Raw genomic sequence first — 140,363 nt, 5'->3', positions numbered from 1 at the left:
TTAGAGAAAAGCAAAGCCATGATTACTATAAAAGTCAGAGTCAGGATAGTCATTAATGCTCGGGGATACGGACACACAAATGGTTTCTGGAGAGCAATGGATGGGGGGAAGAGTGGAGGGGAGGGCTGGCTTTATAATTATTTGTCAAACTATTTGTGGTGAGTACTTTTCTCTGTTTAGATTTCTTTTTCTTATTTATTTTTTTAAAAAGGTTTTATTTATTTATTTGACAGATAGAGATCTGTCTCTGTAGGCAGAGAGGCAGGCAGAGAGAGAGAGGAGGAAGCAGGCTCCCTGCTGAGCAGAGAGCCCAATGTGGGGCTCAATCCCAGGACCCTGTGATCATGACCTGAGCTGAAGGCAGAGGCTTTAACCCACTGAGCCACCCAGGCGCCCCTCTCTTTCTTTTTCTTTTTCTTTTTTTTTTTTTAATTTTATTTATTTGAGCGAGTGAGAGAGAGAGCATGAGAAGGGGGAGGGTCAGAGGAAGAAGCAGACTCCTTGAGCTAAGCAGGGAGCCCAACTCGGGTCTCAATCCCGGGACTCCAGGATCATGACCTGAGCTGAAGGCAGAGACTTAATCAACTGAGCCACCCAGATGCTGCCCCTTTGTTTAGATTTCTTCACAGTAAAAGTTTTGGAGCCCCCCCTCTTTTTTTTTCTTTTTGGAACTTTTTTTTTTCTAATGTCTTTTATTTTTAAAGGTTTTATTTATTTATTTGACAGAGATTACAAGTAGGCAGAGAGGCAGGCAGGGAGAGAGAGGAGGAAGCAGGCTCTCCGCGGAGCAGGGAGCCTGATGTGGGGCTAAATCTCAGGACCCCGGGATCATGACCTGAGCCAAAAGCAGAGGCTTAACCCACTGAGCCACCCAGGCGCCCCTTTAATGGCTTTTGTTATAAGGAAAGTAAGTACACGTATAAATTTTGAAAGTATAAAAACAATATTAAAAATAAAACTCATGGCAGTTCCACCTCTTAGAGAATCAATATTAACATATTTTTAAAAAGATTTATTTTTAAGTAATCTCTACACTCAACGTGGGGCTTGAACTCACAACCCTGAGATCAAGAGTCATGGGTTCCACAGACAGAGCCAGCCAGGTGTGCCTTAATGTTAACATTTTGAAGTTATTTATTTTTCTTTAACTTTTATTTAAAATTTTTATTTTTTTAAAATTTTTAAACTTAACATCTAATGTATTATTTGTTTCAGGGGTATAGGTCTGTGATTTGATGTTGTTTTTTTATGTGCATGAGAAAAAAAAGTCTTCACCCTTCTAAAGTGTGCAAACTCAGTGGCTTTTTCTTTTCTTTTTTTTTTTTTTTAAAGATTTTATTTATTTATTTGTCATAGAGAGAGAAACGAGAGTGAGCACAGGCAGACAGAGTGGCAGGCAGAGGCAGAGGGAGAAGCAGACTCCCTGCCAAGCAAGGAGCCCGATGCGGGACTCGATCCCAGGACGGTGGGATCATGATCTGAGCGGAAGGCAGCTGCTTAACCAACTGAGCCACCCTGGCGTCCCTCTTTTTTTTTTTTTTAAGATTATTTATTTATTTATTTGACAGAGATCGCAAGTAGGCGGAGAGGCAGGCAGAGAGAGAGAGGAGGAAGCAGGCTCCCCACCGAGCAGAGAGCCCGGCTTGGGGCTCGATTCCAGGACACCGGGACCATGACCTGAGCCAAAGCCAGAGGCTTTAACCCACTGAGCCACCCAGGTGCCCCAAACTCAGTGGTTTTTAACATACTCACTAAACCATCACCACAATCAATTTTAGAACATTTCATCACCCCCAAAAAGAAGCCCATCCTCTTGAGCAGTCACTCCCACCATGTCCCCTAACTCACCAGCGCTAGACAACCGCTGATATCCTTCTTATCTCTGTAAACTTGCCTATTCTGGACATTTCATATAAATGGAATATGTGGCCTTTGGTGTCTGGCCTTTTTCATTCAGTGTTTCATTTTCAAGGTTCATTAATGTTACAGCATGTATCAGTACATCATTCTTTTTTTTTTTTAATTGGGGTGAATTATATATAACATAACATTTGCCATTTTATCCATTTTTCCCCACTGGCATTGATTACCTTTCAACCATCACTGCTATTTTTTTTTAAAGGATTTTACTTATTTATTTGACAGAGAGAGAGAGAGCAAGCACAAGCAGGGAGGGCAGCAGAGGGAGAGGGAGAAGCAGGCTCCCTGCAGGGCTCAGTCCCAAGACCCCAAGATCATGACCTGAGCCAAAAGCAGACACTTAATGACTCAACCACCCAAATGCCCCCATCCTTGTTACTTTTAAAAACATTTTCACCAGTCCTGGGCGCCTGGGTGGCTCAGTGGGTTAAGACTTCAGCTCAGGTCGTGATCAGGTCAGCTCAGGTCATGATCTCAGGGTCCTGAGATCAAGCCCAGCATCCGGCTCTCTGCTCATCGGGGAACCTGTTTTCCCCTCTCTGCCTGCTTGTGATCTCAGTCTGTCAAATGAATAAATTAAAAAAATCTTAAAAACAAACAAACAAACAAACCATTTTCACCAGTCCCAATAGAAATGCTCTACCCATTAAGCAGTAATTCCCCATTCTCCCCTCTCTGCTGACCCTGGTACTCTAATCTACCCTAATCTACTAACCTGATCTACTTTCTGTCTCTCTGAATTTACTTATTAAGGTATTTCATATAAATGGAGTCCTATAATGTTTGTCCTTTTGTGTTTGGCTTATTTCACTTAACACAATGTTTAAAGTTTCATTCATGTTGCAGCATGTATCAGAACGCCATTCCTTCTTATGGTTGAATAATATTCCATTGTATGTCAATACCACTTTTGCTTCTCCATGCATTGGTCAGTGAGCATTTGGGTGGTCTCCACTGTGTGGCTAATGTGAGTAATTCTGCAAAGAACATTCCTTTACAAGTATCAGAGTCTGTTTACAGTTCTTTGGGGGTATATGACTAGGAGTGGAATTGCTGGGTTATATGGTAATTCTCTAACTTTTTTGAGGAAACACCACACTGTGTCAGTCCCCTCAAGTTGTGGGTAAATAAATGATATGTCGTGGACATTTATGGGGGTCAGACCTAGTTGTCATAAGGGAGAGTAATTCTAGTGTAAGATATGTAACATTAGGTTCTGACTACCAATTTAAGCCCATGGAAGAATCTAATCCTCTTTCTTTCCAGCCTGGCTGCAGATTTGGGTCTGAAATCCTCCTCCTCACATTCTGATCACTCCTCTGAAACCTCATTGCCTGAAGTGCCAAAGGATAAATATCGTGAGGAGTTCAGTCTGCTTAAATTGCAGACAAGTGAGTATGTCATAGCCTCTCCCCTGTATGCCTCCACACCCAGGGCTTTCCAGAAGTCTGTCGTGCTGTTGAGCACTGTTTACTCAGGAAGTGTCAGGGGTGGACATGCTTCATCTCTAATTCTCACAGTGACTCTGCTGAATATATGAAATATATTTTTGAATATGAAATACATATAAAATGTATATTAAAATTGTATGTCATAAAATATATGATATGGAAATATATTTTCTAAAACTAAAATGGATTTATATAAAAACCATAAAAGTACTATAGCAAAGCATTAAAATAATAAAAAATAAAGCATTAAAATAATAATAATAGTATTTAGAGTATAGAAACCCTTCCCAGTGTTTTTCCAACAGTATCTCCATTATGCCCTGTATCTGTGAGGAATTCTGAAACATGTATGTGCATGCATGCATGTACTCAGGCATATATAGGTTATATTATATATACAATCATATTTGCACTCGTGGAAAATAAGATATAAACTATTTTCACGCAAGGCAAATAGATCATGGACCTCTTTCTGTGTCACACATATAAATCTAGGTGGCTAATATAGACCTACCCATTTTACACAGAATCCACTGAGGCTTGGAGAGACTTCGTCACTCATACGAGAACACTCATACGAGAACACGGTGTTGGGGTTAGAATTGGAACTTGCCAGCCTCCAGAGCCTGTGTGCTTTCTTGGCCATCACAGAGCCCAAGGGCTTCTCAAGCAACCCTAACGCTGTTAGGGGATCTCTCATTGTTTAAAATTGCTTTAGCGGTTTATAAGAAAGGTACTGAATGAGGAAACAAAGACACGGACAGGTCCAGCAACCTGCCCGAGGTCTCGCAGGGGCCTTTCTCCTTTGCCGGAGTTGCGTGGAGACATCTTCCCGTGTCACTCTTGCGCACGCGCCCGCCATCGTTGCTGCCACCACCACGGGCCATCCTGCCCAGTTGCGGTGGTTGCCAGGCCCTTCCCTGCCTGATAGGCATGCTCTTCTTCCTACCCACTTATCAGGGTGAAGGTTGGAATGTAGGTGCTCTGAGACACGTAAAAGTGTCTCAGAGCTTTCCATTCGATACATCACTTCCAGCTAAAAACTTGGCTTCAGTTTTGGACGAGAGGGTAAAAAGGGAAAAAAGAGGCCTCTTAGATCCCTCTCTCTCCACTTCCCTCCTTTCAGGCCTCATCCGCCCGAGGCTGACATTGCCCCTGATGTAGAACCAAGGGATTACACACGTTGATAAAGGACAGCCAATCAGAGAGTGCCTGGGACAACTTTCCTGTGATTTAACTGCGTTACGTGAGGCTGGGAGCGATGCTGATGGGAGGATTTCTGATGTCTTGCAGAAGATGGGCAGCGTCCGGAATGGACATTTTACCCAAGATTTAGCAGCAATATCCACACCTACCATGTTGGAAAGCAGTGTTTCTTTAACGGGGTCTTCCTTGGCAACAGGAGGTCTCTGTCAGAGAGAATGGTGGACAAGTGCTTTGGGAGGAAGAAATACGGTAATATTTTCCTCCTGGACCTTGCCTGTGCCATGCCTAAAAATACTCCCTGAGTTGTGGTTCTGTAGGCCCAACATTCCATGGCTGGCATCCGCCCTCTGGGGTCACCATGTCACTCGAGCGCAGCCAGGAAGATGGGAAAGTGAAGGGGACGGCTGGCAGACTGCACTTTCTGGCAAAGAACTCACAACATATGCTGATCCACATTTTTGTTTTTCTCTGAATTTCATAAAATGCTAATGTGACATTTAAGTCCTCAGATAAGTTCTCTCAGATACTTATTAATAGAAACCTTCATTCAAGCCTCCAGAAAATAATTTAGGTTTCAGTTAGCTGCTGCCCATCATATGTATTTAAATTGTACATTATATTCTTCAAAGGGAAAATATTCCCTTAAACCTTAGCCTGAAGTGCATGCTGTTGTTATTTCATAGCTTATTTAATTAAAGGTAATTGAGATGAGTGTATATATATATATATATATATATATAGAGAGAGAGAGAGAGAGAGAGAGAGAGTGTGTTTGGAACATGGGGAGTTCTCTGTCCCAACCTACCCATAATAGATTTATGGAAAGATCCTAGGGTTGCTGGGTACCCAAGGACCATTATAGCACATGCTTCTCTGGAAATACCTGTATAGGAGGCAGCCATTGCTTCATGGATTGCTGTCACAGGGATACAGAGGGAAAGAAATAGAAAGTTCTCATTCTTGAGTTTCAACATAGGCCTTTAAAAAAAAAAAAAGGTTTTATTTATTTATTTGACACAGAGAGAGAGATCACAAGTAGGCAGAGAGGCAGGCGGGTGGCGGGGAGGAAGCAGGCTTCCTTCTGAGTGGAGAGCCCAATGTGGGGCTCAATACCAGGACCCCAAGACCTGAGCCAAAGGCAGAGGCTCAACCCACTGAGCCACCCAGGTGCCCCTCAACATAGGCTTTAAACTCAGAGCAGAGACAAATAGTTTTCTTCTTCTTCTTCTTTTTTTTTTTTTTTTAAGATTTTATTTATTTGACAGACAGAGATCACAAGTAGGCAGAGAGGCAGTCAGAGAGAGGAGGAAGCAGGCTCCCTGCTGAGCAGAGAGCCCGATGCGGGGCTCGATCCCAGGACCCTGGGATCATGATCTGATCCAAAGGCAGAGGCTTTAACCCACTGAGACACCTAGGCATCCCCAGAGACAAATAGTTTTAAAGATCAAGGCTTTTGTCTGGCAAGAGAATACACAAGAAGCCATGCTAGAGGAGGTGGGAGAGCTTTAAGGAGTCCCCATTCTGCTTGATTCCCAACACCAAAGCCTAGCTGGGGTTTCTGCCTCTGAGGGTGGCTGGGCGAGATCTCAAGCTTCAGAGTCAAGTGGTTATCTGCTCTGGCTGAGCAGCAGGGTAGTGTGACTGCTATGGGCAATGTCTGGGCAGAAAGCCAGCCTCAAGGTCTCACCTACCCAGGAGATGCAGAGGAATAGCTGCATTTTTGTGCCCTGTGAAGACTAAAGATTGGGATACAGAGAAAGTAAGAAACAGAGAGCCAGCCAGGAGAACTGCCCCGGTCTTACAACTGAAATGCTGGGAGACCACAGTATGAGGGGTGGGAGACCATCAAGCTAGGGATCGAAGGAGAATAAATTGTTGCTTCACCTGATACATTGTGGAGGGGGCTGGCTTCCTGAGGATCAGATTAGATGACATGTTTTAGCAGACAACAAAAATAAATGGCAGCTTTCAGAGAGTAGCAGAGATAATGTGAGTATCAGATACTAGTGTGGTTTGCAGTCCATGACCCAGGACCCAAAGCCTTACCCCAGAGCCCTGATATCATGTAAGCCTGTTGTGCACACCCTGACTTCTCACTCCCAACTGAGATGCAGCCATTGGGTAGAATGGGGAAGATTTATTTAAATATGAGATAATGGAGAAAAATCAGGAAGGGACTAAGTGTAGCTGTATAGTACTTAAGGATGTTCTTGGCCACAGTAGGACAAAAACCAAACTGTCAGAGGCTTAAATCACAAGATATTATATGTTTTTTTGAACAGATTTTATTTATTCATTTGAGAGAGAGAGAGAGAGAGTGCACACAAACAGGGGGAGAGGCAGGGGAGAGGGAGAAGCAGACTCCCTACTGAGCAGGGAGCCTGATATGGGCCTCGATCCCAGGACCCAGAGATCATGACCTGAGTTGAAGGCAGATGCTTCACCATCTGAGCCATCCAGGTGCCCCAGATATTATATGCTTTTTTTGAAGTTAGTTATTATATATTTAACAAGAAGCTTTGAAATCTAGGTGGCCTATATGGACTGGTTGCCCAATGATGTCATCAAAGACACCAGTTCATTTTGTCTTTCTGTGCTGCTATTCTCAGACTGTGTTGGATTTTTGTCTTCATACTTGTCATCTTATGGTTACAAGAGAACTGTTGCTGTTCCAAGCATTGTATCTCTATTCAAAACATGAAAAAGAGGAATCTCTCTTGTTGCCTTTCTCTTTTAGAACAAAGGGAAAATTTTCTCAAATGGTCTTTAGGAGACTTCCATCCACCCCGTCTCACTGCCTAGAACTGGGCCAGTGTTAAGTATTCGTTAGAAATAAATGGGATTATCACGATCGACTCAAATCCTAATCCTAACCCATGACTTCCCTCCTAGCTCAAAGTAAACATTATCCTGAATTATGTGCATTATTATTTCCCTTCCATCCTTCCTTCATTCCTTTGTTCCCTCCTTCCTTCCTTTTATGGTCTTTATATGTGCTGAATAAATGCAAAGATATACTTATGAAATATTTACTGAATATATAGAATAAAGTATCACAATCACTTTCATGCTTCTTATTCCATTTAAGAAAAGAAGTATTGTTGGGCGCCTGGGTGACTGAGTGAGTTAAAGCCTCTGCCTTCAGCTCAGTTCATGATCTCAAGGTCCTGGATCGAGCCCCAAATCTCGCTCTCTGCTCAGCAGAGAGCCTGCTTCCCCCTCTCTCTCTGCCTACTTGTGATCTCTCTCTGTCAAATAAATAAATAAGATCTTAAAAAAAAAAAGAAATGGAGTATTGTCTTTACATTTTAAATTTCTTTTTCAAAAATATTTTATTTATTTGACACATAGAGAGAGGGAGAGTGAGAGAGCACAAGCAGAGGTAGCTGCAGGCAGAGGGAGAGGGAGAAACAGTTTCTCTGCCGAGCAAGGAGCCCAATGTGGGGCTGGATCCCAGGACCCCAGAATCATGATCTGAGCCGAAGGCAGATGCCCAGTGGATTGAGCCACCCAGGCATCCATCAAGTCTCTTTTTAATATAGGTCCTCCCCTTTCCTTGCAGTTTATTTGGTGTAGAAACTATGTCATGGGCTCCTGGGTGTCTCATTTGGTTGAGTGTCTCCTTTGGCTCAGGTCATTATCTCAGGGTCTTGGGATCGAGCCCTGTATTGGGATCATGATTCAATGGAGAGTCTGCTTCTCCCTCACTTTCTGCTGCTCCCCCTGTGTGTGCTCTCTCACTCACTCTGTCTCTCTCTAAAATAAATAAATAACATCTTAAAAAAAAAAAAAAACAGAAAGAAACTAGATCATGTATCCTGTAGAGTTTGCCAGTCAGGATTTTGCCAATTACACTTCTTGGTACCATTTAACAGGTTTCTCTGTCCTGTGTATTTCTTGTAAACTGATAGTAGGACCTATAGGCTTGATTTGTTTTAGGTGTGATTACTTCTTAGGTGATGTGCAGTGACTTCTTTAACTCCAGAATAAAATGATCTTTTCCCATTTTTTTTCTCTTCCTCAATCTCTTACAGTGCTTGATACTGTTAAGCTTGGCACCAGACATTTCTTCTTTTCGTGACATTCTCTTCTCTCTTGTTATTTCTTGGATAAGATGGAGAGACAGCATCATGACTGCCAGTCAGCTTCCATTACAAACTGAAATTCAACACCTTTATTATAGAAAAAAAAAAGATTGAAATATGTTTCATTAATGGTTGGCTCTAACCCATTAGCTATGATCAGGCCATTGGTAGAGTTCCTTCAAGGCCTAATTTGTTGTCATAGAACAAAGAACAAAATGTTGTCTGTAGTTATAAATTATGGGGAAATAGACCTGAAAATATAATTTTTCTCTTCTGTAGCTCTTCCTCATTAGCTAATTTCCTTCTGAGATCTAGTCAGAGACACTGATTCCAATTACCTTTGCTTCTTAAGCATTATAAGATACAGGGATTCAAAGAGCACCAATGCTCAGATTTTAAGCAGACGCCTTGCTTACTCTTTGCAGATACCTTTGATTCACCATTCACTTTATTTATTTTTTTTTAAAGATTTTATTTATTTATTCGACAGAGAGAGATCACAAGTAGGCAGAGAGGCAGGCAGAGAGAGAGGAGGAAGCAGGCTCCCCGCCAAGCAGAGAGCCCAATGCGGGGCTCGATCCCAGGACCCTGGGATCATGACCTGAGCCGAAAGCAGAGGCTTTAACCCACTGAGCCACCCAGGCGCCCCTCACCATTCACTTTAAACCAAAATATCCCATCTGAACCTAAGCGATTATTCTTTCCCAGGGTGGGGTTATCATGGCACTTTCTGGAAAATCTCCCAAACACAGTGTTTTTCAAGCACACTTTTCATCTTCTCCAGGCAAGACAATCACAAACATAATAATATGTACCTCATAAAAAAACATGAAATTATCTTGTTTCCATTGTTTCCTATCTTTGGATTACCTTTAGTCCTTTTTATGATCATGTTTTTAAATTTTTAAAAATTTTATTCATTTATTTGAAGAGAGAGAGAGAGAGCCAGCACAAGTATGGGGAGCAGCAGGTAGAGGGAGAGGGAGAAGCAGGTTCCCCACTGAGCAGGAAGCCTGATGCAGGGCTCGATCCCAGGACCCCGGGATTGTAACCTGAGCTGAAGGCAGATGCTTAATGACTGAGCCACCCAGGCACACCCATGTTTTTAAATATCATTCACAGATATTGATCCTAGGAATGGAATACCAAAGTTAACTCCAGGAGATAATCCATATATGTACCCAGAACAGAGTAAAGACTTCCACAAAACAGGATCAACTCTCCCACCAGTGAATTTCTCCATGTAAGTGTCTGTGAATACTAGGGTTCTTTTGTTAATTTTATTTTTATTTATTTTTAAAAAGATTTTATTCATTTATTTGACAGAGATAACAAGTAGGCAGAGAGGCAGGCAGAGAGAGAGGAGGGAGCTGAGCAGAGAGCCTGATGTGGGGCTCCATCCCAGGACGCTGTGATCACGACCTGAGCCAAAGGCAGAGGCTTTAACCCACTGAGCCACCCAGGCGCCCCTCTTGTGTTAATTTTAAAGTAATTGTATCTCTTTGTACTATATATGTTATATTTCATAAGGAATAGATTCCAACAAAGCATGGTTGCCGACAATTCCTAGAAAAGTTCATTTCTAGTTCCTTAGTGTCCGCGTATATGTGTGTGTGTAACTGAAATTATACACAGGATCTTGACTACAAAAATGTGGTTGTTAATTTTGTCCCTATCGTTATTACTGTAAGTCTGAAGACTTTTCAGTTTCATATCGAATCAGATTGTTCATCAGTGACTACTGTTTGAATTGATCTACACTTGGAACTAAACTTAGGCCAAAGTGACTGAGGAGAAAGGGAGGTTTGTTAAGTTAAAAGAAAAATAGTAGGTATATTGCATTAATATTTTAAAAAATGGATCACGTTTGCTTTCATGATGTTTAGTACAAATTATAATAAGAATTATGACCTTTATAGCTGTGAGGCCCGTAGGAGGCCATTAAAACCGGAAAATTAAACATTCTATTGAACACGATGATGTACCAATCTCTCTGCTATAGAAGCCATGCCAATTTGATGGTTGTCTGTTCTGTTTTTCAGAGTGCCTTATGAAAAGAAATATGATACATTTATTCCACTAGAGCCTCTTCCACAAATTCCTACGTGAGTTCTCGCACCGTGTTTTTATATTATCCAATCTTTATGAAATTATTAGTTATTTATAATTTTCTCCTACGAAGGAGCTCGTAGGCCCCCAACACAGAGGGACCTTTGGCCTTCCAGCAGGTGGGGCAATTTGTATGGAGGGTTTTGGTGAGGCACTTGGAGGGCAAGTGCTGTGGAGTCTGGCAGCTGGGTTGTCCTCATCTTCAGCAGGTAAGATGGACAGTCCGCCAGAGGCCCCATTTTGTGCTAGGTAAACACTATGGGGGGGGTTTATATGGAGCAAAAAGATTTTCAAAACCCAAGAGCTGTTGGAAAAGAAAGGCCAGTGCTTAAATGAGTGCAGCCAAGGAGGCTGGTTAGAGTTTGAAGAGGCAGAGGAAAAGCCATCTGAATATTCTCATGTTTGAGGGAAATATCGTTCTTCTGATCTCGTATTTTAAGTTCACCATCATTCTGAACCTCATTTATTTGCCCAAGTAGGGTTTAGACCTAGAAAATTATATGTGTCAGCATAAAAAATTTCACTTTCCAGGGGCACGCCGGGGGCTCAATCTGTTAGGCAACCGACTCTTGATTTTGGCTTGGGTGATGACCTCAGGGTCCTGGGATTGAGCTTGTGTTGGGCTCCCTGCTCAGTGAGAGTCTGCTTGTCTTCCTCTGCCCTTCCCTTTGCCCCTCTCCTGCTTGTGTGTGTGTGTGTGTGTGTGTGCTCTCTCTCTCTCTTAAATAAATAAATAAATAAATAAATCTTAAAGTAATTTAACTTTAAAATTTTTATTTATTTGAGAGAGAGATAGAAAGAACATGAGTTGGGGATAGGGAGAAAGGACTTCCGACTGAGCAGGGAGCCTGATGCGGGGCTCGACCCTAGGACCCTGAGATGATGACCTGAGCTGAAGGCAGACATTTAACTGATGCCATTAACTGCATTAACTGGCGCCATCCAGGCGCCCCCAAAATTTCACTTTCTAATACAAAACAGTGTCATGTAAGTATGGCTAGAGTGGGCAAGTGACCCACAGTCTGACCTACGTTCAGCTGAGAGAAGAGACCAAACCCTGGAGCTTAGTGGAAATAAAAGCCTTTTTTAAAAAAAGATTTTATTTATTTATTTGACAGACAGAGATCACAAGTAGGCAGAGAGGCAGGCAGAGAGAGAGGCAGAAGCAGGCTCCCTGCTGAGCAGAGAGCCCAATGCGGGGCTCGATCCCAGGACCCTGGGATCATGACCTGAGTCGAAGGCAGAGGCTTTAACCCACTGAGCCACCCAGGCGCCCCAAAATAAAAGCCTTTTATTCTGAACTTGTGAGCTTTATTTATTTTTTTTTTAAGATTTTATTTATTTAGTTGACAGAGATCACAAATAGGAAGAGAGGCAGGCAGAGAGAGAGGGGGAAGCAGGCTCCCCGCTGAGCAGAGAGCCCGATGCGGGGCTTGATTCCAGCACCCTGAGATCATGACCTGAGCTGAAGGCAGAGGCTCAACCCACTGAGCCACCCAGATGCCCCAGACTTTTGAGCTTTAATACCTTCATGGTACTGTATTATTCCTCGAGGCACATAATTAGGGCTTCTCATGTCTGTACTCTGCACTTTTTGTAAACACTCTTCTAGAATATTTAAAATGAAAGTAATTGCCAGGGCACAAAATAAGTCTTTATACATTTAAGAAGACTGAAATCATATCAAGTATCTTTTGTGACCGTGATGTTGTGAAAACAGAAATCATTTACAAGAGGGGAACTGGAAAAATCACAAATATATGACAAGTGATGGATCAAAGAAGAAATAAAAACAGGGATAAAAAAATACTTTCAGACAAGTGAAAATGGAAATACAACATACCAAAACTTATGGTATACTGCAAAAGCAGGTAACAAATGCCTATGTTAAGAAAAAAGAGATCAAATGAACAACCGAACTTTACACCTCAAGGAGCTAGAAAAAAGAACAAACTAAGCCCAAAGTTAGTAGAAGGAAGGAAATAACAAAAGCCAGAGGGGAGATAAATGAAATAGAGACTTAAAAAACAGTAGAAAAGATCAATTAAAGTAAGAGCTTTTAAGAAAAATTATTTATTTTAGGTGCACCTGGGTGGCTTAGTGGGTTAAGCATTTACCTTCAGCTCAGGTCATGATCTCAGGGTCCTGGGATTGAACCCGCATCGGGCTCTCTGCTGAGTGGGGAGCCTGCTTCCCCCTCTCTCTCTGCCTGCCTCTCTGCCTACTTGGGATCTCTCTGTCGAATAAATAAAGTCTTTAAAAAATTATTTATTTTACTTTATTTTTAAAAGATTTTATTTATTTTATTTGACAGACAGAGATCACAAGTAGGTGGAGAGGCAGGCAGAGAGAGAGAAGAGGAAGCAGGCTTCCCCACTGAGCAGAGAGCCCGATGTGGGGCTTGATCCCAGGACCCTGGGATCATGACCTGAGCTGAAGGCAGACGCTCAAGGACCAAGCCACCCGGATGCCCCAATTTGACAGACTTGATCTCAAGTCTATCATAATATTTTGTTACAATTATTATGTTTATTATATTATTTTTATCATGAGTCTGGTTTTTTTTATTACTTCAACAAAAGTTTAAAAAAATGATTTCTTTCGATGTTAGGGAATGCTTGTGGTTTTGTTCTATTGATGCTTTCTGCTAGTATCTTTCTATATTGCCCAAATAAGAGCCCGCTCGTCTTGTTTGGGCTTCTTTATGTGATACCCTTGACCCCCACCTATTACCTATGTAGTCATCCTGTTTCCTTCCTGCAAGGACTTCCCCATTGCTAGCAGATTTATCAGGGCATTTTTCCCCCAGTCATGGTGCATTTCTCCCTAAATGTATGAAAACCGTAGCTGCCAAAAGTTGAAAAGATGAAGAATGTCTGACTCATCCCAGGAGTCCCAATTCCTGGTACCTCTTGGAACACACACAGTGTAGGCCAGCATATGTCCTTTCAAATCTCTGCAGACTTGGGAGGATGCCGGTGTCTGACTTAACTGAGGCCACAGCAAAACAACAGAAGGCACACTCAGGTGGGCTTCTCAAGAGAGCTGAATGAAAGGACTGTTTCCGGATGGATAAACAGCTGGAGGGAAATTTCGTGGAAGGGCAAAGTCCCCTGAGGCTCTCTTGATTGGGCAGTCACCACTGTCACCACTCCCAAAGGTTTCATTGCCCAGCTTGACAGGAGATGGAGAATGGCTGTCAGGAAGGTGTTGTGGCAGTGGAGAGTGTAGTCACAGGCAGAAGTGGGGTACCTCAGGAGATAGTAGGAGTAGAGGAGCTAGGTAAGAAATACCCCAACCTCTGCTTGCTTTCTGGTTTCCTGTTGATTAGCCAGGTGTTAGCCAAGCCTGGCTGAAAGCTAGGGGCATATGGTAGGGTCAAGGTGGTACAAGTTGCAGGGGTCAGGTCTCTGGGCAGAGAAGGGCAGAAAAGAGAGTTGGGTCTGGGGAAGAGGGAAATGCTGAACAACTAACATGGTGGTTTGTTTCATCTCCAGTCTCCTAAATTGGGGGGCCTTCTTGCTTTGGAGGATGCCGTGTCTGATCCCCTGAAGGTATTTGTCCATTTTGCTGCATACAAACTCAAACCCAAGTGTTGTTTTCTTTCCACAGCTTGCCTTTCTGGGTGAAGGAGAAAGCCAACAGGCTGAAGCACGAGATAAGAGAGGTGGAGGAGCTTGATAACTGGCAACCAGCGTCCCCCTTGGTGCACAGTTTATACCCTCCTGGTGGGTTAAAGAACCTTCAAAGAACAGTATAAAAACTGGAGGCAAGCCTGGAAGAGAAGGCCTTTGAGAGGCTTCACAGTGGAGAGGAGAGAAGGCGAAGCCTCTCCCAGAGTGGATGGTGTCCTTTGCCCCAACGTGGTCCTTGGGCTGATGACACGGCCATGCATCACTGGTTGAGTGTGTTGGTTGAGCACTGGTAATCTTATAATGGAGCACAGCCTTTAACTCTGTGCCTCTATCCACAGGTTCTCTGGATTCCGCAAGACAGTCCTGAACAGAAACAGGTCCGTAGAACCCGTACTGACTAGTCAGGGGAGCCCCTTCGATCGATCACTTCTGTCAGTGTGACTGCTCTAAATCAAACGCTTGACTTTGATGAGTAATCACTGTGCTGTGCTCTTTTTAACTTTATATTTTGAAAACTTTCAAACTTACAGAGAAGTTGTGAGACTCATTCAATGAAAAAATCCCCACATATCCCTCATCCAGAATCTACAACTGTTAACATTTGTCAAACTTGGTGCCTTCTCTCTCTTTCTTTTGTTACTCTTATTGTTTTGTGGAATTATTTGAGAATGAGTGGCTGCCATCATAGTCCTTTACTATATAATTTAACATGTATCTCCTGAGGTAAAGGATCTTCTCCAATGGTTGCCATATAAGTATCAAATTCAGAGAACTTAAAATTAACACTGATGCAATTCTACTGGTAGACGGCCAGTCTTCAGTTTTATTCAGTTAAATTTAGTTTTCGAAGGATACTCTCAAATTATTGGTAAAATGCAGGCATGGGGCTTTCATTAATTTGGTAAAATTGTTCTTATTAATACTACTTTGAAATTTTCTCTGCTATTTGCTTGGTACATGTCAGGATATTGTGAAAGCTGGATCTCCACAGGTCATTCATACCATTGTCCTGCATCGCTGTTCTCCACTTCTGTAACGTTTGTCCACATGGCCACGCAGGACGAGAGCTCCATGAGGACCAGTCCTGAGTCTTAGGGCCTTTCCTCAATGAGGCAAGAAGCAAATATCTGGAGAAAGAGGTGGGAACAAAAGCCAACTGTATACAGTCAGGCCAGGCTGTCACCCTCTGCAGTCAAGCCAATGACTCAGCAACTTTTTTTTTTTTTTTTTTAAGATTTTATTTATTTATTTGACCCAGAGAGAGAGAGAGAGAGATCACAAGTAGGCAGAGAGGCAGGCAGAGCGAGGGGGAAACAGGCTCCCCGCTGAGCAGAGAACGTGATATGGGGCTCCATCCCAGGACCCTGAGATCATGACCTGAGTTGAAGGCAGAGGCTTACCCCACTGAGCCACCCAGGTGCCCCTAATGACTCAGCACCTCCGGTAGCCAATCTGTTCTACTAAGGAGACCCCTGCTGGTTGGCTAATGAGGGTTGCAGGTCTGGTCTGCCCAAACCTTAAGGTGGAAAGAAAGAATTGGGGCCCAGACTGACACTCAAAATACCCAAAACACGAGATATGATTTCTTTCATTGGCAAAGAATTGTCTCTAGACATAGCCAAAGTAAAGGCAACAGGTTTAGGATGCAGTACATCCACGCTGTCTTCATACTGGCCTTTGGACCAACTAGTAGAGAACATTGTAGTCATACCACCAGCAACTGGGTTTGACCACTTCTTGGGTTAGCATCTACATGCCCCTGGGCTGATTCTCTTGCCCGTGGGACACAAAGCTCACTCCCGTCCACAACAAAATCCAGAAAAGAAAATAAAACCAAACAATTTAGAAAAGGAAAGAAAAAAGAGGTTGCCAACAGATTTTCTCAAATACATGCACTCCTGAAAAAAGCAAATTTTTATGCTTCTGTGTGTTAAAATATAAAAAAAGTCAGTTGCGACCGCTTGTGTGGATGGATAATGGAGAACACAATAGAAATGGAAAAAGTGATTCTGCAGGAATTTCCAGATGGGATTATCTAAGTGGAATAGGAAACACTCTGCGTTGTCAGTTTTGGAGGGAAGAAGTCCTACACAGTAAAGGTATTAAGGAAACCAACTGAAGGACAGTTTCAGAAGGTGTATATTAACCTTTAGATTTCAAAGAGGTCTATGTAATTCTAATATATGGCTCTAAACAGAAGGAGATAGGATTAAAAAAAGAAGGCTATTGAATAATTGATCTTGAGTTGTAGTGCCACATTCCATCTCCTAGAAACCATTCACTGGATTTGGGGTGCTCTGTGAGCACATCTGAGTGGCCAGGTCTTTCTTACTCCTCGGCATTGCCAACCACCAGCAGCTGAGGAGTTTCGCTGCTAACTTTGGGCAGGACATAAATCCATGTGCATGCATCTTTTGGGGAGACTAAGGCATATACCAAAGGGCCAAGTGGGAAAAATATGTGGATGTCCTAGCTGTTCCAGTCCTTCTTCTAGGCTCAAAAACGTTGGACCTTTTTTTTTTTTTTTTAAGACTTTTATTTATTTGACAGAGAGATCACAAGTAGAGAGAGAAAGAGAGAGGAGGAAGCAAGGCTCCCTGCCCAGCAGAGAGCCCGATGTGGGACTCAATCCCAGGACCCTGAGATCAAGATCTGAGCTGAAAGCAGAGGCTTAACCCACTGAGCCACCCAGGCAGCCCACGTTGGACCTTTTAAGGCTTGAAAATACCCTTCACCCACTTTAGGTTCCTTGGTAAATAGCCTGAGTGTGCAGGTGTGCGTATGCATGTGTGTGTGTGTGTGTGTTCATTTCTTTAAATAACTGCAGCTTGCAGTCTTAATAGAAACAACTTGTATGTGACATTTCTAAGTGAATGTATTAGAGTAACAACTTGACGTTGTATGCAAGGTATTCTAATTTTGGATCTTGGGAAAAATGAAAACTGGCTCTTGTGGCCTGGAGGGAATATTCTGTTTAGTGCTAGTGGCCCCGAAGTCCAAATAAGCTAAATGAAGACCATTCCAAGACTGTTTCTCCAGTCTCTGCACTCTCAGTTGCCAAAATATTAAGATATTAGGATGTTAAACTTCTACAATTTCACACACAATTTATGAATATTTTGTATAATTCTGCATTTCCAGAAATGAGTATCCAGTTGGATTAGACTGTTTTCTTTTGCTCGTAGGCATTTGGCCCTCAAAAGTTGGGCAGATAAAAGCCTTGTTTATAGGATTTGACTTGCTGAAGTATGTTAGAGCTGGAATTCCTCTAGATTATGCCAGTGACTGAGAGACTGGAAAATCAGGACAGAGTGATGCCTTGACCTGAAACTAAACAATGGGCTTGATGTGGAATGGTGTACCTCTTAGGGGGTCTACTGGCCACGTTCCCAGTGGGCTCTGAGAAAGGATGTGGGAGACCATTTGGTGTCCTTCCAATGCTGGGGAACTCTAGGAAGGATTATGGCTTGAGCCTATTCTAGGGATGTGGGGGCCCCTACTGACTTGAGGAGCCAACAGTGAGGCTCCCAAACCCGAACTTTGTAAGAAATTAACACTTCTTAATGTGCATGGAGGGACCCAGCCTCATATCAAGTCCAAAGCCAAAAGTCCCAGTGATTTGTCTTCTGAGGAAATGTATTTTGGTCTCGACCATCAAATATGGGAACAGTGTGGGGACAGCTTCTAGGAGAGATGGTGTGCACATGGCTCTGATCATCTGCTTAGAAATGTGTTCTTTTGTTTGGGTGCACTGTGGGTCAGAGTAAAAATTGGGGTCCTTTTTTTTTTTTTTTAAAGATTTTATTTATTTGACAGAGATCACAAGTAGGCAGAGAGGTAGGCAGAGAGAGAGGGGGAAGCAGGCTCCCCGCTGAGCAGAGAGCCTGAGCAGGACCCTGGGATCATGACCTGAGCTGAAGGCAGTCACTTAACAGCCACCCAGGCACCCCGCCTTCTTCTTCATATAGGGTTCCTCCTGTGTGTCAACGTCTCCTCTCTTCTTCTAAGGACACCAGTCATTGGATTAAGGTCCACCCAACTCTAGTATGACCTCATCTTAACTTGATTACATAAGGTCATGTTTACAGGTATCAGGGATTAGAACTTGGAACATATTTGTTTGGGGTGCACAATTTAACCCGTGAAAGGGAGAGACAGATTTCATCTTACAACATCTATACTGGCTTTGATTTTGGCAACTGTGTAAAAGAGAATGGACAGGGCACCTGGGTGGCTCAGTGGGTTAAAGCCTCTGCCTTCGGCTCAGGTCATGATCCCAGGGTCCTGGGATCGAGCCCCGCATTGGGCGCTCTGCTCCGTGGAGAGCCGGCTTCCTCGTCTCTCTCTGCCTGCCTTTCTGCCTACTTGTGATCTCTGTAAAATCTTTAAAAATAAAAAAATAAAAAAAAAGAGAGTGGACAGAGCATGCTGCTTTTTTCAAATTCAAATAATTATTTTAAAAGCCTGTTTATTTTTAATGGTCTGTCCCCATGTAACCAGAGCTCTGAGGAACACATATGGGTGAATGAGAAGGAAGTGGAGTCTCTTTCTCATTAAACCTCTGTCTGGAACTGACCATTTGCTTTCCTGAAGATCACAGTGACTGACTGTATAGTCTGGTTGCTTGATGAGGGCTGCTCGTTAAGGCTGCCATGCCAGAGATCCTTGGCAGCCCCTGGGGTGGCAATGGCCTCTTTGTAGGGGTCCTGAGTCCTGGCTGATGAGGTTGGAGTGACATAGTAGAGCTGCTGGCCAACCCATGCCATGTTGGAGGACAACTTTTTGTGTTCATGGCTATGCGGTCTTGTTTTAGACATCCTGGAACTGGCATGATGTTGCATTTTCTGAATCCCTAGATATGCAGTCTGCATAGTCAAGGGAGCCTTGGAGGACATTTGTCAGGGCTGCACCATACCAGTGGGCAGGCTGTACAATGCATGCTCCTAGCGGGCACCATTTATGCTGTAGACATGGTTGATCTCACATTCGTGTACCAAATCTTTTGTTTCCAAAAATCAGTATTTTGTGACAATTCTCCAGCAGGTGTTAATAAAGTGCCTTGAAGAAGAATCACCTTTTCCTAGTTGGTACAGAGGTTTACATGTAGGATAAAGGTGGTCCTGAGGAGGAGAAGCCATCATCATGGACACTTGTAATGTTAGATCTGAAACAGCTCTTGAGAGAGGATGGTCCAACTCTGATTTGTAGGAATCTTGGCTACAAATAAAAGAAACCCAACTCCAACTGGCTAAAGCCAGAAAGGGAACTAATCGTAACTCAAGAACAGGGATGCACCTAAGATCGAGGAACATACTGGATTCAGGGACTCTGGCATAGTCAGGACCGACCTCTGTTGTTTTATGCCATCCTCTCTGCTGCTCTCAACGAATCGAGAACTTGCTTTCTTCTCTTCTTAGTCTACATCATACAGAAAAGTGGTGACAGACAACTCCTGGTGTCACATGTTAGAGATTCATTGGCCAGCAGAGAGACTGGCCTCTTCTAGGTTCCAGGGTTAAAATTCCTGGGGAGGAGACTTAATTGGCTCAGCTTTGATCAGATCAATCAAATGGCCAGTGTTGTGTGTGTGTGCGTGCCCGCGTTGTGTGTGTGTGTGTGTGTGTGTGTGTATGTGTGTGTGTGTGTGAGAGAGAGAGAAATATATACATATATATAGAGAGAGAAAGAGAAAGAATGAGACATTGTAACCACAGTAACTGAGTGGATGATGGGAGCTGAGGTGGGTAGGAGATTCTACATTCTATAGAGGAGGTCACACATTCTATAGAGGAGCATTGTGAACAGAGGTCCAGAGACAGAAAATGGCTTGTCACTGGTCACAGAGCCAGTGGATAGCAGAGATAAGAGTGAACTGAGATCTTACCTGGACAAGTCTATGTGTCCTTCACAAGCCAACACTGCTTTCAACAAAGTAGTCATTTTATTGGTACAACTTCCCATTTCAAGGCAAAAAAATTTAACAAATATGTAATTAGAAGATTATGTAGCTTTTCCAGAAGAGGCAAATGAAGAAATACAAAGAGAAAAGCATTATATAAATACTCAGATGTTTCTTAGTCCACTAAATATTTTCATACTTTCCAGGGTTGACACCAAGGGGATGTTTTGAAATGGCAAGGGACACTGAGTGAGGCCCTGGGAGGTAGAATGGCAGTTTGACAATCTCTACTTCATTGGGCTTTAGGTATGTTTCAATTAATTTGCCACCCAAATTTATGAGTTAGGCTTTAACCCCACTTTTCAGATGAGGATACTGAGATTCAGCAAGGTTGTTACCCAAGTTGATGGGAGAGCTAAGATTTGAATCCAACCTGAGTTTGTCTAATACGAGTACCTGTCGATGATAATTCTTTAATATCAATCCGCATAGACTGTCTAGCGATGTATGACAAACTCTGACGAGGTATTTTTGCAGGTTTCTGGGACAATCACCGATCATCCGGTGTTGTCCTTCTTGTAACAACAGCTGCCACTTTCGGGCGCAGTTATGTATCAGATACTGGGCTAGGTTTATGATCCCATTTAATCCTGGGGACAACGCTATGAGGTTGCTATACTATTACCTCTATTTTACAGATTAAAAAAAATTAGGCTTAAATAAGCATTTTCCTTTTCCTGAGTATTTTGCGAACAAATCCCTATTGGTTAAATGCCTAATAAAATGCTAAATTAATAAATTAACAAAGCTTTTCTCAGAGGAACGGCGCCAATTCCGCACGCGTGATGTTCCCTCTCTTCGCCACTAGGTGACGTCACGATCAATTCCACCACAACCTTTTCTATTGAACGTTGCAGGTGATATCTCGCGAGAGCCGGGGTTTCCTCCAACCCGTTTTGGGCATGCGCGCGGCGCAAGGCGCTTTACCTAGAGGTGTTTGATGGTTTTCTGCCAGTCTTCCTAGAGCTGTTTTAACAAACAAGGCGCTGATTCCTTTCAGCAAACGGGTTCTCGCGATACTTGCTACTCTGCTTCCCCCATCCCCACCCCAGCCTTGCGCCTGCGCAGATCTCTTCAAACCAGAAGGTCGCGCTTGGAGGAAGTGGCAGCTTTAGGTCCCGTGGCCGTAGCGCCGTTACTACTTTTGTGAAGCTCCTCTCGGCCACTTGCCGAGACACCCCGCAGCCAAGATGCCTCGAATTATGATCAAGGGGGGCGTGTGGAGGAATACCGAGGTAAGTCCCCTTTTCCCGCCGTCCGCTGCCCTCCGCCCCCTTTGGCAGCTTTTGCGCACGCGCGCGGAGGTCGGGGAGGGGAGGAGGATGCCCTGCGGGGTCTGCGGGGGGGGGGGGGGGGGGGGGGGCACCGCGGGGCGGACCCTCGGGGTCTTAATCTGGTGTCCCGCCCTGCGTTATCTGAGCACCCCAGGGACAGGGACTGTGATTTAATCGCTTGACGACGCGCGAGGCACATGTTAGGCCCTTACTGAGTATTTGTTGGATTGAGGACGCGCCCCCGCCTTGGAGGAACTCGCAGTGTAGAGGGGGCGGGGCAGAACAGCAGTGAGAGTTGGTAATCTGTTACACCCCCTTCCCTCAGCCCGGCCTGGGTGCCTCTCTGGTAACTCAAATGTAGAGAAGTGCTATGGCCACAACTTTGTTCCTTCGTTGACTTCCTTGCAGAGGGGAAGCAGCTGGAGTGCCAAGTTCAGAGCCCGTATATGCGCGCAACCTTCTTGTTATCTGTTATCAAGGCATAGCTTGTCTGTCGTCACCACAGATCCAAGGCCTGTCTTTTCCTGTCACTCCGCCTCAGCCAGGATAGAAGCCAGATAGGACAAACTGCGTACGGTAGTCTCTCTGCTTCCAGAAATGCAATGGATGATGCCAATGGCTGGCTGAAGGGCAGCGGCGAAGGAGTAAAATACTAATTAAGATTTTGGTGCAGTTTGTGTTCAGAGTGCACTGAATTTGTCAGTTTCGTGAGCACATTGTATCTTTTTACGCAGGGTCTTTTTACTTCTTGTACCTTCTTGGAATGTTCTCCTCCTACTGCTTGACCTCTTCCTGACCATCTTTCAAAACAGAAACTCTTGGAATTTTTGCTCAATCACTCTGTAAAAATAATTTACACCCCCAGTGGTCCCATGGCACCTCTTGCTTTACCCTTTTGCAAGCATCACATTCTCCTGTGTGATGCTGGTAAATTTCTTACCCTCTCAGAGCCTCAGTTTTCTAATGGGAATATTCTTCTTCTTCGAGGATTAAATGAGTCAACAATGTAGAACAGTCTGGCACGAGGAGTCTTTCAGTAAATGCTAGTTGATAGCTGCTTTTTCCTAGCAGACAGCACTGCAAGAGGACCAGGTCTTGGAATCCTTAGAACCTAGGACTGTAACCAACATGAAACAGGTTGTTTGGCAGATGTTTGCATAATGAATCTAGTAGGGTGGATAACTGCTATATGTACTTAGTTGAAGATGTGTCTAAGTCTAGCAGTGTTGCAGCAAAATTAACATAAAATCTGTGACAACCTTGTCTCACAACTTGCACAGAGGGAACTAGACTGTTTAAATTTGAGAAGAGATGACTTCTGGAGGAGAGACAGATGTATAAAATCAAATAACAGTGGGATTCTTGTGTAGTGGCCAAAGCTCTGCAGTCTTTTTAAATCTCTGATGGGGGGGGGGGCGTTGTGCGGGCATGGAATGCGGTGGAATGTATTAGGTATGTATCTCAAGTTCAATGTGGAAAAAAGGCTAAAATGCCCCAAGTGCATTCATCTGTTGCTCTATTATCCTTGGGATGGATCTATGGCGTACCCTTGGACTCCCCTGGAATTCGTGAATTCCATATCAGGTTGGTCCCCTGGTGAAACAGTAAATGAACTGACTGGTGTAACAGGGAAGAAATTCTTAATTCCTAGGTTAGACCTGAAATGTGGATTTTTGAGTCGAAGCAAGGGCTGTGGGACTAGGGAGAAAATGATATTTGTAAACTGGAGTGGAGAATGGATTCATTAGAGTCTTGACTTGCTTCTTGAGGCCTGGATGGGGCCCATTTCATTCTCTTGCTAAGTATGCAAGCCTGGTACCAGGTAGGTATTCAGGGAATGTTTTTTGAATGAATGAATAGATGATTGAGCTGTATCCTTTTGAGAGGATGACAGCCAAACATTGGAGAGTACTTTTTGTTAATCACTGCCAAGTAGGTTTTCTCAGATTGGGCTGTACTCCCAGTTTATTGGGGTGGGGAAGGGTTTGTGTATGAGGAAGTATAGCTGTCCTGCTGAGGGATTTTTTTTTTCCTTAATTTTTTGCATTTTGCCAGTTCTGTTTTGTTGTTTGTTATTATAGTAAACACAGTTTTTGTACTTTTCTCCCCCCCTACCTAGTGTGTGTGTGTGTGTGTTTATGACTTTCTCTTTCTTCCTAGGAATCCTGTCAGAGTTCATTTAAATTTTGTCTTTTCTCACTTGGAATTTTGTGATCGAATATATTGTTTTTCTTTGACAATTTTTTTAGGATGAAATTCTGAAAGCAGCGGTAATGAAATATGGAAAAAACCAGTGGTCTAGGATTGCCTCACTGTTGCATAGAAAATCAGCAAAGCAGTGCAAAGCCAGATGGTATGTACCACTTAATGAGTGGAAAGCAGAAAGCGACCTTAATTATGATGAGGAAAATGTCAGTTCTTTGAACCTTGCCAAAGAAAGCAGGCAATGTGATAGAACAGAAAGTACGGAGTGGGAGATGGGAATTTAGATTTAAGCCTTAGCTGTCACTTGCTTCCTGTGTGATCTTAGGCAAGCCATTTTTCTGTCCCCTCTCTCCTGTCCCTGTTTTCTCCCAATTGGGATAATAATACTTGGTCTTATCTGATGGAAATACGAGGTTCAAACAAGTTAATGTGCTTGAAAGTGTTTCGTGAAGTGTTTAGTACAGATGGACCTCAGCTTCTAGGTGGATTGCGTTCCAAAAGTTTGTAAGTTGATGTAGAACTTATTTTGCCGAAGAAGTTAATGATAAGTAATGGTTAAATTTTTAGGCTAGCTCACAGTTGAGTTTCCTTATTAATACAGTTGAAATACTGTTTGTTAAAAGATTTTATTTATTTCAGAGAGAGAGAGAGAGGTGGGGGGGGGCACAGAGTGTGAGGGCTCTTCATCCAAACATGAAGAGGAGAAAGGGCAAGACTCCCTGCTGAGCAGGGAGCCTAGTTTGAGGTTTGATCCCAGGACTCTGGGATCTAGGGTCCTGAGCCGAAGGCAAACCCTCAACCCATTGAGCCACTCAGGTGCCCTTAAAACAATTGAAATACTGTATATTTGTTACCTCAGAATATAACTTAACCCAGCATTGTACTTGTGGTGTCCCCTCTTAAGTCACTGGGTGGTGGGCACATTAAGCTCTTGGCATGAGTCATCTGACCCCAGCCTTGACCCATGTGGTACTAGGATCATTTTTTTTTTTTTTTTTAAAGATTTTATTTATTTATTTGACAGGCAGAGATCACAAGTAGGCAGAGAGGCAGGCAGAGAGAGAGGAAGAAGCAGGCTCCCTGCTGAGCAGAGAGCCCGATGTGGGGCTCGATGCCAGGACCCTGGGATCATGACCTGAGCCGAAGGCAGCGGCTTTAACCCACTGAGCCACCCAGGCGCCCTAGGATCATATTTTGGATTGTGCAAGAGTGATTTAATTTCCTAGGGACCTGGGTGGGAGAAAGGTTCGGAATGTAGAGATTGGATTCCAAAGAGGAAGATGGTCCTCAGCCTGAAGAAGTTTTGATTTCTGCTTCTGTTAGTGGAGCTAAGCTCCTGACTTAATATTTAGTAAGGTTTGTATCCTGTTTGCCAGTTAAGTAAACTGGATGGAAAAGGTGGGTTGGGTGGTGTGATAGGGAAGATAGAGGATGGCATAGTAGTTTTACTAAAATTTAAAAACTCCACATAAAGCAGCATATGATGTTGGAAAGCATTTAGTGACTGTAAGTCAGATTCTTTAAATTTTTTTTTTTTTTTTTTTTTTTTAAAGATTTTATTTTTTTATTTGACAGAGAGAAATCACAAGTAGGCAGAGAGGCAGGCAGAGAGAGAGAGGAGGAAGCAGGCTCTCTGCTGAGCAGAGAGCCCGATGCGGGACTCGATCCCAGGACCCTGAGATCATGACCCGAGCCGAAGGCAGTGGCTTAACCACTGAGCCACCCAGGCGCCCTGTAAGTCAGATTCTTGAAGTAAGCCAGGGTGTTGTGGAAACTGAATCAAAGTATGAGACAGTGTTTTGAAAACTAGAAACAGTAAAAATGTGAGGTGTTATTGTCATATTTCACATAATTTCAAAATCTCTAATAAAAATGAATGAAAACAATTGATGAGAAGGCATATGATCATGTTTCCGTTGGGTTACCTTTTCACGCATTACTAATCTTGCATAATTTTCTTTTTTAAAGATTTTATTTATTTATTTGACAGAGAGAGACACATAGAGAGAGGGAATACAAGCAAGGGGAATGGGGGAGGGAGAAACAGGCTTCCTGCTGAGCAGGGAGCCTGATGCGGATCTTGATTCCAGGACCCTGGGATCATGACCTGACCCAAAGGCAGATGCTTAATAACTGAGCCACCCAGGTGCCTCCTAATCTTGCATAATTAAAATATAGTAGAATTTGGTGACTTAGAGAATATTGAATGGGGTCAAGTTAACCAAATAATGAACATTCTGTTGTGAACAAAGAACAGCTTTCATAATTGAAGACTGGAAGCTTGTGTTTTCCAGACACTAGAGGTTAGCATATCTAATGTTTAAATAGGATATTCACATTAGGTGACCAGTTAATGTGTAACATGGTATCTTTAATAGGTACGAGTGGCTGGATCCAAGCATTAAGAAAACAGAATGGTCCAGAGAAGAAGAAGAAAAACTCTTACACTTGGCTAAGTTGATGCCAACTCAGTGGAGGACCATTGCACCAATCATCGGAAGAACAGCTGCCCAGTGCTTGGAACATTACGAGTTTCTTTTGTAAGTCAATTTCCAAAAACAGTATTAAAATGATGTATTTCTATTGAATGAGGCTGAATAAACTTTTAGCATGTTCTGTCTTTAAACATTTAGTTGTATATCTGTCTGAGTAAAGCCAAAGTAGCTAAAGCTATTGAATTACATACTCTTAAGTCTCATATGACTGATTAAAATTATATACTTGTTATATATGTGTGTGTATATATATATATATTTATTTATTTATTATTATTATTATTATTATTATTATTATTATTATTATTATTTTGCTTTAAAAGAGAGAAATCACAAGGAGGTAGAGAGGCAGGTAGAGAGAGGGGGAAGCAGGATCCCTGCTGAGCAGAGAGCCTGATGTGGGGCTCGATCCCAGGACCCTGAGATCATGACCTGAGCTGAAGTCAGAGGGTTAGCTCACTGAGCCACCCAGGAGCCCCACTTGTTAGGTATTTTTTAAAAGAATAATTTAAACATGTTAGACACATAATATGTATTTATTCTAGAAAATTGGGGATGAAGTAGTAAAAAAGCAAATAATCACCACATTGCTGAGAGTTAACCAGAACATCTTGGTTCTTAAAAATTTCTTTATTTGTATGGCTTTCCTGCATTTGTGATTAAGGAGCTGCTTGGATTGTATTTCATAGTGAATGGAAATACTCATTGAAATTAGAGTTTTAATACTATCTCTTTCAGGTGAAGCAATAGTAGAATCACTTTATTTTGTGAATGCCTATCTGTTTGGTTTTTGAAAGAAAAGAATGTCAGTGCTAGGAAACCCAGTATTTCTAAGACTGTATGGTGTGATAGTGTGACAAACTTCTCTGGGCCTTTTTCTAGGGATAAAGCTGCACAGAGAGATAATGAAGAGGAAACAACAGATGATCCACGAAAACTTAAACCTGGAGAAATAGATCCAAATCCAGAAACAAAACCAGCAAGGCCTGATCCGATTGATATGGATGAGGGTGAGGAATTTATTTTTTTCGGTAACCATAGATTCCTCCAGTCTCTTTTTAACTCTTTGAGTTTCTTTCTAAGTTCCTCTGACTTTTTAGAACCGCAGTTCTGTCTGCAGTAGTTATTCTCTTTCTAAATGTGTCCAGTCTTCTGTGACAGAGTGATTGCTCTTTCTGGACAGTATGTCTTTAGCTTTTGATTTTTCAATTCATGTAATGAAGCAGTGTAATACTACTAGACAGATTTCCCAAAGGCTAGTGGTAAGCCCTTGAGGATTGTTTTCTCATTCCCATTCCATGAAGAGAGGTGGCAACAAGAAGACAGGAATTGGGGTTCCAGTTCTGTTAACTAATTTGACTTCAGGGGGGTAATTTAATTTTCATGAAAAGGCAGCTCTGCAATACTGAGAGGCCGACTCATGACCCCTTCTTCAGACATTGGATCAAGAATCAGAGGAACTGGATTTTAGACTCAACATCTGCCACTTACTAGCTATTTGACCTTAGTCAAGATGTATAATCTTTGTGAGATTTGATTCTCTTTCCTGCCAGATAGAGATCTCACCCCACAGGGTTGTCGTGAAGTATTTGTTGAGATTTTAAAATTTAAAAGTTTAAAGGTAGTGGTTTCCACCTACACATTTGTCATTTGGTGAACTTTTAAAAAAACAGGTATGAGGGCCTCCACAGAAGACCTGAGTCAGTTAGCTGGAGTGTGGAGGGGGTAATTCTGGAATCTGAGTTTTTTTTTTTTTTTTTTTTTTTAAGATTTTATTTATTTGACAGAGAGAGATCACAAGTAGGCAGAGAGGCAGGCAGACAGAGGAGGAAGCAGGCTCCCTGCTGAGCAGAGAGCCCGATGCGGGACTCGATCCCAGGACTCCGGGATCATGACCTGAGCCGAAGGCAGCGGCTTAACCCACTGAGCCACCCAGGCGCCCCTGGAATCTGAGTTTTTTAAAAAGTTTCCTTGTGAGTCCACTGGACAGCCTTCTATAAGAATTGCTCTAAGGCAGGGGCACCTGGGTGGCTCAGTGGGTTAAAGCCTCTGCCTTCAGCTCAGGTCATGGTCTCAGGGTCCTGGGATCGAGCCCCACATTGGGCTCTCTGCTCAGCCAGGAGCCTGCTTCCTCCTCTTTCTCTCTCTGCCTGCCTCTCTGCCTCCTTGTGATCTCTCTGTCAAATAAATAAATAAAATATTTAAAAAAAAAAAAAAAAAAAGAATTGCTCTAAGGCATCAGTAATGAGATCTCTTTTACTGTGGGAGCCATGGAAATGTTTTGGAAGAGAGAAATAAAGGGAAAAAAGGTGTATCTAATGGAGATTATCAATTTCTTTATAATTAAATAGTAGTTGTTTACAATAGTTTTTCATGACTGGTGCTGTGCCAGTTGGCTGATGATAATGAAGGATATAATTATATGATAAATATGCTTTACCTGTTATATTTTACTTAGTTCTTCTCAGCATTCCTGTGAAATAGGAATTGTTACTCTCTTTTATAAAGAATTGTTATTTATTTTTTTTCCAGATTTTATTTATTTATTTGACAGAGAGTAGGCAGAGAGGCAGGCAGAGAGAGAGGAAGGGAAGCAGGCTCCCTGCTTCGCAGAGAGCCAGGTGCAGGGCTTGATTGCAGGACCCTGGGATCATGACCTGAGCCGAATGCAGAGGCTTTAACCCACTGAGCCACCCAGGTGCCCCTTGTTATTCTTTTTTAATAGTTGATAAACATGCCCAGGGAGGATAAATAAATTATCCAGGGTCACATAGCTAGCAGGTAGCGGGCCTAGTTTGTTTTTTTTTTTTTTTGAAGATTTTATTTATTTATTTGATAGAGAGAAATCACAGGTAGATGGAGAGGCAGACAGAGAGAGAGAGGGGAAGCAGGCTCCCTGCTGAGCAGAGAGCCCGATGCGGGACTCGACCCCAGGACCCTGAGATCATGACCTGAGCCGAAGGCAGTGGCTTAACCCACTGAGCCACCCAGGTGCCCCTACGGGCCTAGTTTTTAACTTCGGTTTTTCTGACTTCAAAACCCAAGCTATATCCATTACGCTATGCCATATAGTGATTACATTTGTGGTTTTTCTTCTAAGCAGTACAGTGTCTCTCACATACCTTGCTTCTGTTGGAGAACTTAGTTTTTCTTCTCTTATTTCTGAAGATGAACTTGAGATGCTTTCTGAAGCTAGAGCCCGCCTGGCAAATACTCAGGGAAAGAAAGCCAAGAGGAAAGCAAGAGAGAAACAATTGGAAGAAGCAAGGTATGGTTGTTTCCGTCTATAGTTGAATAATTAGTCTGTGTATTTTTAGGCCCAGTAAAACTGTGATTTATCAACTCCATTGGGTAAGTAATAATTAGAATTGTCTAGTTCCAGTTTTGGTAATATACTTTAGTTCTTTATTTTGGAAAAGTTTTTTGAAGTTTATTTTTTTAAGTAATCTCTACATCCAATGTGGGGCTTGAACCCACAATCCCAAGATCAAGAGTTGTATGCTCCTCCAGCTGAGCCAGCCAGGTACCCCTATCTTTTGGAAAAGTCTTATTTCCCCCTTAACTTTTGCAGAATAGATACAGAGAAAAATGTAAAAAGTAAAAGTAAAACTAAAAAGATGTTGTAAGAAGTAAAAGATGTTGGCAGAGGTAATGCCCAGGTAGTCACTTGATATGTTTTTGTTCTGTTACCATAGGAGAGCTTCATTTGTTATAGCCATCTTGAAGTCAGATGGCTAGAGGATGCACAAGGCTATGTGACTTTTTGCATGACTGCCACTTAATCTTCTTGATTAGTGTTGTGCAGGCACTGGCTGTGAAATAGGAAACCTGGCTGAATGTAGAAGGAGTTAATGAGCCTTGAACCAAATTTTCAGGCTCTCATAGAAATTTTCATTTAAAAAGTGAGTGGAATTAAGTATTGCCGTGTGTTCAAGGTTTTCTCCACTTTCCCCTTCCTTTTTCCTTTTTTTTTTTTTTTTTTTTTTAAATTTTTTTTTTTTAAGATTTTATTTATTTATTTGACAGAGAGAGATCACAAGTAGGCAGAGAGGCAGGCAGAGAGAGAGAGGAGGAAGCAGGCTCCCTGCTGAGCAGAGAGCCTGATGCGGGACTCGATCCCAGGACCCTGAGATCATGACCTGAGCCGAAGGCAGCGGCTTAACCCACTGAGCCACCCAGGCGCCCCTCCCCTTCCTTTTTCCTTTTGGTTAGATCTATGATTGACATAATTTCTAATGGCCCAGAAACCAAGATGAAGTGGATAAAGGGAAAATCTTAATTGTAAAAAAGCTTACTAGCTTTTGGAATTCAGGCATTGGCGTAACCTTCTCAGCCTGCACAGCTGCCTTTTTTGGTCCCCACACTGGGAAGTGCTTCTTGACTTGATGACTAGCATGGTGTTGATGGTTTCCCTGGTAATGACTTCAGAGTTCCAGATCCTGTGATGGAGGATTCTTTCATGCCTGAGGATGCTTGTTGGCATAGCTGGCCAAACTAGACCAAAATAGTTATGTAAAGGGGTATGACTGCCTGGAACAGTAAACAAACTAAGAGGAGATGCTCAGTTTTCTGCCCAGTTTTAGTCATTTTTCTCTTTTATACACTATTGAAGGTTAAGTTATGTGAGTAGAGTTGAAAAAAATTCATGTTTTCATTTTTGCCATTGGTGTTTGGAGACCGAATATTTTGAGCCTTTTAACCATGGAGATTGGACCAAGGATCCTTCTCTCTGAGTGTAACTGGTATCGCTTGCTTTAAATACTGTTTTGCAGATTGAAATTTATTTTATACTGTCTCATAGATTTTTTGTATAATTTATACATCTTAATAACCTGTGTTGTACATATATCTTAAAATAGATTGATTTGTATGCAAAATACATTGCAGGCCTATTTCCTTTAATGCTAAATTACAGGTCTGTTTTAAAGCCCTTTTTTTTTTTTTTTTTAAAGATTTTATTTATTTATTTATTTGACAGAGAGAGAGAGAGAGATCACAAGTAGACAGAGAGGCAGGCAGAGAGAGAGAGAGAGGGAAGCAGGCTCCCTGCTGAGCAGAGAGCCCGATGTGGGACTCGATCCCAGGACCCTGAGATCATGACCTGAGCCGAAGGCAGCGGCTTAACCCACTGAGCCACCCCGGTGCCCTGTTTTAAAGCTTTTTATTGATTATGAAAGTAATACACTTTTTCTCCTGTGTTGTACTATTTTCTCTTTGGGGAATGGTTGATATAATGCTGAAGCTTGGTTTTATTCACTTAGCTTTATATTGTAAAGATTTTCTGATGTCATTTGAAGTCTTTATTTCCTGTATTTAAAGAATAAAATTACTTTGTAAATGTATCCTTGCAATCTTTCTTTCAATGCAGAGCTACATTTACGTGTACATACACACACAGTAACATTTGTCTAAAATCAGGTCATATTATAGATGCTGTTTTGTTGAGAGGTTTTGGTAATCTTACTGGAGTTCATTGTAAGCCATGAAATCATCTTTCTCTTGCTGCTTTCAAGATTTACTCCTCGTCCTTGGCTTTTAGCATTTTTAGCACGATGTTTCTGTTGGCGCTCCCTTGTGTTTGTCTGAGTTGGAGTTTGCTGATCGTTCTGGGTGTATAGGTTCAGTAAATTTGGGGAATTTTCAGCCATTATGTTTTTGCATATTTTATTCTTCTTTTTCTCTCTTTTTTGGTATTGGTGTTGTGCATATGTTGGTGCACTTAATGATGCTCCATATTTCTGTGAGGCTCTGTTACTGTTCCTGTTTTTTTTTTTTTTTAAAGATTTTATTTATTTATTTGACACAGAGAGAGATCACAAGTAGGCAGAGAGGCAGTCAGAGAGAGGCGGGGCTAGATCTTGGTACTCTGAGATCCTGACCTGAGCCGAAGGCAGAGGCTTAACCCATTGAGCCACCCAGGCACCTCTTTTTTTTTTTTTTTTAAGATTTTATTTATTTATTTGACAGAGATGACAAGTAGGCAGAGAGGCAGGCAGAGAGAGAGAGAGAGAGGGAAGCAGGCTCCTTGCTGAGCAGTAAATTCATAATTTCTTCTGTTGGTTCATACCTACTGTTGCCCCTCTAGTGAAGTTTTCTTTTTAGCTTTATACTTTACAAGTCCACATTTTATATTTGGTTCTTTTAAGTAATTCTGTTTAACGGTTTTCTCTTTGATGGCAATATTTTCATCTTTCCCTCCTTTGGTTTTTTTTTTTTAATCAGTTTCCTTTTGTTTTTTGAACCTAAATGGCTCTGTTGATGTCAGATTTAGTAAAATCTGATGATCTGGTTGTTCGCACTGGCAGTTTCTGTTGCCAGATTTTTTTTCTGGTGTATGGGTCATTCTTTCCTGTTTCTTTGCAGGTCTCAAATTTTTTTTGTTGGGAACTGGATACTTTAGATGGTATATTGTAGCAATTTTGGGTACTGTGTTCTCCCCACCCCTAACTTACTATTATTTGTTTGTTTAGCGAAGTGTCTTTCCTTCCCTCCCCTCAGAAATGTCAAGCCTCTGATGTTGCTCCTTATGGGGGGTATAGTCATGGGTATGCCCACAGTCATCCTGGGATGATACAGGTTTTTTTTTTTTTTTTAAGATTATTTATTGGGGCGCCTGGGTGGCTCAGTGGTTTGGGCTGCTGCCTTCGGCTCGGGTCATGATCTCAGAGTCCTGGGATCGAGCACCGCATCGGGCTCTCTGCTCCGCGGGAAGCCTGCTTCCCTCTCTCTCTCTCTCTCTCTGCCTGCCTCTCTGCCTACTTGTGATCTCTGTCTGTCAAATAAATAAATAAAATCTTTAAAAAAAAAAAAAGATTATTTATTTATTTATTTGACAGAAATCATAAGTAGGCAGAAAGGCAGGCAGAGAGAGAGAGGAGGAAGCAGGCTCCCCGCTGACCAGAGAGGCCGATGGGGGCTTGATTCCAGGACCCTGGGATCATGATCTGAGCTGAAGGCAGAGGCTTTAACCCACTGAGCCACCCAGGCACCCCAGGGATGATACGGTTTTTACCATACTTCTTTGACATCTTTTTCCCTGGCTATACCCATCTTTTAAACTCTGTTAATTGCCCACTGATTGCTGTATTGTTTTCAGCAATGTCGTGGGGCATAAATTTCCCAACAAACTGATGCAGTTAAATTTGGGCTCCTTTGAAGGGATAGTTTCAGAGGTCAGTGTTTGCTATTTGTTCTGACCCTAGGAAGGCCCTTCGATTTTTCTCTTCCTTGGTTCTCTCTGGGAAACTAGTGGGCCTGTAGTTTAGCCTGTATCTTCAGTGAATCTACCAAACTCCTCAGTTACCTCTCACATGTTCCACTGTTTTTGAGGGTGCGCTTAGGCGTGAACATTTTCTCCATACTCTGACAAATGAAGTCAGTTTCTTTTGGGGGGAGATTTGGAGTTCTCTGTTCTACCCCTGGGCTCTCAGTGACATACTGCCATAGGAGCTGGATGCTTTGTGTGGGCAGCAGCTGCAGGTCTCCATGGCTTGCTTCTCCTACTGTGGAAGCCTCATCTCACAGGCTGGGGCAAGGACTATTTACTGGAGCTCCAGTATTCTTAGGAGCATTGTGCCCTAAAATAGAGCCTCTGACTGGGCAGAAGAAGGAAGTCGTCCTGGGTCAGGGCAACTCTTGTTGGAATTTATCCTCTACAACAGGTTTTTGGAAGGCAGGATGGGACTTGGTGATGTTCTGTCCCTGCTCGAATGAAAGCCCGCCTATTGGGAACTGGAGCGGGAAGAGAACCTTGTGTGTTTGGCTGCATCAGCGTGGAATAGCATTTCTATCTCCCAGAGCTGAGAGGGGGTGAGAGAAGAGAAAGTGGGTCTTAATTCAGCTGCTACAGACTCTTACTTTTTTTAAATCGAGTTTTACTAGATTGGTAGCCAGGGCGCAGCGGGGGAAGAGCACCCGGCTCCGCGTGTCCCAAACCTACCAGGTTCCGCCACTCGCTGCGACCAAATCCAAATGCAGAGACAACTGGTGATGGAACAAGAAAAGTATTTCGATGAGGCCACCACCGGGGAGACCATGGACTAGCATCTCAGAGACTGTCTCCAAAGTGCCAAAAATATTTCCAGGTTTTTTGGAACAAAGGTCAGTGGGTACCTGCATGCTACCCATGGGCAGCATGGGCAGGTCAGTCACTGTCTTAGAGTCAGTCATGCAGCGTCTCGCTGGCTCGGGTAGTCCTTATTGCTCGAGGGGGTAGTTTCTGTTCCCATCAGGGGTTGCTTTGCTTCCAGGGTCTTTTCCTGAGTTAAGAGATAAGTTGGAAAAAATAACTTAATCAGTTAGAAAGTAAAGACTAATATCACCCTGGGGGTAGTTGAAATCCTCTTTTAGATTTTCTTGAATAAATGTTTCTTCATGTACTGTATCTCCTTAGGATCGTTTCCAGAGACTTAAATATTTTTCCTTTCAAAAGACTTTTAAACGTTTTTTTCTTATTTTTGTCAGTATATAGGAGTGGCTTCCAGCACGAGGCTCTGCATACTGATTTCTCCCATTGATAATTGTAGATAACTTTTCTCATCATTAAATCATTAAAATTATAGTGTCATGGGAAAGTACAAAAAAGTAAAGGTGAAATAAAATTCCAACTTTTATTTTTTTATTCATTTTTAAAAGATTTTATTTATTTATTTGTCAGAGAGAGAGCACAGGCGGGCACAGTGGCCCGCAGAGGCAGAGAGAGAAGCAAGCTTCCCGCTGGTCAAGGAGCCCGATGCGGGACTCGATCCCAGGACCCCAGGATCATGACCTGAGCCGAATGTGGCGGCTTAACCGACTGAGCCACCCAGGTGTCCCAAAATTCCAACTTTTAGTGATTATTACTGTTAATATTTTGGTGGACGTGTTTTGTATCTTATATGCATATGTTCACTGATAGATACGCATGTACTTTTTACATGTTGCTCTGTAATATGTGAACTTGGTAACATTTTTGACACACCAGTATGTTTGAAAATTTCTGTGGCAGAGTAGATTTATAGGTTTTTTTAAAGGTTATGCAGATAACCTATATAATAACCTATCTTACAGCTATGCAGTAAATTCTTTTTTTTTTTTTGGTTCACTGAGGCATTTTATTTGCATGTGTGTATTATATCCCTAGAAAAAGAATCCCAGGATTTTCCCTCCTGTGTGTTTTCGTTTTGCTTCTCCACGGTCCATGATGCCAGCTGAGGTTGTTGTCAGTACAGTGAAACTAATCTGGCAGTATGGGAGCAGGTTATTCTGCCATTTTTCTAGATCTTTCAGCTGTACATCAAAATCTGGGGCTGATCACTCCACACTTGTTCAACCTGCCTCTGAGGTTCACAACAATCTTCCCTGCTCTGTAATCATCAGTGATTTCAGATTCGTCAATGTAACCGTGCTTTCATCATCACAGTGAGAAACCGGACGATGACGTCAGAGTACGGTCTAATAAGAACCTGTCATTTGCCTCTCTTTTCAGCATTGTTGATGCTCTTGAGAGCATTTGCCAGGACATTCATGTGCACCATTATGGTGGCAAAGAAAGATGGCAGAAAGAGCTCAGTAAATCCTCTTAACTAATTTCTTATTACTGGATGTTCAGATTGTGTCCAGTTATTAGCTAATAAACAGTGCACAGTGAAGTCTTATAGCTAAGGCCTTGTTCATGGTGTTTATTTCTTTTAGGCTAAAGACTGAGGAGTGAAATTTTTGGGTTAAAAAAAAAAGGTGAGAAACTTTAGGGGTTTTAATGTGTATTTCCAAATTCTCTTTGGGGAGAGCTATACCAGTTTACTTTCCATTACCAGGATGGACTGTCCATTTTTTGCATACTTGCCATTAAAACAAAGAACTGAACATTTAATGAGTTATGCAGAATTGATACTTGATTTGATTTATGATTCTTAGTTATGTATACCTTTTATCATTTTGGCTATTTGCATCTTTTTCCTTAGTGAACTATTTATTTCCTTCTGCTTTTTTTCCTCCTTAGGCTACATTAAAAAAAAAACAAAAACAAAACCTGCGTAGATTCTTTATATCTGTCTAACCATTGCCTATATATATATATTTATATATATATATATATATATTTTTTTTTTTTTTAAAGATTTTATTTATTTATTTGACAGAGAGAGATCACAAGTAGGCAGAGAGGCAGGCAGAGAGAGAGAAGAGGAGGAAGCAGACTCCCTGCTGAGCAGAGAGCCCGATGCGGGACTCGATCCCAGGACCCTGAGATCACGACCTGAGCCGAAGGCAGCGGCTTAACCCACTGAGCCACCCAGGCGCCCTATTTATATATATTTTTAAAGATTTTATTTATTTATTTATTTGACAGAGAGAGAGAGAGAGAGATGACAAGTAGGGAGAGAGACAGAGAGAGAGAGAGGGAAGCAGGCTCCCTGCTGAGCAGAGAACCTGATGTGGGGCTCGACCCCAGGACGCTGAGATCACAATCTGAGCTGAAGGCAGAGGCTTAACTCACTGAACCACCCAGGCGCCCCAACCATTGCCAATACTAATTGCAAATGTTTTTTCCTGTTAATTTTGTTCCATGATTAAAAATAAATAGTGCTGGGGCGCCTGGGTGACTCAGTGGGTTAAAGCCTCTGCCTTCTGCTCAGGTCATGATCCCAGGGTTCTGGGATTGAGCCCCACATTGCGCTCTCTGTTCAGGGGGGAGCCTGCTTCCTCCTCTCTCTCTGCCTGCCTCTCTGCCTGCTTCTGACCTCTCTCTCTCTCTCAAATAAATAAATAAAATCTTAAAAAAAAATACTGCTATAGAGATACAAAACTTGAAATTCAAAGCTATTGGGGCAGCTGCCTGGCTCAGTTGGTAGAATATGCAACTCGATATCAGGGTTGTGAGTTTAAGCCCCATGTTGGGTATAGATATTACTTAAAATCTTAAAAAGAAATAGAAAGGTGTTGATCTTTATCTTTGCTCTTTAATTTATATCAGGTGAATACATTCCCGTCCAGAGATCAGACACACATATTTACTCGTAGTTCCTTCTGGTTTGTCTTTTTGCTTTCTTTTTGTTTGTGTGTGTAACCTTTAAGTCAAAAGGGTTCCAGTCTTCAGTGTTTTGGTAATGGTGTCAGATGAGGATTTAAATAAATATTTCATCCCCAAATAACCAAATAGTTTTCTTAGGATGATCCATCCCTTCCCCATGGTATGTAATTTTCAAAGTGATCTTGTCTTTTTCTTCAGGCGTCTTGCAGCCCTCCAGAAGAGAAGAGAACTTCGAGCAGCTGGCATAGAAATTCAGAAGAAGAGAAAAAAGAAGAGAGGAGTTGATTATAATGCTGAAATTCCATTTGAAAAAAAGCCTGCTCTTGGTTTTTACGATACTTCTGAGGAAAACTACCAGGCTCTTGATGCAGATTTCAGAAAATTAAGACAACAGGATCTTGATGGGGAACTAAGATCGTAAGTTGCCTTTCTGATTTTGAAAATGAAAAAGTAAGGGTGCCTGGGTGGTTCAGTGGGTTAAGTCTCTGCCTTCAGCTCAGGTCATGATCCCAGGGTCCTGGGATCGAGCCCCACATCAGGCTCTCTGCTCAGCGGGGAGCCTGCTTCCTCCTCTCTCTCTCTGCCTGCCTCTCTGCCTACTTGTGATCTCTGTCTGTCAAATAAATAAATAAAATCTTTTAAAAAAAGAAAATGAAAAAGTACAGTAGGAATTTTACAGAGGGCCATGCATTGTCCTTGTCAGAGCCAAGTTTTTATGGTTCAGGACAATGTGGCCTACATAGTGTTTTTATTTATTTACTGTGTTCACCTGAGAAAACCAGTGACCCTTGCTGTCATGTTTTTGGCACAAAAGGCTCTTTGGCTCTCTTGAAATGTCAGCATTTGGCTCTTAGTGTACTGTCTGCTCACTGAGTCACCATCTTAACATTTATGTACATTTGTGAACGGGTTAGTTATTTTACTAATGGCCTGAGGCATCTGTCAAAGTCTGGCCTGGTTCTTTTTGTCTTTTCTAGTGAAAATTCTGACTTGTTTTTCTTCGAATTAAAAGAAGAAAGTTACTGATGCATACCTAAATCTTTTTAACTAATGGGGATAAGTGTATTTATAAATTGTCTAAGGGTGCAGAGGATTTTGCCCATTTTTAAAAAAATTTCTTATTTTTTTTATAAACATATAATGTATTTTAGCCCCAGGGGTACAGGTCTGTGAATTGCCAGGTTTACACACTTCACGGCACTCTCCATAGCACATACCCTCCCCAGTGTCCATAACTCTACCACCCTCTCCCGAACCCCCTCCCACCCAGCATTCCTCAGTTTGTTTTGTGAGATTAAGAATCTCTTAGGGTTTGTCTCCCACCCAATCCCATTTTGTTTCATTTATTCTTTTCCTACCCCCCAGGATTTTTCCCATTTTTAGGGATTTTTAGGGTTTCTTCATTCTTGCATCTGAATATTACAGGGAGATGCTTTTCTGATTGTCAGAGAGTTTTAGTTTTCTGCTACCTCACTGACGTTCCATTTTTGATGACATGAATTGGTACTAAATGACAGATGTCAGGCACTGTAAAACAGGATTTTCTTGGATGTACTCCATTATATTTATTTCCCACATTAAGACATTGTTTTAGGTAGCCTGTGCAAATGAAGAGGTTGAAGTGGGAGCAGATCATCTGGAAGAGGCTACCATGTTGACAGGGAAGCGGCATTCTTAGAGCTTTCAAAGGTGGCCTTGAGCCTGATGTTTGTATCCAATTGTCAGGGCAAATATCCTTTAAAAGTTTTTGTGAAAGGGGCACCTGCGTGGCTCAGTGGCCTCTGCCTTCAGCTCGGGTCATGATCTCAGGATCCTGGGATCAAGCCCCACATCAGGCTCTCTGCTCAGTGGGGAGGCTGCTTCCCCCTCTCTCTCTGCCTGCCTCTCTGCCTACTTGTGATTTCTCTCTCTGTCAAATAAATAAATAAAATCTTAAAAAAAAAGAAGGATCATAATGAAAAAGAAAGAATCATAACAAACAATTGAAGAACAGATCTTTATTTATTTGACAGACAGGGGTCACAAGTAGGCAGAGAGAGGGGGGAAGCAGGCTCCCCGCTTAGCAGAGAGCCCGATGCGGGGCTCGATCCCAGGACCCTGGAATCATGGCCTGAGCCGAAGGCAGAGGCTTTAATCTACTGAGCCAGCAATGCACCCCGAAGAACAGATTTTTAAAGATTTTGTTTATTGAGAGAGAGAGTGAGAGCAGGAACCAAGGGAGAGGGACAAGCAGACGCCACAGTGAGTGGAGCCCTCCTCGGGGCTTGATCCTGTAACCCTGAGATCGTGACCTGAGCCGAAATCAAGAGTCAGATGCTCAACTCACTATACCACCGAGGTGCCCCAAAGAACAGTTTTAAAGAGAAATTTAAAAATTCAGTGTTTTAATCCCATCCTGTTCATATAATTAATTCCCATTTTGTATGCTTGTAACCTTCATTTTTGTATGCGCATATACGTACTTTTGTAAGAGTATAATGATGTAGGAGTAGTTTTGTTTTTGTTTTGAAATTATACGTAACATTTTGCTTATCATCATAGTCTTGTATAGGCTTAATGTTTGGTACCTGATTTACTCAGTACTATATCTTATTTTCTTAATAATTGTGTTTCAGTTCTAAGTCACATTCCTCTCGAGTATAGTGGGTAACTGATGGTATAGGGCACAACTTAATGTATTTGGATTTTGTCTTTTTATCTTTGATTTTCTTAGGAATGGGATTATTATTTGGTTCAATAATTTGTTTAATAAGTGTATGAGTATTTATATGACTTTTGCTGTTATTGATTATATGTAACTTTACAAAATCTCTTACCTACTTTGATTCATGACAGTGAAAAAGAAGGAAGAGACAGAAAAAAAGACAAGCAACATTTAAAAAGGAAAAAGGAATCTGATTTACCATCAGCCATTCTTCAGACTAGTGGTGTTTCTGAATTTACCAAAAAGAGAAGCAAACTAGTACTTCCTGCCCCTCAGGTAATCTGTTAAAGCAGTTTTTCATTGTGTGAACTCATATCTTTATTATTTATTTAGTAAGGTATGAGGGTTTATGTGCCAGGTTTTTCTTAGGCATTGGGTGCCCTTAAGAAGTTCACAGTGTAAGAGGTGAACCACATAAAAATAAGTCTTTGTGATACAGTATGATAAATAAGTAACAGTTTTTCTGTACAAATTGTTGTATCAGGCCTTAAACTGTTCTTGTGATGGTTTAGTAAGTAAGTGTCTTAACAATTTGCAAAGAGGTTAGCACTCCTGGACTCTTATTGTAGCTCACTAGTGTAAAGGTGATATTTGGTTTTGTGGACTTTAGGCTGCTTTCCTTTTTAAAGATTTTATTTATTTGAGAGAGAAAGAGAACATGTGCTCACATGAGCATGAGTTGGGGGAGGGGCAGAGTGGGAGGTGGAGGGGCAGAGTGGGAGGTAGAGGGGCAAGCGGACTCTACTGAGCACAGAGGCCAGTATGGGGCTCTTTCTCACAACCCTGAGATCATGACCTGAACTGAAACCAAGAGCCAGAGGCTTAACCAATTGTGGCACTCAGGCACCCCCCTCACCCCTTTTTTAAGGTAGGCTCCAGTACTGGGCTTGAACTCATGGCACTTAGATGAAGAGCTGAGCTGAGATTAAGAGTCAGGTCCTTAACCATGTAGCTACCCAGGCATGCCTAGGGTGCTTTCTTTTAGGGTTTGTCTTATTGTGTCATACTTTTCTTTTTGGGACAACACTGTGAAAATTAATGTGGGAGCTGTGGAGAAGAGAGAAAGAAACATACCCTCATTCCGCTTATCCAGGCTCTCTTCCTTTGACTTAATTATAGTTGATCAAAACTATGGGAGTTTTGAATAAGCTCTAGTTTTATTTTGAGTTGTACAGTACTGTAGAATTGGGTGGTTTAGTGGAGCAGAGAGATGGAACTAAGGGGATGGAAGAGCTTTCTCCAGTTGATGTGCTGGCTGCATCTACATGAAATTCTTGGGTATAAATGTGACTGACATAAGTTTCTCAGATGCTGCCATTCCAACCAGGGATACTTTTTAAACTAAGAGTTTGCCTATAACTTTTTTTTCTTAGCTCTCTAGGATGTTTATTTTTGTAAAATTACTAAGATAACGCTTTTAGATTTTTCTCCAGGATCTTGTGGCTCAGGGGACTCTGATTTGTTTTTAAGATTTTATTTATTTGGCACACAGTGGGTCAAGGAGAGAGCAGGCACAAGCAGGGGAAGCAGCAGGCAGAGAGGGAGAAGCAGGCTCCCTGCTGAGCAAGGACCCTGATAATGGGGCTCTATCCCAGGACCCAGGCACCTGCTTAACTGATTGAGCCACCCAGGTGTCCTAGACTCTTTTAATTGGCTTTCATTCCGCCCCTCCCTCTGACAGTTTTATAAAAACATGAATCTTTTACATTCTTGGTATATTAGTATGTTAGTTGTTTTGAAAGAATTTCGTTATGGAAATATAAAACTTTGCAGCTTGATAGTATATTGTATATGGAATTTTCCCCTATATTATGTAGGAAAGACTTAAAAATTTTATCATAGAAATTTTCAAATTGACAGTTAGTTAAGAAAGTAGTACCCCTGTGTACTTCTCACATAGCTTCAGCAGTTCATCTTTTTGGAATGTGTGAGTTTTAAAATGTGTTACTCTCTGGCTAAAATTGCTGCATGGGTGATAACTGTGTCTTTTTAGATTTCAGATGCAGAACTCCAGGAGGTTGTGAAAGTAGGCCAAGCAAGTGAAATTGCACGTCAGACTGCTGAGGAATCTGGCATAACGAACTCTGCCTCCAGTACTCTTTTGTCCGAGTACAATGTCACCAACAACAGCATTGCTCTTAGAACACCTCGCACACCAGCTTCCCAGGATAGAATTCTGCAGGTAAGCTGTCCTATAGTAGTGTGAGCCTTTTACCTGTAATCCTTGAAAATGTCAGAAGGAGAATGGTATGTGATTTGGTTTCTTTAAGGGTAAACAGTTTGAAACTGAGTCCTGAATGCATAGATTCTAGAGATTTTATTAGGGAAGCAAAATTAGCAGATTAATTAGGTGGTTTCATTTCCACATTTATCAATTCATAGGGTTGTTCCCCCCCCCCCCCCCCAGCCAGCTCTTCCTCCTTCATTAATCTTTAGTATCTGTTAATAAGGCACAGCATTTTAAAATTTCACAGTGCCTAGCAATCCTAGAAAGCTAGTGTATGTAGTTTTTTGTTGTTGTTTTTGTTTAAATTTAACAGTCAGTATTGGTCTCAGGAGTTGTAATAGTGATTTTTATTTATTGATTTTTATTTATTTATTTATTTTAGAAAAAGATTTATTTATTTGACAGAGATCACAAGTAGGCAGAGAGTCAGGCAGAGAGGAGGAAGCATGCTCCCCGCTGAGCAGAGAGCCCGAAGCGGGGCTTGATCCCAGGACCCTGAGATCATGACCTGAGCTGAATTCAGGCAGAGGCCTTAACCCACTAAACCACCCAGGCGCCCCTATAATAGTGATTTTTTAAACTTCCTTGGATTTCTGTACTTAGCTTGGGACAGGCTGCCATCAGTACCTTCCCTCTCTGTCCTAAACACATAAGGTGTACGCTCTGTGTGTTCTTAGGGAGTTTATATGTCAGAGAATAGATAAACCTAACAAAACACTTGATCACTCTTACATCTCATTTCCTCTTCTCTGATAGCCAGAAATAGAATTATTTATTTATTTATTTATTCATTCATTCATTTTTTAGACAGTGAGTGCAGGCAGGTGGGGTATGTGGAGGGGCAGAGGGAGAGAGAGAGAGAGAGAATCCTGAGCCTGATGCAGGACTTGATCCCACGACCCTGAGATCATGACCTGGGCTGAAATCAAAAGTCGGATGCCTAACTGTGCCACCCAGGTGCCCCCAGAAATATAACTTTAAGGTCTTGATTTGGTGTCAGATAGTTCTATAAACTTACAAAGAGGAAAGGTTGTGTTCCTCGTTGTTTGCTCTCTAGAGGCACCAGTTGCAGCTATTGGTTTTTACCGTCTTACTACTAGGACACTTACAATTTACTGACTTATTTTTAGTTCTAGCCATATTTCCACTTGGGAATTTTGAACATTTGGCTCTCACGCCCTCTTCCTCTACCATGCATATGCACTCTTTTTCCATGCCTTCATATTTCATTATGGTTACATCATAATTTTGGTTAGCTCTGTATCATAGTTTACTTTATGACTGTGTAAACCCAAGTTTGTTACTGAACCTATGAAGTGCCTAAAATTACTATACTGCTAATAATTATTATACATTATTAGTTTTTCTTTGAGTTAATTCTTATTCAGATGCTGAGTTTTTTGATTACTTAGCAGGAATTCAACTCTAGACTTGATACTATCTCTGTAAATTTCCTATAATCTGAACAAATTTAGATATTCTTAGCTTTTTGAAGAAGTCTTTCCCAGAATTTCTGAATGTTCTATTCTGGACTGATTACTCTTTAGATCTTGTTAACAGCTTATTCTCTTGATTTCCTGGCACCCTAGAAAGTCTGTTGGATCGCCTCTTCCCTGGCTCCTATGCCTTTGGTTTTCTTGGTTTATGCCCTTGTTAGTGAAGCATTTCCTTTAGTAACTTTCTGAGGATGGTTTCATGGCAGATGGAATTTTTAAGACCTTGCATATCTATAAATTATGTTCTATCCTCTTAACTGATTGATAGTATAACTGGGTGTAGAATTCCAAATTAAAATCTTTTTTCTTTTTTCCCCCCTTTTAAAGTAAGCTCTATACCCAGTGTGGGGCTTGAACTCATGACCCTGAGATCAAGAGCTACGTGCTCCACTGATTGAGTCAACCAGGCACTCCCAGATTGAAGTGGTTTTTATTTACAGTTTTGAAGGCCGTGCTCCTGCAACTTCTGGGCTTTTATTATAGCTTTTGAGCACCTGTGTCACTTAGGTTGTTAATAGCGAACCGCTTTTTCTCTTCCTCTGGAAGCTTATATGATCATCTCTTTTTCACATGCATATTTCTTGGTGTGGGTCTGTTTTCAGTCACTGTACTAGGTACTTGGTGCATCTTTTCATTCATGGCCTTTGATTCTGGGACATTATTTTGAAAATTTTTGTTCCCTCCTTTCTTTGGTATTTCCCTTTTTATGAACCTTAAATTTTCTTATTCCTCTCTGGTTTTCTGTTTTAATGGACTTTTTGGTTTATTGTTAGGAGATTTTCTGAATTTTATCTTTGTTCAGGTTTTGAATTTTTATTATCACATTTTAGTTTCTGAGAGCTCTTTATTTAATGAATATTTTGTTTTCTTACTTTGAGGCTATTAATGATGATTTTGTTTTTGTAAGTTTTCTTTTCCTTGAATAGTATTTAAGTTTCTTTGGTCTCTGTTTTTCATATTAGATATTTTCTCAAATATCTTTTCATCTTTAGCTCTCTGCCTATATCTAAGGGTTAAGGCATGACAATTAAAAGTAGACTAGAAGCTCCTTGGGTATGGGTAAGGCCTTCTTGATTCCAGGCTGAACTGGCTAGTGGATTTTCATTGGCAAAATCTGTTCTTTTCTTTTTTTTAAAGATGTGTTTATTTGTTTTAGAGAGAGCTCACATGCACAGGGGGAGGAACAAAGGGAGAGGGAGAGAATCTCAAGCAGATTTCCTGCTGAGTGTGAAACCTGATCTGGGGTTAGTCTCATGACCCTGAGATCATGAGACCCTGAGATCATCGCCTGAGCCGAAATCAAGAGTTGGATGCCCAACCTACTGAGTTACCCAGGTGCCCATCATTGGCAAATTCTTGATGTCAGTATTTCTACATCTTTAGTTTTGGGTTAGGTTCCTGAGAGAAGTGGCTTCCAATCTCCTTCCCAGAGGTATAAAGCTGGCTAGCCTTTTGAGAGCCTAGTTGAGGAAAAGTGTTTTTTATTTGGACGAGCAAAAAGAACACACACAGGGCCTTGATAATGTGAAATTCATGTTTTTTTCCATGAATATGAACCAACAGAGTAATGGAATAAGCCTGTCTCTTGTTATCTTCATTTTGCATCAAAACTTACTGGCTTAAAACATTTCATTGTGCTAATGGTCTTTGCTGGTCAGGAATTTGGATAGGGCACAGAAAGATGGCTTATCTTGGGGCACCTGGGTGGCTCAGACGGTTGGGCCTCTGCCTTCTGCTCAGGTTGTGATCTCAGGGTCCTGGGATTGAGCCCCATTTTGGGCTCTCTGCTCAGCAGGGAGCCTGCTTCCCCCCCTCTCTCTGCCTGCCTCTCTGCCTACTTGGGATCTCTCTCTTTGTGTCAAATAAATAAATAAAATGTTAAAAAAACAAAAATGGCTTATCTCTGTTCTGTGATGTCTAGGGCCTCAGCTAAGAAGACTCAACATTTGGGGGTGTCTTGACACATAGGGGCTTGAATCATCTTTCTGTGTCTGGTAGTTGATGCTGGCTGTGGGTTGGGTCCTCACCTGGGAATGGGGAGTAAATCTACATGTGGCCTCTCTGTGGCTTGGGCTTTCTTTCAGCATATGGCCTCAGAATAGTTGAACTTCTCCCATGGTGCCTCTAGGCTCCAGTGGGGGTGTTGTAGAGTGTGCTAGAAAGTTGTGCTTTTTGCTTACCCTGCCTTGGAAGTCCAGTAGTGTCACTTTGTTGCATTTTGTTAGTTACAGTTAATTCACAAGGCTACCTGGATTCAAAAGGAGGGGACATAGATCCTGCCTCTTGATGGGAGGCATATCAAGGTTGGATCACAAGAAGAGCACAGGAGATGAGAGATATGGCTGTGACTATCTTGAAAAATGTAGTCTCTCACAGGGCTGGAGTTGGGGATGAGGAGATTGTAGGTGCAGTGATTGTAGTGTGTGTAGAGTTGTGGTAGGGGGGCTAAAGAGCATTGTCAGACTTGCCTAAAGAGAACAGCAAGACTTCAGAAAGGAACCTGCTCTCAAGAGTTTTTTTGCAGGAAGTGGATAGGCCAGTTATTGGTATCTTAACTTCTCAGTAGAAGAAACTGAGACTCAGGGGCTAATGAAGACTGAGTAGAGTTCATAATAAAGCCAGACTAAAATCTGGGTATTCTGGGGATGCCTGGTGGCTCAGTCAGTTAAGCATCTCATTCTTGATTTTGGCTCAGGTTATGATCTCAGGGTCATGAGGTTCAGTCCTGGGTTGGGCTCTGTGTGGAGTGTGGAGCCTGAGATTCTTTCTCCCTTCCTTTGCCCTTACCCACCTCCCCTGCTCACGCGTGTATGCATGCTCCTGTGTTCATGCGCTCTGTCTCTCACTCTCTCTAAAAAAAAAAAAATCTGGGTGTTCTGACACTTAGCCTTGGATCACATTGGGAAATTTGAATTCTTAATTCTTTATGATTGTAAAGAGATTTGGGATGGGTAATAAAGCTTTTGGGTCATGATAATTTCATTTCAAAACATTTCTTGACATTTTAAACTTCATTCCAAAACCTTTGATGTGCTGTGTTAGACTGACAGAGGAATGGAGATATTGAATTCTGCCATGGCCTGAAGTTCATTTTCTCTCTTGGTGTTCGTTAAGATAAGGTATAAGAATTCTGTCTCCTTTGAGATTCATGTCATGGGACCAGACGAGAGGATTCTGCTATCCTGCCTGAACTGTTAAAACACATTTCTTTACCTTCTTGTTTATCAGGAAGCTCAGAATCTCATGGCTCTGACCAATGTGGACACCCCATTAAAAGGTGGACTTAACACGCCTTTGCACGAGAGTGACTTCTCAGGTGTGACGCCACAGCGGCAGGTTGTACAGACCCCAAACACAGTTCTTTCTACCCCATTCAGGTACTGTGAGTAAATTGTTTTTTTTCCTGTTTTAGGAAAACTGGAATCCAAGGGTTGGGCGTGTTTGCTTTAGATGTTGATGGAGAATGGAAATAAGTGTTTAACCTGCCTTTTTGGTTTCTTCTCACTCATAGTAGTAAATAACATAATAATATCCAGGAATTGGTTAAAACTATCTGGAACTTATTTTTTATTTCAGAGTTTCTGATGCTGTCACCTTGTTTCTGAAGTCATTTTATCTGATTGAAAGGGACGAATGAGGGCACCTGGGTGGCTCAGTGGGTTAAGCTTCTGCCTTTGGCTCAGGTCATGATCTCAGGGTCCTGGGATTGAGCTCCTCATCAGGCTCTCTGCTCAGCGGGGATCCTGCTTCCTCCTCCCTCTCTGCCTGCCTCTCTACCCACTTGTGATCTCTGTCTGTCAAATAAAAAAACAAAATATTTAAAAAAAAAAAAAAAGAAAAGGATGAGTGAGTCCACTCTTCATGATCATTTGTTGAATTTTATGAAAATTGTAGTCCTTTATCTGTATATTACTACTGCTTTTCTCCCAGCACTTTATTATGAAAATTTCTAACATTCAGAGAGGTTGGAAAGAGTATATTACTTCCCACCTAGATTCTGCAGTTGTTAACATCTTACTCTGTTTGCTTTATCATATATCTGTCTGTAAGTCCACCCAATTTTTAAATGCATTTCAAAGTAAGTTGCAGGTTTCTGTGCCTTTCACTTCTACCACTGTCTTGTGCATATTATTAACTAGAGGTCAAAGTCAGTCTTTGTTTAATTTTTGTTTTAAGTTAGTTGTTTTTTTTTTAAAGATTTTATTTATTTATTTGACAGAGAGATCACAAGTAGGCAGAGAGAGAGAGAGAAGGAGAGGGAGAAGCAGCAGGCTCCTTGTTGAGCAGAGAGCCCGATGCGGGGCTCGATCCAGGACTCTGAGTTCACGACCTGAGCCGAAGGCAGAGGCTTAACCCACTGAGCCACCCAGGGGTCCCAAGTTACTGTTTTTTAAGATAAAAATGCTGTAGAAGTGAGTCATATTAAAATGAACTTTGAGCTTTTAAGGTTGGAAATCTTTGGGCTTTACTTTTAATTTTCAGTGTTAGGGTAGGTCCTCCTCCTGGTTGTTTGGTATAGGAAGCATCTCAAACTGTTAGAGCTGTACCTGACAGCAGGATTGAGAAACATCGGCAGCCAAATCCTTAAATGATATTTAACACTTTTGGAAGGCTTGTAGGAGAGCCTAATCCCTCTTTTTCCATGTATGTCTTGTCTCAACTAGACTATAAGCCCCTTTGGGACAGGGACTGTGTCCCATTATAATACCCCACCTCACCTTTGGGAACACCTGTCTGGCAGTGCCACTTGTCTGCAGCCGAGCCAAGGTACAGGAAATAAGCAACAATAACAACAAAACAATGAAAGATCTTGATCAATTAAAATATAAGTTGCAGAGTCTGTGGACTTTATACCTAAGAGAATCTCTGTCCTCACTCATATATAGGCCTGGTATTTGGTATCCAAACAAAATGTAAAGGGAGGAACTGTCATGTACACCCGTGATAGTGGTGCTCTAGCCAACAGACCCTGGTGGTGAGGGCAGATGATAAGATGAAGACTCTGAACTCAAAAAGAGTTTCCTGGAGGTGTTAGAGCTTGGTGGCTGACCTCCATGTTCTTAGCCACCCTGCAGTGTGCCACGGAAAGGTTGAAATAATGTTTGGTGGGCCTAGTTCAGCAGGGCAAGAGAGTGTCAAATGTAACTTGAAGTCATTGAAGTGAAAAGATGATGTGTACATATTAAGCTGCTAGAATTAAACCTGTATTTTAACTTAGAGAGCTAACTTAAAACCAGGTAAGGAGACAAAATATCTGTGATCTTTGTTTCTTTCATGCTTTCACATTATTTTCACATAAAATAGTTGATGTTAAAAACATTTGAGGGGCACCTGGGTGGCTCAGTGGGTTAAGCCGCTGCCTTCGGCTCAGGTCATGATCTCGGGGTCCTGGGATCGAGCCCCGCGTCGGGCTCTCTCCTCGGCGGGGAGCCTGCTTCCCTTCCTCTCTCTGCCTGCCTTTCTGCCTACTTGTGATCTCTTGTCTGTCAAATAAATAAGTAAAAATTCTAAAAAACAAAACAAAACAAAAAAAACATTTGAAAGCATGATCCAGATAAAACTGGCACTTCTGTTAATTGGAATTTCTGCCTTTCTAGGACTCCATCTCATGGATCTGAAGGATTGACTCCCCGCAGTGGGACAACTCCCAAACCAGTTATTAACTCCACCCCTGGTAGAACGCCTCTTCGAGACAAGTTAAACATTAATCCTGAGGATGGAATGGCAGACTACAGTGACCCCTCTTATGTGAAGCAGATGGTACATGTCAATTCCCTTTTAATACTTTTTTAAAAAAACTGTTCTGTCTCATGAGTGCCGTATTAAAATATTTCCCCTTGTTGGTGCATATTGCATACACCTTAAGAAACTACACCTGAGGATGCCAGAAAAGAACGATTGGAGGACTTGAGGAGGAGATCCTTTTGGTTTCATAAGCCTACTTATTCGTAATATGTTTGTGAATATTGATTACACTGATAGGAATGCTCCTTGTATCTCATACTGTTTTATTTTTTGTCGTTTAATGACTAAATAGTTTACTTTCTTGAATGATACTTTTTTATTCTATTCCTGTAAAATAAAATTTGAGTTTGGAAAATCTCATAAATTAGGTTTTGAACCTATTGAACCTATGATTCCTCTGTTTGCTCTATATTTTTGGAAGAACAGTCTAGATCTCAAAGATAAGTTGATGTTTATTGCTTATCTTAGTGAAGTTTTCCTTTGTGTATTTTGCAAACTGATCTAGACAGCTAATTATAAAAGCCACAGTTTTATTTCTGCCCTTGTTATTGCTTTTATTATGTCACTATGAATCCTTTTATGTGATGCCACAGAAAATCATTGTGAGTTTCCTTTTAATGAGTTCCAACTTCATTGGTCTATTTTCATTTTACAAATTTAATTCTAACTTCATGTATAGATTTGGTTAGTTTAGAATTTTTTTTGATGCCCAAGTTGATACCAACTAATGTCAGCTGTGAATGGCTAAATGATAACAAATGAAGAATGTAATGTGTGTAAAGCACTGATCTGGAGACTTGAAAGGATCTGAGGTTGAGTAAAGATGTCCTTTGTCTTAAGGGAGTTTATACTTTGGCGAGATTGGCATACTAAACCAAGTCTGAAAATAGTTATAACATAAGAACAGAATAAGCTCTCTGAGTAAAACCAACATACTTAGGGTGGCCAAAGATAGAAATTACCACATTTGCTGGGTGGGCACTTGGAAAGCCTTCGTTGAGGAGGTATGCTCAGTAGATTGGGGGCTATCTCAGATGGAGGCTATGATATGAGTAAGCATGGAGCATATTTTGGACATAGCAGCTCATCAGGTCCTCACACCTACCATACATGTAATGCAGCTGGGGGAATGACACTGGAAAGGTAAGCCAGGGATGTACTGGGGAAAACTTTGGGTACCAGGGCGTTTCTCTGGGGAAATGTAGACTGTTTTCTTTGGCCATTATATGATCTAGTAATTGCTTCCTCCTTTCCTTTCTTTCTCTCTCTCTCCCTCTTTCCCCCTCTCCTTCCTTCCTTCCATTTGTTTTTAAGTAAACTCTGCCCAACATGGGGTTTGAACTCAAAACCCCGGGATCAAGAGTTACATGCTCTACTGACTGAGCCAGCCAGGTACCCTGTGATAATTCTATTAAAAATAAACACACACAAAAATTCAAGTTATCTTTTCAGATTAGGTTTTATTAGTCCAAGGACAGATTGACTTTTGAACAACTTCTTTCCATTTGCTGTTATATTTCAGTGTCAGAAATGTTTTCCTTAAATGGAAATCTGAAAGGATTTTTCTGCCCCTACAGAGGTAATGCCCAAACCTTCTGTAGAATATCCAGAGTAATTGTATTGGTCAAAAATCAGAGTTTTTAATCTTAATTTAGAGAAGAAAGTGAGATAGGAATCAGGCAAAAAACTTGTCTCAGCTTTGAAGTTAGGGATCATTTTTCTAGAATTGAAATAGGCTAATTCTTTTTCAGGAACTCTTAGAGAATATTGGTTGAATTCTTAATGTGTGTGAATTGAGAAGGACCAATTTTTTTCTATAGGAAAGAGAATCTCGAGAACATCTCCGTTTAGGGTTGTTGGGCCTTCCTGCCCCTAAGAATGACTTCGAAATTGTTCTGCCAGAAAATGCTGAGAAGGAGCTGGAAGACCGTGAAGTAGATGATACTTACATAGAAGATGCTGCCGATGTGGACGCACGCAAGCAGGTAGGTGATCGTGCTTGGAAGGAAGTATGAAGTTGCTGAGTGTGTCAGTGTCTGAGAGAGTGAAGAATGGTCGTTAAATGTTTCAAGATCCCTACTTGAAAAAAAGTTTTTTCAATATTTAAAAAGATTGCCCTGAAGTAAATTATTTACTGTCATTAATAATACAGTCATGTAATTAATACTACACTGAGAATATTTTGATAGGTGTTTTTAAAATGTGTATGTATGTGTATGTGTATTTATATAATAATTTAAATATCTCATATCAAATTTATTATACCTCTTTAAAATACACAGTCTTTTTTTTTTAAAGATTTTAATTTTTTATTCAGAGAGTGTACAAGCGGGGATGGAGAGGGAAATTTAGAGTGTGTGGAAATAATATTAGTAACATCTTGTACTGATACATCTTATCGTTAGTTACTTACTCATTGCACATACCAGCCTGGTGATGTAAATGGGATGGGTATTAACTTCATTTTAGAAGTAAGGAAATAAGCTCAGGTTAATTAACTTTCCCAGCTTTCATGTTTGGAAAGTGGTGAATCTTGAACTCACACTGAGGTCATTTTGGGAATTCTTGCTGCAGTCCATGTCAGGATAATTTTAGAAATTGAGTAATTTTATGGTACTGAAGTGTGAATAGCATCAATACAAATATATTTTAGAAATCACATTAAAAAAAAAATCACATGAATGTGCTTTTCAGTGGGTGATACAGGGTAGTACTTTTTGTGTTTAGCTCTTTTAGTTACTTTGCTGTATATTTACTCTTTGAAATGCTGTGAAATTCTAATGTATTAACTCAAATTATTCATGATTTGAGAATCAGGAAACAGCACGTTCAATGGCTGGGCTTTTAAAATTAAAAATCAGTAACTTTTGGGGTGGAAGTGAGGGTTGTATTGCAAGAGGAACAACTGAGAGTCCCTTCTAAGTTTAGGATTCCAATTTATTTTTATTTTTAAATTTTATTTCAATTCCCGTATAGTTAACATACAGTGTAATATTAATTTCAGGTGTGTAATGTCATGATTCAACACTTTCATATAACACCCAGTGCTCATCATGACAAGTGCCCTCCTTCATCCCTGTTACCTATTTTACCCACCCCCCACCCACCTGCCTTCTGATAACCATCACTTTGTTCTCTGTAGTTAAGAGTTTGTTTCTTGGTTTCTCTTTCTCTTTATCTTTTTTTTCCCTTTTGCTTGTTTTATTTCTTAAGTTCCATATACAAGTGAAATCATGGGGTATTTGTCTTTCTCTGACCAACTTACTTCACTTAGCATAATACTCTCTAGCTCCACCCATGTTATTACCGATGGCAAGATTTCATTCTTTTTTATGGCTAAAGACCGAATAATACTCCACTGTAGTGTGTGGGTGTGTATTATGTCTTATTTATCCATATACACATGCACACACACACATACAGATATGTATATACACACAGACATGCCACATCTTTATCCATTCATCTGTCCATGGATAGCTCCTTCTCTAATTTGGCTATTGTAAATAATGCTGCTCTAAACATAAGAGTGCATGTATGGGGGCGCCTGGGTGGCTCAGTGGGTTAAGCCGCTGCCTTCGGCTCAGGTCATGGTCTCAGGATCCTGGGATCGAGTCCCGCATCGGGCTCTCTGCTCAGCAGGGAGCCTGCTTCCTCCTCCTCTCTCTCTCTGCCTGCTTCTCTGCCTACTTGTGATCTCTCTCTGTCAAATAAACAAAATCTTTAAAAAAAAAAAAAAAAAGAGTGCATGTATGCCTTTGAGTTAATGTATTTATGTTTTTTTGTGTGTAAATGCCCAGAAACGTGATTGCTGGATCACAGTGCAGTTCTATTTTTAACTTTTTTGAGGAACTTCCCATACTGTTTACCTGAGTGGCTGTACCAGTTTGCTTCCCGCTAACAGTACAGAAGGGTTCCTTTTTCTCCACATCCTTGCTAACACTTATTTCTTGTGTTTTTGATTTTAGCCTTTCTGACAGGTGTGAGATGATAGTTCATTGTAGCTTTTCAAAAAAAATTTTTTTAAGTAGGCTCCATACCTAGTGTGGGGCTTGAAGTCACAACCCTGAAAGCAAGAGTCAGATGCTCTACAGACTGAGCCAGCTAGGTGCCCCTATCTCATAGTACTTTTCTTTCTTTCTTTTTTTTTTTTTAAGGATTTTATTTATTTATTTGACAGACAGAGATTACAAATAGAGAGAGAGAGAGGGAGGGGGAAGCAGGCTCACTGCTGAGCAGAGAGCCCGATGCGGGGCTCGATCCCCAGACCCTGTGATCATGACCTGAGCCTAAGGCAGAGGCTTTAACCCACTGAGCCACCCAGGCGCCCCTATCTCATAGTACTTTTGATTTGCATTGCCCTGATGGTGAGAGATGTTGAGCATCTTTTCATGTGTCCATTAGCCATCTGGATGTCATCTTACAGAAGTGTCGTCTGCCCATGTTTTAATTGAATCATTTGTATTTTGGTGTCAAGTTGTGTAAGTTCTTTATATATTTTGGATACTAACCCTTTTTGGGTTTTGTCATTTGCAGATATCTTCTCCCATTCAATAGGTCGCCTATTAGTTTTATTGATCATTTCCTTCAGTGTGCAGAAGCTTTTAAATTTTGATGTAACTCCCACAGTTTATTTTTGCTTCTTTTTCCTTGCCTTAGGAGGCATATCTAGAAAACATTGCTACAGCTGATGTTAGGGACATTACTGTCTGTGCTCTTTTCTAGGATTTTTTTTTTTTCTAGGATTTTTATTAGGATTCCAATTTAAACAAGAAAAGAATGACTATCTGATGGATGGAGCCATGTAAGCTTGGAGAATGCTCTAGTAGCTGTTGGCAGTTCTTAATTTGTATTGTAATGAGAGAATGAATAGACTGATTTCTGTTGCCTTGTATTGTCTTTCTACAAACTTCCACAGATTTCTATAGCATTAGCTCTTGAGCATACATGTTCTTACAGATTAAAGTGTTTTCAGCTTTATTGAAATGCGGCAAATACTGCATAGCTGTAATAATGGATATAACAATTTTTTAAGGCTATACGAGAAGCAGAGCGTGTAAAGGAAATGAAACGAATGCACAAAGCTGTCCAGAAAGATCTGCCAAGACCATCAGAAGTAAGTGTTAGAATTTCTGGCTTAGGAAGTTTTAAGTTTCTTCTATGATTGATGTTTTTATTATCATTCATAAAGTCTGTGAAACCATAATTTTATCTACTTTCTGGAATATAGTAAAGCAGTTCCCAGATTTAATCTCTAAAATGTTTCACTGGTACAAATAAGAGTTTAGAAGAGTTAGAATAAAAGAAACCTAGAAAAAGTTTCTTTTGGTACAAAAAGAGTTTCTTTTAAAAATGTAAAACTGCTCTTTAATTCATGCTAGAACAAGTAATAGCATCACTATTGCAGTGATATGTTTGGTGATTGTACTTGTTTTAAAATTTTAGGTGAATGAAACCATTCTAAGACCTCTAAATGTAGAACCACCTCTAACAGATTTACAAAAAAGTGAAGAACTAATCAAAAAAGAAATGATTACAATGCTTCATTATGACCTTCTACATCACCCTTATGAACCATCTGGAAATAAAAAAGGAAAAACTGTAGGATTTGGTACTAATAATTCAGAACACATTGCCTATCTGGAACATAACCCTTACGAAAAATTCTCCAAAGAAGAGCTGAAAAAGGTATGATTGAGTAGGAATATTTCGGTCTTGATTCAAGTATTTATTAAGTAACTGTGTATCATGGATGAGAGTGAGCTTATTTTCTCTTGCTGATAGTCATAAATGAATTATGTGATTAAGAGATAAATGTTCATCTTAAGTGTTAGGAAGAAGACATACTTGACCACTCCCCCTTCCCCTTCTGTGACAGAGCTTCTTCAGGTGATCACTGGCTTAGGTGGCAAGGTGTTTTTGTTTCATGGGCCTATGTCTGATGGATAGTTGCTGCAATTGCCATTTCCTGTGTTTAACTCTGCTACTTCTGAATAGAATTAAATACCTTTAATACTTAAACCTCATTTATTTAGATTAATATGAAAAGCAAGCATATATTCAAAATGTTCCTTTCACCTAGTCACCAGTTACAGAAAGGAAATACTGTTTACTGAATTTATTCCCCCCTCAGGATTTCCCACTATCCTTTTGGATAAGTAAATACAGAAATGTTTTCTTGTATGAAGTCTGTCCTGCCTCTTCCTCCATATGCATTTGATTATATCTGCTTTGACAGAGGGAACAGCTGTGATTGTGAATAGAAATCTGTTCCATGGTATGAGAAAATACAGTTGGTGCCATAGTTGAAAGCAGACTTAGCTTTACTCTTTTTTTCTGTAGGCCTTAGCCCTGAAGGGGCAGTGACAGACCTGTTGATTGGTAAGGGCTATTGTGCACTTGGGAGAAAACCCATAAGATATCTTTTTTCTATCTTCTCTCCTGTGCTTTCGCTCTGCCTTTTTCTTACTTTCTGTTTTTCTTGTTGCAAAAGTAATACATGTTTATTTAAGGATTTTTAGAAAATGAGAAAACGAGGGTTTAGATTTATATTTAAAAAGTTTGTCCCTGACTTCTGAGTGAGTCTCAGTTACTCTTTTTTAGTAAGTGCGATGGGAAACTGACATCTGTTGAGGGCCTGTGCTTGTGACAAGCACATTTAATCATCGGACTGAGGTTGGGAATTACACTCTGAACTCCATACTTGAACAGTCTCCTCTTTTTAGAGTGAAAATAGGGGGAGATGGGATTTAGGAATTTACTGTATGTTTGGAAACCTGAAATACAGATCATGTATTATTATGCTAGATAATTATTATCATGACCTATTTTTGCCCAGTAGAATATACGCTCTGTGGGCGTATATTCTAATAAAATTTTTGGAAAATAATAATTGTAGGTAGTGCTTTCGGATTATTTGAAACCATTACAGAGTAGTTTGAATATTCTTTTATATTTTATGTATGTATTTATATTTCTCTGTGTTCCAGAATCTGTAGCAGCTGTTTACTTAGCATATTCTTCAGATAACTTAGTCATACTCTCTTCTAATAATTTTTTTTTTTTTAAGATTTTATTTATTTAAGAGAGAGTGAGAGAGAGCACGACAGGGGAGAAGGTCAGAGGGATAAGCAGACTTCCTATGGAGCAGGGAGCCCCGTGTGGACTCGATCCCGGGACTCTGGGATCATGACCTTAGCTGATGGCAGGTGCTTAACCAACTGAGCCACTCAGGCGCCCTCTCTTTTCTAATAATTACCGGAGCTGAATTTGCAAATTTTTATTAAGTACAGTTTGGGAGTGAAATACCATTTCTGTTATGAAAGTGTCAGATTTTCATTAAGGATGTTAAAATTGGTTTGTTTTCATTATTTCCCCTCAGAGATACTGTTTTATTTCATTTATTTATTTTTAAAAAGATTTTCTTTATTTATTTGACAGAGCGAGAAAGCACAAGCAGGGGGATCAGCAGAGGGAGAAGGGGAGGCAGGCTCCTCATGGAGCAGGGAGCCCAGTGTGGGACTTGATTTCAGGACCCTGGGATCATGATCCAAGCCTAAGGCAGACGCTTAACTGACTGAAGCCACCCAGGCGCCCAGAGATAACTATTTTAAAGTATCTAGTCTTTATCTTTTGTAGGTTTTATTTCCATTGTTTAAAGTTTTTTGTATTTGATTTTATGTATTTTGGTCTGTCTTATTTTCTGACGTACTAGAATGATTGGAAGCTTTCTTTAAGGCACAAAAAAATTGTCAGTTTTGAGCTATGAAGCAAAGGGCTGGAAAAAGTTCATGTGGTATGCTCATGGAGTCATTGTGTCTGATGTTGGTTTAGGCTCTTTATGTATATTGTATCACTTAATCATAATAACATACATCCTCATTTTACAGATGAGAAATGGGTTCAGAGATGTTCAGACAGCTCCTTCAATGGAAGCTATGATTTGTATCCAGGCCTGTCCACTCTTTCCCCCTCATTCTGTCATCTTTTTTTTTTTTTTTTTTAAATCAGCCCCATAGAATTACCTTTGGGTTAGAAATTGGTTTTATTTTGCTTTATTTATTTATTTTTTAAAAGATTTTATTTGTTTATTTGAGAGAGAGAGACAGCGAGAAAGGGAACACAAGCGGGGGGAGTGGGAGAGGGAGAAGCAGGTGTCCCACAGAGCCGGAAGCCCGATGCAGGGTTTGATCCCAGGATCCCTGGCATCATGACCTGAGCTGAAGTTAGATGCTTAGTGAATGAGCCACCCAGGTGCCCCCCTCCCCCTTTCTATCATTTAAACTTTCTTTAGTAGTAAGTAAAAGCCGGTCTGTGATCCATTATATTTTGATCTGTGTCTCCTTCTCTGGCAATGTTGGGTATTTCATCAGATGAGAAAAAGGCATATATAAAAAGAAATGTCTAGTTCCCCTTCACAATCCTGTGAACTCTAAAGTGTAGGGTGGGTTTGGTAGAGTGGAAGGAGCACAGCCAAGCATAGACACCATTTGGCTTGGTCATGAGTCTACCTTGCCTTTCCTAGTGATAATGTTTTTGAACAAGTTGCTTAATCTCTCTGAGCCTGTTTTATCACCTTTAAATTAGGTTAATACCAGCTACTTTGTAAAGTGGTTGTGGTATATGGAGATAATGTAGGTGAAACCTGTAAATGTTTCTGGCATATAGTAGATACCCCAGAAATGGTGGCTATTATTACAATGAGTGTAGGCAAAGGATGTTTATGTTATTGGTGATACATGGACGCTTGACTTTTCAGATCAGTCTGCACCGACTTACTGGCTTCTTAGTTCATTTTGCTTAGGTATTGTTCCTCCCTTCCAGGAAAAAATAAAACCAACCAGTCAACCATAACTTCTTGCCTTTACCCAAAGAAAGAGGACAAACTAGTCTTATAAAGCTCTCTCTTGATGGCAAGTTATTCTGGTACCCAAACTTACTGAAATTATTACTGTACACAGGCCCAGGACGTTCTGGTACAGGAGATGGAAGTGGTCAAACAAGGTATGAGCCATGGAGAACTCTCAAGTGAAGCTTACAACCAGGTGTGGGAAGAATGCTACAGTCAAGTTTTGTATCTTCCTGGGCAGAGCCGCTACACGCGGGCCAACCTAGCTAGCAAAAAGGACAGGATTGAGTCACTTGAAAAGAGGCTCGAGGTTGGTATCCTTTTAAAATTCTAATTTAAAGTGTACCTTGATTGAAATAATCAAATAATACTGCTGGAGACTATTTCAGAAAACTAGACCTGAAGTCTGAGATGATTATTGCTTTTGCAATTTTTTTTTTTTTTTTTTTTTTTTTTTAGTCTGTTTATTTGTTTTAGTAATCTCTGCACTCACTGTGGAGCTGGAGCTCACGATCCTGAGATCAAGAGTCATATGCTTTTCTGACTGGGCCAGCCAGGTGTCCTTTGCTTTTGCAGTTCTTGAGGGAAAACTACACTGAAGTGTTTGATCTTCTTTGGCTTTTCGTTGGTTTTCATAATTGCTGGACTTTACAATAAAGAGTGCCTTCCAGGTTGATCACAGGTCAAACAGAGCCTTTTAAATGTGGGAGCAAGAGACAAGAAATGTTAACTTCTCAGAACAGTGTACATCAGTGCTAGAATAAGGAGGGAGCTCAGTGGTACCAAGAAGATTTTTTTTTTCTTCTGTAGCCAATGGAGCATATTTATAAAAGTTTGGTTCCTTTCTGTTAATTCTTCAATTCCTTTGAATTTGTTACAAGAGAGCATCAAGCTGGATTAGACAGTGGCTTCTGTGATTTTTTTTCACATCTGAGGAAATACTGAAATGTACTAGATGGGAGTTTCATGGCATATGGTTTCTTAGTATAGTCTGCGTGTTTTGAATTCCAGAGTCTGTGTAGGCATTTTGCCAATGGCATGTAAATTGTGGTTCATGGACCACTAGGCTGCCTTGTGGATTTTTTTTTTTTTAAGATTTTATTTAGTTATTTGTCAGAGAGAGAGAGGAGCGAGAGTGAGCACAAGCAGAGTGGTAGGCAGAGGCAGAGGGAGAAGCAGGCTCCCAGCTGAGCAAGGAGCCCGATGCGGGACTCGATCCCAGGACGCTGGGATCATGACCTGAGCCGGAGGCAGCCGCTTAACCAGCTGAGCCACCCAGGCGTCCCCCTTGTGGATTTTTAATGGTGGTCTTTAGGGATGTTTCTGAGGCCGGGATGGGATGGGGGGAGCAAGGGGTGCTACAGGCAATCACATGCAGAAATGGTCTCAGTTTCCTCTTAGGTGATTACCAATTTCTTTCTTTTTTTTTTTTTTTTTTTTGCAGGATTTAAAAATTTTTTTTATTTTTTTAAGATTTTATTTATTTGACAGAGAGAGATCACAAGTAGGCAGAGAGGCAGGCAGAGAGAGAGAGGGAAGCAGGCTCCCTGCTGAGCAGAGAGCCCGATGTGGGACTTGATCCCAGGACCCTGAGATCATGACCTGAGCCAAAGGCAGCGGCTTAACCCACTGAGCCACCCAGGCGCCCACCAATTTCTTTTTATAGAAAGCAGTTTGGAAAATGTTTTTATTTAGGATTAAAATAAAAAATGGTAGTACTTATCACCTGGCGTGGTTGGTGCTGTGTGGGGCTAAGGAAATGAATCTTAAAAAGCATTCTTTGAATATGAAAATTTTCTAAGTTTTAGAACTTTAAGACCACATGTATAGGCACCTGATGGTTAATGCCTGTGAGCCTCTTTTATCATTTAGTGGGAAAGTAATTTCTTTTGGAAGTAATTCTCATATTGGGTGAAATCTTTACAATCCAGTTGCTGCTAGTTCCTCCCGTTGTCATACTAACTTCCAGCAGGGTGTGCTGTTGTGCTGTGTTTTAATTCACAGTTTAAAGTCAGGGAAAGGAGAACATCAGTGGTCACATTTTAAGTTCTATTTTCTGTTGTGAAAGTTTCGTTTCTTATTTAATAAATGGTAGTTAGCAGTGTAATCCTGATCTAAGGTCACATCATAATTGATTAGAAAGCTATTTGGAAAGCTTCTTTGTAACACTGATATGTAAATACTTTGGTATATTCACTTAGTTTGGAAAGCTTCTCATTGGAGGTGGGTAAACTTTTTATGCCTCAAGTGGTAAGGACATTTTGTGCTCTTTAAGATATAAAAAAAGTTTTTTCCCTAAATCTCATTTACTTTGTTGAGGCACTAACTTTCATGACAGCAAATAAATGTGTCACAAAGTGAGTGGTGCCATAAAGTACAGTAATTTTTATTTTTATGTTGAATTGGTCTTGTGAGTTTTGAAGGGAAAAATACAGAAAGAACCACTGCTGTTCTTTTGGAGATTTATTTGGGTCGTTTATGAGCAACCATTAAAAACATGTGGTTCTCTTTGTTCAGCTCAGTACCAGGAACTGAAATCTTCCGTTGAACTATTTTTGTTGAAGGATTGGTGATTTTGGAAGAATATTCATAAAACAGTCTGAAGTAATTTTTCTTTTCTTGACTTCTGGATAACTTACTTTATTGTTTACCCAGCTAGTTACTTTTAAAGAATATGTAATCAAATCCTTTAATTTAGTAAACTACAATTATTTCAAATGAAAGTTCATTAACTCTTTAAAAAGAAGAAAAGAGATTCAAAAACCCAAATAAACAAATCCCCCATTTTATTTGTAGCCATCCCTAATTCAGAACTAGGTTTGCGTTAGCTTATTTTAGTTTTTGAAGACACAATTCTACTGGTTTGAAATATATAAATATTTTATTTCAATTGTGGTAATTCTTTCATCATTTCAGTTGATTGCTAAATTATAAACATTATTCAAAGTTTGTTGTGGGGAAGGAACTCCAGTCATATTATATAAACTAAATGCTATACTTAAATTATTCTTTCCACTCTTAGGTTCAGGGAGATATGCCTTTCTGTGCAAGCACAATACACCATGGCTGCCAGTGTGTTTGATTTTTGCTGTCATGAACTTTGGAACAGTGAATCTAAATTATGGCCCTATCACAGTGTATCAAGCAAGATGAAATCCAGCTTTGTCGTGGTTGGTGTCTCCTAAATGGATTAAAAAATATGCCCTGAGGTTTATATCGGAGCTGGTCTTTGAGCCATTACTCATGATTAGTATTTGAAACGTAGAACTTAAATGAAAACCCTTAAGATATTCGTTTAAAACTACTAGAACCATTTCAGATTTTATGTAGAATGTGGTGGGTAGTGTAAGGAGTCTGTTAAATGCATAGAATCAGAATGTAGTCACAGGTCAGAAGTAAGCGGAAAGACCAGAATTGTAACCAAGTTCATGTATTTTATTCTGCTTTGGAGGCAGATTTAATTTTAGAACCTTGCCAGACAAATGTGTGTAAAGGCAGCAGCAGCAAACAGAAATGATAGCTAATATGAGAAAAGGAAAAGTTAGGAAGCATAGCAGGTTAAGGTCATTTAAATATGGTTTTTTAATAACTTTGCAGGATATTGTAGGTGTGTGGTAGGAGAGTAGAGTGATTGCTGTTTGTAGTGATGTCCCAGATTAAAACAAACAAAATGCTTAATTTTTGTTCAGGGTTATTTTCTTTTTCTTTTTCTTTTTTTTTTTTGAAGAGGGATGGCTGAAATACTAGGAAAATTTTTATTAGGTGGTAAAAAAATAAAAGGTCTTTAGTACTTGATGTCATCCTATGTTTAGTGAATATTACTGAGCATCTTCTCTGTGCCAGCCCTTGTTCTAGCCCCTGGGAACACAGCAGGAACAAAGCAGACAAGCTCTGTGCTCTTGTGGACTTCAGTTATCTGGAAAATGCTCCATGTGGAGAACCTCATTTTCTGATGATGCCAGATAAATGACTCATTACTGTATTTGGGAAGTGCAAATAGAATTTGAAGTGTTTTAATTTGTTTCCACTTTAAGTGGAAATAGGAAATCGTCTGAAGGCATAATTATTTTGAGTGAAATAATTTCCAGTAGGTGCAAAAATGAAAAGAGAAGTCTGAATTTAGGCCTGCTATTAAATTTAATAGTATTTGAAATAGTATCTAAACTGCTGTGTTGAGGAAGTTTGGCTGAAAAGTAGATTTTGTCATGTTAGCTATAAAAATGGAAAGGCTTTCCTTAGAGGTGGAAACTAGGTCCAGAAGTAATACTTCTCCCTGTATTTTACTGGCACAGGCAGCTTAGTCAAGAAATACTATGTAACATCGGCTTCTTGGAAATAAAGTAACAACACAGATAACACATTTAAATCTTTCTCCTCTGCATATTTGTAGAACTCTTATGAGGATCCTTGCCTTTACTGAATGGTTGTATTTCAGCAAAATTGACTGCACAATGGGGTCATATTTTCTCAGCAATTTTTTGTTATAAAGTCAGATATTTTTACATGGGAAAAAATTCACCTTTAATACTTTAGAGAGTCAAAGCTTAGGGTAAGGATCAAGTTGTTGGGCAGATCTGCGTGGGGGACTGACTATATGTTGTAGTCACTCGGCAGGTTTATATTCCCTTATGGGTGTGTGTGGGGAGGGGTGACATGGGGCACAGGAGAAAAGTTTATAGTACTCTGGAATGCACCCTTTCTCAAGTTCTGCTCTTTGCCTTGACCTTTAGAGGCACTGACAGATTTCTTGGTAGTTCCTATCAAGAACTCTAGACTGGATCAGAGATCTCCTTGGTACAGTTGTGTTGCTTCTGTTATGCCTCAACATGGAGTTGAATTTGTTTTGTGTGTTTCATTTCCTAACTCATGCAGATGTAAAGTGCTCTTGCTATTGCTTTGTTGGTACATTACTGTTCTTGAAAAGGCCTTTAGTAAGGTTTTGCCTCACTGCTTAGCTTGTTTTGTGGGGATGCAGCCTGGTGGTTGCTAACGTGGGGAGGTGCTAGTAATAATCACTTACTTGGATTAATAATAATAATAATCACTTAATAATAAGTAATAATCACTTACTGCAGCTCATCAGTATGGAGAGGCTTCACTGATAGAACTGAACCCTAGTGAGTAGTATAGAGATTAAAGGAAAGGCACTCACGGATTCTTGTTGTTTGCAAACATTTTGGTGGTTGAACCGCATCGTTACTACTATAGGATCATGTTGCTAAATGATAGACTAAGAAGTGGAGCTGCCATCAACTCTGTATTTATTTTGGGTATCCTTAAACTTGTTTTTCCAGCGGTATAAAGTTATATTCTGGGCCCCCAAGCAAGAGTTTCACTGAGGGATGCTCTTAATGTTTCTGAACCTCACTGTAACAGACTTGAACTGAAGACAGTATTGACGACCCAAGGATAATGTGTTTATTTTGGAATTACTTAGGCTTAGTAACCTTAACAAACTTAGTGAGTTTGAAAGTAACAATTACACTTTTATAAGTCCCATACAGCCCCCTTTTGTAATGACCCGAGGAAACACTTATGGTTCCACTGATTCATCTCCTGGGGACCATCAGTTTTCCATTGGTCTCTGGCCAGTCTCTTTTAGACAGTTTCTCTTCTATGCATTTAAAAAATAACATTTGTAGGCGTTTTTCTAAAAATAATACCTGTACTTTGTAGAAAGTTTAAAAAGAAATTAAAAAACAATTTGAAAAGAAACCTACCATCCAGACATAATTACCTTAAACATTTTGAGGAATGCATATGTGTGCATGTATATATTTATTTATATATGTGTGGGATGTGTGTGTGTGTGTATGTATGTATGACTAGAGATAGAAAAAAATTACCATATGCATCTATGTGTGGATTAAAGGAGGAAGGTGTTTAGAACTGAATTGGAATCACCATATACTACTTTGTTAATTTAATAGTATACTATTACAGATATCATTTAAAAAAAAAAACAAACCAGATCACTTGCTCTCATTTATAAAGTTGTGGCAAAGAACAGCTTTGGCAAAATCCCCAAGTAATTAATACACTAGTTATATTCTGTCCAACTTCTTAACAAGTTATTGAATAACCTTTTCTTCCCTGTAAAATTTTTCTGAGATATATTTGTTTTCTTATGATTTTATAGCTTGTTAGGAATAAAAGAATTAGGAATTTAAAAGTATAAGCTGGGGAAAGTCCAAGCTTTTTTCAAGTGTCAGATAAAATTCTTGTAGGCTAATGTCTCAGGGAAAGAATGATAGGCAGATTCATTAAATTAAGATCTTGTTTATGTGTGTCTAGAATAACTTGTTTTTCAGGGAACTGTCTGATGGCATTAAGCCATTTAGACCCACAGCTAGAATTTCTTCAGGCATGTTTGCATTTCAGGGGTTGAGGCAAGGAGGACGTTTGTCCATTAGGTGTGGCCTAATTTGTTGAACTTTGAAGTAGGACACATTCTGTAGCTGCTTCACTTCATTGCTGTTTGGCCTAGGGCAAGTTACTTAACCTCTCTGAGCCTCACCTGTAATATTTTTCCTTACCTGTAATATTTGAGTGGCTAATAGTTTTTAATCTCACATAAGTGAGAGTTTGAGATACTATAAGATTAAATGAGATACTGTGTGCCTTGCAATTAGGAGGTTTAGTGAATGGAAATTCTCTCCCTGCCTCTTCAGGTCTGTCAGTACCCTTAGTGTTACCTGAATTGAGTTAAACTTGGTTTGATGCTCTCAGATATCAAGAAGTAACTTTTGGTACCTTAAACAACAGAGTGGCTGAGTTTTTATTCTATAAATTTTGATGACTGTCTGAAATTTGAGACATGGTTGATTTTCACAGAGAGATTGAGTATGGCTTAAGGCTTAGATTTTGGTTAGTAAAAATGGATTTTAACATAATTGTGGATTGTAATTTAACATTTCATATATACATTTTGGTGTGTTGAAATCTTTGACATACTTGTAAATTTTGATTTCTCTTATATTTCACTGTATTGATGGTTCATGGTTTGTGGTGTACAGTCTTAACATAATAGCCTCTGCAGTAGATACTGAATTTGAATTTTATAGAACCTTTTTATTATGGGAGTTCTCAAATATACCCTACCATAGATGAGTTTAATGAGTCCTCAAGTGTTAGCATCCAGCTAGGGTTATCAGCTCACAGCTGCTTTTGTTTCCTATGTTGTTTTCCCTTTCCCATTATTTTGAAGCAAATTCCAAACATTGTATTGTAAAACTGAGTTACAGTACATGAAATTTGTCAGTTTGGTATCCCCCACACATTGATATACAGATACATTCTCATTCATCTCTTTTGGATTGAATTTTTACTCTTTCAGTTTGGATGTAGTCAGCTTTAATTATATCAAGTGTTATCCTACTTTTAATTTTCTCATAGTTACAGTTTTCTTTCTTTTCTTTTCTTTTCTTTTTTTCTTTTTTAAGATTTTATTTATTAGAGAGAGACTGAGGTAGTGACAGGGAGAGGGAAAAGCAGGCTCCCTGCTGAGCATGGGCTCCATCAGCTCCATCAGGGCTCCATCACAGCACCGTGAGATCATGACTTGAGTGGAAGGCAGATGCTTAACCAACTGAACCACCCAGGTACCCCTAAGCACAGTTTTCTAATAGTGAATTTTATTCAGTATTATTAGAAATTTTGTGCTGATACATAAGTAAAGCACAAGCTTCCATTCTAACCATATGTGGTAGGTTTGTCTGGTGACAAGTTTATAAAGTAACCTTATCTCCACTCCTATCTCTGCTACTATCTCTATTAGATGTTTTAAGAAGAATTTGAAGTGCATTTCTAAGTGCAGATAAGGATTTGGAAAAAAAAAAAAAGTTTTGTAACTTAGTTCTAACGCACTGGGGAAGCTTCTTAGGCCAATATTGTTTTGTTCAATATAAGTTATCCTTCAGGAATGGCAATTGCTAATACTTAATTTTTTTAGAAAAGCTTAGCAATACGAATTTGGTTAAGTCACAGTATAGTTTTTCCTTTTTTTCTTTTTTTTTTTTTGTATTTTAAACAATAGGGTTTTACACCTTGTTGGACTTTTAATGTTTCTGTGGTGTATGAGTATGGGTTGGGGGGATTGGACTAATTTAAGGCAGTTCTGTTCCATGAATCCATGTATATTTCATGTTTGAGGTTTCTTGGCTAGAAAAAAGCCAGACCTTATAGGTTAGTGTTTTTCACTCTTAAAGCACATTGAGCAGGTATAGGTTGAACATTTTACAAAGTGTACAGATAATCTTCCCTCACATTTTAAAGATCAGGTGGCAGATGTCAGGTAGCTGAGCTTAAATTGAATGTTTAAAGCTGCATTTAATTTTTCTTACACTTTTTGTGACTAAATTTATGTAGTTATTTGACTATAAATTAATTTTTTCCTGTGCTTAATTTTTTTGGTATAGTTTATCCATATTTTCTTGGAACCTTAGGTACAATATTTGAGCCAGAAGATTTTATATAAAGCTTGAGCTAAGTTAAATGAAATTGTTAGCATGAAATGGAAGCTAGCAACTTTGCAGTTTTAAAATCCTTGATAGTTTGGGAAGCGTAATAACTCAACTGTAGGAGGTGAGGTAATGCCCAGTTATGAGGTATCAGTCATTCTAAATGTGCCCTGATGACTAATTAAAAACTTTTTGAACACAAGTATTATGCTGTTTTACCAAATTGGTAATTGAAAATTCATGCAGTACAGTGCATAGCTAATTGAATTATCTTAATCAATGAAAATGAAAATTTGTATGTCTGATTTTTAAAATGTGCTATATATAGGGGTGCCTGGGTGGCTCAGTCGGTTAAGTATCAGACTCTTGATTTCGGGTTGCGTCATGATCTCAGGGTGGTGAGACTGAGCCCTGTGGTAGGGCTCTGTGCTCAGCAGGGAATCTGCTTGAGATTCTCTTTCCCTCCCCCTCCTTTTCTTTATCCCCCTCTGCTCTCCTGCTCATTCACTCTCTCAGAAAAAATGTGCTATGTGTATTAATTTGAAATTCTGTGCTGTTAATGTTAGGTTTTTGGAATGTTTATTTGAGTCCACATATGATTAGAGTATCTTAGAACATGCTGAATTACAGTCTAAGAAATTGGGTGCAACTCTATCCTGATTGCCTAGTAGAGTCATCTGGGGCTTTAAAAATACCAAGGTCTGAGACCGTTTAAATAAGGGTCTGTGAGTTTAGGGCACTGGCACTGGTAGATTTGAAAAGCTCTGCAGATGAGTCTAAAGTTGAGCTGGGGTTGAAAGCCACTGGCTTGAGAATACACGTTCCAGTACCTGTTACTTGCTGTGGTTGTCCTCGAAAGGCAAACTGCCTTCTTAAAAGAAGAAACAGCTATTTTTTCCTTGCTTTATTTTTAGGAAGGATTCTGGGTCATTTTTTATTAAAGTTGGGATTTTAAGGTTTTAAAGCCTCATCATTAATCCCGTGGTCCATTGGAGAGGGGAGAGCAAAAAGGTTAAACTCTTAGTGTATATAAGATAATTGTAATCAGACCTGACAATTTGTTAACTGTTTCCTTTGTGCTAGTCACTGGGAGGCTAAGGGTTTGACATCTGTTGTCTTACTTAAGCTCCATAATAACTTACAGCAGTGATTGCCATTTTACTGATGGGGAAAGAACGTTTAAGTAATTTGCATTGACTGAGAACAGCCTGGTGGCAATGCTGGGGGGCGATGCTGGGGAGCGAGAGTGACTTGCTGCCCCCTCTCCTGTGCTGCCTGACTCCACCCAGTTTCCTTAGACACACATCATTGCCATGGAATTTACTTCGATTTGTTATCTATTAGAGGAAAATGGCTCCTTTATAAAGGACATTATTTATTATTCAAATGAATTGCACTCGAATAAAAGCTTACTAGCTTTTTATGGATTGTTATTTGGGTGTACATTATCTTGAAAGTACTTAGTTTTGGAGTCACTTGACGGAATCAGTTGAGGTGGGGTGGGAGAGTGGGGGGAGAGAGGAAGTAAGCTGAGAGAGGGAGGGAGGAGGAAAGAAAACAGACACATGCATAGGAAGGTAACACAGATTTCATCATTATTCTTGTGGCTCTGACCTCGTAATTTGTGTCATTTGTTGAAAACATGTATTTGCAGATCACTTTAAAATACAAAGTGATACAAAAAATGCAAAGTGATTATATTGTGGGACTTATATAATATACACCAAGAGTAGGTGTAACGTGAATGGGATTCTTTTTTTTTGTTTGTTTGTTTAAAATAATTTTTTATTGCCCAGGATATTTTTTTTCTTGTGTCTTGTTTTTTTGTTTGTTTTCTTTTTAAATAACTATAAATTCAAGCTTAGTGAAGCTTGCTTTGTCTTGAAAAAACAAAACAAAACAACAAAGCTGTTCTGTCATTTGCTAATCTGATCTCATTTGAAGAGAGAGGTGGTAGTTATCCTGCAAGTATAAAATTTATACCATGAATGATGCAGGTCTAAGTCTAGTGGCACTAAAAGGAGACGATAGCATTGTTGACAAAATAATAATCTGCTGGTGGCATTTGCGGAAAAGAAGCCCTTGCAAATTTCTAAATAACAGTAAACTCTGTTAGGAAATTCTAAAAAGTGTCTTACAGGCCAAAAAGGCAATGAGGTTAGTAAAATGCCTCAACAGAGTTTGAATAAAATACTGGATTTGAGAGTTACTGGAACTTGAATATGTAAATATAGGGTGGTAGGTTGGGTCATGCTTACAATGGTCTCAAGTTCAAATAAACTACTGTGACAATACACCATTTCACAGGTCACACGCTTTTCTGGGGCTGTTCTTTCCTTCAGTAGGTGCTGGCAGAAGGTGTGCCAAGTCACTTTCCAATATAGATGCCTAGGCCCAAAGCCAAAACATGAGAGAGGAAGAGAGAAGGAATGAACACCTTAAGGAATTCTGCAGAGAAAATACTCCCTTTCTTCATGGCCCCACTTTTCCTCATGCTTAAAGAGACAGAGCACTTGGGGTGTCTGAAGTGGAACTCCTTAGGTGGAATGTTTTCAGGTCTACTGGACCAGTCAGACACCGAGTCAACGCTTTTCTTCAACAAATCAACTTCTTTCTCTCCTTCTGCAACTTCTTTTTCTGACTGAGAGCTATGGTCCCTGCTGGTGTGCCATCTCCACATCAAACATAATCTGCCCATCTTCTTGTGGGGAAGGGCTGTCACAGTGAGAACTGGCTCTTGAACTACTCTGTCCTGATTTGTGTTGTGCATCCAAAAGAATCTTCTCCATGTTTCCATTGTGGATAGAGGATGAGGATGGTTCATGTTCTAGCCCCCCATTTTTCCCATTGCCATTATCATTGCCATTGCTGCTGTTCATGGGTAGCTCCACCCAGGAAATGTTGAGGCCGGCTGGCGGGGGCAAAGGTTGTTCACCTTCCTCGCAGTTGTTGTTGTGCGGGAGCGGTGGCTGGTCTACTAAATGAGCGACATTGTCAGGTGGCTGGAAGGGCTTGCGGCCGCAGCAGGACCGTCTCTGGTTCTCCGGCAGCAATACCGTGAATGGGATTCTTTATTACACACCTGTTTCCTTCTCAACCATCTCTCCTTGGACTCTTAACTGGGCTTTCTCTCCCCTGCATCAGCTCTAGAATTTTGTTGATACATTGCTTTGTTAATGGTCTTCCTCCTCTTCTTTAGTGAGTTTGAATTCTTTCCCCCTAATTTTTAGAATGAGTTGAGGAGGCAGCCCATCTGTGCTCAGTATACATATTTATTTATTTATTATTTTTCAATATACATATTAATAGGAAAACTGTCTCAATTTTCTGGTGTCTTCACTTTTCAAAAACTAAAGATTTTTTGCTTTGCCAAATGTGATATTCTTTTTCCTTTAATGGGTTTTGTGCCACATTTAAAATTAAAACATTCTAAAAATATTTATAATTTAAGGGGGTTATATTTCAATTACAACCATGGTGCATCAGTTGGACATTATTCAGTTGTTAAAAATGTACTACATATATAATACAGAAGTGCATTTTCCCGACTTTTATTGAGAAATAATTGATGTTCATCATTGTATAAATTTTAGGTATTCAGGATGGTGGTTTGATTTACATGTATTGTGAAATGATTATTGCGATAGATTCATTTAACCTCCATCATCTCATAGATAAAATAAAAAGGAAGAAAGAAAAGAAAAAAATGTCCTCTAGTGATCTTAAGGTTTACTCTTTTCAAACCTTCTGTATATCATACAGCAGTGTTAGCTGTAGTCTTCATATTGTATCGAAGTACACTTTGGGGATAAAGGTAGTAAAGATGGGTCTCTGCCAATCCTCAAATCAATGCAGATTAATAATAGCAGAAGTTATTTTCAGAAGTAGAGATTAGTTTTTCTCATACTACGAAATTCAAGCTTGCTTTGAAGTTGAATCCTGGGTGAAGTTACTATAGATAGATGACATTGGACTAAACTGTGAAACCTCTAGGGCAAGGCAAACCCTTCTCAGGCCAAATTTTGTGTTACGGTAGTTAAAATATAAGGAATTCTGATGTACCTTTGCTTTGAGGAGATAAACAAAGCAGTAGTGCCTTTTTAGTTCTATTATTTAACCTGCTTTTCTCATGCCTGCTGATGTGATCTTCCCCCGACCCCAGATAAACAGGGGTCACATGACGACGGAAGCCAAGAGAGCTGCAAAGATGGAGAAGAAGATGAAAATTTTGCTTGGGGGTTACCAGTCTCGTGCTATGGGGCTCATGAAACAGTTGAATGACTTATGGGACCAAATTGAGCAGGCTTACTTGGAGTTACGTACTTTTGAAGAACTCAAGAAACATGAAGATTCTGCCATTCCCCGGAGGCTAGAGGTAACATTATTGCTTTGCAGCATTGCTTAAAAAGAGAATTGCAAAGAATTACCAGGGCCTTCCTGTTTTTTCTTTTTTCCTGTGCAGACTGTCTCTGAAGTTGATACTGTCTGGCTTTTTTCAATGAAAGCCTGAAGTTTTTGACTTTCTTATCTAGAATTGTCTGTGTGTAGATGGTTAGACCAGGCCAGTGATGGATCCAATGGCTTTTCCTTTACTAATTTTCTGGTTTGTTTATTGATACACTGTGAAATAGAATGAGTAACCCTTGTGATTTGTCTCCCTGAAGCTTAATTGCATCCCATCCTTATAGCTCTCTGAGGTACATTTAACCAGTGTCTGTTTTATAATTTAGGATGCTGGAAATATAGCTGGTCATTCTAAAGCAGGAAATTCCTTTGGCAGGATTTAGTTTAACTTTATTTCCCAAGTGTGCATGATAGTTGCTGCCCAGGTAAAGGGCAGTCAGGGCTTATTGAAGTGTGTTTAGGGGTGTTGATAGGGTGACAGTGGTTTGTTTATCTGAGATGGCAGCAGAGACTTTGCAACAGGATGGTAGTCCTTTGGCCAGAGAATAGTTGCAGCAGTGGTTTTATAGCCTAAGTAGTTGCTATTTATTGTTTCTCTGGGGGAATACTTAACTCTTTAAGAGTCATGATGTAGCTCAGCTATTTGTAAGATGATAAAGTACCGTAAGATATTTTTAATTTTCAGTGTGTTTGCATATGAAATAATTATTTAATATTTTTGTCTCTTCAAGTGTCTAAAAGAAGATGTTCAGCGACAGCAGGAAAGAGAAAAAGAACTTCAGCATAGATATGCTGACTTGCTGCTGGAGAAAGAGACTTTAAAGTCCAAATTCTGAACATAGTTTATATTCTGTCACAAGATGAATTAATTACTGGTTTTCATACTCTGGAAGGCTGAAACTGATGATTATCTTCATTGACAAATTTGCCCACAATCTGTGGCTTTTCAGTTGTTTATTTTAAATGATATCGATCTTACACAGTCTACGTATAAAGACTAACTCCACAGGACATTTTAGGGTTTAAATTATTAAGATCATTCTTTTAGCAGTGTCATATTTGCAAAATTTTTTTAGTTTTGGCCTTTAATTTTAAAAGCCTGATTTTAAGTGCTGCCTGTGAGTAAACTCTTGAATAAAAACAAAATATAAAAAATTGAGAGTGTAGCCTTTTGTTTGAAGTAATTAGATACTTAAAGTGCCCACAAACCAGCAAGTATGTACTCTGTGTCATATTTAATGAGTAACTCTTGGGTAATCAAAATGGTGATCCAGTATCTTAATTCCTTAAGAGGAGTCCTTTTGTGGCTTTGTTTTAGCCAAGAGTACTGTTTCTCAGTACACTGACAAGATAGATTAACATTTTAATACCTTAGGGTTTTTTTTTTTTTTTTCTCAGTTTAACTTTAGGGAAGGTATCTTCTCTGCTCAGCTACTCAATTTATGGATTAGGACTCAAGAGATTCAATTTTTATCGACCTGTTCTTTTCTTGTAAATGTCTTTTTGACAAAGGCATGTTAAAGATTAATTTTAATAAGGCTATTGAACTTTAGTAAAGCTTTGTGTTTATCTTAGCAAGTTCATTACCAAGTATAGAATTTGGGGAATGGGTAGGAATGGGAAGACCTGACTTTATAATTCACATGAAATCTTTTGGGACAGTTATTAGTTGGCTATAGTGTGTTGGACTTATGTGGGAAATTTCCCAATCTTAAGAATCCTCGGGACTAAAAGGAGGGAAGGAGGGATTCATTCATGAAGTCATCAGATATTTATTAACTATATACCCAGTGTCAGAGTCTTGGAGATAGAACATTGAATAACGTAGGCATGACTCCTGCTTTGTGGTGCTTACGGTCTGTTGGGAATTTTAAAAAGTGACCAAGGTTCGCATAATTTCAGAACTGGCAGTCTCAGTGCATTGTAGACAGACGGCGAATGCTTTTGCCATATAGCAGTGCAGGTTTAACTGGCAGATAGCTCTGCATTATCTTTGTTAGTACCCTGGAATTCCAGGGTTCTTTACCAACAGGACTCCGAGAGCGATTTTGGTAACTGTTTTCATGTTCACATTTATCGAATTCTCTTACAAGCATTCATTAAGTGATTGTGTTAAAACTAGTGTTGGAAAGCATGTTTAGGTCTCAGTAACTTTGGGACAGAAATTAATTACGATAAAGAGCCAAAAAAACCCCACCAGCATGAGTGAGATCTCTTTGAAATACTAGAAATAACACTTAGATAAGAAAATGCAGTCTCTAAAGAAAAAAAATACCTAACAGCAGGTGTAGACTTAAGCTGTCCAACCATTTTATCCTCCCTATTTTCACATCTGCTTTTCTGGGAAAATTAGTTGTGAAGTATGATGTCCTACAGTACATTTCTCCTAAAATGTGACTGCCCTATTGGCCCTGTAGAATTTGATTTGCTAATAGATTATTTAGGAAAATTGCATTTTTACTAAGTGAGTTTAGTCTCTTGGGCTTTTGTTCTTTTTTTTTTTGGTAAAAGTAGGCTCTACATCTAGATCTAGGGTGGAGCCCAAACACAGGGCTGAACTCAAAACCCTGAGGTCAAGACCTGAGCTGAGATCAAGAGCGGTGTGCTCACCCAACCGAGTCACCTAGGTGCCCCAGTCCAATTTTTGACATGGGGATTTTGCTAGCTGTGTAAGACGAATAGGATAACTACGTATATTTTTCTTTCATCAAGCAGTTATGTTATTGGAGTGATTTGTTCCATTGAAGATTGAAGGATTGCGCTTAAGAAACTTCTGATCTGAGAGCCTTTTTGGGAAGTAATTTCTTGCTAACAGTTTCTTCTGTGACTAGGTTACCTCTTTTTAAATGGAAGTATCTTTAATAAAATTTGATTTTAAAATTTTGTTTTAAATTTTGTTTTAAAATGTATTTCTCCTTTTGTGTTTGTTATTTGCTAAATTTAAGTAATTTATGCTTTTCCAGAAAACTTAATTTGGTTGAAATTTAAGACATTTATTTGCAGAGGATTTTAATAGAGAGTAAGAAATCTCATATTAAGTCTGTTACTGGTAAGTTAAAGAAATTGACCTTAGTTTTACCATTTCCTGCTTTTTTCCTTGATTTGCCTTGCTAAAGGTAATCTTTTCTCTTCAGAAAAAACCCTGGTGTTTGGATTTATCACTTGTCATTTGTTTTAAAATATATTAATTTTTCATTTTATGTGTATTTCTGTTTTCTGTAGAGTTTCTTGCCCTGTTTGAGTCTGATGTTTTTGTTCTTATTTGTATACAAATGAAGGGTTTTGGTTATCTCTAATTTCAGATATCCCAGCTACTGTTGTTTCTTGTTTTCTAAGTAGTTTATTATTATTGTCTTAAATTTTTGGTTAATAAGAATATTTAAAAATTTCTGTGTGGTTGGCTTTTTTTTTTTAATTGTTGCTACTTGTAGCATTTTTACCTTGTAGCAAGGAAATATGGCTTATGTAGTTTCTGCTTTTTAGAATTGAGGTTTTGTGGGCTCCTGGGTGGCTCATTGGGTTAAGCGGCTGCCTTCAGCTCAGGTTCTTACTGAGTCCTGCATCAGGCTCCCTGTTCAGCAGGGAACCTGCTTTTCCCTCTCTCTCTATGTGCTGCTCTGCCTACTTGGACGGTCTATCTCTCTGTCAAATAAATAAATGAAATCTTTCAAAAAAAAAATTGAGGTTTTTGGGGCCCAGCATTTTAAAAACAGTTCTATGAATGTTTTAAGTGAAGCTTTATGCAGTTTGTATGCGATAGAGGTGAACGAACAGTATTCAGTCACTCTAATTATATTATTCAAACTTTATTTTCTTATCTTGTATAAGTGTCTTAAAATCTTCTAGATCTTTTTCTCAATTTCAGCTTGTCTTTCAAGCTTTTGTTTCATACATTTTGATACTGTTGTTTAGTATATAAATTCTTGTGTCTGTTGGGGTCATTCATAAAAGACTTGCTAGTCTATAAAGTTACTCTTTCTCTCCTTTATACTTCTGCTTTGAAATTTACCTCTTTGAGATTGGAATATTCTTTTTTTGTTATTTATATTTGTTTGATTAGTTGTCTTTTTAAAAAAACTTCTATATATATAATAGTTCTCTGTCTCTAAATAGGATGTTTTGTTGGATTATATATTTCATCCCATTTGGAGAATTTTTGCAATTTAATAGGGGAGACTAATCCATTTGCTTTTATGTTAATTACTGACTCTGGTCTTCTGTGATCATGTTTTATGCTTTCTCACTGATACCCTCTCATTTCCTAAATGGACTGTAATGTCCTGGGCTTTAATTTTCTTAGTGATTTAGGAAATATGCATTCTCTTTTACGTTTTACAGATAATGATGGTATCATTTCGGGTTCAGGATCTATTCAAGAGAAAGAAACCATGGGGTCCCTGGGTGGCTCAGTCGCTAAGCATCTGCTTTCAGCTCAGGTCATGATCCCAGGGTCTTGGGATTGAGCCCTGCAATCAGGCTCCCTGCTCAGCAGGAAGCCTGCTTCTTCCTCTCCCACTCTCACTGTGTTTCTCTCTGTCAAATAATAAAATCTTTAAAAAAAAAAAAAAAGTAAAAGAGAAATAAACCATACCAGTAATTTGATTAGGGAAATTTAATATGAAGAATTACTAGTAATAGGAGGTTAACCACGAAGATGGGCAAAGACAACTTTAAAAGAAACACAGAGCTAGCAGATGCAGAGAGGAGCCACTACTTGTAGATTGAGAGTACTCAAGTAGGGAACATTCTTTTTTATGCTGAGTAATATTCTATGTGTCTGTGTATATGTGTATGTGTATCACATTCTTGTTAGATAAAAAGAATTCATTGGTATTCATTGGTAGATTATATGGGTTGTTTCTACATCTTGGCTACTGAATGGTGCAATGAATATGAGGGTGCAGATGGTTTTTGGAGTCAGTGTTTTCATTTTCTTGAATAAATACCCAGAAGTAGAACTGCTGAATCATATGGTAGTTCTATTTTTAATTTTTTGATGAGGCTCCATACTGTTTTTTATAGTGGTTGCACCAGTTTACATTCCCACAAACAGTGCATGGGGGTTCCTTTTCTCCACATCCTCACCAACACTTAATATTTCTTGTATTTTTGATACTGGCCATTCTGATGGGTGTGAGGTTATGTCTTATTGCAATTTTGATTTGCATTTTCATCAGGAAATTAATGATGATCATCTTTTCATATGCCCTTTGGCCATCTGTATGTCTTTGGAAAAATGTCTCTTTAGGGCCTCTGTCCATTTTTAATCAAAATTTTTTTTTCTGTTGGGTTGTATGAGTTCTTTATTTATTTTAGATATTACTCCCTTACCAGATACATGATTTGCGGATGTTTTCTCCCATCCAATAGCTTGTTTTTTCATTTTGTTGTTGGTTTCATTTGCTGGGCAGAAGATTTTGAGTTTGATGTAGCCCCACTTGTGTATTTTTACTTTTGTTGCTTTTGGTGTCATATTTAAAAAAAAAAATCACTAAGACCTACGTCAGGGAGCTTACTGCCTGTGTTTCTTCTTGGAGTTGTATGGTTACAGGGCTTACCTTTAAGTCTTTAATCCACTTTTAGTTAATTTTTATGTGTGGTGTAAGTCGAGGTTCGACTTTCACTCTTTTGCCTGTGGCTGTCCAGTTCTCCCAGCACCATTTGTTGCGACTGTTCTTTCCCCAGTATATATTCTTGGCTCCTTTGTTGTAAATTAATTGGCCGCATATGCATGGGTTTATTTCTGTGCCGTGGGTTCTGTTCCGTGGATCTTTGTGCCTGTTTTTATGCCAACACCATACTGTTTTACTTACTGTAACTTCCTAATGTAGTTAGAAATCAGAGAGTGTGATAGATATGACTTACATAAAAGAGTTTTGGCGTAATCAGTTTTTGAAAGTGTAAAGGAATCCTGAGATGCCCCAAAATTGAGATCTTGGTCTTTGATCAGAAGTGTGGTGCTAAGAGATGGTGGGTGGTGGCTGTGTCCTGTGTGTGCGATGTGGCACTGTCCTGTTCTTACTCTTATTCTTGGATTCTGAGGCTTTTCAATTTAAATAGCAGCAGAAGTGACTAGATATTGTTGTTTTTTATTCTTCTTCGTATCTTGATAATAGAGAGGTGAAGCAATTAGTGCAGTAAAAATCTCCTTTTCAGATGGGGTAACTGAAATCTCATGAGGGGAGTGGATTGCCCAAATAGTGAAATGGGTGTTCAGACTAAATGTAGGCCTTGTTTTTCCACTGTAGCCGGCCATCATGGGATCTGAAATCTCAAACAGTGAATCCAAGGACACTTGTTTGTCTTAAAACAACCCTATACTGTGTCTGATAAACTTGAGAGACTCCTCTCCCTGAACACTGGCATAAACAGAAGTTTTAAAGAAATCCATCTTTTTGAATAACTTGAATAATACACCTGTCATGAATAGTCACAAATAATTATGGAGGTTCTTTCTTTATCTTGGGAGTGTGTCTTGTGCTGATTCCCCTTGAAACTGATTTCATGGAAGAGCATTTGTTATCCTTTCCCACCATCATCACTTGATGTTCTGCCCCCATGTCCCTCCTTGCACAGCGTTTGGTGGAATGTACTTGAAGATTGTCCCAGTGTATAGTGAAGTGGCCAGAAAACAGAAATTGGACCAGATTTTAGAAGTAATGCATATGGCTTGCCTCTAGGAGGCATATTATGGGTTAATTGGAAGATTAAACATGTGATATACTCTCTGCTTCCAGAATAGCCCTTGCAGGGAAACTTAATTTTCTTTTCCTTTTTTTTTTTTTTTTAAAGATTTTATTGATTTGTCAGAGCATAAGCAGAGGGAGAAGCGCGCTCCCTGCTCAGCAAGGACCCTGAGATCATGACCTGAGCTGAAGACAGCCGCTTAACCAGCTGAGCCACCCAGGCATCCTTGAAACTTAATATTTGACAGAGTGTAGAACTGTTCAAAATATGTGGGTAATGGTTATTTCATTACTTCCAAGGAGAACTCCCTACTCCCCAACAAAAAAGGCTAGGTCTGCTAACTATAGTTTTAAATTTAAAATTCTTGAGGAAGGAGATGTCAAGAAAACTTGTCCAGATTGAGGATTTGCTTGCTTGAGGAATCTTTAAGTTTTTAACATCTGTGGAAGTTTCCAGTGTCTTCCCTTCAAAGTTCAGAATTGGTCCACAAAATCTGGTAGAGGAAGAAGAAAGGGGATGGCAGCCATGTTTTAATATGGTGTTTGGTTATGAGAACTGAGGCCCAGCAGTGAGCCAGTTCACCTGACCTGAGACTTCACGCTCTCCCTCAATGGACTGAGCTCTTCATGCCTCACTATCTAGCCCTACTAGGGGCTCCCCGAGTGTGGACGAGGCAGTGAAGGTCTGTACTTAATTCCAGTAGTGTTGCTGGTGCTTCAAAAACAAAAACAAAAGCAAGAACAGGTCTTTGGAACTGCTTCTTGGAATTGTTTTGCATTTCTTTTTCTTTCTTTTTAAAGATTTTATATATACTTACATGTTGGAGAAAGAGGGTGAGCATACAAGCAGGGGGAGTGGCAGGCAGAGGGAGAACAGACTGCCTGATGAGAAGGAGCCTGATGCTGGGCTTGATCCCCGGATCTTGGGTTCATGACCTGAGTGGAAGGCAGACTCTTAACTGACCGAGCCTCCCAGGCGCCCTTGTTCTGCGTTTCTTCAGTGGTGCTCAGGAAAGCCTGACTTGGAGGCCGTTTCTGTCATGGGGTTGGGAAGGAGAAAGATGGAGGCAGAAAGACTGGTGAGAAGTTCTTGCAGGAGCTCAAGGTTGGGTCACCCCAAGGTGATGAGGGTGGAGACAATGAAGACAAGCATCCAGGGGGTTTTCTGAAGGTAGAATGAAAAAGTGATGGGACCTGGATATGGAAGCAGAAAGATAGTGCTGGGTTAGTCCTCTCTGACAGAGGATGGTGAGGGGTACTGATTTTGGAGAAAAGATGAAATGTTCGCCTCTAGTGGAACTACCAAGCAGGCCTTGGGTCTGGAGGCCAAAAGGACTGTCATCCCCAGAGACTGTACTGATTCAAGAAACAAACACTGTGAAGTGCTTATAATAACAGCTTGCATTTAGTAAGCACCTGTCACGAGAGGGATAGTGCTAAATCCCTGTGTAGTTACTTAATCCTCACAAAACCGAGAAGTATAGGCGCTCTCCTATCCTCATTTGATAGATGGAGGGAAAGTGGTTCCAGAGGGCAAATTATACCCATCTCTCCCCCAGTTAAGACTGAATTAAGTGAGAGAGAGGAGGAAACAAGAAGTAGTAAATGAAAATATCACCGTTATTACGGATTAAACAGGACTGGAAAATAGGGCATAGATTTGTGCTAACAGTGGCTTCCTAGTACTTTCCTCCGCTCAGCACAGCCCCCTATGAGCCAGGGCCGGTTTGTGGAGGAGATGCCTTCACTCAGACTGCTGCCTATCTGGCAGAGACACTGGTCTCTGAGGGCTTTGGTCCTCTGTGTTTGAACGGGTCTGGCAACTTCACGAAGTTCTGTTGATTGCTGATGGCTGCAGGTCCGTTTATAAAGCAGGACCGATTTCCTAGAAGACAGGCTTCAGGATGATCATTTCGAGAGAACCTAGCCTTCAGCAGGCAGAGGGGGCTGAGGGTCATGGCACTGGAACCACTGCTGCCTCTTCTTGGTGGAATGTCTCCATGGACTTCAGGAGCATCGTGGTCTTAGGCGTCACTACACCGAGGATGGCCTCTGCGCCAGTGGCTTTAGTATCACTTTTCCCACTGGATGGGAATCTGCATTTTAACGTGGTTCCCCAGATAGTGTGCATGCACACTGAAGTTTGGGAAACTGCTGAAACTGTACCCAGGAGCTGCCTTATCCCTGAAGGAGAAGCTTGTTTTTCTCCTGCTTGCTCCCCACTCTCAGGAAGCCTTGATTAATATTCCCCTCCCTGCAGAGGCCTTCCTGCTCTGAAGGCTGCCGACCACCCCTTCCTTCGATCATCATTATATCAACAATTTGTCCGTTATTTGGGAGCAGTGAAAAAAGCCTTCTCAAAACATGCCCTGAAGCTCATGGGGCTTATGTGATAACTTACTCAAACCAACCTGATACTTGCTTCATTTCCCTGCATAGTCCACTCCAAAGAGTTTTTAAAAAGCAATTTTCTGAAACCTTTGGATAGGCCATTTGTTTCAGTATAAGACTTTTCCCCAGAGGGATTTGTGATTATAACTGGAGTGAGAAAACTCTGTTATTAGAAATAATATTTGGTCTTAGAAAACTCTAGAGACCTTGGGTTGAAGGGAGGGTGGTAGAAAGGGCGGGTGGAGTCAGGGGTGAGGATGGGGAGAACAAGGGCTCTTGCTGTATCCATAAGTTGCCATTTTTGTACTTTAACAAAGAGGCAGAGAAATCCAGGGAAAAATAAAGGTTCAGAAAGGTGCTGGTTCTAGAGCTACACTGTCCAGTATGGACATCAGCTCCATATAGCTATTACAATGAATATATTAGTTAAGTTTAATAAAATTATGTTCAGTCATCCTAGCCACATTTCAAGTGTTCAATAGCCATATTTCCACCATCAAGGACGTTCTTTTGGGCAGTGCTGTTCTAGAAAGTCATATAAGGTTGACATACTGACTGCTGGCATGTAGTCGTAGTTTTTTCTTCTTAAGATTTTATTTATTTGAGAAAGAGCACAAACGGGGAGGGGCAGAGGCAGAGCAAAAAGGACAGGGAGACTCCCCACTGACTTAGGGATGGCCAAGAAAGCACTTTTGAGACATCTTTGGTACAAAAAGGGTGGTTTTGTGAAAGCACAGGGACAAGACCTTTAGGCAGAAAGAGCTGCACCAGGGTCATGAGGAGTGGCCCATTATATACTCCCAAGTTGGGAGGGGGTTAGGGATAGTGTAAATCTCTAAGGAATTTGGAAGCAAGGTTTCCAGGACCTTGAGGGGGCTGGCTGCTGTTGGGAAAATGTCATTTATTACCATCTAATAAAATCTTGGTCATGAGACCCTTCAGATATATATTGGTGGGCCATATATACTTGGTGGATGATTGCCAACACATATATTGTGGGGCTTAGAGATAAAGGAAATTTCTAAAGGAACTTTTGTATGTTAAAGTAGACTTACATGATCCTGTCCAGGAGCAGGAGGCCCAGTGGTTTGGGCTAGGATTGTCTTTTGCCCTTAGCAAAGTATTGACATTGAGGCAGTTGAGTCCCTAGAGGAATGTCACTCTGCCTGTTTCAAGGACTTGCCAATGGGCAGTAGGTAGTAAGGAAATTTAATAATTTCTCTTTGGCTTTTGTTTCCTATATCAAGGACCTGAGCTGATGTCAGACGCTTAATCAGCTGAGCTGCCCAGCGCCCTAGTAGTCACTTATTTCTCACTCAAAACAGAATTGTACAAGAGGAGATCTGAAGGTCTGCATGGTCTTCCCTTGACATGGTGGGCTAAGTGTGCTTTTCAGCTCTGTGATTTCTTGGAAGACAAAACAAGGGCATCTGTGCTCATTTTGTTGAAGTGATAGGGAGCTGTGGGCCTTGTACTGAGCTCAAATACCTGGTTTCATTGTCTTCTGTCACACTGTGTGTCACACACACACACAATAGGGAATGCTAGTGATCTCATTATGTAAGGACAGTCACTGACTGGGAAGTGTGCTTGGGCACCGGAGAGAGGGAGAGAGAGCTGGTGTGGTTCTGGATTAGGCACAGGGCTTACAAATTGAAAACTCATGCATCCTTACTCAGTTAAATGCAGCAGCAGCAACAAAAGCAAAAACTACAATAAGAAAAAATGCGCTGTTGTCTCCCTGCACTTTCAATAACTTGCATATTATTCTCTCTAGAAGAAAACTGGCATGGTGACCAAGGCAGAGGTGAGTGCGTGACTTATTTATTTTAGCGAGCTTGTACAAGGCGGGGAAGAGGAGGAGAGATAAGCAGACTCAGCACTAAGCATGGAGTGCAGTGGGGGGCTCGATCCCACCATCCTGAGATCATGACCTGAGCTGAAATCAGTAGTCTGACACCTAGCCGGCCAAGTTCCCCAGGTGCCCCAGAAGTGAGCTCTCTAAACTGTATTAGAATATGAAGCTGTCCAAGTTTAGCATTGCTTTTGAGGTTCAATTTTAACAGGTTAGAAACTAATCTTGAGGTAGGCTGATTTACATAACAAAATGTTAGTCTGGCCTCTCAGCAAAATGGGATTTTCAAACATAGAGGTATTCCCTTTCTTCTAGAGCTCAACATTTTATGTAGGGGTTTGCACATATAAAATGTGTCTGTACATTGCCTGCCTAAAATGCAAAGCGCCTGGTCTTTGCAGTTTTTCTCCTCTGTCGCTAAGCTTTTTTCTTTTGGCTCATTTCGTAGCCCTTTTGGTTGGTTCTCCTCGCACATAAGTACAACAGCATCCCAGAATTCACTCTGTGCACGGGGCTTTGATAGCCTTTTTCAGTGTATTTCAAACTCTGTTGAGATCACATGGACTCGGTGTGATCCCAGGTGCAAACCCGCTTACTCAGCAACACTGAAGTGGATGGAAGAGAAGGAATGCCCAAGTCAGGCTCCGCAGCTGAAGATGAGATTAGGGTGAGGACAAGGGTTAGGGGGCCTTCACAGTGCAGCCTACTTGTCATTCTCATGTCTGCTTGGCCATCTCAGGCCCGGGGACATGGAGATTGCTGCCAGAGGACAGTTTTCAAGTGAGCCTAGCAAACGCCAGTCCATCCGACAACCTGGATATTTCCCCAAAGCGCATCAAAGAGAGAGTGATTGTTCTCTGTATTTGAGAGTCTGTGTGGGGCATGCAGACCTGTCTAGGCCCTCTAGGACGTTTGAAAAGGGCAAAAGAAGCTCGTAGACCTTAATTTCTACTTCTCCTCAACTACACGATCAGGGCACATACCGTATCGCAAAGCTGGAAAGCAGCAGGAGGGCAGTTCAGGGGCTGTCTCAGCACTGGCAGAAAAACAACACCCAGTCCTGCAGTGCAGAGTGGGGTAAGCATGCCCACACGCGCTCTTTGAGGGAGCAATCAGACAGCTCTAAGATAAACCGCCTACGGCTGCAGCCACGGCACGGGGGAGGTTCCGCGCCGTGCTGTGTTCCGGGGCCGGCCAAGATGTCCACAAAGGGATTCCAGTCATCACAGCAACACTCACACCATGGAACACTGTGTGGGCCTCTGTCCTGCCCTCTCACCTATGTTTCGGTTTGGTCTTGACTTTGTCCTCTCGCTGGGCCCCATTCAAGTCCAGCAAGGCCAGCTTTGGCTTGCCCTCCTCCACTCAGCCCTCCTCTGTCCTCTGCGGGGCTGACACGTATTTGGTTTCATGTATTCTAGACCTCGTTTCTGCCCCTGCCTCATCTTAGCTCCTCAGCTAGATCAGGAGCTTCTTTGAACCATGTCTTCTCAGGGATCTCCTGGGAAAGATTCATGTGTATCTAAGTATCTTGCTCACTCTTTTTCTTTGGATCTGTTTCTCTGACTCTGTGGGTCTCTTTCCCTTCCCCTCTTGTCTCCTGGCCTTTCTGATCCACCGACACCAGATCCCCTCGGCAGTCCCCACTCCTGACCCCCACGCCAGCACTTCCATCTGGAAGTCACCAGTGACTTCCACTGCACTGAACAGGAGGGGAGGGGAAGGGGGAGTCATTGAGGAGAAATTTCCTGGGAATGAGAACAAGCTCTATTCCTAGAGTCACAAGTCCTAGCTTGCAGTCCTGCCTCTGTATATTGTCAGGCTGTGTGACGTGAGGCAAATGACTTGATGTCTCTGAACTTCTCTGTGTGAGAGGCAGCTGTTCTGCTCTTGTGGATTGTCTGGAGAGTCTGGTTAGTGTTAGTGTGGCTTCTGAGCTCCTGAGCACCCACAGCAGCAAGATGCCTTATCACCCATGCTCTTCATGACTTCTTGATCGTGGTTCACGGAGAAAGACACCGGAGAAAGCCTCATGCCATGTTGAGAGTCAAAATATTGTTCTGTGGAGGAAAAGGGGCCTGGGGAGGGGGTGGTGGGGGGGACTGGGGGGGAGGGCCTGCAGACTCATCATTCCACAGTGTCTTGACTCAGAAGTCCTTGGCATTGGTTTATATCTGAGTGAGTGGATGTGCTGACTAGCTGTCCTTGGTGAACCAAGATACGTTCCTTTGTGGGATTTAAACAAATTAACAGGAAGAGCAGTGTGAAGGATGAGTGTAGAAACACATTTCAGTTTGTGTTTTCAACCCTTCACACGTATGTTCTGAAAGTCACGCTCCAAAAACGTGCCCCTGTCAACCGCATGGTTAGCTGGATGGTGACCTTCCTCCGTTGTGCTGATGGGGGAGTTAAGAGGGAGACGGCTCCCCCCCCCCTCCCCCCCCAGGGGCAGGCCGCAGAGCGGGAAGAGCTTTGGATTCCTGCTGCCTCTACCACCAAGTAGCTGGGTGACCTTAGGCAAGTGACCTACCTTCTCTGAGCAAAAGTCTCTTGTCTTGTAGAGTGGGGGCCTCCTGTGAAGATAAAATGTGAAGTGTCGGGGCCCCTGCAGGCGCGGAGCAGGCCTCCGGTCCCTGGTAGGTATTATCGTCAGTTACCATGCCCAGAAACAGGAAATGGGACCAAACTGCTGTTACTTCGGGGGTTTTTCTCTTATAGCTGAACTTAATCCTGACTAATACACTTACTTCACCAATAGATTCCACATCTTTCTTAGGACAGGCATCCAAAGTTAAAAGCCCCAAACTGCCTACACGTGGCCTAGCCTTTAAGCCTGTTTTGTATTTTTCCAAAATAACTCCCACTTTCTCAGTGAACATTTCCAGCGGGAAGTTTTCAAGTCCACGTATCAAAGACCTATCTGTCTCGGGCCTGTGGGACTCAAAACAGAAATGGGGGTGAGAGACGAGTTCTTTTTATTTATTTATTTCACAGAGAGAGACACAGTGAGAGAGGGAACACAAGCAGGGGGAGTGAGAGAGGGAGAAGCAGGCTTCCCGCTGAGCAGGGAGCCTGAGACAGGGCTTGATCCCAGGACCCGGGGATCATGACCTGAGCTGAAGGCAGACGCTTAACAACTGAGCCACCCAGGCACCCCAAGAGAGACGTGTTCTTAAAAAGAGGTCATGTGTCCCTCTTCCCTGTTTCCCCACTGTTTTTACTCACAGCACTTAGGACACCAAACATATGGGTTTGGTTGCCCACACCAACCGACTCCCTGGTTCTCTCCAATTTCAGTATATGTGCTGCCGAAGCGAGCACTCCCTGGTTCTCTCGACACCAGCTGGGTGTCTGGCAATTCAGTTCAGCTCTGACACTACCGATGAGGGTCGGCGTCCGATCCTGTGGGGTGAGGGCTCTGTCGCATGAGACCGCCACCACCTGATGCCAGTCACAAGTGCCGGGCGGTCACCTGCCCTTCTGACCCACCTGGCTACACATCGGGGGTTCCCCTGGCCCCCTGTTTTGACAGTTTGCTAGAATGGCTCACACAACTCAAGAAAGCACTTCCCTTATTATTACTGGTTTATTAGGAAGGATACGATAAAGGCTATAAGTGGACGGCCAGAAAAAGAGGTACGTAGGGTGAAATCTGGAAGGGTCTCAAGCCCAGGACCTTCTGCCCCTGAAGGGTTGGGGTACCCCACCTTCCCAGCATGTGGATGCATTCACAATCTGGGAGCTTTCCAAATCCTGTCATTTATGAGTTTTTACGGATGTGATTGGTGTGATTGATTTGATCATAACTGATTGCATTCAACCTCCAGCCCCTGCCCCTCGCTGGAGTGTGTGTGGGGGGCTGGGCTGAAAGGTCCACTCTTCTAATCACATGGCTGGGTCCTCTGGCAACCAGTTGTCCGCCCTGAAGCTATCTGGGGGACCACCAAGAGTCACCTCATTAGCATAGACTCACATATGGTCTAAAGGGGTTTGCTATGAATAACAGAAGACGCTTGTATCACCACTACCACTCAGGAAGTCCTAAAAGGTCTTAGGTGTTTGTGCCAGGACAGGGCACAGTCGCCACCATGCCACAAGGAGATGGTGAGCAGGGAAGCCGGGCTGGTAGAGAACAACATAAGAGGCTACTAGGTCCCCAACACCAGAGAAGGCTACGTTAGTCTTCATTTGACCACCTCTGGACTTCCTGAACATGCAGAGATAGCCTTAAAGAAGCTGATGATGTCTCCCAACGCACTACTGAGGAGGTCTGTAGGTATAACCAGGCTTCAGCGCCCGATTAGGGTGGGCCAGCTGTGAATGAGAGAAACAGGAAGAGGAAGTAAGACTTATGGACCAAATGTAGCAATACGGTCCACAAGATGAGGTCGGGTAGTGGAATTTCTGATGTGGGTCCCATACACCAGTGGCCTCAGTATAATTCTAACTGCGGGGATTGTGTTGAGTTGTGCATTTGGGGGTAACTGGCCATCAGCCAGAAGAGACTCAAACACTGCAGATGGAACAGCCAGTTGAGGAAAGAGCTGGTCGGATGGGACGAAATGAGGCAATAGCCTTGTGTTAGTTTCCCAGGGCTGCCAAAGCCAAGTTCTGGCCCAATGGAAATAAATTGTTGCACGGTTCTGGAGGCTAGAAAGCCAAGACTGAGGTGTTGGTAGGATTGGCTCCTTCTTCGGTGCCTCTGTCCTCACCTCTGGTGATGTACCAGTGATCTTTTGGCATTCTTTGGCTTGTAGACACATCAGCCCTATCTCTGTTTTTATCTTCATGTGGTGTTCTCACTGTGTCCAAATCTCCCCCCCTTGATGAGGACACAGCCACACTAAATTAGGGCCCACTCCACAGTGACTCCATTTTACTTGCTCATCTGTAAATTCCCAGTAAGATATTCACCAAATAAGATATTCCCAAATAAGATATTTACAGATACTAGGGGTTTGGACTTTAGCATCTTTTTTGAGGGGGAATACAATTCAGCCATAACACGTCATCTTCTAATACTTTGAGGGTTATCACATGAAAGAGGCTTTTCTCCCCCATGACCTCAAAGGGCAGGAAGCAGGCCAGGGTGGCTGTTCCACGGAGACAGATGACAGAGGCGCTGGGCTGTGCCTCAGGGGTTCTGTGCCTCTGGCTGTTTTCTGTGTAGCTCCATGCTTCCCTCTGCTCCCGCTGGTACCCGAGGGCCATTTTCTTCCCCCACCCTGGCCCCATCTAAGCAAAAACAAAGATGCAAATAAATTATTGGCCAAATAATGTATCATCTGAACTGGAACATTTCTGAGCAAGACGGTAGTGTGCGTGGTGGGAGCAGTCGGCAAGGAGGTACACTGACTCAAGTATGAAAGTATCAACAGCAACAACAAAAGCAAATAAAGACGGGCTTTTCACGATCCCCACGTCGGTAATAAGTAATTCCAAACCATGGCAGTGATAACCTATTCCTTGAAAAAATGTTTTGTTGGCTTAAGTCATAAACAATTGCTAGGTTACTACTGTTGTAACATACACGTAAGCTTCAAATTAGCTTGTCATAATTTTTATCCTTTATTGTCTTTTTAAGATTTTATTTATTTGAAAGAGAGAGAACGAGCATGAGGGGCAGAAGGGGTAGCAGACTCCCCCGCTGAGCAGGGAGCCCTATGTGGGACTTGATCCCAGGACCCTGAGATCATGACTTGAGCCAAAGGCAGACACTTAACCAACTGAGCCACCCAGGTGCCCTAATTTCTTCTCCTTTAAGAAGTAAGTATTATATTCTACCTGGAAGTTAATTTGGAGAACATCCTGTTCTAAGGTTGGCCTCCGACCCATGGGGACTCAGTGTACACATTCATTTGGAGAAGTTTGCAACTACTCAGAATCATTCAGGCTTAGTGAGCCATTCATGTCTCCAGCCCCTGGGTGAGTCCTGCTTTTATTAATTAATTAATTATTATTATTTTTATTTTTTAAAGATTTTATTTATTTATTTATTTGACAGAGACAGAGATCACAAGTAGGCAGAGAGGCAGGCAGAGAGAGGAAGGGAAGCAGGCTCCCTGCCGAGCAGAGAGCCTGATGTGGGGCTCAATCCCAGGACCCTGAGATCATGACCTGAGGTGAAGGCAGAGGCTTAACCCACTGAGCCACCCAGGTTCCCCTATTATTATTATTTTTTTAAGATTTTATTTATCTATTTGACAGAGAGAGAAATCACAAGTAGGCAGAGAGGCAGGCAGAGAGAGAGGAAAACAGACTCCCTGAGTGAGCAGAAAGCCCGATGTGGGGCTCAATCCCAGGACCCTGAGATCATGACCTGAGCCGAAGGCAGAGGCCTAACCCACTGAGCCACCCAGGCACCCCATCCTCCTGCTTTTAAACAATAGATTTGAAATGGACAATGACGGTGTGATGATTATAAAGACAAAGAAACAGAACTTGAGTCACGTTAAGTCTGCCATTCTTCAGAATGACAGAATAAATTAAAACATCTATTCTCTTGGATTCATTTGTAGCACAAAGGGTTCATCAAACATATCTGATAATTTCCAAATTACCTGTTCACATTTAGGAACTATTGGTGTGGGCTTGTGTTCATTGTGGCCTACCCTCTTGAGGTGATGCTCCTGCCTGGGCCATGATTTGATGCAGGAAATGGCATCAAGCTCTTCCAGCAATCTGCAATCTCCCTATTAAGCTCCCTACATTAGGTAACTTGTAGCCTCCGTAAGTGAAAAATCTTTCTGAATGTCTGTGATATCATAAATGACGCTGATCTCTTCTCAGATACTGCCAACCTAACAGCAATTAAACATTTTCCAGGCCTTATAAAATTATCTGAGCTTTCTATATATTTCATACCTTTAATTATTGACAACATCATTGAAAATCGTTCCTTGGAAGGTCGGAGGTCAAGTCCAGTGTTACAGGCAGATGAGAAGTTGGGGGCGGCATGCTTGGCTGAGAGCGTGGGCTCTGTTGCCAGACTGTTAAGTGTGAACTCTTATTTCTATTAATTAAATTAAGATTACTCATCCCAGTGATGGGCTGGGGCTTAAAGAGTTTTAATACACGTTCCATTCAAAGGAGGTGAAATTCACCAGGGACTATGGAAGGAGGGACCTACACCCTACAGATCTGGGCATCCTATATCATCTCTGCCTTCCTCATGGGTGCCCACTTCTGTCTCACACTGTCCGTCCCTTGGAGCCTGCAGTTCCTCCATGTGGCCATGGGAGGGCAACTCCAGATCCATGGCAGTGGGCAAGGGCAGCTGGCTACAGCCTCTGAGAGTGGGGCTGGGGGCTGGTGGTTTCCACGCGGGATGGAAACCCCACTGACATAGAGTTCAGGCTGCTGTGGCCGAGGAGGCAGATGGGGATGGCATCGTGCACCAGGGAGCTCCAGAGAGCTGACAGAACAGGAACCTAGATTCCCCGGGCCCTGGGCTTTGCCAAGTGCTGACTCTTAAGGTGCTGGGCTGTGGACAGGTGCAGGAGTACCAGGTAAGAGCCCAGGGCAAGGGGTATTTGCCAACCGCTATACAAAAACTTCAACTTTCTGCCAACCAGTACAGTTGGGAACTGCCCAAATACAGATCCCTGTCACAAATCTCTAAGCAAAGCCCAACAGGCACAATCATCACGGTTCATAGCTCGCAGTTATGTTCCCTAGAAAAGGAACAGTCCATTTCAGTGTGCTGTGAATATGACTGCTTGGTATTGTTCTCTCTAATCTTTTGTACTGAATGAAAAAAATTCCCAAAAAGAGAAAAGTTAGACCATCTGAAACATTTCTGGAAGATTCGATTGTGTGACATCTTTTTAAAAAACAGCAAAAACAAGTACACCTGCTAAGGGGTCATTTGGCACCGGTGGGATTTTTAGAAAAATTGCAAATTAGGTAAATTTTATTTTCAAAATTCCTCATTCCAGTTTCTTTTCCCTGTTACCTCTGTCCCCGTGGTCACTCTGTTCCCCACTGTCTGTCCTTGACCACCCCTGACCTTCTGTACAACATGGCAGGTGATGGCAGGTGTGCCTTGTCTCTTCCTCTTAAACCCAGACTTTGGCTATCTTATTTTTACTTTGAATTGTTCCTTCCTTGTTCCTTGAAGATATCTGAAGGACATGAATAGCCAACCAAAGTTTTGCTCTGTGATAGCAAAGATTTCTTCTTTTGCTATAAATTTAGTGGCTTTTCAGAAATGGACAAAAGTCAACACACTACATTCATAAAGGCTCAGCAGCTTGTAGCTCTGTTTTTCACACACCAAGAAGTAAAAAATGGAATTCAACGAGCATCTTTGTTGTTACTTTCTGACCAAATTATATGTTGAAATTGACTATATCCAACTTACATGGAGTAACGAATTTATACATTGCCTGAGTGCAAAACTGATCAGAGAAAATAATACCGAATGAGATGATTCAGTGAACAAAATAAAACGCACACTAGGGTCGTAAATAAAAGCGTTTCAGCTCTCTGTCTCCATGCTGCCTGTGAATCACACAGCCCATCTCCCTTTCTCCCAGCTCTTTTTCTCCTTTTACTCTTCATCCTATCTCCTAGACCGGCTGCTTTGTGGCTTGGTTCCTCTGATGTGACTTCTTTGGTCCCCTCTGCCTGACATCACCACCTCCTTTCCTCTTCCTGATAGGCTCCTGGAAACCCTCCAACGTTATCCCTTCCTGGAGTATTTATATTATAAAAGGAGACAGTGAGGCAGCTGGAGAGGGCAACGTTCCAAAGAAATGAGCACCTCCTGGGTGTTGGGGCGCAAGCATCACCTCATTTCATCTCCACAACAAATGGGTTTACTTCCCCATTTAACAGGTAGGGAAGCGGAGGTTTGGGGGCTAGAGCAGGTAGTTACTGGGTCGAGGACACAGAGCTGACGGTTCCCTGGTGGGGCTGCTCTTAAAAGCACATTTGGTAGGATCTCAAGCCCTGGCCCGTTCTCAAGACCGTGCCCCTTCCTCTCCCCTCCTCTCTCTCCCTCCACCTGGGAGCCAGACCCCTCGTCCCTGCCCACATTGCCCGGGCTGCGGTGGGCGGCAGAGGAAGGGCTCCCCGGGCCCTGCTGCCCATCTGTGGCTTGAACAGGAAAGAGACAAAGGTCCCATTTGAGGGCTGCTGTCTGTTTCCATGTCTAGTTGCTGAGCCACCAGGAGGAAAAGCATTTGAGGTATTTCCACGGGAAATGGTAGCCAACAAAAGCGCCGTTGGGTGGTATTCTAGTTAATTGCAGGAAGGCGGGCAGCCCTCCAGGATATTACCTTTCTTGGGCTGGAAAGTGTTTCTTTGAAAAACGTTTTGGTTCAGCCGAGGCCTCCTAAGTTTTCGCAGATTTGCTTGTTCATAACTACGAAGAGAGTCACCAAGTCGGTCCTTCGGGGGCTGGGAGGGGGTCCAGTGGGAGGCAGAACTGGGCGGGAGAAAACCACTCTGATGACAACTTTCTGCTAAATGATGGCTGGAAAACACTGGATTATATTTCCCAGCCGGTATCAATTCCTAAAGGGGGCCCATTCCCCCGAGGTCCGCCTCCCCCAGACGGAAACAGAATCAGCGACCCTGAATGAAATGTCTCATGGCCCCGTGAAGGGGAGAGGGCAGGAAATGAAGAGAAGCCATCACTCTTCTTATACACACTTAAAAAAAAAGTATATATATATATATATATAATGAAAAGAAAAGCATTTGCAAAGGTGCATGAATCCAAATGTGTTACTCCTGACACATTGGGTTTCCATGTGCTTTTTGCCTTTTTGGAGGAATGCTTCAGTTCACAGCAGCCCCGGGAAATGAGCAAGGCCTCCATTCATCTCTGCACCCGAGAGCTGAGGATGCCTCATGACTCACAGTGCTGGTCGCCCTGCACATTCCATCAGTCTGTCATGACTGCACCCTCCTTCTCTGTGCCCCGCTCTGGGCTGCTGGCAAGGACTTTGAGGTGGCTGCTCCTCGCTTAAGTGGAATAGTCCAGGACAGCCCAAGATGAGCTGGAGTCCACGTGGCGCTCTGAGAAGGCAGGACTGAACGTGGCTGGAGTGGGAAGCCTGGCAGGACCTCTTGTAGGAGGTGACCCTCCTTCCCCCATGGGACTCTTTCCATCAGAGCTCACTGAAGTCTAAGGACTGTTCCCAAAATGGAATACATGCATTCTTGTCAGCAAGTGTACCTTTCCTCTATGCTACTTGTTATCAGTTCCAAAGTGAAGGCATAGAAGTAAAAGGTCAACATGTCATTTCCTCCACTGCCGGCAGTTCTGGTCCCCCACCCCTAAGATGAACACTCAGCACTTCAGGACGTTGCTTTGTATCGTTTGGGACATTTTTATATGTACACAACCTGCCTGATGTCTTCCCTAAACACTCCTCCAGGTGCGTGCCTCTCCTCCACCCTGCTGTGCCTCTCTCTGCCCCTGCAGGGCACCGTGAGTGCGGAGTATTCACTCCCTGGCTAGTTACCGCTCTGCCAGGTGTCTCTGCTCTAGCTCACAGCTCCTGTGGGCTGCTTCCCCAATTCTCTGCATTCTCACCAGGCCTCTTCCCTTTACCTTAGAGCAAGCGTGCCCATGCGCTCACCCTGGGCGCATCCTTGTGCCTTGCAGGTTCCCTCAGCCCTATAAAGAACCCTTTTTATGAAATGCTCCTCAGATCACCCCGCTTCAGGTTTTGTAGGACCTTGACTGACAGTAGGGACGTATATTGTTTTGCAGCCTGCATCTACAGATGAATATGGATGTGCGCGCGTGGGCAAAACGTAGCAGGGTATTTCTCTGTGTAGCTGTCCGTCCTACTTTTTAAGGTGAGCACAGTATTTCACTGAGTGGAGGGGCACTGTTTATGCCATCAGTTCCCCCACTGATAAACATTTAGGGTTGTGCTCAGTTTCTCTCTGCTATCATGGCATCCCCAAATATGTATAAGACTTCTTCCAGGAGCCTAAAGCTTGGCACAGAGTCACTCCACTGCTCGGCACTTCCGTTTCCCCATCGGTCCATCGGGGACAGCCTGCTGTATGGATGCTCGGCCCTGAAGGTAGGCGATGGCCCGCGATCATGTGGCCTCATCTTCCGCGTAGCTGCTGTTGCGAGGGAGGCCGCGGGAGGGCGGGGGGGTTGGGGGACGGAGGGAGGGCAGGCGGTGGCAGCTCCCCACAATGCTCATTCCTTGCGAAAATAGTACTTTCTGGAAGAAGCCCCGAAGAGAGAACCAGCTCTAGAACTGAAACAGAGACGAAATGAAGATGCAGAGAACTGGATGAGTCTCACAGTTCGGAAGTGTTCTGGGGGAAAGGACGTGTTCTTGGGGAATCTGGGGCGCTCCGAAGGGCGACGGGGTCGTCGGGGAAGGGGTGTGGGCGGCTCAAGGCCCGGCGCTGGGTCCCGGCCAGCAGTGCTCGCGCTTCCGGGCTGGCGGAGGCCGCGCCTGCCCGCCCCAGGGCCTGCGATCGGGGGCGGACGAGGGCGAGGGCGAGGGCGAGGGCGAGGGCGAGGCCTCGGAGGCTGGGCGGGGATCGCTGCGGTGTCGGCGGCGGCGGCGGCGAACTACGGCCGGAGCACGGCCTCAGCGGCCCCGACCAGCAGGTGTCGCTGCTGCCCCAGCGGACGGCCGCGCGCACCGCCCAACCGCTCGGCTCCCGCCTGGCGGGCTCTGCGGTCGGCAGGCACAGGGTCAGAAGCCCGTTCGCCCCCACGCCCAGACTGCCGCCTGTGAAGAGGAGTGGCAGCCCTCTTTCTCCTCCCCGCCAAGAGGCTGGGAAGGTGCTCTCAGAAGAGAATTCCGTGCAGGTCGGCTGCGCGCTGCGGTGTCCCTCACCCACTGGCCAGGGCCTGTTCAGCACGCGGGGCCCCAGGGCACCGCTGCTGCCGGGCTCTGCATGGAGCCGTCAGGGTGCTCGGATGAAGGGTGTTATGGATTGCAGAATCCAGCCGGGGAACGGACAACTTGAAGGGGAATTTGCAAGTGTAACAAAGAGGGACCTAGCCTGGGTCCAACAAGCCCAGTCCATTTCCTTCCTAGCCGGTTTTTCTTGACTCCAGAGGCTGTTCTAAGCAAGAGTCTGTTCTAGGTTTTCAGTCATCCCTTGAATAATAGGAGAATAGGAGAAAAGGAAGTAGCTCAGCTGAATAGGGTTAGAGGGTGACTGATGGTATCCTTTCCTCAGCACTTGGGAGGCTGGTGGGATGCACTACTTTGGTGCTAAGCCCTAGGGATCCCTAGGCGGCTGAGAACATCTTGGTCATCCTAATTGGGTACCAGCCAATGTTCAGGCTTTATCTCATTTAGTCCACATCGGTGGTAGTATGGTCTTCTCCATTGTTCAGAAGAAGAAACAGAGAGGCTCCACAAGCTGGCCGGTGTCTCCAAATGGGGAGGGAAGAGCTGACATTTGAATGATAGTCCCTTTAACTGGTGTTCTTTCCATGGCACTCCATGGTCTCCTGGATGCCTCTGAAGTTGGGAGTTGAGAAGTGACTTTCAAAGGCCAATTTGGGAGGCCCAAACAGTAGGCAGCTGTGGGTCGTGGGCACAGATAATTATAACCTGTACTGTGGTGGTTGCCTGAGCCGGGGCAGCAGCCCAGGAGCTCCTCAAGGGCTTGGAGGTGTGAGGGAAGCAACATGCTGGAAAGTGGGGGGAGATGGGGACTTGTCAGCGAGTGCGCAGGCAGCAGAAAGGTGTGCGGTGGGCCAGGCCAAGGGCGCACTGCTGGGGCTGTTGGGGCTGCTGGGGCTTGGGGGGAGATAAGACCAGGTTATGTCAGCTGGAGAGGGGCCAGACCACACCACCAAGAAGGCCTTGATAACTTCATCTACGTCCTTAGTAGCCCGGACAGTTTTTGGAAATATCTTTTAGTATAAGAACAAAAGCCCCAAGCCTGGTGGGCTCATGACTTCTGTGTGCTGAGCTGGACAGGACCAGGTGCGTGGGCAGAAGCAGATCCTGAAGGAAGATTCACCATCCTCTTCCTTGCGAGCCTGGTTACCTCCGTAGCTCGTCATGAAATGATGTCAGGTTCTGACAGAGAAGCTGGGAAAACACTCGAGCTCGCATGAAATGAAATGATCCATAGGGTCCTGGGTCTACCTGGTAAAAGCAACTCTTGTCAACCCAGGCTGAGTGCTGTGCTCAGGACCAGTGTTACAGACAGCAGCCCCAGCTTTCCCGTCTCTGTCTTTTTTTTTTTTTTTTTTAATTTATTTATTTGACAGAGAGATCATAAGTAGGCAGAGAGGCAGGCAGAGAGAGAGGAGGAAGCAGGCTCCCTGCTGAGCAGAGAGCCCGATGCGGGGCTCGAACCCAGGACCCTGGGATCATGACCTGAGCCGAAGGCAGAGGCTTTAACCCACTGAGCCACCCAGGCACCCCCTGTCTCTGTCTTTGAGAGCTCCCAGTCCTACAGCTGACAGACTCCACAGCAAGGCACTGCAAGTAGGATGAGTGATGAAGGAAAAATGCACCAGAGCATAGCTCTCAGCAGCACTGCTTTGCAAGTTCAGACCCCACAAGCCCCCTCAGCTGGGTGCCTTTGTGCAGTGTGTAAACTGCACAACTGTGCATGGCTGTCCTGCAGACGGAACCCTGTTTGCATCAGGGACTGAGAAGCCTTTTGGGAGAGAAAGCATCAAGAAGAAGGAGAGTGACAGGCAGGAGTGGCTTCAGGAGTGAAGCTGGAGTGTGCTCAGAGTGGTCACCTCTGCCTGGGAAGTGCCCAGGAGAAGTTACTCAGGAAGACAAGGAGGAGGTGCCTCCTGGGCAAAAGGAATAGCCTGTGGAGAGGCACAGAGGCATGAAATCTCCAGGCTGCCTGGAGTGCAAGGTGGGGATGGTGGGTGACGAAATGAGCCAGGGCCAGACGGCAGAGGCCTGGGTGTCTGTGCGTTGTTCTGTAGTTGAGGATGGGGTGAGCTGGACTGCAGAGAGGGGGGCAGCAAGGTGGGCGGCGGGGGGCGGGGGGAGGAAATGCTTTTCCGTAGCTTCCCTTTGTATTTAATCACATCCCACATAAATGCTATGCCCAGAAACCTCCAGCCGTAGCTCTGAGCTCCACCTTCTGCCCATTGTGCCTGCTCCTACTGGGAGTCTTGGGAATAAAAGCTGGGAACCTGACTCTCAACAGTAATGCCACGTCCGAGGAAAAGAGTTCTGATACCACCCGTGTGTCTGCTGGGAGTAACGGGGGGCAAAGAGTGCTGGGCGGGGGTTGGTGCTTGGAAGGAGCCCGCCCGGTGCTTGGGCTGGTCTGGAAGGACTCCTCATACCTGCCCACGGCTTGTGTAGATCTGGCTGTGGGCACGGTCTCTACCCCTGTGGAGGGCCTCGGGATCCCCCCACCTGCAGAACAGCCCAGCGGCTCACACTCTCCCCATGGCCAAGGCATACGCTTTCCAGATGTCAAATTATTTACCCTTCCTCCTGGTGGGCAGCTGTATCTCGAGGACCTACTCCTGCCTCTCGCCCACGTGCATACCAGCTTGGACCTAAGTTTGGTTTTCTGTAGCCAGAGAATTTAGCAATTTTCTTTTTTCTCTTGTGTTCTGGTTTTTCTCTTTTGGAAGGCATAAGAAAGAGGCTGGAAAGGACCCCTTTGACTGATGCAGATCTGAAAGGGCTGAAAGTATGCAGACAATGGTTGGTGGGCCAGGCTGGCTGTGTCCCACAGGCCTAGCCCCATACTGGGCTGCTCTAATAAGAACTTGAATGGAGGGGCACCTGGGTGGCTCAGTTGGTTAAGCCACTGCCTTCGGCTCCGGTCACGATCCCAGAGTCCTGGGATCGAGTCCTGTATCGGGCTCCCAGTTCTGAGGGGCGAATGCTTCTCCCTGTAATGTTCTCCCAATTCATGCTCTCTCATTCTCTCTCTCCTTCAAGTAAATAAATAAAATCTTTAAAAGTAAAAAAAAGAACTTGAACTGAACCGAACCATGACCCCCAAATTGGAAAACACTGCCCTGATTCACTGAACCCAAAACCGAATCCAAATATTATTATTTTTTGACTGAACTCTGAGTTGAACTGTTTTTTTCTTAAATACCTACCCAGCCAGTTTGAACTAGACACAAACATGTGTGTTTTCTGAAACTATTGAACCTGAACTTCAAAATAATCTCCTATCCGAGGGCGAAGTGAGACTTATTTGCTTGAGAGTGTCCTGTTCCCAGCAGGCCAGCAGAGTTTCCCTTATGGCAAGAGTCGCACTCATTTGTTCAGCATTTTAACCTTATTCCTCAACTTTAAATGTAGTGGAACGTACAGATCTTAAATGTGCAGCCTGATTGGTTCTGACAGATGCGAGGACCTGGACCCGGAGGACTGGTACCCCGGTCAAGATCTGGAATGTTCATGCCTGCCCAGAGATTTCCCTTTGCCCCTTCCTGGTCCATCCCAGCCCTATCAAACAACCTCTGTTCTCATTCCTGTCTCCTTCTGCTTTTCATTTGAGGCTTAGAAACATCCCCCAGTCCCCGCCATCCTCACCATCCTGGAAAGAAGGAAAACAAGTAAGATAATACCCATTTTATGGATAAGAGAACAGAGGCTCAGAGAAATGCAAATGGCTTGCTTGAGCTCATGGAGCTAGGTGGTGGCAGAATTCAAATGACCCACGTTTCCGGTTTCCCAGCCGAGTGCCCCCCTCTTCTGTTTCCAAACAGCTGCTGAACTGAGAAGTGGCTTTGGTGCCTCCGTGGGCTTCCTAGGGCCTCTGGCTTCCAGGGCACGGTGGGAATTGCTTGCCTCACAAATAGAGTGGTTTCACCTATTTTCAAAGATCTCTTGGCAAAGAGGGCCCAGTGTGTCTCGGCCCGGGGTTGGGCCGCCCCTGCACATAGGTCCTACTCGTGGGGCTTCTGCATCCCCCCGCGGCGGCAGTGTGCACTGGGGTGCCTGTTCCCTGTCTCCAGCCTGCCTGTGTGTGGCTGTCTGTCGGTGTCTCTGGCCGCGGGTGTGTAGACGAGCTATATCTGACCCCCGAGGAGCGGTGTCTGTCTCCTCCAGCCGTGGAGCTGGAGAACATTGACCAGGTTCCCAGGCTGGTTTTCCTGGGGAAACATTTTCCAGAGCCTACAACAATGTTGCATTTGATTTGATTCTTTCCCCCCTTTGCAGGCCGATTGTGTGGTTTGGGGTGTTTTGCTCCTAGTTATAATCCAATAAAGAGCAGCTGCTGAGATTTTTCCAAGAGGGTTGCTTTCAACCGCCCTCGTTGAAAATGCTCTAATTTATTTCAGTCGCTTGTGGGAAAAGCAGGCCCAGCTCAAAACAAAGGCGTCCTGTGCTGATGTAATTGCCCCGTGAGTCTCTCGTCAGGGCTCCAGGCCTGCTGATGGTCACTGAGGCGGCCCAGGGAGAAGCCTCCTTTCTAGATGGTGGCCGTTATCTAAAAGAGCCTCTCTTCCGAGCCCTTCGTGGGGTGCAGGCCCCCGATCCCAGAGAGGGGCAGGAACCAAGGTGTTTTCCGTGGCTTGCCCACGTCCTGTGGCTCACAGGGGTCCATTTGCAGGTCCCTCCCACCTTCATGTGAATTAATTGGATCATTTTTCTTTCTGCTTAATATGCAGTCAAGCCTGCCCACCAAGGGGCTTTCTCTTGGGAGAAAGAACAGATTGAGAGAGGGAATTTCAGTAAACAGACCTGTAGGGGGGGGCCCAGATGGTGGCACCTGTGGGAGGGCATTTTAGGCACTTCAGGGGTCCACCTTTTCTCAGCTCTCCGAGCTGGCCTGTTCTATCTCCCATTCTGCCCAGGCGCCACCAGACCCCTGGCTAAGATGATTACAGGTCACCTACTCACTGACTTGGTCCGACTGTATGTGGATTTCTTCTTGTGAAGCCCAAGGGCCTCCTGGACTCCAAAGGCCAAAATGGCGGCCCCCATGGCAGAGTGATGTGTGAAACATTTGTTGCTTTGTGCCACCTGTTTGGTGATAACTGTGTTTCCAAAGGAGGGACTCTGGGTGCATGTTGCGGGGCTGGCTGACTCAAGGGCCCTGTTTTCCATTTTGTTTGCAAAGTGATTTCCATGGAGCCACAGAGCTCTGTTTTCTTCAAGTTAGAGGAAGTCACGTGCTGGTGAGCATTTGCCTGGGAGGTGACCTTCCTCCCCGATGGGCCCCCCTCTCCCCTAAGGCCATTCCTTCCCTAGAACCAGCTGGAAGGGCAGAATGAATCAGGTGGGCGGAGACTTGCGCAGGCAAGCCCTCTTCCTCGCCGTGGAATCCCAAACACTCTACAAGTACGGATTTCCAGGTTTCACAGACTTCAGAGATTCTGGTTTAGTCTACCTCATGTGGGACTCAAGCATTTTTATTTTTATTTTAAAAAGTATGTAAGTGTGCATGTTCATTTGAAACCTTTAGAGAATGAAGAAAATATCAACCCATAAGGTTTCCATCCCCTCCAACAGTCACATCAAACGATTTTGCAAACTTTCTAGTCTTTCTCCTTGTCCATTTGTCCGTTTTATCTGGAGAAGTGCCACTTTGGTGTCCTTTCCTTTTTGCGCATCACAAGTATTTTCTCGTGACATTCAGTGTTTTCTGAAAGCATGTTTTGTGCAGGCCACACATAAGGGAATCTTTGTCTGCATGTCTGCTGCTTACTTCCGCAGGCTGGGTTTTGGGTATGTGACAAAGCTCAAGAGTTTGAAATACTTAGCATTGTGCATTCCCTTGTGCTGGGTCCCACTCCCCCCAAATCACCCACCACCAATGAGGAGCATTTGCCCATTTATTTTCGTAGTTTTAACGCGTGCTCAAGGAGACCAAGTCCAACAGTATGAAGGTGTGTGAAACCAAACACCCAGTCCTTGGGTTTCCCCCACTGAGCATGTCCCCCTGTGAAGGCCCCTGGGTTAGGGATGCACCTCTCATTTTTAGTGTTACTAAGTTCCTTCCCCAGCTGGTTCTACTCCATGGGAAGATGGGGAGCTATCGTGGGGGACAGGGTAGGCTGGGAATCTGAAAACTGAGTTTCTGTCCTGGCCCCATCACTCACCAGCCCTGGGGATGCGAGCATGGTAAGAAATCCTGGACCTCACCTTCTTCTTTGCAGTGGAAGGGTGTTGACATCCTTGATGCCTGCCTGCCCAGAGATTGTTCTGGAGTTGGATTTAGCCCCACTGAGCAAGCAAACAAGCAAACAAGACAACATAAAACCCAGCAAGAGGCCTAGTTAAATTTGAATTGCAAATGAACCATGAGTAACTATTCAGGAGAGATATGTATTTCATTTTATTTTCTCTGGCAACCCTACCTGGGCTGGAGCATGTGGAAGTGAGCTGGAGATAGGCTCTGGCAGGATGATTGCTCAGGGCCCCAGCTGGCCCTGTCCTTTTGGGTCAAGAGGGCTCCTTTTTCCCAGGGAGGTCAGGGTTCATCCATCCTTGGACTGGAGACAGCTCCTCTAGCACTGACAAAGGCAGGAGGACAGAGGCCCTGGAGCAGCAGGGGTAGGGAGGGCGCCCTCCCACAGGATGTACTGTGTGCCAGGCAGGTGGTAAACACTCCAGTCTCCACGTTTACCCCCTGTTTGTAGGTGTGAGCCCTGCTTCTGATTCCCTCGGCCTCCCAGACCTCACCTGCACCCAGAACCCATTTGGGCCTCGTTAGGGAGTATATTTGGAAATAATTCTGGGGCTTCAGCCATTGGCTTTCTATGCTTGTTTTCAGGTAAGCCCCGGGTCAGGAGTGGTTTTCCCCAAAGGCCTTACTTATCCAGCCTCCCCTTGTCTCCTCGGATCCCACCGAGGCTCAATCTTTTGTGCAGGTGTGAGTGGACGGCAGCAGTGCTGCCATTTGAGAAGGCCTTGGACCCCAGTCTTTATCCTCCCTTCTGGGGTGGCTCATATAGAACTGACTTTCCTGGGCATCTCCAGGCAGAGGCTGGGGTCTGCCAGGATGCCCTTCCTCTCGTGGGGCCCCTTTCTGGGCTGCCTGGGCATGGCGATCTCCTGCAGTGCCCCTTGACCCCTCTGTAGCCCGCCTGGTATCCCCCAAGCACCCCACAGACCTCCCACCACCTGCTAGCCACAGCTGTGGGGCTCAGGACATTGTGGAACCCCGTGAGATACAGATATATTCAAGTCAGAATGACAGAGTACCATATAAGTCTGCTCTAAACTGGATGCCGTTTTAACCTGTATGCTCTTAGAGATTGAGGATATTTTAGTAGAAACAAGCTCACAGGGAGGGCAACACTTAGATTCAGAAACATTCTACACCCCGAGAGTTATTTCACCAAGGGCAACATACCTGATCCCAGGAACTAAGTCTGAGAACCCCCTGGAGCCTCACACTGTCCCCGTGGCCCCAGTGTCTCCATCCAGTGGAGGTTAGTAGTGCAAAGGAGAGAACAACTCTCTGAATGTGTTCTCTCTCCTGGGTAACCACTGCGTTACTTCCATCCCATCAGTACTGATGGTAACAATACTTTAGATTTACACAGCATGGTATATTTTTTCTGATCCATTTTATTTTTTAAAGATTCTGTCATTTATTTGGGGGAAAGAGAGCACAGAGGGAGAGGGAGAAGGAGAAGCAGACTCTTCTCCGCTGAACAGGGAGCCTGATGCAGGACTTGATCCCAGAGCCCTGGGATCATGACCTGAGCAGAAGGCAGATGCTTAACCAACTGAGCCACGTAGGCACCCTTTTTTGATCATTTTAATATTTGAAACAACACCGAGGAAGCAAAAGCCTCTTCTCTGCCCCCCGTTCGGTTCCTCTATTTCTCTGTTATCCACACAGAGCAGTTTGGGCTATAATTTTCCAGACTTTTCCATCTGTACATAGACATGTCCGGGTGTGTTTTGTTTTTGACCCAGTTGGCATCACACTGCACATATCACAATTCTGCTTTTTTCACTTAGCAAACAGACAGCAAGCCCATAGACCTCGTTTATCCTTCTCCAGGGTCTGTCCTGCCCGGTGTGGCCTCAGCTCTGTTCCCGCAGCGGTCCCCTCCCGGCTGACGCTGGGGGTGCACTCAGCTCTGCTGCTGGCCAGCACCTAACTGGTCACAAGTTGACCTACAGAAGCTCTTTCCCGTCTGGTATCTGATGGGCGTAGGTCAGACATCATCCCTCTTCTTTACAGACATAAAGCCACAACACAGATGTGCCAAAGTCCTGGGGCCACGCAGCTAGTGAGGCACAGAGCCTGCTGGCCTTGGGTCCCTGCCTGGGGCCCTCTGGCTCGGAACCCTCTTCTCACGCGTCGGTGTGCATATGTGTGCCCTGGGGATGGTGTGACGATGGGGAGTCTGATCCACTTGGTCTGGGGAGGGCACCTCTCTCGTAAGCTCCCACGTGGTGCTCACGCTACCGGTCTGGACCGCTCTTGGAGCAATGAGGCTTTGGTGTAGGGTAGCTTCAGTAGTGTCCAGAAGACATTTGCGGTGTGGGAGCCTTTGCTGACATCCAGTGTGGTGGGCACTTGGACCACAATCACTGTACCCACAGTGTTAGGGCCGGGAGGGCACCAGACCAGCTAGCCCTGAAGACCGAGGCTCAGGTTGGGGAGCCTGGGCTGAGTCACCTTCCAGGACTCAGGATCCCAGTGGGTCTTTTCTATGCAGGATGCTAGGGACTGGGGACTGGCAGCTGGTGGCTGTGGGATCCCAGTCCCCGTCCCCTGAGTTCCTTCTTCCTATGTCTCATCATTGTGGCAAAGCTTGGTTTGAGGAATTGACCAGGGAAGATGGATTGGTTCTTAGACAGTGAAGATGTCAGGTGTGGCCCTTCTATGCAGAGAGGCTCTCTACTGGGCTTTTTTTTTTTTTTTTTTTTGAAAGATTGGTTTGGCATGTGATGAGCACTGGGTGTTATACGCAACAAATGGATCTTTGAACACTACTTCAAAAACCAATGATGAGGAGCATCTGGTGGGTGGCTCAGTGGGTTAAGCCTCTGCCTTTGGCTCAGGTCATGATCTCCGGGTCCTGGCATGGAGCCCTGCATCGTGCTCTCTGCTCGGCAGGGAACCTGCTTCCCCTTCTCTCTCTCCGTCTGCCTCTCTGCCTACTTGTGATCTCTCTCTCTCTGTCAGATAAATAAATAAAATCTTAAAAAAAAAACTAATGATGTACTATATGGTGGCTAACTGAACATAATGATAAAAAGACTGATGTGAATTTAAGGACAAATATTCCATATTGATTGCTGAACTACTAGAATGCCATCCACTGCTTTTCACTGGGCCTAACTTCCAGGCCTTGTCCATAGGAGGGCTGGCCACTCTCTGTGTTTGGCAGTCAACGTTCCTTCATCTTGGCTGCACCCTCCCAACCATGGAGCCAGCCAGCCATCCATCTATCCAAAATATCTTTTGCTTTCCTACCGTGAGCCAGGAATGGTCCTATGCACCATAGGGAGATTAAAAAATGAAAGAATAAGGTCCTCACCCTCAAGAGAGGGAGAGAAGTCAAGATACAGGTAACTCTAAGAACATTGCTCTCACTGTCCCAGTTTCTAAATCATACTCATGTCCTCCATTTCATTTAGTCTTTAAAATCAGAGTTTGGGCCCTTGGGAGAGAAGGTGGCTGGCTTGGAGCCACCTGCCCCCAGCGGTCACGCCCCCATCCCCTTCTGGGATTTAGTTCTGTGTGGGGAGGCTGCTGAAGGCCCGAAGTGATTGGGGCGCTTGGAGGGAGGAGGGATGATGGGACAAGGGGAGCTGGTGTCAAAGGTCGTGAAGGGTTCAGGTTCAACATGGGAAGAGGCTCGCAACCCAGGGGATTCAGGATTCTAAAAACGTGGAGGTCTTTCTATCTGTCCCTGGGTAAGTGGGACTGAAGAAGATATTGGCCCAGGGTCATGCTGCATCCAGGGCAGAGCGGAGGCAGGCCCACTGCTCCCTACCCCATCCCTGTCCAGCTCCGCAAGCTGCGGAATCAGAAGGTCCCTGCTAGACCCTGGTTGGCAGACCCACGCTGGGCTCGGCAGGCCTCTCCTGGCTGGTATTCCTCCCGCTCCTCCTCCTCTCGATTTAGACTTCAATTGCTTTATTAAGCCATGACTTTGGGGTGAATAATCTTGAACGAGTCAGGTAAGGGGTCAGCCCCTCACTAAGCTGGTGGCTACTCCTGTAAAGTCACTGAGGGCTTTGAGGGGGAGGGGGCGACTGACCATCCCATTAAGGTCCACATGGATGTCTGGGCAACCAGGGGCATGAAAACATGGGCTGGGCATGTTGAAGGGTGGGCGACTGCTTAAATGGCATGTGCCAGGTGTTGGCAGAGGGTGGTGCTTGCCCCGAGGACATGGGTGTGGTGAAGAGAAGGGGGGTGCCCCAGAGCAAATCCTGCTCTCCTCACACGCACTCCCCGCGGTGGTGCATTCAGGCCTGCAGGTGGGGGCTTGTCCAGCGGCTTCCGTGGGAGGCGGTAGGGGGTGAAGTGGGTTCTTCGTTGGTGTTGACATCCCACCTCGCACTCCAGCCTGTGGAAGCACAAGGTGGTGTTGAAAGGGGTCCCCACCTGTGGTGCTGATGGGTTCCAGCTGTGCCCCTGACTCCGTGAGCTGCCAGGTGGGGCTGGGGGTCGGGGAGGCCTGGCAGACCTTTGAGTTCTCATGTGCTGTGTAATGAAAACCAACACTCGGCCCATCCCAGAGCTTACCCCAGGCCTCCGGCTTCGCGCCTCCGGGGTTTTCAAGGGTTTCGCCAGCACCCCCTGGGAGCGCCACCTGCGGGAGGCGCACAAGCCCCAGTCCAGAGGCAACACGTACCTCCCCTCGCCGGCTGGTTCCCCAGATGAGGAAGGCGAGGCTGAGGGAGGTCGAGGGCCACGTGGGGTCTGCACGCCTGGAAGAGGCTGGGCACCATGCAGGTCCTCCTGACTCCGCCGCCGACGATGCTTCCTCCACCGTGGTCAGATTTCTGGCATTTAGGCTAGTGGGCGGGGCAGGTCGGTGGGGGTGGGGGTGGGATGCGCTCACCGTGATGCGCGGTACCGCGTGCGCAGGTTCCTGTCTGGGTGTCTGTAGCAGTGCGGTAGCCAATGCCCATAGTCTAGGCCTGGGACGGGAGAAGGGAAATGTGGAGTTGGGGTCCCCTGCTCCACGTCCCCTCCCGTCTCTCCATTTCCGGCTTCATGGAACCTTGGACTTCCGAGAGGGAGAAAAGAAGGGTGACTCCCTCCTGCTCCTCGGGTCCTGCTGCTTTTTCACACTGGGGAAACTGGGGCGTGGGAGGGGGTGGTTTGCCCCAAAGCAGCTTTCAGGAGGGTGGTGAGAAGTTCTAGCTCAACGGGAGTCTTGCCTGATAACTATGTATCTGGCCCCAGTCATGCCATGCTGGTTGGGTTATTTGGTTTACTTAATCCGTGTGTGTGTGTGTGTGTGTGTGTGTGTGTGCATGCGTGTGTGTGTTGACATGGGCATAATTAGTGTACAAGGGTGTATGGCGCCTGAGGACTTGAGCTGTTGATGTATCTTGGAGCAGGTGGGAATCCTTGGGAATGAAGTTTTCTTGGAGGCAGGAACTGAGCTCTGAGTTTCCTATAGCCCTGCATCATGTCTGGACAATGGGCTCACTTGCCATAGCACAGATGTGCTTCTAAAACATGTGTGTGTTATTAGGTTTTCTGAATGCCTGTAACTTAATGCACTCGAGGTAAAAGGCATGGGGTTGGTTCCCCAGCAAAGAGAGAGATCTTTCTGTATTTGGGGCTAACCCTTCTCTAAAGTGACCTCTGCAGGAAACACTTGAAAACTGGACGTCCTAAAATGAGAGGCATCGTGACAATAACAGGGCTTCTTGTCATTACGGGTGCAGTGTGGACTATGGTGAGGTAGGGGTCCTGGGTTTGGGGCCGCGACAGTCTTTAACTAAGGGTGAGTTGTGTCACTCTGGGGCTCAGGGCAAGTGTGTCCTCTGAAGTGAGGCAGCGAAGCTGGCACTTCCCAGATTTTCCTATGCATATCAGTTCCCTGGGGATCCTGATGAAACGCAGGCTCTGATTTGGTAGATCTGAAGGGCTTGAGAGCATTTCTAACCAGTGCCAGATGAAGCCACTGCTGCTGCTCCACAGGCTACACGGGGAATGGCAAAGCTCTAGAAAGTTGCCAAGAGTCCTTTCTTCTCTCTTTTTTTTCCCCTAGGGAGGGGAGGGGCAGAGGGAGAGGGAGCACCTCAAGCCGGCTCCAGGCTGAGCACGGAGCTGGACTTGGGGCTCCATCTCATGATTCTGAGATCATGATCAGAACCAAAGCTAAGAATCAGACGCTTTGCACTTAACCGACTGAGCCACCCAGGAGCCCCAAGAGTCCTTTCCATGTGAGCGTCCCAAACTGTGGTTTTGAAGTGGGCAAGCAGAGCTGGGGTCCCCCCATTTCAGAGGTTTTCTCAAGACACAGCTCTGGACTCAGACGTCACACACACATATCATAGGAGCAGAGACAAAGGCAGAAAGGATGGAAAAACGGGTGGGGGGCACCGTGTGGCCGGGAGCAGACACAGAGGGGGAGACTTGCGCACAGAGACAGAGAAGGAGGAAAGCCTGGGACAGCACAGGTGGGGAGTGGAGGGAAATGGGAGCATGGGGAGAAGAGGAGGGTCCCGGCTCTGCCTTCTTCAGGGGTGGAGTGTGCTGCTCCAACCTCCTGGTCCCCTGGGGAAGAGGAGGACACTGCTTCCAGCTCTAATCGCGGCCGCTCCAAGCCCTGAAGGGGTCCCATTATTTTATTTATCATGTTTATATTTGAAACGGGATGTTCCCTCCCCTGCCTTTCTCTTCCCCATCATCAGACTCCAGCCGCCATCCCAGGCCCAGAAAGGAAGGACGGACGCCCTCCTCCGCTATTAATCAGAGCTGAGGCCAGCGGGGCGGTGGTGAGCACCGGGACTGCAAGCTACTGTCTGACCGAGCTTTAGTCATGCTGCACGTTACGTTCTCTAATGAGAAAATTATTCCAAATTGCCTCGAGGGATGGTTGTGATTAAACTATTTGCCTTGACTTCCTCTGCTAAATTGAATGTGCATGAGTACACACACACACACACACACACACACACACACACACACACTCACAGAGTCACCCCAGTCAGAGCTGCTCACCCAAAGCCTTGGAATAGGGGAGGTATAGCCTCTGAATTCCAGAGGCTTCCGACTCCCAACCTGCTCTCAGCTTGCCTTCTCCTGCTACATTTTGAAGACAGCTAGGCCTGGGGGATGGAAGGGGAACATTCGTGAGGCCATATCATTACAGCAAGGCCCCAACTAACCACATTGTGAAGGGGGCTCAGTTTCTCTGAGTGAGCTTCTCCTGGGTGTTAGATGTCTGTCTTTTAAAAAGAGAGTAATTTTTTTCGGGGGGGGGGTGGCAAGAACCTGGGGCTCTTTTCGGATCCCTCTTTATGTTCTTGACTCTGTAACTCCAATTTTATTTGGAACTCCTTCTGATGCACAAGCTGGGCCAAGCCATTAATATGCAGTCTCTATTTGCTGTTACAGGTTTTTGAAGTATATTTCAAAAGGGAACCAAAATGAACCATTAAATGAGTAATTCATAGGAACTAGAAAGTTTTTATACAGAATTTGTAACATAAAAAATCTCCCCAAGACTATGCGTGGTCTTGGTTATTGGGACACAAACATACTGCTTCTCCAGTTGCTTCCTCTTTAAATCCTGGCCAGATTTCAGGGTTTTGCACAAATGTTCCCTTCTCTGGGGTCCCTCTCTAACCATCCCCAGGTCACAGTTGAGCACTTCCAATTTTGGGCTCCTACCACTTTGTCTTTAGTTGATAGAATTCGATGAACTTTTACTGACTACCAGATAAGTCAGCTTTTGCTAAGTTATAGTGGGTCAGCCGACAACCCCAACTTCTCAGTGGTTCATTCTGGGATCCAGGCTGAAGGAACAGGACCAAGAGGGGGAAAAAGAGAGCAACCCTGGGTGGTTCTTAATACTTGTGTTTAGATTGGCACACGTGACTTCTGTTCGCTTCCTGTTGGCTGAAGCAGTCATATGACCAAGTCTGAAGTCAGAGGGATGGGCAGGAAGATTTCATCACGCCAGGGAGTGCTACCAGAAGCATCTCCATTTACGGGTGTGATGCGTCCTGGGTATACCAGGAAAAATTCAGCTCCCTCAGACTTATTTGGAGTAGTTTTGTGTCTGTTCTTAGCATTCTATCAGAATTCCCTCACCATGATTATTATCACATGTAGCGATTCTTTTTTCTCGTTTTTAGACAGGTTGTGTGCTGGCAACATACGATTCTGTCAACTACTCTCCTCTCTCAGCTTCTAGAGGAGTTTTCTCCTGGTTCTTTCCATGCCTCTGGACACCTCATCTCTGTCTCTCTGGACCCATCTCTTCCCCTCTCTTTTACAATCCTTGTAGTGTTATGTTCCCTTTGGGTTGGGAAGTCTCTTTCTTGGAGTTGATGCCAACTTCCTCTTCTATCTCTGTGGCCATAAACTCTTTTTCCCTGAGAAAACTTGGTCCTCCTCTTCTGTGGCTCATCCAATATGGCCACACCTTCTTTGTAGCTCCTCCTATCAAGAAGTGAAATCTACTTTTCCTCCCCTTGAATCTGGGCTGGCCTTGGGACTTTGTAAGAGTCTGAAGCCGAGGCCTGGGATAAGGCAGCTGCCAGGTGAGGAAGCCAGTCTAGCCTGACAGAGGGTGCGAGGTGCGGGAGAACCGAAGTGCCCCAGCTGACAGCCAGTGCCAACCGCCAGGCTCAGGGGTGAGGCCAGCTTGGACTTTCCAGCCTAGAACCTCTACCAGCTCATTATGGCTGAATGAGTAGCCCAGACAAAGCCAGCAGAAGATGCATTCAGCTAACCCCCAAATCACGAGCAACTGTAAATCTTTGTTGCTTTAAGTCCCTAAGTTTTGGGTGTCTGTTATGAGCAGTAGATAAGTGAAGTATCCTATACCCCTAGATTGGGTGGCAGCAGTGCCACCCAACCAGCCTTTTAACCTTAAAACCTGGGAGTCAACCTGTCATGTCCCATCTTGCTCAACTCCACATCTAGTAGGTCAATAAGCCCAAAAAAGTGATCTGGGTCAGGGATGGGAGTTGTTCAATGAGTACAGAGTTTTAATTTTGCAAGATGAGAAAGTTCTGGAGACAGCTTGCAGAACTATGTGAATATGCCTAATCTATTGAATTGTACACTTGAAAATGATTAAGATGGTAAACCTTATATGTATGTATTTTTTTTAAAGATTTTTATTTATTTATTTGACAGAGAGAGATCACAAGTAGGCAGAGAGGCAGGCAGAGAGAGAGAGAGGAGGAAACAGGCTCCCTGCCGAGCAGAGAGCCCGATGCGGGACTCGATCCCAGGACCCTGAGATCAGGACCTGAGCCGAAGGCAGCGGCTTAACCCACTGAGCCACCCAGGCGCCCCTATATGTATGTATTTTACCACAACTTAAAACAGTGATTTTAAGCATCTTCTGGTCTGCCCCTCTTCTCAATCCCCACTTTCTGTGCTGCCTTCTTCCTGAGATATGGTTCCAGCCCTGACACTTACTTTATTTTTTATTTTTTTCCTTTTAATACCTAATGCATTATTTGTTTCAGGGGTATAGGTCTGTAAATCGTCAGGCTTACACAATTCACCGCACTCACGCTTACTCATATCCTCCCCAGTGTCCATCACTCAGTCACCTCATCCTTCCCCCCACTGACCCCGAACAACTCTCAGTTGTTGGGGTTTCCTGAGATTTCCTGAGTTTCCTGAGATTAAGAGTCTCTCATGGTTTGTCTCCCTCCTGATCCCATCTTGTTTCATTTTTTCCTTCACTACCCTCCATGATCCCCCCACCCTGCCTCTCAAATTCCTCATATGAGAGAGATCATATGATGATTATCTTTCTCTGATTGACTTATTTCGCTTAGCATGATACCCTCTAGTTCCTTCCATGTCCTTGCAAATGGCAAGATTTTGTTTTTTGGATGACTGCATAATATTCCATTGCATATATAGACCACATCTTCTTTATTCAGTCATCTGTTGATGGACATCTAGGTTCTTTCCATAGTTTGGCTTTTGTGGACATTGTTGCTATAAACATTTGGGTGCATGCCTGACACTTACTTTAAAGCCCAGTGTCTCCCCCTCTGCCTTCAGGGTAAAATCCACATCTGTACCAGATTCCATGTCTTCTCTCATGTCCTTTACCTCCTGCTCCTACTAACATCCTCCTACTGTCTGGGTGTGTTCCAGGCCGTTCCTTACCTCCATACCTCTGAGCATTTCCCAAGAAATTCCTTCTATTAACATGTCCTTAGTGGTTTTTATTCAACATTAACAACATCTCTTAGGTCTTCATAGGGTCCTGTTTTTAAATATAAGTGAAGTTACCAATATATTCCAACTCTGATTTTTTTTTTTATCCTTTGGCCCAATATTTTTAGTTCTGAAAATCCAACCCATGGAAATAATACCAGTGCCAAACAACGAACAGATACCTTGGGGTGGATGGCTGGGAGTAGATGAGAAGGAAGGGAACTAGAAGCCATGGTTTATCATGACAATCATGTGTTATCACAGGAGATCACATAAACTTATGCTGTCATTTGTAGTATCAGCAGGTGTCCAATGTCTGCCTTGCAATGGTGCCTTGCTGAGCACTTCGAGTCAATATCGCTCACCCTTACCACACCCCCTGAAGGCATGAGGTATTGCTTACTCTCACCATGTTACAGATGAGGAAGTTGAGGCTCAGACAGGAAAGGTAGCTCTCTCCTGGTTTTACTGAGCTGTCATTGACACACAGCACTGTAGAAGTTTAAGGTGTTCAGTAGAATGATCTGAAAAGGTAATTTTGGAAAATAAACACTTTATGGAAATATACATATGGAGAAGTGCACACATAGTCTAGAGAGAAAGCTGTCACAAGAGAAGAGATTGGTTGAGGAATCATATGCCGCCAAGACGTCGAGCAGCAGGTAGCACTGCTCGCTCTGTTCTAGAAAAAATAAGAAAGAAGAAGAAGAATTAGATCTGGTGATTGAACACCTTGACAGCATAGTGCAAAGTAAACACATCCACTGACCACCACCCAGAACAAGACACAGAACACTGCCAGTGCCGTAGAAAGCTTCCCCTTTCTCCCCTGCTCTTCTTCCCAAAGATAACCATCATCTGACTTCTACCGCACAGGTGAGGTGGTTGCTCCCTGAATGAAGGGACCGGTGTCTTCCTAATGCCTATATAACATGAGCCCTCAAAGCACACAGCATTTCCGTGAGATTGGTGACAGCGGGGAGAGGCCTGACTCACAGCTCTGCCCCGCCCTGGCCTTGAATTTGCTGGATGGAGGCGCAGGCATCAGTGTGTCCGGGGAGAAGAAGGGCCTGTCAGGGGAGCAAGTCTCTTTTCATCTGCTCCATCCCGGGGCTTGTCTTTTCGGCATGTGCATGCACGTATATGCACACGTGCGTGCACACACACACACACACACACACACACACACAAAATTCCTGGTGATCTCTGTAGTGAAGTCCGCTTGCAACTGCAAACCTTCCTGATAAATGTTTGATCTCCCCCGGAAAGCGGTTGTGAACTCCGTGTAAGGAAAGCTTTCATAGTGACCCACCATTTAAGCCTGGAGTCAAAGCCTTGTGTGTTTTCTTTCCTTTTCTTAACTGGAAGGTTATGTGTTTCTTAGCTACTGGTCAGACTGGATGAGACTGCCAAAAAGCTTTCAGGGAATTTCCTCACCGTGTTACAAATTTATGAGTCATATGAAAAACTGGGAAAGGCTTCAACCAGCTGCCTCTCATTGACTCAGAGCCTTTTTTACAACACCTTGGTGCTGGGGACTTGGATGGAGCCAGGAGGAGGGTTTATTATAACTACAAATGGCCTGGCATTGCCTGGAAGGAGGCTGTGTTGAGCTCTCATCTTATCTCCACTCTCCTGTCCTCCCCAGCAGAAAGCTATAAAAGTTCTCTCAAAAGCATCAGACACTGAAAGGCCAACCCCGAGGGCTGGGCAGATGGATAGGCGGGTGGCTGGCTGGATGAGGGCAGATCTGGGGACCTTCTCCTTCATTTCTGCCTCGATGATCAATGGGTTACTCAAACTTAACCTGCCTGAAACAGAGTTCTGATCTCCCCCCAACCCATGCTGTCCTCCCCATCTTAAAAAAAATGCTCGCTTCCTCTGGGTCAGACCACATTTGCCAAAGGTGGCTTTGAAAATGTCCCCGATGTGCCCACCATGCTCTTCCGTGATGTGACATTGCTGCTCTTTCATCAAGAGATAGAGTTCATTTATCACCCCCTTGAAATCGGTGAGGTTCTGCCACTGTTTTGAATAATAGAGTATGGTAGAAGTGACGCTGGGCCAGGTTGGAGCCTGGACCTTAAGTAGCCTGGAAGCGTCTCCTTCCTGCCTTGCAGGAGACAGCCACCATGTAAGAGGAGTGGCTACCCAGGGACTGCCATGCTGTGAGAAGAGAAGGGGAGAGAGAAGAAGAAGGAGAATGAGGAGGAGGAGGAGCAGGAGAAGAAGGAGGAGGAGGAAGAGGTGAAGGAGGTGGAGGAGGAGTAGGGGAGAAGAGGAGGAGGAGAAGGAGGAGCTGTCGCCATTTTGGGGATAGATCTGCAGGCCTGGTCTCCCCAGCTGCTGCCACAGGAGCCACATGGAGCAGAAACAAACTACCCAGCCAGCTTTTTCCTAAGTCCTGACCCATAGAAACATGGGCAAAACAGATGGCTGTTTCAAACCACTAAGTTCTGGGGTGGCTTGTTCCACAGCGGTGGGTAACTGAAACACCATCTTCCCGGTTGCCAGACCAAAAACTTCCCAGAGCTGTTCTTGACTTTTCTCTCTCTCTCAGACGCATATCCCACCTGGATGCAAATTCTGAGGGGTTCATTTTCAGACTATATCCAGAATCTGGCTACTTTTCATGACTCCTTTGCTGTGTCTCCAGGCCACACTGTCACCTCATCCCCCCTGCCCCAATGATTACAGCAGCCTCCGGTCACCCCTCTTCAATATCCTTTGTGCACCGTGGCCTGGAAGGAGCCCATGAAGTCCAACTTAGACTATGTCTCTCCTCTGCTCAGGATTCCCAAGGTCCCCATTGTACTTGGGCTCTGCTCCCTCTGGCTACCTCTCTATCATCATTTCCTATTTCCCTCCCCATTGCTCGCTCTGTTCTAGAAGCACTGGCTTCCTTGCTGTTCCTCCATCCAGCATCAAGCCTTCATTTGTTGTTCCTTTTTACTGGAACACTCTAGTCCAGATGGCTGTGTGACTCGCCTGCCCCCTCTATAAAACCCTGCACTGGTTGGCACTTAGGGATGCTCCTCTCTGCCCCCCATCCGTCCATATACCCACCGCTACTCCTTCCCTGCTGCTCTTTACTCTATGACATTTGTCACCTGATGGCCGCAGCACTCCAGCTGTTCAGTTCTGTCTCTCTTCTCCATGGGGTGTGAGGTGTTCCCCCATGGGGGCAGATTTTTGGTTTGTTTGTTCACAGATATTCCCTAGAGCCTAGAACACTGCTGGGCACATTGTAGGAGCTCAAAAACCATTTGCCCAATGCATGAGTTGAACTTCTGTGAGCCTGAGCTTCTTAACTCCAAAATGAGGAAAATTATAGGTGCTTTTAGAAGATTTTGAGGACAAGTGAGGAGGTTAAGCACAGTGCATGGCATTGAGGCTGGGGCAGAACAGTACTTAGTAAACCTCAGGTCCTTTTACCCACATTCCTACTTATCCCAATAGCCAACTGCTTTACTGTTCTATTCTAGAAAGGCTGGGAAGAAATTATATGTGTGTAAACTTGTATCCATTAATAAAAACATATTAATTTGTAAAATATTATTATACTAAAGTATATTTAAGATACATATTATATTTGTAAAAAGATATGGGTAAAATCCAAATCTATTTATAGTATATTTAACTTGCTTTGTCTAGCATTATGTTTTTGGTCTTTACTACCTTCTAGAACGATCTCTTCTGTAAGTTAGCAACTATGTGATAGAATGTGTTCTCTGGGATCTGTCAGTCACTGACTTGTCAGTGACTCTGGCTGGGTCTTTTGTCTGTGGTTCTGGCTGGAGCAAATATGATTGGTCCAGCTTGTGTCAGTTGTTTGTGCCTGGTCCAATCAAGGGCAGTTGGGGGCAGGGAAGCAGGATTACACACAGAGCAGGTCCCATTTAAGCCACCTTCAGCGATGTTATGGGCGGGGCAGTGCCCAGAGAACAGGGTTTGGGTAGGGCAGAGACCTTATGATGTGTCATCTGCACAGTGCTTCCTCATAATTGTCACAGGCCTGGGTCCTGCTGATGGGGGCATTTCCCCCAATCTCATATTCTAAGGTCTGGGAACAAGTTTGGTGTCCCCCAAGATCTGCCCTTTGTAGGCCACTTCCTGTCTCCTTTCCCCTTCTCCCTCCAGTCTGGGAGGCTCATCTCTTTGGTCTGCCTTTCCCATCAGAGGCCTTTCCCTACATTTCTGCTGGAGACTGGCGGCTCACTAAGAGCAGGACATTTAGAAGAGGGTTTATGGGCAAAGGTGGGGGTTTAGGGGACCCATAAGGGATTGTGCCATCCCCACAGATGGCATAGGCTGAGCTGTTATATCCAAGGGAGGCAGGAGGGTTGGTTACTGGTACTTGAAAGGACAGCCATCTAGAGAAGCAGAGGGTTGCAACCAGCCCAAGGTGGGGATGCAGGGAGGGAAAGAGGTGCATGGTCACCCCAGCCTCACTCTCTCCTGTCCTCTGGCTCCTGCCAGGGCCCCTCATTGGTTGAAGCCAGAGGACAAGTGGGTCATTGACGTAGTCCCTGGGGGGTTCCTGGGGGGTTCCTAGAGCAGGGGGAAGGGTGGAGGTTAGATGGGTTGTCATAAAGGAAGGCCCAGCCACTTCCCTCTGTACTTTCTCTGGCTGTCTCCAAGTGTGAGTCCTTCCCCGTACTGAGTATTGCAATACTCAGATAATGTTCACCCTTTGGAGCAGAGAACACTCTCACCGTTATCTTTAGGAATTCTTGAGTCATAACTGATGATTAATTTGTTATGCAAAGCATAGAGTTTGGGTCATTCTTCCCTAAGCATATGCTTATACTTATTCCACTAAAACTCCAGCTACACACACGTGCTGTGGGACCCCTTCTGTGGTGTTGTCCCAGTCCTGGGAGGTTGTAGGCAGACAGAATGTTGTTGCCAGCAGAGACCTTGGAGCTGATTTCCTGATAGCCCAAAGGTATCATTCTCCTGGTAAGAAAACCAGAGCCCAGAGAAGGGAAGTGGCCTGCTATCAGGAAAAACTACTTACTGCACTCACACTGCTGGTCACCAAATGTGTGGATGTTTCCCCACACCCACTGATTTTTGGACACCAGATAGGTGTGTGACAATTCCAGTCAGTTCTGATGCTGTCTCCCTGGAGTCAGCATCAGGTCCCACAAAAGCTCTGTCCCACAAGACTGCCCCCACTGCAGAAGCCCATCCCAAGCCCCAGGCTGTCATCTATGCTTCTGAGTGACTGGCTTTATATCAGGGATCCCATCATCCCATCCTTGGGTTCAATCCTTTGCCCCAACAGCTCAAGGGACTCAGGGAAACTCTTCTGTTTGTCAGTTTATTATGTAATAAAGGATGTGCTAAACGCTGATCCAGAGGAACAGCCAGAGGAAGAGACATGAAGTGTGAGCTCCAGTGAGGGGGTGCAGAGCTCCTGTGCCCTCTCCGGAGGCACCACTCTCCCAGCACCTCCATGCATACAGCAACCCGGAAGCATTGTGAACCCTATTCTTTTGGGGTGTTTATGGAAGCTTTATCATGTAGATGTGATTGATCATTGACCCCATTTCTAGCCCCTCTTCATCTCAGAGAATGAGGAGCAGGTCTGGAAGTTTCAACCTTGGGATCATGGTTTGGCCTTCTGGTGACCAGCCCCCTACCCAGGAGCCCAGCAAGAACAAAAGACGCTCCTATCACTCGGGGAATCACAAGGGTTATAGGAGCTCTGTGCCAGAAACTGGGAGGAGAGACCAGTTATATTTTTGCTATGAAGGCACACCTGTACAAAGCCACGCAGCCAGGCTGGTGGCAGAGCTGGGACTTTACTGCAGCCCTCCTCCATGTCTCTGACTCTTTCTACTTTGCCCGGTTGTGTGGGGATAGAATGCTATTAGATAGGCAGAGGACAGCCAGGGCCATCTTTCCCTTGTCCTCTCTGTTCCTTCCTTGCTTTGTCTCATTTGTTCATCCAGTTACACTTCCTAGGACCTCGTGGGTGATTGGTGTGTGTCACACGCTGGTTCAGTTAGGGATTATGGCAACATTACTAGTACCCAAAATAGCCAGTTCTTTTCTCCTTCTGGGCTCATGGAAGACTCACTTCCCACTGAGGAGGTATCCAGAAGGGAGGAGCAAGCTTGTAAGTGTTAAGGCTGAGAATGGGGGGCTGCTTGGTACCACAGAATAAGCCATGTCAACTGATACACAGCTCGTGTTTGGAAGAGGAGAGAAAGACATTTCTAATAATGGGATAGAATTATGGGATGGTAGAATAATGATAACATGGAGGCAGGAGTGATGGACCCCACACAGTCCACAGAGTAGCCCTGGGCAGCAAGGCCAAGTCAGATGTGTTTCTCATGAGCAGGACAGTGCTCGGTCTGGACTACAGCCCTAGCTCAACCGCCAGTCTGCTCCATGACCTGGAGTGTACTGCTTTCCCTCTCTGTGCCTTGTGTATACAATGCTGGGGTCAGACAGGATCATCCCTACGGTTCATTACTGCTCAAAATTCTGTGTTTTGGAACAGATCTAGTGAGTCGATTTCCTGACATCCTGGCCTGTGCTTCCTCCCTCCAACTGGCTCGGGACTATCCCCTTGTGTGTCAGCAGGGTCCACGTTGCCTCATGGGGATGAAGACTGATGGAACAGGATGCAAAGGGAAGGAAATACTTGCTGTTCAGGCTGTTGACTTCCAAAATAATGGTTGTAAAAGCTATAGCTAGGGATTTGCTGGCCAAGCTTTGAGGAGAGAAGGAAAGGCTCTTGAAAATCCTCAAGGGGAAGTCCTGAATGACAAGTAGAGAAGCTCTCTCTTTCCTTCTTTTACCTCCTTTTTGCCCTGCACAGGCATTGTCCCCACTTCCCTTCTCCAAACCATCCCCACCACTTACTTGCCAGATGAGTTTGAGTAAATGATGGGTTCAGAGGGCCTCAGATTTCTTCTTGGCTAAATGGGGCCATGGTAACGTACTCCCCGCTGGCCCAGGGCATCAAGTGGGGAGTGGGCACAAAGTACTTGGCCCAGGCATAGTCCACTGTGGGCACTCACCAGCAACAAGTCCAGACCCTGCCCAGTACCTGCCCTGCCCCAGGGCGGCCTCCATGGAATTTGGTTCCTGTAGATCACCAGTTCTCCCAGGCCCCAAATATCCCACTTTGGTTCCAGCTACCACTCCCTACAAGCCTTCACCATCCATATATCATTACCACACCCACTGGGACTATGAGGTGCTTGCTTTCAGGGTCACGCAAGTGCACAGCCTGAAAAAAGGAGCACCTCTTTACACGTTGTGTCCCTTTGGCCTCACCCTCCACCTGGCTTGTCCAGCCAATGTGTGGCTGGTCTGGGGTAGACAAGAAAGCCTCTAATGCAAGGGTGCTCAAACTTCAGTGGTCAAGCACCTGGAGGGCTGGTTAAAGGGGTTTTGTTAAGGCATAAATTGCCAGCCTGAGCCTCAGAATTACTGATGCAAGAGGTCTGTAGTGAGGCCCCAGAATGTGCATTTCTAGCAAGTTCCCAGGTGACACTGAGGTTGCTGGTCCAGGGACGACACTTGGAGAATCTCCAGAATTGCAAAGTGGCACCAAACTCTCTCGAGGCTGCATGGAAAATTCAGGGATGAGCCACTTTCCTCGCCGTGTTGATCTAGTCTTCCTGTTCTCTGGATTTGCTGCTCTGGCTGCTGGTCATTCTCCTGCAGCTCCAGAGCTCTGACATGTTTGCCTAATTTATGGGACTTGGCAGACACTCAGAGGCTGAGGGATGACAGAAAACTCCTAACATACAGCACATCTGAATTTGTGTTTGGGCGTTTTTTATTGCCCAGTGGGGAGAGCGTACACGTGGAAGGCCTGTTCCCCGGTTTGCCATAAAACTTGGTAATGGAGTGCAACAGGGTGGTTATGAGTTATTCAGGGGGCTGCGCCCTTGCCCACCCTGGAGCAAGCAGGAGGTCCTTCTGGAGTCCTTCATCGAGTGCTGGAGCTGGCACTCGATGGCGATGGGTGGGGATTTGTTTGCTCTGTGGGCTAATTAGTATCATTCCCTTAGAGGGAATGGAAGGCACACACCTCCTCCTCCTTGCTGGCTGCATCATGGACCTGATGGGAGGCCTTCTTGACCATGTGAGCGGTGGCCACACTCTACAGATGGCAGAACAGCGGATGGCAGGGGCTGAGTCCTGGTGAGCACAGGTGCCACCCCAGCTCAGATTTCTACTTCAGAGAGAAACACGTCTACCCTGATGTTTAGGCCACTCTTGGTGTGGTCTCTGTTCATTGCAGCCAAGTCTATATCTTAAATAATAGGCCACTTGCTCACAAGGAGCACTGCCTTTCCCTGAGAGTCATTCTTCTTCAATCTCCCCAAACCATTGGAGCACCGGAGGTTAGATGAAGTCCTCCTCCTTTCCACTGTGTGGACACTCTGAGTATGGATCTGAGGGGCACGTCCAGGTCCTGAGCAGAGCCAGAGCAGTGATTTTCAAACCGAGGCATGCTTCAACATACAGAGGTTTGGTTCCTACTCCACATCCAAACTGGACAGGTAGGATTTTAGGGCATGAGACCCAGAAACTGCATTTTAATAAGCTCCCCAAGGTGACAATGGCTTCAAGATTTGGAAACTGATTGGTTACATTTATTTTGCTTCAGGACCTCCTAGCCAGGGTTCCTAACATGGCCTGGCCCACTGTATTTATTCAACGAGTATTTACAGAACACATTCCTATAATATGCTGGGCACTATCATGGAGCTCACCTTCTAGTATGAGAGACAGACAAAGAACAGCTAAACACACTCACAGGTAATTTCACGTAGGGCTACCTGCTTTGAAACAAAAGAAGACAGGGTAATTAGGATGATTTAGATTGGTTGAGAGGGAAGGCTTCTCTGACCAAGCGCCATTCAGACCTGCCTGAGCAGCAGGAAGGGGTGAACAATATGGACAGTTATAATGTTAGTTATATAATGTTATAATTGTAACTATATAATTATAGTTATATAATGTTAGTTATAAGCTGAGCTGGCATAACAGATAGACTTCCAAAGTCAAGCAATTTAAAGAGTTGGATATTTCTTGTTTCTCACATAATCTTTCAGTGTTGGTATTCAGGCTGGTGGGATGGTATTCCTTTATATAGTCATTTGGGGACTGCTCTATTAACCTCAAATTTTGACTTTCAAGGTCTTCCTGGTATCACCTTCCCATTTGGATAAAAGGTCAAAGAGCTTGGGGAAGTGTGTTGGGAGTTTTCTATGGGTCAGTCTGAATAGGAACCAACATTACTTAGGCTCATGTACGACAGGTACAAAGCCGGTCACGTGGTCATCCCCACTGCAAGGGAGCCTAGGAAATGTAGTAAGGTCATGTGCTCGGGAACCAGGAGAAGATGGATTTTGGGAGAAGCCAGTGGTCTCTGCCAGAGGCAAGGGGAATGGCAAGTGCAAAGGCTCAGATCAGGGAGTGAGTTTGGCAAATTCAGGGAACAGCAAGGAAGTCCGTGTAGCTGGAGTAATGAGGTGGGAGGAGGGGGAGAGCAGATAGCAGTGGAGACGCAGGCAAGGCCTACTGCCAAGGTGTTCTCCCTCTCCTGCTCACTATAGTGAAGCTTTAAAAATGACAGTCTTTTTGAGCATAGCATTGTTCCAATGTACACAGAAGTAAAGAGAATCACATAGTAGACCCCCAGGTACTCATCAGCTTATCAGTGTTTGGCCAAACCCACTATAATTTAAAAACAACATACAAATTACTCAGGCGGCAAGAAGAGGGGACAAGTCTCTCACAGTCCTCTATTTACCTCACACAATCTCTCAGGGCAAATTCTGACAGATATTTAGAAGCAATTTGGATCTTAAGAAGAAAAAAAAATATGATAATGATCCAATCATTATTGTTATCTTTATCAGAATTTCTATTTTTTAAAAACATTTTTATTTATTTATTTGAGAGAGAGTGAGAGGAAGAGAGATCACAGAGGCAGAGGGAGAAGGAGGCTCCCTGCTGAGCAGAGAGCCCGATGTGGGGCTCGATCCCAGGACCCTGAGATCATGACCCGTGCCGAAGGCAGAGGCTTAACCCACTGAGCCACCCAGGCACCCCTCTAATTTTTAATATCAACAAATCAGGTATAAATTTTTAAAGGTAGAATTACCTATCTTTACCGTGCCACAAATTACCTCAAAGTGAGTGGCTTAAACTGACCATAGACATTTATTATCTTTCAGAGTTTCTGTGGTCAAGAATACAGGAGTGGCTGGGCTGGGTGGCTCTGATTTGGGGTCTCTTATGAGCATGCTTTCGAGATGCAGATGAGGGCTACAGTCCGATGAAAAACCTGCTCCTAGATGTCTCCCACACACAGCTGACAAGCTGGTGCTGGCTGTTGGCAGTAGGTCTGAATTCTTCACACAAGACTTTCCCTAGAGCTACTTAAGCACCTTCACAAGGTGGCAGCCGGCTTTCTTCAGAGTGAGTGGTCCATGAGGTCAAGGAGAAAACCATAAGGCCTTTTGTAACCTAGCTTCAGAAGGTCCACACCACCCTTTCGTGGTATGCTGGACTCACATGAATCACCTGGTGAAGGGGGAAGTATAGGGGGGGGGGTGTGCAGAGTAGGAGGCAAGGACCACTGCAGGCCATCTTGGTCGCTGGTGACCACTGAGGCCTAAGTTAAGTTCTTTCCAATGATCTCTTGAAGACATAACCCTTTCAGTGAGCCCTAGAAGGACCAGTTTTGGAATCAGTGCCTAGATATGAATAAACAGAAAGATTTCTGATGACTAGCTGAATAGAATAGGGTTATTTTCTAGTTAAGAGGGAACTTAGAAGTGATGTATTTCTACCCTCCCATTTTACAGAGGAGGAAATTATTTCCAGAGAGACAAAACAGCTTGTTTCAGGCTAGATTATGGTTGGATAAAGATGAAAAGATCCAAGCTGTTAACTCCTGGACCTTCAGTGCTTGGGATAGTTAAGGAACCTTTACATTTGGAGTCCAGAGGTCTGGCCCAAGGTCTCCACATGGGTGACCACTTGCCCAGCCTCTGCCCCTGAGCTTGGTCATTGTCTAAACAAAAATGTCATCCTTTTGGGACAATGTTTAGGGACAGTGTCAAATATTCTCAATAAAACTCAGCATGCCCTTTAAAACATTGGGTTGGTTGATGTTTTGTATAGCCCTATTCTTTTAATTTATTTTGCCCCAGTCAATGGTGTTGGGGGATTTTTTTTTTTAAAGATTTTATTTATTTATTTGACAGAGAGAGATCACAGCAGGCAGAGAGGCAGGCAGAGGGAGGGGAAGGGAAGGAAGCAGGCCCCTGCTGAACATAGAGCCCGATGCGGGACTCGATCCCAGGACCCTGAGATCATGACCTGAGCCGAAGGCAGCGGCTTAACCCACTGAGCCACCCAGGCGCCCAGTGTTGGGGGATTTAAAGCCATATAACTTTATTTAGTCAGCTACCTGGACCTCTCAGACATGCTGTCCATGAAGCAGCAAACTTGGGGCACCTGTGGAACCCCAGATTTGTGGTTTTCTTACACTTTCCTTTTGTTTTTTAGTTGCATGCAACAGAAACCTCACTGACTAGCTTAAGTCAAGGAAAAAAGCTAATTTGTTTCAAGAGACTAGGAAATACCTCATAAATCAAAGGAAGGCTTGAACAAGTAAGATTGGGAATAAAATGAGGCAGCCCTGAATGGCTCTGTAGCAGGAGCCAGATCGTCTTCTTGGTTGCTTCCCACTGACAAAATCCAGCCCCAGAGATTTCCAGCCCCTGTGTGTTGATATGGATGTCAAAGTCCTGGGAATCAGAATATCTCTGACTGCCTTTGGGTCATGCGTCCTTGAGGATCAATAAGCTGTGGCTGGTGGCCAGGATCAGGTAAAGTAGACATGGCCTTTGGGGCCCACCTTGAAATGTCTGTCTGTGTCCACTCCTGAAGGGGGAGTTCCAGAGGCTACCAAAGAGGTGTCTAAGGTACTCTGTGAAATTCCACCATGCCACAGGGCTTAACCTTGAATAGTATACAAAGTCATTCCTACCACTTTACTAGGCAGGAAACCAGCATCCTTAACACCACTATTAACTCACTTGTTTTCACTTATTTTAAGCTCAGAGCTTTGGGACTCAGGCCAATACCCTTTCCTTCTTAGGAGTTAGCTTTTCATCTGTAGTGAGGGGTTTGTCCCTGCAAATTCTAGTACAACCTGCTGGCTGTACCACTCAGCAGCCCTTTTCTTCTGCCCTGCTGTTGGAGATTCCCTGGTTAGGCTTCACACTGTGCATGTGAATACGCACAGATCTATGTGTGTGAATTAGGTCTCTAAGAGGGTGTCACCCACAACTGTGGAATCAGGTACTCTCTAAACTACCCTGGAGTATATTCTCTTAATGAGAATGGATCAGCTCTGGGTTGAGATAATCATGTGACAAGGGGGAATTATCTGGATGGATTGTTACATTTTCCAAGCAAGAAATTCAAGGGCTCATGTATCCCTCTTTACAATCTATAATTGTTGGTGTAATTTTGGCTAGAACTGGAATTAGAAGTTTGTCCAGGGTTTGACTGATGAGAACTGCAGCAATAAGTGAGAGATGGGAAGAGGTAAGTGGGTTTGGGGTAGAGGCTGTGGAGAGAGAGAGAGAGAGAGAGAGAGAGAGAGAGAGAGAGAGATTTCAGTAAGTTTCAGAGGCCACTTAAGTGTTTGCAAGTTCTTGGACTTTAATGAATAATCTTTGACAAGCTTATAGGAACCCTCCAATCTTCGACAACTGAGAAAACTCAAATCTACCTTATGGTTCATCCAGGGTTGTGGGGGCAGTGATGGAAATGGGGGTGAGGAATGTGTCAATGTAAAGGATCTCCAGCAGGAAAAACCCTATCACCAGACCCCACAACCCCCACTTTGTCCCCACCCATAACGTGAAGTCCAACTCAAAGATGGGTCCTGAACCATTTCCAACCTTTCCTTGGCATCCCAAGTCAAAATCTTGGAGTTACACAATGGTGACCAAACAAGGCTTCAGAGATAATAGCTTGATCCCAGTACTTTCTTTTCAAGTTCTCCCAAACCCCCAAAGTCATGTCTTTGGCAGGTCTACACTGGTAGGTAAGTTTCCTCTCTGGGGTCACTAGTTTTTCCACTATGTTAGCTGCTGAGGAGACAAGCATCTCACTCTCACACGCCCAGTCGCATTCAGGGCTCATCACTTTTATCATGGAAGAGAATCTTTTCCAGAAGTCCCCAGCAGAACTTTCTTTTTGTTCAGTTGATCAGAAGAAGTGGGTCAAATGTCACTCTAGATTCAATCATTATCAAAGAGCCATTCAATTGCCACTACCAGTTCAGACTTACCCTGATTCGTCCCCTGGGGCCAGAGGTTGGGGTGCAGGCAGCCCTTCTCTAAGCCCATGGCTGCTCACTAGGTGTGTGTACAGTAATATAGTAGGTAGAGGTGTGCAAGGTGGGGACACTGGAGTGGGGACAGGACTCTGGTGGCACCCAGCTTGGCCATCTCATCTATATTTGGGTTCTTGAGTGACCTGCCTGAATTGCAGGTAAATCAATAATGGAGGGTTTTAAAAACTATTTCCTCTCTCTCTCTCTCTCTCTCTGTGTGTGTGTGTGTATGTGTGTGTGTGTAGCACACTTATGCACATGTATGTGACAGAAAGAGAGTTATGACCCAGGGCCTTATAATGTTCCTTCCTTAATTAAACTTGCGGAAATGCACCATTTTGCTTTAAAAGAAGTGTAATGAAGATGGATTATAGTTCAGAGTCTGATTGGAAAGAACTAGGAACTAAGATTAATTAGCAGCAGCATGTGGTTTATTTTCAAGGTCATTTTTACTCAGCTTCCGGAAATCCTGGCTGAAAATCTTCAAACTCTCACTGAACTTTTCATGTGCAACGGGGTGGAGGGTTTTGTGTTCTTGTTTGATGGGGAGAGGTATTTGCCTTCCTGGAACACTCTCTGGGAGTCCAACCCCTGTCACTTGCCATGTTGGGATATCTGTGGATGGCCATCCCAAACTAGACCGACCCCTTCCCATTCCTACCTTGTATGACTTCAATGTGAAATGCTTTCCAGCTGACATTTATCAGAAGGCATGTGGGCGTTGGATCTGGGGGTGGTTTTCAATTGTACAAGCTGTTTAAAATCGCCTAAAATTCCTCAGCATCCTTTTTTTTAAATTAGTGCTTAAAATTCTCAAGGATTTTTCAGAACTGAGAACTTTAAAATAGCCCCATTGTTACAGTTTCTGTGTATTTTGGAAGGTTTACGAACTTTATGGATAATTCTTTGGTTAGCTTTCAGCCTTTATTTTTTTCCATGACACCGTTGACTTCTCCTGAAAGGCTACTTCTTTTCCTTTCTAGCCAGGGACTATCACTACCTCATAAGCCCATTAGTAGATCCCTGTTTCTCTGGGGATAAAAGCTGAACTCTTCACCATGGCTCATAGGGCGGGCCAGCTCTACCCTCAGCCTCTCCCTTCCTCCCTTTATCCCAGGCACACTGGCTTTCTCTGGATTCCTTAAATAAGTAAATCTTTTTTTTCTGCTTCAGAACCTTCACACATGCTGTCCCTTGTGTATGGAACGTGCTTGCCCCTTGATCATGGGACAATTCCCTTTTACCTTCCAGGTCTTGGTTTAAATATAACCTGCTCACAGTGGCCTTCCTTGACTTTTCCAAACGAAACCTCTCCTTTAAGTACGGACCACACCATCCTGTTTGGGTCTTCCACAGCACTAATGAGTTTGCCATTACTGTGCCTATTTCTGGGTGTACTTGACTAAGGGCAAGATCTCAGCAGCATGTTCACCATTCTACCTGCAGAACAGAGCTCTGTGGGCTCTGGGTCAGAGGTGGTTGGTCAGTGAGTGAAATCCTGCTGGCCTGGGCAGCTTTCCTGGGGGCACTCATCTGAGGTTGCCCTTTTTGCAGGAATGGCTCCTTGCCCGGACTGATCCCTGAGGTCCTTGGAGCCAGTGACCAGGTTTGATATGTCTTTATACTCCTCCATGCTTCCTGCCTCTACCATCAACTTAATAAAGAGTTATTGATTGATTAATTAAAAGAACTCTCTTTCCAAGCAAGAGTCATCTGCTTCTGCCAAGCTAACCACTGTGAAATGAAGTAAAAAGTCATCGCTTAGAGATGTAGATTGATTAGGATACATTTGGCTGCAAGTAATAGAAGTTTTAACTTTTGGTGGTTTAAATAATAAAGATACTCAATAATCTCACATGATCATAGCAAACCCTTATGTCTTACTGCCTGCCAGCCTTTGCACCATATGCTTTCTTTATATGCTAAGTCCTAATATCCTTCCTAAGAGGGAAATGCTACATGGTATTCATATTACAGGTGAGGCAATTGAGCCTCAGAAAAATTAAGCACCTGGTCCAAGTTCAAGTGAGTGATAGAGCAAGAACTTGACTGTTTCTAAGTCGCTATGGCCCCGGGGTTGACATTTTTCTGCTTTGTCCTGGCAGGTCTTGAGGTCTTGAGGTGTTATGTAGGAGCTAGGGACATCAGCGTGCTGAGTCGGTGTCTCTGTGATTCCCTTGGCCTTTCTGTCATGGTTACTACAGCTCTGTGCCTCTCTCTACTAGACAACAGTGTCTAGAGCAGGAAGCTGGGGGTAGTGGACACAAGCACTCTTTCTCATGCTACCCTCACCTGTTGCCAGGGAGGAAAGTCTCTTTCAGAAGTGATTAGAGAGTTCCATTTGCATCTCATTAGCCAGGACAGAATCTCATGGACTCCCCACACCAACCCTGGCAAAAGGAAATGGGGGGGGCATGAATGGCTGGCTTCAGTTGACTGAGTTTTCATTTCTGAGGACTAAATATGCTGCCACCTGAATAAAATTGGTTCTGTGAGCTGGAAGAAATAGGGGAATGGATGGTGGGTAGACCCCCACAAAGCCTAGCCCAGCATGTGTGCTTTATTGAGGGAGTTGGGAAAGGTATTCAGGATCAGGAACCCATCCTTGCCAGAGGCAGGGCTTGGGTGACATCCAAGGATGCCAATTTCCTTTGAATCTTAATCCTCAAGCAAGCCCAGTGTTATTCCAGAGATGTGTGCATGTGTTTGTGGGTCTGTGTGTATACACACAAGGGGGTCCAGGGCCCAGGCAGGGAACCATGGTTGGTGGTGGAGAAGGAGCCCAGCGTGTTCTTCTTCCTTCTCCTCTGGCCTTGCTGGATATGCCATCCTGGGATTTCAGACTTCACTGACAGACAGTATATATATATATATATATACATATATATATATATATATATAATGAGTGGGACATGGTAGGGCCAGCATCTTTCTGCCTAACTCAGGCCCTTAGTACCTGCTTGGGTGACCTGAGAATGCCTATTGTGTCCTTGTTGTGTGTCACTTGTACCCATATCTCAGTTAATCTTCACTACTGCTCTATGAGATCAATGCTGTTATTATCATCCCCAGTTTTATTTTTCTTTTTTTTTTTTAAAGATTTTATTTATTTATTTGACAGAGAGAGATCACAAGTAGACAGAGAGGCAGGCAGAGAGAGAGGGAGGGAAGCAGGCTCCCTGCCGAGCAGAGAGCCCGATGTGGGCCTCGATCCCAGGACCCTGAGATCATGACCTGAGCCAAAGGCAGCGGCTTAACCCACTGAGCCACCCAGGCGCCCCCATCCCCAGTTTTCTATCATGAGAAAAATAAAATTCCTTGTTGTCTTTCCTTTTATTTAAAAAAAATTAAAAAGATTTTATTTATTTATTAGAGAGAGCAAGAGAGAGTGAAAGAGAGAGAGCACAGGGAAGGTGGAAGGGGTAGAGAGAGAGGGAGAAGCAGACTCCCGCCAAGCAGGGAGCCTGAAGCAGGACTGGATCCCAGGACCTTGGGATCATGACCTGAGGTGAAGGCAGATCCTTAACTGACTGAGCCACCCAGGCACCCCTTGTCTTTCTCTTTAAAGAAAAGGCATCCTTTTCTTTAAATCCCAGTGTATTAGTTTGGGAGTGAATTTAGAAAGAATAGTATCATTCTATTCAGAAACAGACACGACCTTCAAGCTCATTTCATCCAAAATTCTTATTTTATGGTGTTGAAACCAAGACCCAGAGAAGGATAGCAGCATGCCCAAGGCCATGCGGCATGCCCAAGGCCATGTGGTCAACTTACTCATTAACCATTGGAAGTTCCTATTTGCTACCATGGAGAATGAGAACACACTAGACTTCTTGCTGGGAAGGCTTTCCAAATCAATATGCTTAATATCACTTTTGTTCATCTCCTTGAAAAATGCAATGTGGCAATAATGTCCACTGTCAACATTTTTATGAACTCTGTGGAAAATATGATGTTAAAGTCTTTTGGTAACCACTTCATTAAACTTGGCTTTTTCTAGGCCACCACAAAATGTAAATAAACCCTAATGAGTAATACACCCAGTCTGAGATCCTGTAAGCTGTACAAAGAACCAGTGCCTCAAAACACACTCATCTCCCCACCCCACGCCCCAGGGGAGTCTGAGAAAGGTGATCCTAGCCCTGCACTGTGCACCAAGACCTTCAGACAAAGACTTATTAACCCTCAAATTAGATACTAACTAAATAAAACCAGAATTTCCATAGACTGAAAAGAATTGCATAGCATCAGTAATACTGTAAAGTTAGCACTCTGCCAACTGGCCTCCCATCAAAGCAGAATTCCTTGGTAACTAACCAGTACACAGAGATTAATGGGGGCTGCTGGGCCTAACAATGACCCCAGGCCTTACTCTTTCATTCCTCTTGCAAATTCTATGCTAGATGTTGGGGATTCAATAGTGATTAAGACAAAGTCTCAGCCCTCAAGGAACTCATTGTTTTTTGGGAGGAATTGCAGTACAAGGAAACAGATTATAGTCCTGGGGTGCAATGGGAACTTGCAGAAGGAGTAACTACTCCATATTGGGGGAGCAGAGCCATATCACTTCCTTGGACAGACTGGAATGTTGAAGGAAAGAGCTCCTTTATAAAATATGAAGAAATTGGGTGTGTTTATAAGATTATGGGAAGGAGCCACTGGAAAGAGAAAGGATTGAGCTCAGTTATTGGCCTGACATTCCTAAGAAGGTGGAAAGGGATGGAGGCAGGTGGGAAGATGGACCTTTGGAGAAAGGAGAATCCTCTTTGTGAAGCAGATGAGGAAGGGACAAGGGTGGACACAGATGCAGACAAGAGTGTGGGGGAAATAGGAAGATGCAGCTGCCTTGACTGAACACCTTATGAGTACATGAGGGTTGGTGGGAAGGTAAATGGCTCCACAAGAGTGGGAAGTTTAACAAAGCTGCTGGGTAGAACACCAGCATGGCTGATTGTGTTGTAGAAGATGTCTAATAGGTGGTGATGGGGGCCAGCAGTTGTCAAAGACCATGGAGAAGAATAGTACCAAAATGAGTGGTTGGTTAGATTGCCCCAGAAGTACTTAGCATTATGAATATAGGAACATCGAAGGTGGAGCTCAGTCTAGGTTTAGTTTTTTTCCAGGTAGATCTAAGGGAAGGAAAATGGGGCAAAGGGATTAAGAGTTTTCGTAAGACAGGATGAAATAATTGATCATGGGACTAGAGAAGGGAGTGGAGACAGAAGGAGTTCATATATTGCAAGAAATGAAGAAGTCAAAGGTCTGGAGGTCTCAAAAGCTTAAAAAGAGATGCTGTGAGGTGAGTAGAGGAAAAGTGCTGAAAGATACAGGTGATTGTGATGGAGAATGGACTATGAGAACTCTGCTTCCAGGTAATGGTGAGTTAGTTTAATTAGACTATCCTGCATGCTGGAAACAACCAAGAACTCTGGATAAAATACAAAAAGTCTTAAAAGTGACAAGAGCTGACTAGATTGTAAGGAATTATAAGGCCAGCATTTAAGGGGAAAAAGAAGTCAGAGAGGTAAGTGAGCACAAGAATTGTTTTTGTTTTGAGGGAATTTCACATTTTAACAAATCTGATCTTTTGTTTTGTCTACCAAAATTGAAGTCAAAGACCAGCACAAAGTGCAATGTTGAATAGGAATCTTTCCTCACTATAAACTGGGCTTCCTAAGAAACCTTAAAGCAGGATGAGCTAAATTATTATTATTATTGTTTTTAAAAGACTTTATTTATTTATTTGAAAAAGTGTGAGAGAGAGAGAGAACATAAGCAGGGGGAGTGGCTGCCAGAGAAAGAGAGAGAAAGAGAGAGAGGGAGAAGCATGCTCTTGGCTAAGTAGGATGAGCTGAGTTAAACCAACTGTGACATGGTCTTATAGTGGATTTGTACCATCTGGGTGATTCAGGAAAACTCAAGCCTCAATTTTGGATTAAATGTTGGTTCTAGACTAAGGTTAACAGACACATATCTCTATAAATAATTTTTCAAATATGATGACTAGTACAGTGTCGAAGATAACTATAGCATGGAAATAATAGAACATGTGTAACCTGTAGGTGTAACAGACCCATTGACTTCAGATACCTTTATTATTAGACACATGTTATGAAAAAGCTATGTTTTTTTTCTGTTTAAAGAAATACAAATTAGCCTAAAAATATCTGCAGGGAATAGGAAACTACAAACAATGACATAGATTGGAAAATCAAACAGAATTCTTAAAACTGAAAAATATAATAATCAAAATAGAGAATGTTCTACTTTCTGAGGTAGAGCAGTTACTTGTGTTGACATTGTCCAGAGGGTGGCCCTGAGGAGCCTGAGGCTAAGAGGGGAGGAGTTCTTCAGAGGAGTTGATGTGATTGAGGGTCTGAGAGGCAGGGAATTGGGTGGGTCGTTCATGTGACCTGTGAAGTCATCCAAAATTATGACAGGACTTGGGGTGGAGGAAGGTTAAGTGCCAAAGATATTACAGGATAAGAAGAAGGTTAGGAGATGACAGAGATGAAGAGAGTTAGAATGGTCTTGCCAGATGAGATTGAAGCATCATGGTACAAGGGATTCTAACAGGAGTTAGAAGAAGTGATCTGGAAGTGGCATCCAGGAGTGCAGAGGTGGAGGTCACCTCTCTTTCAAGAACTGTGCAGGAACTGTGCAGGATCTGATAATTTACCAGTCAACCTGACACAGTCTCATGTATGCTGGCAGAAGAAAGCCCTGAGTCAGAGGCAAGGGACAGTTTATTACTTACAGCACTTGCATTGATTCTTTGAGCTTCAATTCCTACAGAGTGATGCAAAGAGGTTCCGGTGATATATGAAGCCCAGTTGCTCTACAAACACTTTGAACAGAAAGTCCAGAATTAAAGTAGTCAATGCATCTGCTGGCAAGATATATTGAAATGTGAAAGACCCTTGGAGATCTGTCAACACCATCAAGCTACAGGTCCACTGGATGTGAGGATGAATGGTTTTTACTTAAGAAGTCTCCAAGAAAGTGTTTTCAGTGGCTAGAAGGATTTTAGCTAGGGCTAGGAGATGAAGCATGTTATGAACTTCTTTGAGGAAACTAGGGATTTATGGCATTTCTTCTTACCCAGTAAAAAAAAGAACTGCTTATTGGATCATTAAAACTAAAATTTTGAAAAAAAATGAAATCAAATTTTGTACCGGAATTATGAGTGGTATATCATAACGTAATACAACATTGTTTTGCAGTGTGATCCAGAAAAGTTTCTCTGGGGGAGGGGTGGGCACTGGACCAGGAATGAGGACATGTGGATGGCCCCATGGGAACATTTCCCTTCCTGGTCAACATTTCCTCATCTGCAAACTGAGAAAAAAACGAGCTATTTAATAGTTTGGAGATCCCTTTTTAGCTCTAACAATCTATGATTTCCATACTGTGAAAATTGGGAACCCAAATAATATCACCCTTAAAGAAATTCTCAAATCACTGGAAAACCCTACTTTCCAGCCAGGCTGGGGACAGAGTTTGGTTAAAAAAAAAAAAAGATTAAAAAAAAAAAAAAAAAAGCATGTGGTGATAAAGGTGGCGATGACAATGACCATGGACTAAAAGATGGAAGACGTCGTCTCCAGACTAGTGATGTGCTTTACCTGGCTTTGGATGCCAGAAGAATCCATGGATATTACATTGCCTAAGGCAGTCAATTTGTTTGAACTTTCTGGAGAGGCTGACTGACCAACTCTGATTTCCTAATGCAGGCCTAGACATTTAGAGCCTCAGAGAGGCAGTATGCGTCAGAGAATGAATGTGGGCTTTGGAGCCCAACAGACCCAGGCACTAATCCAGCCTCTTCCACTTACTGGCATGAAACCAGAGTGTGCTACTATTTTGTGGCCCACCCACACCCCTGTCTTTTGGGAACTGCACACCCACTTTCTGTAAGATGGCCCATATCCCAGCTCTATCCACGTGGTTCTGCCCAAGTGGCTCAACTCATAGAATTCCGTCTTCTGCCACAGTTGATTGGTTAAGGGGTGGGTGTCTAGCCCAAGCTGAGCCAATCAGAGTCTTTCCCTGGGATTTCTGAAACTGGAACTGAGGAATGGTGTCAGTCCTCCTCTGCCCCAGGGAGGCTGTAGATGCTGTCCCAGTGGGAACTCAGGCAGACTCACTGCCTGCCATGTGCAGGTAGCTGGTCTGCAGTGCCAGTGGAGGGACAGAGAGAGAAGTCTGGCAGGATTCGAGTCCCTCCTGCTGGTTGCTCTGAGGCCTGGTTGCTGCTTGCTTTCCTATGCATGCTTTGGCTTATTTTATTTTATTTTTATTTTTATTAACATGTATTGTTTGCTTCCGGGGTCCAGATCTGTGAATCGTCAGTCTTACACAATGCACAGTGCTCAAAATAGCACGTACCCTCCCCAAGGTCCATCACCCAGCCACCCTTTCCTCCCCCGCCCCCCTCCAGCATGCTTGTCTTCTTAAACACTGCTGCATCTTGGGAACCCCAGAGTCTCTTCTTGGGTAAGATTGGCTAAGTTGGCTTGGATCCGTTGCAACCAAAAGATGTCTGACTCATGTAGGAATCCTATGCAAGTGACCTCACGTTTCCTCAGCGTCCTGATTTATAAAATGGCAACCACTGGGACAAGATATACAGTAGAGCTGCAGGGCTAGCCACGCAGTTTAACGGACATAATTTAGGAGAGCACCGGGTGCCAGGCCTTGCCAGTGGGGGAACTCAATAAATGTTATTTCTCTCCTCTTTGGCCTCACCGGCAGGTAGGGTGCTATTTTTTTTTAAGCTAACTTTTATGGAGCCCTTACTCTGAGCCGAACGGTGTATATGTGCTGCCGAAGCGAGCACTCTGAGCCGAACGGTGTACCTGGTGCGTAGAAGGATAATCTTCGTTAGCCTCCACAATGATCCCAAAAGGTAGCTACTGTTTATCTCCATCTTACAGATGAGGAAACAATGGTGAAGGGAATGGATCTGGAACAATAAATCCGTTGTTCACTGGAGGTAAGGCCCTCCAGCCCCAGGCAGCCCTGCATTTTTTAAATCTCAGAGCGGGTGGATTTGGACCATTGAAATATGGGGGTGAGGGCAAGCATTTAGAATTTACTACCTTGACGAGAGGTGTAGACTGGAAGCAGAGATGTTTCAAGAAGGCTTGGCTGAGGTAGCCATGAACAGGAGAGCTGGGGCATGCAGGGCCCATGCCTTTCAAGCTTTAACAACCTGGAGGAGACCCTTTCCCTCAGTGGATGGAATCCTTAGCTCTCCCTGTGGAGCACGGCAGGTTTTTGGGAGGCCTGCCCACAGCGGGAGGGAGGGAAGGACCTCCATTCAGTTTCCCCTGGTGCTTAAGGCTGCCTTAGCCCTCAAGTGACAGTCACTGAGCTTGGGCCCAGGACAGGCGGCGTGGGGAACCAGGGAGGAGGCTGGAGCAAGTTCCTAGGGAAGATGAGGCGCTGAACTGGGCTAGCCCCCGGCATGGTGACAGGGGGTGGGATGAGAGCTCTTTTAAAGATCTGTCTGGGCTTGGTGACCAACTGGACACCGGAGGTGAAAGACAGTGAGAGTCAGTGGGCTTACCTCAGCCTCGAGATGAGGTAGTTTCCCTGAAAGACCGAGGAAGATTACTGAATTTTCCTACTGTTAAAAGGGAAGAAAGAAAGAAAAGAAAGAAAGAAAAAAATTGTCAAAACAAAATATCAGTTACCGGCATGGGTAGGAAATGGTCGTCCTTTCGGACTTTGGAGGCATGGGCTACGTCCCATCTCCTACCCGCCGTTTGTCACATCACCTGCACCCACAGCCGGTTCTCTCCAGCTGCTCTGCCTTCCCTGCAGACGCCAAGGAAGGGCTGGGAGGTAGGAACAGGGGAGACTGGTAGCAGGAGAGCCGAGTCCTGGGTCCGTGTTCCAGAGGCTCTAGGAGTCGGCTGTGTGAGCGCAAGCAGCCCCTTGCTTCCCCCTGGCCTGTGCGATAGCAGCTTCCCCGCTTCCTGGTGCTGCCACAGGCCTGCTGAGTGGGCCTGGGGCCCTCCCTTCCCCCTCTGCCATAGGCTTTCCCCTCTGTCTGATACCCCAAGGTCTGGAAATAACATTTCTTTCTTTCTTTTCTTCTTTTTTTAAAAAAACAAGTTTCTTTAAACCAGAGGAGGAGACGACATACTTCAAAGTTCTTCCAGCGCTCACATTTGTGGATTCTCTGACCGTGTCTGGGCCTCGAGGGACTGTGGCAAGAGCTACGTGACTTCATCCTGTCCTAAATTGGGGTGCCCCCGTGGGAGGGCAGGTGGGCATTAGCGCCAAGAGGCCCCGGATGCGTTGACCTGGGCAGGCCCCAGGTTTCTGTCTGCATCTGGTAACCATTACCTCAGCTCTCGGGGCTACGCGCTCCCGGGGAAGCCTCTGCCTGCTGCTAGGAAAGACTCGATTTCGCTTTCAGCATAATAATTTAGACATCATAAGGTTTAGGGTTACCTGAAGGAGTAAAAGGGGAGGAATGTCATTTGAAATCGAGATTCTAATCATCTCTGGTGGGTTTTTGATGTGTTGGTTGGAGCCTGGCTGTTGGCCCAGCCAGAGCCCCTGGGGGCAGGCCCTGCCCAGAGGTGCACAGTGGGGAGGGTCTGCAAGGGGCTTTTACTTGGGCTCCTGGCTGGATTTGGAGACATGGTTCTCTCCAAAGGGGGGTGCCGCTCTCTCATCTCTCACAGATGGTTCAGTCCCTCCTTCTTGCCCATTCTGGAGACCTTGGCTGAGTCTTGCACGGTTTGGCTTTCTTATATCGTGGACATGATGAGCTCTCCCCTCCGGGCCACGCCCACCTTCACTGGCATCGCTGTGTCCTGTCCCACCTCCCCTCAGTGGCTGACCACCCTCCTTGGTCTGTGGCCGCAGAGTGTGGCCATCGCCGGCTCTGCTTGGCCCCTCCTTCAGTGCCCTGGCCCAACTTCTGTGGGAAAGAAAACCACAGGGTCATGGTGTGCCTCCTGTTTCCTAAATCACATGGATGGACAAGCTTGAGGTGAAGCCATCTGGGATCTCAAGCGCTAAGGCACCTTTCACAGCAAAGGCACAGATCCGTGGCTCAGAGCCTGTTTCTCCTCTGTTTAATCAAAACCTCCAGAAATAGTCCCTCACCATCTCCCCGTTTTCTAATGAATTAAATGCACACCTCTCAGTTTCAAATTCCAGACCCTTTGCAATCTGGTCCCAATCTACTCTGCCAGCCTCTTCCCTCCTCTACCACCACTTTGCTTTGAGACACCCACAGAACCCTCAGCGTGCCTGCACCCCTGCCCCAGGCTGGCCTTCCCATCACTCCCGCTGTCTGAGCGGCCACCCTCCCAGCCAAGAAGGGTCAAACACAGACTGTCTTCCGAGTTCCAGAAATAATGACATGAAGAGCCCCTTCACTGCCTTCCTGAAAGCTTATTTGGAAATGTCTGGTGTAAATTTCCTTGTTTTCTATTACAATGAAAATCCCCTGGTTGGAGTAATGACTTAGCATTGGTTCTTACGTGCACCTTAGTGAATGGGTTTCTCAGGTCTTACCAAGAGCAGGTTTTGTGTGTGTGTGTGTGTGTGTTTAAGATTTATTTATTTATTTTTAGAGAGAGAGAGAGAGCAGGCGGAGGGTCATAAGGAGAGAATCTCAAGCAGACTCCCACTGAGCATGGAGTCTGATGTGGGGTTGATCTCATGACCCCGAGGTCACGACCTGAGCTGAAGTCAAGAGTCTGACCCTTAACTGATTGAGCCACCCAGGCAACTTCAAGAGAAGGTTTTGATAAGGGAAATGTGTGTGTGTGTGTGTGTGTGTGTGTGTGTGCACGTGCGCCCTCAGGGACAATGTAGGGACAATGTGGGGAGACTGGGCAGCCCAGGAAGATAAGTTTTAGAGATCTTTCCTTGTACCCCTAACTGGCCTTGACTGGGTCCACACACTCAAACACAGGATTCTGAAGTCAGAGATTGGCAGACTCTGTTGGTCAAACCCAGCAGCCATCTTCCTTTCCTACTATAGAACCCCATTTTACTCAAGAATGGGGTGTGGGTGTGGAAGCTAGCTCTGGCCGAGCTCACACCCCATTTTTCCCTGATGAGAAGAGAGGAAAGACTTCCTTTTTCCTTCCAGCCTGCATCACACATCATCATGTGAAGGTGTAATGTTTGGATAGTGATGGCCATCTGTGACCACCAAGAAAAGCCAAGAGACTTACACAGAAAGGCCTGGAGCTCACTGGGGGGGGGCTGAAAGAACCCAGACAAGAGCCACCCACCTCTAGATATTTTGTTAGGAGAGATTATGAATCCTACAATTTAAGCAACTAAGATATTGTTCCTTGGACTGTCTTAATTTTTTTTTTAAAGGATTTAATTAATTAATTTATTTATTTGAGAGAGAGAAAGAGCACAAGCAGGTGGGAAGTGAAGAGGGAGAGGGAGAAGCAGGCTCTCTGCTGAGCAGGGAGCCCAATGTGGGGCTCTATCCCAGGACCCTGATATCATGACCTGAGCCAAGGGCAGATGCCCAACCTACTGAGCTACCCAGGCACCTCTGGACCATCTTACTTTAAGGCTTGTGCAGGGGTTATTGAGTACAGTCCTCACCGAAGGACCTGGCTGGATGGGAGAAAGAAAGCCCTTGTCCCCAGTTTGTTGGTTCTGGAGACAACCCAGAGTGGGCAGGACTGGGTGCTCCACGAGGGGGATGGTGTCCTGGGGCTCTAAGCCTGGTTCGGGAGAGCAGAGCCTGAGCTCACCTTAGTCACGTCCCTCTCGCCAACCTCTACTCCCACTGTGCTCTTACCAGGCTCCTTGAATGGAGCACGGATCATGGTCTTTTCCATGACAGTCTTGCACCTTCCTCCACTAGTCCAGGCCTTCTATGCAAATGGCTTTCACTCTTGTCTAGAATTTCTGGTCTTCGGTCCTGCATCTCGAATTCTAATGAGCTGAATTTCTATTTGGTTGTACCTGTAGGGGATATGGCTGATGTCTTGCCCACAGCCCCTGGCACCAACCATTCTTATATACCGGTGCTGACCTGATACAGCCCCTGTGGCTTGTGTCTGACAGTTTGGCTAGAAACACTGGGGCTTTTACACTCCAGTGAACAGCCCTCCATTGATGCCAGTGGGGTATAAATCCCCCAGCTCCCTCGCTCCTCTGCTGGGACAATTTTGAGGCATATTCTACTTAGACTCTCAGAAGTCCCAGTGGCACTGACCCTCAGATGCCCTCAGTGACAACCTGCTCATTACTACACCCCAGATTGGCCTCCTTCTCTTCCCTGTCTCCCGTCCCTACTCTCTTACTGATGGTTCCTGGGAAGCAAGAAAACCACTTGGACAAAGTCCTTGTCTCAGGCTCTGTTTGTAGGAGAATCTGGCCCAACAAATATCTTTTTCTCACTGCCCATAGATCAAAACCCAAATCCTTCACCTGTCACATCTCAATTCCAGCCTGATAGTTTAGTCCTTCTGCAAAAGGGCAAACTGGCTAAAAATCGTTTTGCCCTGGCCTCCAGCCTGATAATTGGTGCTTTCTCCCACTTGCCCTGTACCTGGTGTGTGAACGCAAAAATATTTGCCTCACCTTGACCATGAGCTTTTGAGAGACAGGGTCTAGATCCCCAATTCTTTGTGCTCGTTGGAAGCACCTGCTCATTCTGGGTAGATCAAGGTCCAGAAAATTCCTGTCTGTGATTCAGCAACCTCTTAACAAAGAGGAGACTGATTTCAAGGAGAGGTAGACTCCAGAGAATGAAGACCAGAGTTGCGCAGGAAGGCGGGGTGGGCGAGAGAAGAAACCGAAAAATGTGCAAGTCATCAAGCCGTGGGGAGCCCTGCAAGTCATTAGATAATTAACCGAAGTGAAAAATCAGAAAGCCAGCTTGGGACGCCATGCAGGGGTGCAACTGCTTTTGGAGTTGGATTGAATAAAGTATTTTTATTAACTTCACATTTTGCCTCTAATGTCCCCCTGTTCTGTCTCATCCTGGACCCCTTGAGTTCCTTGACTCCCAGACGTGGTGATAGGCAGTGGCAGGAGCCGCCCTCCGGCTGGCCCTTCACCCCTCCTACACCCACCCTCCTTCCCCCTATTAATCCCCCCAGGCCCCCTTAGCCCCGGCTCTGGTTCGGCTTTTTCTGTGCCCCGAATACCCACAGCCGCTCCTTTTCCTACCTTTGCTCCCTTTGGGGCTACAGAGCCGTCCGAAGGCAACTCCTGAAATGTGAAATTTCCCCAACCAAACTGTCTTCAGAACCTTCCAGACCCTGGCCCCCAGCCCAGGCAGTGAATGGTGTGTTGTGTGGGGGGCCATCCTGTGGGCAGAGTGGGTAGGCCAGGAGCCTGTTTCCTCAGTCTCTACACTGTCAACATCACCCTTGTTTCACATGGTCTCAGTTTCTTGGTCAGGAGCCTGGGACGACAAACAGCCCGTGTGTGGAGAGCACAGAAATCAGCAATGAAAGATAGTGCGCCTTTCCTGCATGCCAGACTCTGCACCTATTGCTGGGTGTTGTGCTTCTCATCACAGGGCTGCCTGGTAAGCACCGGCTGAAGGGGGAAGGAACGTAGACCAAAGAGATCAGCGGATGTGGGAGTTCATAAACCACCCTGGGGTCCTGTCTCTAAAATCTGCCCTGGAGTAGAAACCCTGAAATACCGCAGCCCCGCTCCCCAGCTGCCTCTCTTCAACCCACTTCAGGTCTCCCTCACCCTTCTCTGCCACCTGCATTCCTTCCCCAGACAACACCCCTGTGTGGATGCTCCTTTGTCCAAATCCCCTTAAAACCTCTCTATTGTCCGAGAACTGAAGTCCAGAGAGGGCTCTTGTGGTCTGCCCCTCTGCCTGCCTTACTGGAAACATCTCCTCAGTCACCTCATGATCCCCTCTACAGGTTTCCACCAGGTCTCCTTTCTCCGCACATCTGGGAGGACCCTATAACTCGGGGTGAGGACCCCCACCCCATAGCTCTCTCTCCTCTGTGGACTCTTTCTTCTCCTTCCACGTTCAGTGCCATATCCGCTCCTGTGGAAGGGCTCCATGGAGAGCAGACTCCAAGACGGGGTTTGGGCGCGGAGTGTCTAGTGGGGAGGGCCTCCAGGGTTGGGGTGGGAGCGAGGGAGCTGGTGTGAGCAGAGGCGGAGGGCGGGCTGCCTTGCTGGCCCATGATAGCCTTGTCGGACTCTGCAGGGCTCTGCGGCAAGTGGGGCCCAGTTAGAGTCCAGCTGCCTTTGGTCACGGTAGGTCTCCCCAGGACCTGAGGTTGATGGCTGGAACTGGAGGTGGGCGGCTGGGAGAGGGCAGCTCTTGGCAGCTGAGGCCTGAGGGGCTGACAGCTGACCTCTCTCAGCAGCTGTGGGAGCAAGTCCTTCCTTGAAGGGGAGTCGGGGTGGTATCTGACAATGTCCTCCAAAGAGGGACCCCAGCACCCCTAGGGGCATGAACTACATCTCCTCTGTTCCTCCATGCTCTGTACTGGCTCGGATTGAAGGGTATATGGCATGGGGTTGGACCAACCAGCCATCGCTAGGACAGAGAGTGCGAGGATGTGGAGACAGGCTTATCTCCAGCACAGAGCCCAGAAGAGGGTTACTAGGTGTGTCGTGGTCTATCCAGGTGCCTTCAGCCCTGCAGTGTGGGCAGAGCCCTGCCCTTGTGGAGCCCCTGAGCTGCATCATTCTACCGATGTGCACAGCTCCTTCCCCAGTCCTGCCCAGTGTCCTGTGGGCCATTCTGCACTCAGCCCGTGGAGCACTCACATTTTGCCTGCTTATGTGTTAGCGTCTGACCCTGCAATTTCCAGATTTATCATCTTTTCTGGGCCCTTCTGCTGGGTCTTGGATCCCAGGGAACCCCTCCTGGGTTCTAGGAATGATATAAAGAGGGGAGGGAGGGCTTGCTATGGGCACTTGGGCTGGGTGGCACCGGGCGACAGGCGCTGGACAGTAGTGAGGGGGTGGGAGGCTTGGCCTTCATCAGAGTTTTCCTCTGCAGTTAATAGGCTGCACACGAAGCAACATTGTCTTGGCTGGGGTTGGCAGGGGGCAGAGGCAAGCCAGAGGGTCCCTTGGCCTCTGCCAGGGGGAGTTGGGGTTGGCAGCCATGTAGAATGCATTTAGTCCTGAGAAGACATGGTAGGAGCCATCGCAGTGCGGGTCATTCAGGGCCAGCGTCCGGAGAGACCCTGGTTCTTGTAGGAGAAGCTGTGGAAGCTCTTGGGGTGCCAGGCTCTTGGGGTGCCCAAGTCAGAAGAAACCCAGACTGAGTGCTCCTCACATCCCGGCAGAGCCCCAGGTGGGGTGGGAGTCCCCGGCCCAAGCCTCCGAGCCTCTCCAGCCTTCCGTTTCCTCTGCCTTCCCTGACCACCCGGCTGCGCGAGGGTCAGTCACGCACTCGAGGGATTCCTGTGTTCTGTGACTGCGGTGTCTGAGCCCCAGTCCTGGGACCCATGGCCTGACAGAGACAAACATGCTTTTTAGGAGCCATGCTGAAAAACCAGGGGCTGAAGCTGATGTATCCATGTGGTGTCAACT

The 140,363-nt window shown here is 44.1% G+C and overlaps 2 protein-coding genes and 2 pseudogenes across 3 annotated transcripts in view; 2 read left to right on the top strand and 2 right to left on the bottom strand.

The window, feature by feature from the left end:
- Positions 1-14,974, top strand: part of SPATS1 (spermatogenesis associated serine rich 1) — a 24,419-nt gene extending 9,445 nt beyond the window's left edge. The window contains exons 3-7 of one of the 2 annotated variants that reach the window (XM_059399070.1): positions 3,187-3,311; positions 4,665-4,826; positions 9,785-9,905; positions 10,705-10,767; positions 14,384-14,974. In XM_059399070.1, coding sequence (XP_059255053.1) covers positions 3,187-3,311; positions 4,665-4,826; positions 9,785-9,905; positions 10,705-10,767; positions 14,384-14,531 — 619 coding nt within the window. In that variant the 3' untranslated portion in view covers positions 14,532-14,974. The remainder of the gene's footprint in view (positions 1-3,186; positions 3,312-4,664; positions 4,827-9,784; positions 9,906-10,704; positions 10,768-14,383) is intronic. The other variant, XM_059399071.1, reaches the window with a different exon arrangement.
- Positions 14,975-21,285: 6,311 nt separating this feature from the next.
- Positions 21,286-74,122, top strand: CDC5L (cell division cycle 5 like). The gene is made up of 16 exons (XM_059400350.1): positions 21,286-21,600; positions 23,889-23,992; positions 26,223-26,384; positions 27,222-27,349; positions 29,508-29,607; positions 37,546-37,764; positions 40,183-40,327; positions 42,045-42,233; positions 47,003-47,151; positions 49,372-49,534; positions 51,340-51,504; positions 54,555-54,635; positions 54,965-55,207; positions 58,480-58,677; positions 70,989-71,201; positions 71,962-74,122. The coding sequence occupies exons 1-16, from the start codon at positions 21,556-21,558 to the stop codon at positions 72,064-72,066; spliced, it is 2,409 nt and encodes an 802-aa protein (XP_059256333.1). The 5' UTR covers positions 21,286-21,555; the 3' UTR covers positions 72,067-74,122.
- LOC132017276 (small ribosomal subunit protein uS8-like) lies at positions 35,429-35,876 on the bottom strand (annotated as a pseudogene).
- LOC132017275 (BCL2/adenovirus E1B 19 kDa protein-interacting protein 3-like) lies at positions 68,505-70,068 on the bottom strand (annotated as a pseudogene).
- Positions 74,123-140,363: the final 66,241 nt, after the last annotated feature.

The sequence above is a fragment of the Mustela nigripes genome, chromosome 5 (genome assembly GCF_022355385.1).
Source record: "Mustela nigripes isolate SB6536 chromosome 5, MUSNIG.SB6536, whole genome shotgun sequence".
Taxonomy (NCBI): domain Eukaryota; kingdom Metazoa; phylum Chordata; class Mammalia; order Carnivora; family Mustelidae; genus Mustela; species Mustela nigripes.
Note: the sequence above shows the minus strand (reverse complement) of the source record. Positions and strands in the feature narration are given on the sequence as shown.

What these genes read in the sequence shown, in the direction of transcription:
- CDC5L (XM_059400350.1), top strand. Translation starts at nt 21,556, where the DNA reads ATGCCTCGAATTATGATCAAGGGGGGCGTGTGGAGGAATACCGAG. An exon ending in CCCAGGATAGAATTCTGCAG is followed by an intron (nt 42,234 to 47,002) that starts GTAAGCTGTCCT and finishes CTTGTTTATCAG; the next exon opens with GAAGCTCAGAATCTCATGGC. An exon ending in CCTCTTATGTGAAGCAGATG is followed by an intron (nt 49,535 to 51,339) that starts GTACATGTCAAT and finishes TTTTTTCTATAG; the next exon opens with GAAAGAGAATCTCGAGAACA.